General features: G+C 40.6%; 4 protein-coding genes and 1 long non-coding RNA gene across 11 annotated transcripts; 4 read left to right on the top strand and 1 right to left on the bottom strand.

Annotated features, from left to right (window-relative positions):
- Nucleotides 1-3,181: 3,181 nt before the first annotated feature.
- On the top strand, nt 3,182-71,137 carry gpat2 (glycerol-3-phosphate acyltransferase 2, mitochondrial). 6 transcript variants are annotated; one of them, XM_028997029.1, is made up of 24 exons: nt 3,182-3,226; nt 3,483-3,524; nt 15,330-15,423; nt 26,133-26,240; nt 26,560-26,633; nt 33,144-33,254; nt 35,176-35,286; nt 36,435-36,534; nt 39,540-39,673; nt 40,760-40,859; nt 41,265-41,450; nt 41,977-42,075; nt 42,295-42,374; nt 46,106-46,224; nt 48,066-48,136; nt 58,870-58,962; nt 59,056-59,134; nt 60,089-60,228; nt 64,493-64,570; nt 65,406-65,525; nt 66,428-66,548; nt 66,932-67,000; nt 70,295-70,350; nt 70,613-71,137. In XM_028997029.1, the coding sequence occupies exons 3-24, from the start codon at nt 15,346-15,348 to the stop codon at nt 70,733-70,735; spliced, it is 2,250 nt and encodes a 749-aa protein (XP_028852862.1). In that variant the 5' UTR covers nt 3,182-3,226; nt 3,483-3,524; nt 15,330-15,345; the 3' UTR covers nt 70,736-71,137. The 6 variants fall into 6 exon arrangements, with proteins under 6 accessions (XP_028852862.1, XP_028852858.1, XP_028852863.1 ...); XM_028997025.1 differs by having other exon boundaries at nt 58,870-59,134; XM_028997030.1 differs by lacking the exon at nt 70,613-71,137 and adding an exon at nt 69,032-69,079 and having other exon boundaries at nt 58,870-59,134; nt 70,295-70,305.
- Nucleotides 71,138-73,373: 2,236 nt separating this feature from the next.
- Nucleotides 73,374-81,099, bottom strand: fahd2a (fumarylacetoacetate hydrolase domain containing 2A). The gene is made up of 8 exons (XM_028996117.1): nt 81,024-81,099; nt 78,753-78,950; nt 78,344-78,560; nt 77,563-77,622; nt 77,241-77,403; nt 75,775-75,883; nt 74,506-74,593; nt 73,374-73,618 (listed from the first exon to the last, which is right to left on the bottom strand). Coding segments are annotated over exons 1-8 (900 nt in total). The 5' UTR covers nt 81,026-81,099; the 3' UTR covers nt 73,374-73,555.
- Nucleotides 81,100-81,237: 138 nt separating this feature from the next.
- LOC114799449 (putative aminopeptidase W07G4.4) lies at nt 81,238-94,642 on the top strand. 2 transcript variants are annotated; one of them, XM_028996115.1, is made up of 17 exons: nt 81,238-81,390; nt 81,590-81,745; nt 81,990-82,031; nt 82,324-82,414; nt 83,039-83,187; nt 83,278-83,386; nt 85,476-85,597; nt 85,798-85,897; nt 85,965-86,040; nt 86,207-86,292; nt 86,905-87,009; nt 87,209-87,284; nt 88,977-89,095; nt 92,835-92,918; nt 93,063-93,120; nt 93,923-94,104; nt 94,301-94,642. In XM_028996115.1, the coding sequence occupies exons 2-17, from the start codon at nt 81,735-81,737 to the stop codon at nt 94,433-94,435; spliced, it is 1,545 nt and encodes a 514-aa protein (XP_028851948.1). In that variant the 5' UTR covers nt 81,238-81,390; nt 81,590-81,734; the 3' UTR covers nt 94,436-94,642. The 2 variants fall into 2 exon arrangements, with proteins under 2 accessions (XP_028851948.1, XP_028851949.1); XM_028996116.1 differs by having other exon boundaries at nt 81,337-81,476.
- Nucleotides 94,643-96,173: 1,531 nt separating this feature from the next.
- LOC114800055 (uncharacterized) lies at nt 96,174-103,772 on the top strand. The gene is made up of 2 exons (XR_003751325.1): nt 96,174-98,038; nt 101,718-103,772. It is a non-coding gene; the product is annotated as an uncharacterized LOC114800055 (long non-coding RNA).
- Nucleotides 103,773-112,395: 8,623 nt separating this feature from the next.
- Nucleotides 112,396-115,617, top strand: myl7 (myosin, light chain 7, regulatory). The gene is made up of 6 exons (XM_028995566.1): nt 112,396-112,793; nt 113,022-113,097; nt 115,043-115,147; nt 115,229-115,307; nt 115,381-115,429; nt 115,513-115,617. Exons 1-6 carry the CDS (start codon nt 112,758-112,760, stop codon nt 115,615-115,617), a joined length of 450 nt encoding a protein of 149 aa, XP_028851399.1. The 5' UTR covers nt 112,396-112,757.
- The last annotated feature ends 3,260 nt before the right edge of the window (nt 115,618-118,877 follow it).

Here is a 118,877-nt window from a genome sequence, read left to right as displayed (position 1 = left end):
GCTATACGAGTGAGAGAGCTGTAATGATCTTGGACAAAAATTAATTGTCCAAGAGAGGGAGTGGGCATGTGATCTGCGCACAATTTTTTTGGAGAACAAAAAGACTGCAACAATAGGAATTTGTGTAGTAAGTGTACTAAGAGACAATAGATTTGTCACAACTCCAGCCTCCAACCAGCAGGGTTGAGCAGTAGAAATGCAACTAACTAACCAGCAGAAGCAAGTTCTATATAAACACGCCAGCAACACAGTCATTTTGCTTATTCATAGTTGTGTTTACACGCTGTGCTACTGGCATTTACTTTGGATGAATCACCCGTGGATGACCCCTTGTCTCCTGACTTTGATTTCCCTTGATTAGCTCTTGCTTCTGGCTCTTCTGTATTACTGCCTGGTTTCACGGTAAAGAGCCAGACTGTTGTCACTACACTCCTAATTCCCACTCTGGATTCTACTTGTGTCGCTGTTGCCAGTAAAGTACCAGTCTCCTAATTTCCTTCGTGCTTCTGCCTGCTGCCCTGATGAAAGCTCTGAACATTCTTCAGGTCCAGCATATTCCTGACAAACCCAGTCTGGTGCAGAGCACGCGCTGCTCTGATCTGCAAGAAAATTCAAAACAATCATGCCTGCTTTACACTGTTTATTCACTTGATTCTTATCACTGTACATTTCCCTGAATAAATCACAGTCAGATTCAGTGCGCTTGTCTGCACTCGCACATTTGTTAATCCTGACAGTTTCATAATTTTATCCATATAATAATAACAATTTGTGATCATTCTTAGACAAGTATGATTAAATAACAAAGTAAGACCAAGGTTGTAATTATTCCAGCCCTAAATGACATAAAATACACGAATGTAAACTATGGAAAAAAAAAGAGTAGAGCAGTTTGATGCAAAATGTGGGTTAGTGGAAAGCAAAAGCTTGAGCATAGGAAAACAGAATAATTAGGAACATAACAACAACAACAACATTTATTTCTTATATAGCCCAAAATCACATACAGTATGTCTCAATGGGCTTTGACAGGCCCTACAGTTGACACCCCCCACACTTGACATAGAAAAGTTTGGAATGGAAAATTGTAGAAAAAGACAGCATGCAAGACCCTCAAAAGTGCAGTTAAAGTATATAGATATTTTCTATAGATATTTTTCACTATATATTTATTCTTTTTAAAAAAAGGCTCCTGGGGAGCTGTGTGTGTGGATGATACTTTGCTCAGTGGCACCTCATTAAGGCAACCTTCCAATTATGGGTTAGTTTCCTTACCCGCTAGGCCATCTACTGCCCCAGGCCATCTATATGCCTACTCCATGTAAATCTTCTACATATAATATACTCAGTGTCCTATTTGCTTCTTGTTTTACTGTAACTGGAGCTTTATACTGGACTGTATATAGATAAGATGACAATAAAGTTAACTTTGTACTTTTCTTAGTCCTAGGTTGACCTTTACTTTGACTCCGCCATCCTGATGTGGCTCTGGAAGAAGCAGCTGGCTTAGACACACAAGGCAACACCATGCTGAAGGAAATCAGCAGAATCATGCTAGGGTAGAAGCAGTGCAGAGATGGTGGTGAAGTTGCCTGTGTGCTCAGTTCTGGAGGATAAGGGGATGCTTTATTTGTATCTGTTAGTAAACTATTATTTGTTGGAGTTTTAGGTCTATTAGCCACATTTTGCAAAAGACTGTTTCTTTTAGTGACTTTCTGCTTTTGCGACTGTTTGTTCATGTTGTCTTTGCATGACAGTGAAACTCTTGATAAACCTGTTAACAGTATAATTATACTGGACTGTCTTAAGTTCTTATAACGGCATTGTATAATAACAGCTTACTTAGATTTATTACATTTCACTAAAGGTCAATTACGTTCAGCTAAGTAAAACAATAGTATTGATAAGACTTAATTACGTTTTAAAAACTTAAACTTGAGGGACGGAGTTTACCTACTTTTTTTTAAAAATAAAGCCAATTTATTAGGTTTTACAGTGCAGAGGCAGGTTTCCAGGAGATTATACAAGTAAAAGTGATTGTGATACACTGCAGTATATAATATGGTGACACAACAAAATGTGTCCTCTGCTTTTAACCCATCAACCTTAGTGAGCAGTGGGCAGCCATGAAAGGTCCCCTTGAAGCTGGATGATGCCTTGCTCAAGGGGACCTCAGTAGCACCTTGTCAGTTTGGCCTCTGGACTCACTACCCTTCGATACCCTACCCGCTAGGTCCCAGCTATAGCAGCTCAGAAAGATAAAATGGGGCAAGCCATTAAGTGAATAAAATGTTTGTTTTACAAATTCTTAAATGTAGGTGTAACCAGTGGAACATGGGTAAAACAGGTGAAATATGCTCATATTTCTCAGTTAAAAGATGGGCAGCAACATTTTGAACTATTTGAACGTGAACACTTTCAGCTACATCAATGTTGTAATAAAGGCATAGATTACTGTCTCAATGTTGTTTAGAAATTTGGCCTTCGTTTAGCCAACTGCCTCAGCTTTAAGAAGTTGGACATAGTTGAGCTGAATTTTCCTTCCATGCTGGATGATAAGAGGGGGTTTCAGACACCAGAGTGATGACCATTCATCTTGTTCAACTGCAAAGCCCCAATTTAAAATGTTTATTTTAAACTGAAACTGATTTCAAAGTGTACTTGGTTAACACATGATCTCCTGGTCCAAGACTTTGGACTCAAAGTATATTTGGCAACTGAGCTTAAATGGTATGTTCACATGCAGCCATAACAAGTGAAAACACTGCACCAATGCACATTCCATGCCTAAGTGTTTTATTTTGTGGAAGATCACAAGGCCTCCGTTTGTAATGGTTTAACAAATGACCCACTTGTCTTCTCTTCAGACCTACAGAGCCATTTCCCCATAACTTCTTCATAACTTTAATTGCTTTATAACTTTGCTCTTTATTTAATTTGTCACACATTCTGTAGACATGTCCTAATTTGTCAACTTTTTACTTATTCATTATGAAATCAACCAGTCTGATCCTTTTATTTATGTGATTAAATAAAAATTTCTTTTTAAAATTTTGTCCTACAAATTTAGAAATTTTAATTTTTTGTTATAAATTACATTTTCTCATTGGCAACAGTATTAGCCCTCCCTCAGCCGAGTTTGGCGCCAGGCTCGCGCGTGCTCACAACGCCATTAAGGTATGAGAACAGGAAGAACAGGAAGACCGAGCTGATCTGACCTTCTGAGGTAAAATATTTTTATTGAGAAAGAGCAGTTTTGATAACAACAAATAGGATCAAGAATGTACTTAGGATTTAAAAAATGATATTCGCAAGCTAGTTAAATAGAATGGCTATATGTCGCCCTTCAGAAGCAGTTTTAAGATATTTCAACAGCCTATGTCGAGTGGCGTATTAGCTTTATCTGCGAAAGCATGCTGTTTGCAACGTACATTAACTCGTGTAATGTTCTTTCCCCATGAACGCTGCTCCGGCGCTTCCAGAAGCCCTTCGGGTAATTAACCGGACGCCAGCGTGTGGTGTGGGTGAGTGAAGGAGGGAAGGAGGTTGGCAGCGGCGTGGATTCGGCTCCTTTGCGGCGCTGGAACAAAGAAAAACTTGTTGTTGTGCTGGTGTTGTGCTATCATGCATCAAGTTAATGAAACAATTTATGATATTATTTAGGGCTGCACGATTTTTGAAACCCATCAAACGCGCCCATGCGCAGATTGAACCATAAAAAGTGAACCCTTCAGTTCACTGCACTGTTCTGTCATATATTTTCATTGCAAGGGATTTTTTTTATGTTGCGGAAACGTGCTAAAACCAATGCAGGTTCATTGGCAAGTGTAGCAGCAGGCCAGGCTGATTTTCATTTTGTTAAACCCCGGTATAGTGGGGGCAGCCATGACAGGTGCCCAGGGGAGCAGTGTGTGGGGCAGAACCGGCAATCTTCAGATTACTGGTCAGTTTCCTTACCTGCTAGGCCACTGCCCCGTGGAGTAGCGAGAGGCAAGATGGAGTAGAACAAGTGCATGGTTTTCCAAGTTAGTTAAAGCATGGTGTACATCTTGCCAGTGTTATTTACTGAGTTACATGCTTGTACACTTTTAAATTCAAGTGGCAGACTCTCTTATCCGGAGTAATTTACAATCAGTAGTGACAGGGACAGTCCCCCTGGAGACACTCAAGGTTAAGTGTCTTACTCGGGGACACAATGGTAATACATGGGGTTTGAACCTGGTTCTTCTGATTCATATAAAGGTGTGTAAGCACAATGTAAGCACGTGGTCAGCGATGATTAAGAAGTTGTCAGTGCCGAATCCGGACCTCTTGCCAGAACAATTCTGTGGACATGCACAACATTTAGGCTTGGCTCTTTTGTAAGAATATATGTGACGACCACTCACTTGACGACCAGTCAGTAACTCATATCATCCACACGGTGCATGGGTCTCACATGTCTACAGTTCTCAATCTGTACACAGTCTAAATAGTCCCATTAGGGTCGTGTGATTATGCAAAATCTGGAAAAGGTACAAAGGAGTGGCAGTTAGCATAGAGCTTATATATCTGTGGGCATTACTCTCTCATTCATAAATTGTTGTATTGGATTCTATACTTTAAACTTTCATATTAAACCTTTTAGTACTGCCTGACTGATCATACCTTAACCTCTCCACATGGAGAAATCCCAAGAGTTCCCACAACCAATACAGGGGGGAACAATCAGCTTTCCGCAGTTTTAAAAAACATTCCTTTGCAATCACCCTACCATATGACTGCTCTCTCTGTTGGTTGGTTGTCCATCTTGGTGTCTGGGCATATCCTGCCAATACCTTGTTCAAGGCACTGTATTACTGACAAGTTGACATTCATGTAGATAACATCTAATTGAGTAATATGCACTTTACTTTTTTTTTTCTAAATACATTTAAGTAACTTAACATACACCAGCCTTTTAATGGATGGCAACTGTTAGCTGGCTGACATCAGGAAGTCACCTCCATCAGATGTTTTTTTTTCAGTTATATTGATTATACGTGTTCATAAAGCTGTCCTAAAAAGTGCATTAATTGTAGAAATTGTGAGTGGACAGCACTTTTATTGCTGAGATGATTACTAGGGCTGCAACAATGAATCAATTAAATCGATAAAAATTGATTACTAAAAGAGTTGGCAACGAATTTCCTAATTAATTTGTTGTGTCGCGCGACGCGGAGACATTTGATTATTAAAAAAAAAACTTTACTTGAGAGCGGAGTGGAGTGAACACACTTGGTCTCTCTCATGCACAGATGCTAGCAGAGTTTGGCGCCTCATAGACAGAGCGGAGCAAAAAAAATAAAATAAAAAAAAGCGGAGGTAGAGGAAAGATACATGGCAGAGGCAGAGAAATCTGTTCGACCCAAGTCATTCAAAGTGTGTGAGCATTTCACACTAAATAAACAGAAAAAATGTGTTAACTGCAAAATATGCAAAAGCGACATGACATGGCACGGGAGCACCACGGCAATAATCCAGCACCTGAAACGCAAACATGTTGGAGTGTTTGATGAGGAGGAATGGTAGTTCAACAGCAGGGTAAGTCACTACAGAATCCTACTTTTGTTCTGTTTTGAAGTGAGGAACGTAATGTCCCTGGTGCTGGTGTTTACTTGTTATCTAGCTTGACAAGAATGACAAGTTAGCGTTAGTTCGTTAATAACAGTAGTAAACCAGGGGTGGTATAGTTACTTTGCATTAAAAAACTAAAGTCATGTTTTTATTCACTAGCCTTTTTTGGACCATTCATTTTTCCATCCTTTTTGGACCATTCATCTGTTGTCATGTATAGCTACACTGCAAAAAAAGCTTTTCTTACCTAGTAATTTTGTCTCATTTCCAGTCCAAGTATCTAAAAAATCTTAAATCAAGATTACTAGACAAGAAAAATGGCATGAGAAAATTAAGTGATGCTTAAATCTTCTGTTTGAGAATATATCTTATTAAGATTAGTTTTCTTACCCCATTGGCAGATTGCTTGTTTTAAGCAAACAATCACTTAATTTTGAGGTGTTTTTTTTCAGAAAACAAGACACAATTTCTTATGCTATTTCATGTGTCTAGTAAATGTATCTTGATTTAAGATTTTTTAGATATTTGGACTGAAAACAGGACAAAACTACTAAGTTAGAAAAGCAGTGTATATTCTGTGCTTTGTCCCAAATAGGTTATTATTGACATATATTTGTGTGTGTTGTACTTTTTAATTTAATTTTAAAGTTATTTTATAGCACTTGGTCATCTTAAGCTTTGTTTAAATGTGGTGTTTAAATTAACCTTGCACTTACTACATTGATGGTAATAATTTAATGAATAAGCTTCAAGTGAGCTTGAGAGAGAGAGTGTGTGTGTTGTCTGTCATTGCTCTTTGGGTTACTTACCTTTACACAACTAGTAACTAAAACAAGTATGTATAAGTATGTTGATGTAAAAATTGTGCTATTACACATACTTATACTATCTTTTTGATTCCAGAAAAAAACAGCAAACCATGAGAGGCTTCTTGATGGGAAATGCATCATGTACACCACAGCAAGCCGCTGTCTTGACGGATAGTATCCTCAACATGCTCGTCACTGAAATTAGGCCTCAGTCGATGGTTGAAGATTACGGCTTCACTAAAATGATCCACATCTTGAACCCTGGTTACACTCTGCCCTCCAGTACTCACTTCACAAAACTCATGGAAAGAAAATATGAAGAGACATTCAAGGAAGTTAAAACTGCAATAAACACCAACAACAGCAAACTTGCTCTCACCACTGATGTATGGACAAGTGTAGCAACTGAATCCTACCTTGGCATTACATGCCACTACATCACAGATGACTGGGACATGCAGTCATTCTGCCTCACCACCATGCCACTGCAGGCCAGACATACTGCATCTTACATTGCAGAGTGGTTGGAGCAGATAGTGGACAGATTCCTCCTAGCAAAATCATTGCCATAGTCCATGACAATGGTGCTAATATTGTGGCTGCAGCAAATATCCTACAGGAGAAGCATGGGTAGTCCTCTGTCCGTTGCACTGGCCATACTTTGCACTGGCCATACAATGCATCCAAGCATTGAAAAAGCTGTTGGGCTGCAAGATGTCTGGTAGAACATTTTAAGAAAAGCGAGCTAGCCAGCAGTAAACTCAGTGAGAAACAACAACAAATGGCCACACCAGAGCACAACCTTGTTCAAGACATAAGCACAAGGTGGAATAGCACATTCTATATGATAAGTCGACTGCTTGAGCAAAGGTCACCTGTAACAGCAACACTGTCCGACAGCTCTGTCACACAGAGAGGGAAAATGAAACCAGACCAGTGGAGCCTGCTGGAAGAGCTTTCAACAGTCCTCAAGCCTTTTGAATGTGTCATTGTGTTCATGAGTGGACAGAAATATGCAACAATATCTGCAATATCTCCACTTGTGAAGGGGCTGTTGAAGTCCACCCAGAGAGCTGTCGACGAGTCAGCCCCGCTGCAGGCTTTCCAGCTCACTGCGGTGCAGCAGTTGCAGGAGAGATGGAAAAGGGAGACTGCTTTCTCAGATGAAGCACCAAACACAGTGATTTTGGCCCTTGACCCAAGGTTTAGGAAACTGAGCAAGTTTCTTTCACCTGATGAAATCCTACCTGTTCAAACTAAACTTCAAACAATGTCACTTGAACAGAGAAGGAAGATGGATGTGCAGCAGCATGTTGCAATGTTGCAATGTTGTTACCTCCTCCAATACTACAGCTACTGAATCAACACCTCTAGTAGCCACTCTACTTGATTCACACCTTGGTTCTGATGGTGAAGAAGAGGATAGAGCAGGCAAAGCTGAAGATGTCCACAGCCAAGTGAGGAACAAAGTCCTCACATACTTTGGAGAAAAGATCCTTGCCAAGGAAGAAATCCCATTATTGTGGTGGAAGGCTAACAATGAAAGATATCCCATGTTGTCCAGGCTAGCCAAGTCTTACCTCTGCATCCCTGCCACCTCAACACTGTTTTCTGCAGCAGGCAACATAGCCTCAAAGAAAAGAGCGAGCCTGAGCCAGGAGCATGTGGACATGCTCACATTTTTGCATTGCAATGCAAAGTGTCTGAACAAAGGGAGAGAGAGAGTAAGTGTGTGTCTGAGTTTGTGAGTGTGTGCGTCTGCGAGTGTGTGCATCTGCAGTGTAGTGTATAGAACAAGTTCTGACATTCAAACAAATTCTGTTACATTTTCTGATTTGTATTGTTCTTTATTTTTTTATAAATTATTTATCGTTCTGGCAGCTCAGGTGGCACTTTATTTAAAAAAGTCTATATATTTAGCAGATGTAAAGCATACATGTGTATGTTTTTTGTGTTAGTCCATTTTGATTTGATTTTATTATTATTATAACAGCTCAAGGAGTAACATGTTTGTGTTTGTTCTGTTTTTGAATAAAGGGTTGGAAATTAATGCTTTTCTCGTTTTTTTTTTTTTTTTTATACGATTCTACGATTAATCAACAGAGTAATCAATTATTAAAATTATCGTTAGTTGCAGCCCTAATTGTTGCAATACTTTAGATTTGTATGGGCTTAACAGAGTTGACAAAATACAAGCCCTCTGCTGCAAAAAGAAAGAAAAAGATGCTATGAACAAAATACAAGGTTTTAATTGATTTAGTTATAATTCATGAGCAGTGGTGGCCTAGTGGCTAAGGAAGCGGACCCATAATTGGAAGGTTGCCGGTTTGATTCCCAAACTGCCATGGTGCCACTGAGGTGCTACTGAGAAAAGCACTACCCCAAATACACCTCCTCACACACCTTTCATGACTGCCCACTCTGCTCACCAAGGCTGATTGGTTAAATAGTAGGTTAATAGTATCATTAGTTGTCAGGAATCATAGAATGTGCAACGGCAGATGAGCGAACTGAAGTGAGGTTATATTGAGGAAAAATACAATGGGCAAGACATGGGGATATACACTCTAATCAAAAACAAGAAAAGCATTCATTTCCAACTTTTTTTCCAACCTTTATTCAAAAACAGAACTAAAATCTTTAGAAAGTGCACAAACATGTTGCTCATTGAGCTGTTATAATAATAATAAAATAAAAATGGGTTAATACAAACACACACATGTATGCTTTACATCTGCCAAATATATAGAATTTTTTTGTTCTTAAAATAAAGTGCCACCTGAGCCATCATAAACAACAATACAAATCAGAAAATTTAACAGGATTTGTTTGAATGTCAGAACTTGTTCTGTACACTACACTGCAGATGCACATACTCGCAGACGCACACTGACACCTACACAGTTTTTCTTACTCCCTTTGTTCAGACACATTGCATTGCAATGCAAAAATGTGAGCTTGTTCACATGCTCCTGGCTCAGGCTTGCTCTTTAAGGCTATGTTGCCTGCTGCAGAAAACAGTTGCTCAGATTGTGATAATGTGGCAGGGATTCAGAGCAGCACACGGTGACACAACAAAATGTTTCCTCAGCACCCTTGGTGAGCAGTGGGCAGCCATGAAAGGTGCCTCGTTTTTTTTTTTTTTTTTGCCCCACCTTTTCTATAAGCCGCCTAACTCTGCTAGCATCAGTGCGCGAGAGAGATTGAATGTGTTCACTGTGCTCAACTAAAGTTTTTTAATCAAATGTCTTTGCGTCGTGCTACACAACGAATCGATTAAGATATTCATTGCCAACTCTTTTATTAATCGTTTTTTATGGATTTTATCGATTCATTGTTGCAGCCCTAAATGAAATTTTATCTTTTTTCAATATGCATTTAAGTTAACACTGTTGTGACTACATCCTTAGGTTAATTTAGGTGTGAGGTGTCAGTGTAATCAGTGTAAAAGTTCATTGTTTTCAAACAAAGTCTGGGCTTTGACTCCTCAGAGCTGTACTGGCCATGAACAAGAAAGAAACCCTGCGGTATGTGACCCTCCATTGTAGACTGGAGTTGTAGTTTTCATGATGACCTATTACCCCAATATATTTAGTTAACAATTTAATTTTATGCTGCCCTGTTAATAACTAATTTCATGTGCAAATGTATTATATGTTTTATAATCAGTTTGGTGTGTGCAAATGTCTCTCATTCAATATTTAGCTGTGTGGTGGTAATAGATAATTAAGATCCTTTAACCCTTCCATTTGCTGAAATTACATTTCTTTTGATTTGTGGGCAAATTGGAACTGAGGGTGTTTATAGTTTCAATACTGTAATGATAAATTGATACCAAAAGACAGATTTTGGAAAAGCCAGCCAATGTCTGAACCAGTATATCCAGTAAGAGTCAGAGGGGTAATCCAGAAAGTCTGTGCTGTATATCTGTACATACACTATGCTATTTTTCAGTCTGCTCTAATTGCACAACTAAGTTACATGCAATGAAAAGACAATTTATCTCTATAAATAACGTTTCCCACATTTTCTCCCTGCTATTCCATGTGTGTGTCTGCCACAGCTCAGTCAGCCAAAATTCAATGTGCTGCATTCACAACATGATGTGCTGCCAGGCTTGTACTTTAGTTCTGTTTTCTCATGTGCACAGTGAGGACAAAACCAATCACGTTAAAGTCAGTCAACTCATGGCTTTGCTGACACATTGCAATATCCTTTACCAAAATTTTAAAGAGATTTGATTCATAGGATGGGAGAAATCGGTGTTCTTCACATCTTGTACACTATGATGCATGAACTACAATTAAGCTGAGATTCAGCTTGACTCCAGGAATTATCATATGAGTGAAAAGTCATCTATAATGGGGCCAAAAATTTCATAGTGTATGCCATCTTAATTTGCTCCAACAGAAAAGGGATAATGCAAGAGCAGTCCACACAACCAGTGTTGTGATAACACTAATAAAGCACTGATATAAAGACGTATCACTGAACAACCTGGTGATCTTGTCTAGCCTTATATTATGGGGTCTCAAACAGAAGTGACTAGGGGTGTTGGAAAATATCGATACAGCAATATATTGATATTTTATGCTGTATTTTTGTATTGATACAGGAACATCAACAACAACAACAACAACATTTATTTCTTATATAGCCCAAAATCTGTGGTTATAATGGTATATTGGTGCTACAGTGGCCCGGTACCCTAACTAGGACAGCCTAACTGGTGAATTTAACTTTGTCTGTGTCTAACAGGGGGACTCTGTGATAAACTGGACTTTATAATTGACACTGCGTCAAAATCAAGTGAAATGAGGGTCTAGGACTTTAGCAAAAAGCCAGAGAAAACAGATAGGTTTTGAGATTGGATTTAAACACTGAGACTGTGTCTGAATCCCGGACACTGACAGGCAAGCTGTTCCACAACTGCGGAGCTCTATAGGAGAAGGATCTGCTCCCAGTTGTGACCTTCTGCACCTTTGGTACCAGTAGTGACCCCACACCCATTGATCGAAGGGGGCGTGGCGGTTCATAAGGAACCAAAAGTTCACTCAGGTACTGTGGGGTGAGACCATTTAGAGCTTTATAGGTTAAAAGTAGGATTTTGTAGTCAATCCTAAATTTGATGGGTAACCAGTGCAGTGATTGTAAGACTGGGGTGATGTGGTCAAATTTCCTGGTTCTGGTTAGAACTCTGGCTGCAGCATTCTGTACTAGCTGGAGTTTACTCATGCACCTACTAGAGCATCCAGACAATAATGCATTGCAGTAATCTAACCTTGATGTAATAAATGCATGGACCAACTTTTCTGCATCATGCATTGAAATGATATTTCTTATTTTCGCAATATTTCTAAGGTGAAAGAATGCTATTCTAGTGACATTATCTACGTGCGAACTGAATGAGAGACCTGCATCAATGATGACACCTAGATCCTTCACTTCAATACTCGGTGAGATAGAAAGGCTATCCAGGGTTATTGTGTAGTCAGCCAGTTTATGCCTGGCTGCTTGAGGCCCGATTACGAGCGCTTCTGTCTTGTCAGGGTTTAGCAGGAGAAAGTTGGTGAGCATCCACTGTCTAATGTCCTTCAGACAATTCTCTATTTTGTTCAGCTGCTGCCTCTGATCTGGCATTGCTGACAGATACAGCTGTGTGTCGTCAGCGTAGCAATGAAAGCTAATACCGTGTTTGCGGATGACGTTGCCTAAAGGTAACATGTATAGAGAAAAAAGTAACGGACCTAGGACAGAACCTTGTGGAACACCAAACTCTACTTTACTATGTGAAGACGAAACACCATTGATGTCCACAAACTGATATCGGTTGGTCAAATATGATCTGAACCATTCAAGGGCTATTCCCTTAATCCCGATAACATTCTCTAACCTGGCAAGGAGAATAGCGTGATCAATAGTGTCAAACGCTGCACTCAGATCAAGCAGGACAAGCAGCGAGATGCGTCCCTGATCAGAGGCCAACAGCAGGTCATTAACCACTTTAACCAGCGCTGTCTCAGTGCTATGATGAGGTCTAAATCCTGATTGATATACTTCGTGGATATTGTTACAGTCTAGGTATGTGCTCAGCTGCTGGGCTACAACTTTTTCTAAGATTTTTGATATGAACGGAAGGTTGGATATCGGTCTATAATTTGAAAGCTGACTGCGATCAAGATCCGGCTTTTTAATCAGGGGTCTAATGACTGCTACCTTGAACGAACTTGGTACGTGGCCGGTGCTAAGCGACGAGTTAACAATTTTGAGGATAGAATTTATAACATTGGGTGCTATTTGCTTAAGGAGCCTTGTTGGAATCGGATCCAAAGCGCAAGTACATTTATTTGATGATGAGATTAATTTGATTAATTCATGCTCTTTAATAGGGTTGAATCGTTCTAATCGGTGGTCGTCTATTAGAAGATTATTTTCCATGGAAATATCGGAGGAGCTATTTGTTGTGCTTTTAATCTTCTCTCTATTTGCGACAATTTTCGTATTAAAGAAATTCTTAAAATCATCGCTACTATGATTATATTGAGTGGTCGCATCAACATCAAATAATGATATTTTTGTATACAAAAATATGGTGCTGGCTCGGTCCTCTACAAGCACCCCCCCAACCTTAGATAATGGACTGGGCACTTCAATATTTTCTTTTAAATCTATTGCATTTTTTCTTAACGTTTTGGTGTCCATTAGTTCGGTGTTGTCTCAGCTGGGTTTGGTCCGCCGAACCACCCGGGGACGAGCGCACCTCCACAACCTCGTCATCCCGGACGTAAGAAGCCGGCAATTTGACTTTCCTGACCAAGCCTCAAACTGACTACTCTTCTGTATTTGTCCTTTGGACCTTTTTTTTTTTTTTTTTTTTTTACCTCTGATGTTACCGATTCCTTATTCCGGCCCTGGCCAAAATTACTGCATGATCTCTGATGTCCTAACTGCCCCCGAGTTGAGGTTAGTTCCACACCCTCATTCCGCCGAATGAAGTCGAAGGCCCCACTGTGCTCCCGGCCGCACTCACACACTTGTGTTCAGCACTCTTGTTCAACTGCAGTGGCTAATGTGCCATCAGAAAAACATGAGAGAGTGGAAACCAAAAAATGTCTTGTGAAATGACTCTGAATCACATATTGTAAAAAGGTTTACTATAATTCTATTACATACTAGCAACAATACAACAGAACTCTACTGAACATTATTTTATGTTTTGTCACTTTTTCCCAGTTACTTTTTCGATGTGTTGGAAGGTCTGGCTTCAAGTTTACATTTAACACTTGATTTATGATCTTGTGGGCTTTTGTTGACATTTAATGAGCATATTTGGAGAGTTTGTCAATTTAATTGTTGAAGAATTGGCCATTATTAAAGGCTAAACTGCTTTTTTTCAATGGACAGGTGGCTGACTTTTGGGCATACAGTATTAGCTTTTTAGTTTTAGTGCACTGTGAGGGTTTTTAAAGTGAGTATAGCTACTTTTTTGTGGGTGATTTGACATTCTAGTCTCCAGGGACCATGTATGCATAAATATCCTGCCTGTTTTGACCTCTGCCTCTGGGTGGACGTGCAGAGCTTCTGTTTGTCCTGTTTTTTGCACACTGTTCCCAGGGTATTAATCAGAGTCTCCCCAAACACTGACCTTACACTAACTTGTATGTGGGTGTGGGCGTCTACATGATCTACAAGTATTAATTATAAGCCATTTCTGTTTAGTTTTTTCATTCGAGTGTATCTGTAACTTTGTTTTTGCTGCTCCAAAAGCAGTATTTTAGACCATGCAAGGATGCTGTAAATAGATGCTCTTGTGCCAAGATATCTAGAAGAGAGAGATCTTATCTTAAAGACACTAAAAAGACAACCAAATAACAGTCTTTCAATGCCTACTAGAACTACTAGATGTTATAAAGGCACAGTTACTCTTCTTAAGGATGTCTCTTCTTTTTTTACTGCATGAGGTTTTTTTTTTTGCTCTGAGTAAATTAAGCTGAGCAGAGAAATTTAAAGTGGTCTTTAAACTGGTTAAAACTCACAAAGCTGCTTTCTCCAATTCTGAAGATGGTATATGTTGGTACATTTAAAATATGCAGGGTACAGCTGTAAATCTTGGAATGGTCAGGTCGAGCTTGCATAGTAAAGTCAATGCAAACAAACTATAGTACCTATTCTTTCCGTTTAATTCGCTGCTTGTAAATTTGTTTCAGTGATTGGTAAAATTATTTTGCATGTTGTACATATTTGCATGAAATATTCATTTGATTTGCAATTTTCGGCCACTCGAACACCTCAGTTCTTACTCCATTTTCATTCACCATTCAAAATCACATCCACCCCATAGAATAGCTTTGCTCTCTTAAAGCATTTTACAAGTTGGATGTGTGGCGTCACAACAGCAGCCCAGGTGGGAATGGATATGGTCAGGCAATGGTCATTATTTTTATTAAGCTGCAGTATTGGGAAAATAGCAGTGATGTAAAGATTTCGTCATTAGTAATTTTATTGCTAGGTACGCAAGTGGCATTTATCATATCACAATCGCATATTGCATTATTGATCTCGGTAATCACAGTATGCACAGTATGCACAGTATGACATACTACTGGTCCGCTTCCTAACCCACTAGGCCAGCACTGTCCGTTTTCTGCTACAATGAGCAGAAAAAAAGGTCTGTGTTCAGTCAGCGCTCCTCTGAAGCCACAAACGCCAGAAAAAACATCCTGGTTCAGACGTCCATGATGTCAGGTGAGCTCGGACTGAACACAGACCGTTTTCTTCTAGGCACGGATAATATGCATGTGAATGACAATCACTTCACTTTCACTATGTTCCATGTTACAGAGAAGCATTTACAAGGCTGATCCGAGTCTAGAAAATTGGGTTTAAGCCATATGATTGAATGTACTTTTGTTTACTTCTTCCTAGGTGTAGCTCATTAGTGATGGAACTGGAGAGAAGAGGGGTTTGCATCTCTACACAGCCTGTGACCCACAGCACCTTGCAGCGACACAGGCCAATGGTATGCCCCTGATACTTGCTTGTGTTATAAAAATCTATTAAGTAATTGTATTACAGTTTTTCTAAGTTGGTTTGGCTAATTTTTTAAACAGAAATGACCTTCTTAATACTAGAAGATAATTTGTCCAAACAATCTTACAGTTCTGCGCAACATTAGAGCTCACTAGCAAAAGTCCATATCTCTCCCAAAACTGTTCACACATGCTTCAAAACTAGATTCCTTTCCCATATAAAGTGTCAGTACCATAAACATGTCAAAGATCTTTCTCAATTGCTTTGGCTCATTTGCATTCACTTAGTGCTTTTGCCAAAATAACATGGTTCAGTACAACACCATGGATCACCTGGAAAAACTCTAAACAGTTTACCCATATGTCAAAACTAAATTCCTTTCTCATGTAAATAGTCAGTGCCCCCAAAATGCATAGTCCCTTTGGCAATGTGCAAGCACTGCTAGTCAAAATGGCTAGATGTTTTGTCACTGTGGAAGAAGTCTAGCTAACAGAATACAATTGTATAAATTGTATAGAACTGAAGAAAAAGGATTCTACAGTAAGATGGGTCGTGGTGGCCAGGCAGCTAAGGAAGTGGACCCGTAATCAGAAGGTTGGCAGTTCGAATGCCAAACTGCCAAGATGCCATTGAGCGAAGTACTGTCCCAACAGACTGCTCTCTGGGCGCCTTTCATGGCTGCCCCCTGCTCCCACAGGGGATGGTTTACAGTAAATGCAGAGGACACATTTCCCTGTGTTCACTGGGTGTTGTGCTGTGGTGTGTCACATGTGACAACTAATCACTTTCAAGCAGCCTCCAAACTTTGACATCACTCACACTGCATTCATACTGCCAAGAAATCATTTTTATTCACACACATGACATCCATACATTAGATTACATAAAAAGAAAATGCATATTGTATTCTGGCCAAAATTTAAACACAAACAAAAAACAAAGTTAAATCTTGTCTACAGGGCCAGAAGGGTCAAGTGTGGGGGGTTTCAACTGTAGGGCCTGTCAAAGCCCATTGAGACGTACTGTATGTGATTTTGGAAATAAATGTTGTTGTTGTTACAGTGCTGTAACAATAGTTTCACAACTACATTCCTCACTCCTCTGCTTCTTCTTCCTCCTCCTCTTCCTCTAGCAGGAATTTGCCCTTGTTCATGTACTTGGCAAGGTACCTCCATATTCATAATGCAAATTGTACTGGTGTTTGGCATTAAGCATTCACAACCATTCACACCTTCAGGTAACGAAACAAACTTTTTGATTGGTCATCTGAGATGTGGGGGACTCCTCCTTCATTAGTAAAGTTCTAATTTCGCCACCATCTATTACTGTCATGATATTATCAAATGTTCCAAGAAATTCATATATGTGTTCATTGGATTATGTTCTTGACCAATTTAGACAATTGAACAGAGTATTCTGCGTATGATGACTTACACAATGAAATCATGCTGACATGTTTTGGAGAGAACAACAATTAGACTGAGAATTAACTAATCAGTTTAGATCAGCAAGATCTATTTATGTGCTATTTATGTGCTATTGGAAAATGTGCTAAAGGTAAGCTAATTGTGCTAACTGTAGCTGTCATGATGGGCTGGACATGGCGAGGAAGGAGGACCCATACGCACGACATCACAGGACAGGGGTTTAAACTAGAAGTCCCAGAGATTAGTCATTTGGCTTTTCTACCTATAAAACCCACAAGATAGTCAATTGACTAGAAGACTTTTAACTAATATCCTTAATCACCTGTGAACTGATGCTTTTGTCATGTAAACAAGGCGGGCCATGCTGTTTGTCTGGCAGATTGAGGAATTTCCCGGCCAATCTTGTTGACTGTGCCGTGGATGGTGGTTTTCTGGCTAAGCAGTTTTGTGCAAGTGACAGCGATGTGAAGAAATTGTCCGTGGTAACATTTCTGCCCTTGTCTAGGAATGGTTCCATCAGCCTCATCACTACATTTTCAGACAGTCTCTCCCCACTGGGACGACTGGGGTCCTTGCCAAGATATGGGAGGACATTGCAAATGTACTTGGATTTTAGGTCGCAAGCCACCCAAAACTTGATCCCAAACTTATCAGGTTTAGTTGCAATATACTGCAGGAAACAGCAGTGAGACTTTGACAGGAAGAGCTGTTCATCAATGGTGATATGTAGACCAGGGTTGTAGGATGTGATGCAAATGGTGACAAATGATCCCCACACACTGGAATAGTCCATTCTTGAATGCTACGAAGCATGTCAAGAGTGATGATACACAGGAAGCTCTGAAGGCGACTCAAGATACTTCTTCTGGCCTTAGCCGTTGGCTCTCTATCTGCGGCGTACGCTTCTATTGGGGTGAAAGGGAGCAACTTTTAGCAAGCGATTTTTGGCCCGACCTCCTGTGGAGAGGCCATCAGCTCCATTGTCCTCCTGCTTTTGTTGTGCAAAAACACTAGTTACCTGTGAACCCTGGCACACAATTCACTTTTTGTTTTAGAAATCAGTGAGGATTCTGTACATGTATGAGCATGTTTATCAACCATGGACCATGACTTCACTCAGGTTATGACTGAAAAATGTCTTGCACTTCAGATGGCAGTGAATGTCTGCTAAGGTGCACAAACAAAAAAGTGGAAAATATAAAAAAGGCAGAGTAGATATTTCCACTTACTTGTGGTATTTTCCATTTACTTGTTTGAAATGAAATAATGAAATGAAAATAATATGAAATATTAAAACTGATCAGACGGCTCTGAGTCTGAATCTGGCTGAAGTTCTATGTCTTCTCCATCCGAGTCACAAGGGTTTACTTCACTCAAGAGAATTTGCAAGGCCTGCTGAGTGGCAAGTCTTCTCTGCATGTTCTTTTTTTGGAGAGGAGGTTCGTACACCACAGAATTCTTGATGCCACTGAAGTAGTAGGCTATGTGCAGTGATATTTTATCCAGTTCAGCACAAAAGGAAGTTCTCTGCTATTAAAACCTTTTAGCAAAATTTTAGCAAGCGGTTTTTAATGGTTTTTCTGACTTCTGTTGGCTATCCATCACATGTATATGATTCTAGTTGGCCCTGAGGGAACTCTGAGTAATGGGCCATCGGCTCCATTGTCCTCCTGCTTTTGTTGTTACCTGTGAACCCTGGCAAGACAGGCCAAAGCTACAGTATGTGTGTGACATTGAAAAATTCACAAAATATAGAAACACAAGTGTGTTTTATTTATTAAAAATAGTCTGAAAATAGAATGAAAAGTTGCTAATAGAATGAAATGAATAGAATGAAAATGAAAAAATAGAACGCTCACACTTCAGTCTCCAATGAATATTGTATGATCTCTACAATGGTCACTGGGTCTGCAAACGCTGCAAACACAGATTTTGAAACAGACAGACTGCGTGGGATAGTAACCACTGATATGATGAATTGGAACTGAGGGACTGAGATTTTTTTTACTTTATTTATTTGTTTATTTATTATTATTTTTATTTGATTTATTTTTGCTATTTTATATGGACAGGCAGAGGAGAGAGCACACAAAAACAAAATTCACAAAATTCACTTTTTGTTTTATAATTCAGTGATGATTCTATACATGTTTATCAACCATGGACAATGACTTCACTCAGGTTATGACATTTGTGAACAAACATACATTGGAGTGGACTGTGTTCAAAAACACCAAACACTCCATTTTCAAACACTTCTTGGGGGGAAGGGGAGTGACACATTCCAATCGGCCACCAATTTACAAATGAATGGGAGCCATTTGTCGGTGATTGAGTTGTTAGTTCCCAACCAAGGGGCCATTTGGCCTACCTCTGCTAGAGCTGAGGGGTCAGAAAAACCTGGGACTTCTAGTGATAATACATAATGCACACGACAAGGGAACATCACCAGACAATGACCTGACGTCGAACAGACATGAACAGGATAGCTTTATTCAATTATATAATTATATAACGTTGGGGGACATCCATACAAGGAACCTTGGAACTCCACCAGACATGGAACTGTGGGACAGACGAACCACGGCTCTTTGGGTCTCAGTGGAGGGCCGTCGGCTACGTCCAAATTTGGTCAGGTCATTCTGTCACGTTGGCTGGACATGGCGAGGAAGGAGGACGCATGACGTCACAGGACGGGTTAAATACGCAATACACATGACAAGGGAACATCACCAGACAATGACCTGAAGGCGAACAGGATAGTTTTATACAATGATACACAGGTGATAACAATCAGGGAACATAACACAGGACGAATATGAAACTCCGGTCCGAACTACGGATCCGGAGTAACCCCTGCCAGACCGGATCACAACAGTAGCTTACTTGTACATAACCATTTGCAAATATGAACTGAGACACTTGAGACATGTAGTAAGACAGATGCAAATTTGATTAAATCAGTGAGAAATTCCATTCTGTTGTGAAATTGCAAGGTGGTTTGGAGATTTGTCCATGTTATTTTGAGTGTCATTTCTGTCCCTAGAAATTAGCCAAACTAATGGAGAAAAACTGTAATCAAACATTCTTAGGAGAAAAGTTTTCATCATTGCTGGGATAAAATTTTGTCTCCTTTCTTCTTTTCTTGTAAGATAAGATAAGAAAAACTTAAGTGTTAATGAAAAACCAACATTCAGTAGCATACAGGAGGGCATAATTGCACAGTCCCATGAAAAACCAGACACTGATCATGAGAAGATCACCTACAGAATGAAGAGTTCTGTAGAGTGGGGAGAGTTGTACAGTCATATTGCCACAGGTAAGAAGGACTTCGTGTGGGGCTCAGTTCCAGGCTTTCCTGTCTGAGAAAGGTCTGGCTGCAGAACCACTGTGGTGCTGGATGTTTAGTAGATTTTTTCAGTTTATTTAATATGGTGGCAATGTTCGCTACTGCGTTACATTCTTGATTAATTGAGTTTATAGATATCCTTATGTTGCAAGTGTTTGCCACCATGTAAATGTGAGTTTATTCTCTGTATCAGCAAATTCTGCATATATATATATGTTTTCACCATATGCAGTTTTAAAACTCATTATATATGAAATCTATTACTTAGGAACCTGCTTTTTTTATGTATTCATTTTAAATCAGATGGGTGGACCTTCAAAATGACATTGATTCCATCGATGGTGCAAGATGTCAGAATAAAAGTCTAGCACTTTCACAAAGGTCCTGAGTCACAGTAAACATCAGGCACCACAGTGGACTTCCGGCTCCAGACCCTATTCTCCTGTCTGACACCCAGGACGGAACCAGCCTTTTTGATCAGCTTGTTCAGACTGTTGGCATTAGCCGTCTACAGAGTGGTAGAATATGGTCAGCATTTTCCTACACACATTGAACACATTGTCAGTGCTGAACTGCTATCTGATTTGAAGTCAATGTTTAGTGAAGAGTGGTCCCTCTGTTGTCTCCTGAAGTCAACAATCATCTCTTTCGTTTAGTCCATCAGTCATTGCAGAGAGTATGCTGACTCATCGTTCTTGCTGATGAGACCCACCACGGTCATGTCGTCAGTATGGTGGTGCTGGAAATGCTGTTCCCGATCCGGACAGACTGAGGTCTCTCAGGAAGTCCAAGATCCAGTTGGAGAGGGAGGTGTTCAGGCCCAGCAGGCTCACCTTCTTGAACATGTGCTGAGCAATGATGGTGTTGAATGCTGAACTGAAGTCTATGAACAGCATTTGTGCATGTGTGTCCCTATTGTCCAGGTGGGTGAGGGTCAGATGCAGGGTGGTGCCAATGTCCGTGGAGTGGTTTGGACGATAGGTGATGTGCAGTGGGTCAAGGGTGGAGGGCAGCAGGGTCAGCCTCTCTGACCACTTCATCATGATGTGTATACGTGTAAAGGGGCGGTAGTCATTGAGACACAACACTGAAGTGGCTTTGAGACACGTTGGAACACGTTGGGTTCTTAGTGAGATGTTAAAGATGTCTGTGATAACATCTGCCAGCTGGTCTGCATGTTCTCTGAGCACTCTTCCAGGGATGTTGTCAAGTCCAGCAGCCTTTCATGAGTTAAATCTGCAAAAAGTTTTCCTCACTTCACCTGATCACTGGTAGGAGGGTTGGATTTCCTAGCAGTCACATTGTTCTGTGTGTCGAATCATGCGTATAAGTCCTTTAGCGCATCTGATAGGGAAGGGTCACTGTCACAGCCAGAGTATTTAGTCCTGTAGTTTGTGATGGCCTGGATGTCCTGCCACATGTGATGTGTGTCACCGCTGTTCTGGAAGTGGCTGTGCATTTTCTGCCTGTGTGCACGCTTTGCCTTTGCTGATCTTAGGGGCACCTTTTTTTTTATGTATTATTATTATTATTATATATATATACACACACACACACACACACAGATGTCTGTCTGTATATTTCTTAAGTTAGGCCTTAAGGGCTTAAGTTAGGGCTTTTAGTTTTGTAACTCAAAATCTGTGGAAACCGAATGAGAATTGCTGGTGTATTCCTCTTATAAGTTGCTTTGGATAAAATCATCTGCCAAGTAAAGTAAATATATGCATACGGACCCAAACCCTGCACTACCATTCTATAATAATATGATTAAACAAGAAGAAATAACATAGTTTTTTATTTTGTAAACCACATTTAGCCTTGTTCTGGGTTTGAGGATCTGCTAAAGATTCATACAGCAATGATTGATTCATAACACATTTCAAATACGAATAAGAGTGCTCAAAATACAACATGCATATACGTATAGTGCTCATTATTTGTCTCCAACTAATCATTGTGCTCCCAGTTGTGAAAGTTTGGTGGCAGTGGTGGCCTAGCGGATTAGGAAGCGGCCCGGTAATCAACAACAACAGCAACATTTATTTCTTATATAGCCCAAAATCACATACAGTATGTCTCAATGGCTTTTGACAAGCCCTACAGTTGACACCCCTCACACTTGACCCTTCTGCACACAAGGGTAAAACTCCACACAAAAAAAACTCTAGGATAGAGAAAAAAAGAAAGGAAGAAACCTTGGGAAGGAGTGATACAGAGAGGGACCCCCTTCCAGGGTAGAGTGAACCTGCAAATGGTGTCAGTGCAGGGTTTGTGATGATTAGTACAATGGGAAAGAAAGAACGAAAAAATAAGTCCTACAGTTGTAGGGTTGGTCCAGAATGTAGTCCAGTGTCATGGTCTACCATACATGTCCATTATGGTGTTACTGGTCCATTTGAAGATCTCTGAAGCTGTAGTACGGTGGTGGTGGCTGTGGTGACCCTCTGGTTCGTTTCATGCTAAGTCCTCGTTTAGCAGTTGTCAGGATCCAGGATTTATCTGCTGTCTCTTCACTGGAGTCTGCCAGTAGTCTGTGCGCTTGATTCCGTGTCTCGGAGAGAACAAACAGAAGCAGCGGCAGATGGTGTCATTGTACGACTGGTACTGAAATATGTGGTAATAGTAGTGTATTGCTGTTACAGTGGCCCGGTACCCTGAATAGAACAGCCTAACTAGGGTGAATTTAACACTGTCTGTGTCTAACAGGGGGACTGTGTCATAAACTGGACTTTATAATTGACACTGTGTCAAAGTGAAGTGTCTGGGACTTTAACAAAAAGCCAGAGAAAACAGATTGGATTTAAACACTAAGACTGTGTCTGAGTCCTGGACACTGACAGGCAAGCCGTTCCACAACTGCGGAGCTCTATATGAGAATGATCTGCTCCCAGTTGTGACCTTCTATACTTTTGGTACCAGTAGTGACCCCGCACCCATTGATCGAAGGGGGCGTGGCAGGTCGCAAAGAACTAAAAGTTCACTCAGGTATTGTGGGGGGAGACCATTTAGAGCTTTACAGGTCAAAAGTAGGATTTTGTAGTCAGTCCTAAATTTGATGGGTAACCAGTGCAGTAATTGTAAGACTGGGGTGATGTGGTCAAATTTCCTAGTTCTAGTTAGAACGCTGGCTGCAGCATTCTGTACTAGCTGGAGTTTACTAATTCACCTACATGAGCATCCAGACAGTAATGCATTGCAGTAATCTAACCTTGATATAATAAATGCATGGACCAACTTTTCTGCATCATGCATTGAAATGATAATTCTTTTTTTTGCAATATTTTTTTGCTAAGGTGAAAGAATGCTATCCTAGTGACTTTATCTACATGCGAATTGAATGAGAGACCTGCATCAATGATGACACCTAGATCCTTTACTTCAATACTTGGTGAAATAGAAAGGCTATCCAGGGTTATGATGTAGTCAGCTAGCTTATGCCTGGCTGCTTGAGACCCAAGTACGAGAGCTTCTGTCTTGTTAGGGTTTAACAGGAGAAAGTTGGTGAGCATCCACTGTCTAATGTCCTTCAGACAATTCTCTATTTTGTTTAGCTGCTGCCTCTGATCTGACATTGCTGACAGATACAGCTGTGTGTCATCAGCGTAGCAATGAAAGATAATACCGTGTTTGCATTGCAAGTACATTGATTTGACGACGAGATTAGTTTAATTAGTTCATGCTCTTTAATAAGGTTGAGGGGTTCAAATCGGTTGTCAGCTATTTGACGATTATTTTCCATAGAAATATCGGCGGAGCAATTTGTTGTGCTTTTAATCTTATCTCTATTCGTGACAATTTTAGTATTAAAGAAATTCATAAAATCGTAGCTACTATGATGATATTGAGTGGTAGTATCCGTTTCTGTCTTATTCCTGGTTAGTTTGGCTATAGTGTTAAACAGGAATCCGGGATTATTTGCAGAAGAATAACTATATCCTCTATATTTAAACCGAAGGTCAGTATGAGATCGAGCGTGTAACCACCTTCATGAGTAGGTCCTGTTAGAGACAAGTTGGAGACAAAATCTGTAAATTCACTAAGAAACTCGGAGTAAGGTCCAGGGGGTCTGTAAATGATAATTAATGTAATTAACTTATGACTTTTTATTTTGTGAGACTACATGAGTTATGTTGGTATGTAGAGTTAAATCTATGTCTGGGTTTAAGAGTAATTCCAAGGTTATTATAAATTACTGTGACGCCACCTCCTCTTCCAGTTAAGTGAGGTTTGGTGTACATAGCTAAATCCAGGAGGACTAGACTCGTTCAATGCTACAAATTTGTAGTTGTATTAACCAAGTTTCGGTCAGGCACTGTACATCAAACTCCTGATCTGTAATAATTTCATTAACAATGAGGTGTAAGAGATCTAACATTTAATAATCCTATTCTTATGTCGGAGGTGCTGGTGGTAAGTTCAGAGGGAATCATAGTAACGGGTAATAAGTTGCTGAAACAGACACAGTGTCAGCATATTTATGAGTTTTATCATTAATGTTTCCTTTAGAATCTCAGGAGGTTATCAGAAGGTTACCGGTTCGAATCCCGCTCAGCCAAGGTGCCACTGAGGTGCCATTGAGCAAAGCAGCTTCCCTGTACACTGCTCCCGGGCGCCTGTCATGGCTGCCCATTGCCACCAAGGTGATGGGTTAAAAGTAGAGGACACATTTCGTGTGCTGTGTTGCAGTGTATCACAGTGACAATCAATTCACTTTCAGTTTGGCATTCTTCTGAGGCATTCCAAAACTTCCCATAATTTGTTTGGCTTTGCTGGGCCCTGATAATCTTATATTGGTGCTTTCCATACCTCCCTCCTTGTCTTGGTTGGCCTTTGACTTCTACAGAGTTTCCTGCAGGTTTGTGTGTGAGTGTATGATCTCATTGAACGTGCCCATGATGTTCAGACTAACTGTATGAAGGGACGTATTTTGGCCCACAAACTTCATGATGTAAAATCTCACAAATATATTTTATTTTTACAACTCACATTCACTGCTTAATTTTTTCTATTCTAGGACTATTTATTATATTTATATTATACAGTCGCCATAGTGTCTGTGCTATTGTTTTTTGCTGCTCTTATTTTGTACTGTCCACTTTCTGCCATGACTGTAAAATTCCCACTTGTGGGACTAATAAAGAATCATATTAACTTATCTTTTATCAAACATACAATGTGGTTCACAAATATAACATAGTTCTTATTAGTCAACAATATTAATATTATAATATTTCTCACATGAGCAGCATTTACGCTGTGTATTTCATTTCCATCACGGTTCATTTCTATAAAGGATAGTTGACGAAGATATTAAGTAAGAAATTTTGTTGACTAAAACACTACTACTCTGGAGGGCTGGAGGATGTTCAGGGTTCTATGTATAAGTGCAACAACGAATGTGATACACACATATAATACACACACACCAGTTACAAGCTTTGTAAAACATTTAATAAGTTCCATAAATTTGGACCTTTTTTTTTAACACAAAGTACACAGCGGGGAAGGTCAATATCAAGGGAAGGTCAATATCAATCATCTAGCTTTGAAACTGCACTGCTGTCACAGAGCATAGAGTAGAACTTTCAAGCAAATTCAAGACCCCAGGATTAAAAGCATTCCAACTGGATTAAAAGCATTCAAAGTACTGGTGCCAGATTTGAACCCTTAAATTAAATTATGATTTAAATTATTTAATCAGAATTCAGCAGCTCAAAGTGGCTCACCAGAAAATGCTACTCAAAATAGGTCCAAGGCTAGTTGTAAAAATATTTTTTTAACACTAAAACTAATAGGAGTAGGGAGGTAAAATGTCTGGAATTTTTGCTATTGGTAAGTATGTGAACCTCCTTGAATTGTTTCTGCTTGTAATGATTTAAGAGAATGTGCTGCGTTATGAGATTACTGGTTGTGTTTGTGCAGTTCTGCCTTGTGAATAACCTGAAGAAACAGCAAACAGTGACACCTTTCCTGGGGAGATTCAGACCGCTGGTGGGCCAAAGCTGCCATCAGTGCAACCCCGGGAGTTTGGTGAGTAAAAAAAGCAGACATTGGGGGGAAAGTAGATTAAGTAAAGAGCAGAAATAGGCTAAGTATTTGGAATTAGTTAACTGAAATGCCTGTTTTTTGTAACTTAATCATTTTGCTGCTGTGAAAATAGTTCTTATTTAACCATGAAAAGGCAAAGCTGCTGTCCAATTGTTCATCAGATTCTTGTACTTCATGTACTTTTTTTGGAATCACATTTTGAGGGGAGTTAATTGGATGATGCAGTTTATTATAGTATCCTTTTTTCAGTCATGTTTAAGAGAATAATGGGACAAAATTGAAGAGATTTTTTTTTTCTCAGGGTCATAAATTTCTTCAAAATTCTCCTTCACTTGGCTTCAAGAATATTCTGTGCGTGAAGGAAACCCAGACTAGGTAATATCTTTTTTATATATACACTATCTAAGTCTGATTTGCAATATTAAAATATTTTTATTATTCCAAGGAAACGCTGTATGTACAGTACAGGCCAAACGTTTGCACACACCTTCTCATTCAATGTCTTTTCTTTATTTCATGACCACTTAAACTGGTAGATTCTCACTGAAGATCTATGAATGAACATGTGGAGTTATGTACTTAACAAAAAGTGGCCTCCACAGTCACTGGATCTGAACCCAATCGAAATTTTTTGGGGTGGGCTGGACCGCAGAGTGAAGGCAAAGGGGCCAACAAGTGCTAAACACCATGGGAACTCCTTCAAGACTGTTGGAAAACCATTTCAGGTGACGACTTCTTGAAGCTCTTAAAGAGTATAAAACATGTTTTCAGTTATTTTTTTTGTTAATTACATAACTCCACATGTGTTCATTCATAGTTTTGATGCCTTCAGTGACAATCTACCAATGTAAATGGTCATGAAAATAATTTAAACACATTCAATGAGAAGGTGTGTCCAAACTTTTGACTGGCAAGCCGTTCCACAACTGCTGAGCTCTAAAAGAGAAGGATCTGCTTCCAGCTTTGACCTTGAACGCAGGGGGCATGGCAGATTGTCAATAACTTAAAGTTCACTCACCTACTCCGTGACTATTAAGAGCTTTATAGGTCAAAAGTAGGATTTTGTTGTCAATCCTAAATTTGATGGGTAGCCAGTGCAGTGATTGTAGGAAAGTGGTGATGTGGTCAAATTTTCTGCTACTTGTTAGAACTCTGCAGCATTCTGAACTAGCTGGAGTTTATTCATGCACCTACTAGAACATCCAGTAATGCATTTCAGTAATCTAACATTTATGTAATAAAGGTGTGGACCAACTTTTCTGCATCATGCATTGAGAACATATTTCTTGTCTTTGCAATGTTTGTAAGGTAAAAGAATGCATGTGAATCAATTAAATGAGGACTCCTAGATCATTTACTTCTGTACTTGGTGAGATAGAAAGGTTATCTAGAGTTATGTTGTAGTCACAGAGCATACATCTGGCTGCATGAGACCCAACGACAAGTAATTCTGTCTTATCAGGGTTTAACAGAAGATGCTTATACATACAACTGTGTGTCATCAGCATAGCAGTGAAAATCAATACTGTGTTTACGAATTACGTGACCTAACTTTTATTAGGAAAATAGCAATGTACCTATGACAGACCCTGGTGGAACAGCAAACTCTGCATGAAGACGAATCACCATTAATGTCCACAAACTGATACCGATCAGTCAAATATGATCTGAATCATGAGAGGGCTATTCCCTTAATCCCAACAACCTCAATCCCATTCTCTAACCTGTCAAGGTGAATAGCGTGAGCAATGGTTTCAAACACTGCACTAAGGTCAAGCAGGACAAGCAGCTAACAGCAGGTCATTAACTACTTTAACTAACGCTGTGATGAGGTCTAAATATTGATTGATATACTTCACTGGGCTATGACCTTTTCTAAATTTTTCATTATAAATGGAAGGTTGGATATCGGTCTATAATTCGAAAGCTGACTGATTTTTTAATCAGGGGTATGACGACTGCTACCTTGAACAAACTGGTAACGTGGCCGATGCTAAGTAATGAATTAATAATTTTAAAGATAGGATTTATAACATCAGGTGCTACTTATTTAAAGAAACTTGTATGAAGCGGATCTAATATCAGAAAAAGTTGGGACAGGGTGGAAAATGTGAATAAAAAAATAAAGCAGTAATTCACAAATTTCCCTGAACTTTTATTTAATTGCAGACAGTATGAACACAAGATAATTCATGTTTTTTTGGTCAACATCATTTGGTTTGTAAATAAACATCCATTCTTGCCATTCAGGCTTGAAACACATTCCAAAAAAGTTGGGATGGGGTAATTCAGGGGTAGTAATAAGGTATAATAACTAAACTGTTGATGTTAACAGAAGAAGTGAAGTGATTGTCACATGTGATACACAGCAGCACAGCACACGATGCACACAGTGAAATTTGTCCTCTGCATTTAACCCATCACCCTGAGTGAGCAGTGGGCAGCCATGACAGGTGCCCGGGGAGCAGTGTGTGGGGATGGTGCTTTGCTCAGTGGCACCTCAGTGGCACCTTGGCGGATCGGGATTCGAACCGGCAACCTTCTGATTACAGGGCCGCTTCCTTAACCGCTAGGCCACCACTGCCCCTGTGATTGCAATCATGTGATTGCAATCATGATTCGGTACAAAAGCAGCATCGAGGAAAGGCGTACTCCTTTAGGAGCAAAGATGGGCAGAGGATCGACAGTTTGACACCAATCTTTGAAATGATGAAGAAAAATCTTTCTCAAAGAAAGATAGGAAGAGATTTGGGCATTCCGCCCTCTACAGTGAAAATAAATCTGGGAATCTGGAGAAATTACCATGCGTAAAGGCCAAGAGCGCAAGCCTAAACTGAATGGCCGTGATCTCAGAGTCATTCATCAATTTGTTTAATAACTGTGTGGTCTCAGGACTACTTCAGGAAGTCACTCTCAAGCACTACAGTACGTAGTTACATTAGGAAATGCCATCTAAAACTGTACTGTGCCAAAAGGAAGCCCTACATAAATAGTGTCCAGAAGCGCCGTCGACTTCCCTGGGCATGGAGGCATCTGGTATGGTTCATTGTGCAGTGTATACGTGTATTGTGGTCAGACAAATTGGTTTTTCACATCTTTTTTGGAAGAAGTGGATGCCGTGTGCTGCGGACCAAAGAGGAAAAGGGACACCCATGGTTATTTCAGCAAGACAATGCCAAACCACATACTGTGCACCTAAAGCGTTGTTTGCAGGAAGCATTGGGCAAACTAACACCTGCAACACTTAGTCACTTGAGTTCTTCAATGCCTAAATGTCTTTTAAGTGTAGTTAAAAGACAGGGAAACTATACAAAGTGGTATATTCTCTACTGTTGCAACTTTTTTGGAATCTGTTGCAAGCCTGAATGTCAAGAATGGATATTTACTATGTACTTGATGTAATTGTCTGGTTGTCTCTATAGCCCGGGGACTAGATTTTATTGTGTCTAAGACATATTTTAAAAGCGATAAGAAAATGATCTGAGATCATTTCAGATTGTGGAAGAGTGACTATATTTAAACCGAAGAACAGTACAAGATTGAGCATGTGACCACCTTCATGAGTAGGTCATATTATATTTGATTTATAGTATAGACAGCTAGTATAGACAGGAATGCCGTTCTCAGCGAGTTCTCAAATTTATCACAGTGGATGTAATAAATAATTAGTGGAATAAACTTATGGTTTTTAGATTGTGAAACTAAATAGGTTATGTTTCGATAGAGAATCTCAGAAGAATTAAATCTGTCTGGGTTTATGTGCGATACTGAGGTTATTATTATAAATCACTGCGACAACACCTTTTCTTCCAGTTAAGCGAGGTTCATAGCTGTACATAGCTTTATCCAGGAGGGCTAGACTCGTTTAATGCTACAAATTCATTTTGTTTTAGTCAGGCACATCACATCAAACCCCTGATCTGTAATAATTTCATTAACAATGAGCGTTTTAGGTGTGAGAGATCTAACATTTAATGGTCCTATTCTTCTACATTGGAGTACTGGTGGTATGTTCATTTGGAAGGTAACGGGTAATAAGTTGCTGAAACAGACACCCTGCCCAGAAGATCACTTCTGAAACAGTAATGGTGCCCCTCAAGTCCTGCTATTCTCCCTTTACCCCAATGACTGCACCTCTGGTTCGTTTCATGCTATGTCCTCGTTTAGCAGTTGTCAGGAACCAGAATTTATCTGCTTGTCTCACTGGAATTTGCCAGTAGTCTGGGCGCTTGATTCCGTGTCTCGGAGAGAAAACAAACAGAAGCAGCAGCAGATGGTGGCATTGTACGACCGATACTGAAATATGTGGTGATATTAGTATATTGGTGCTACAGTGGCCTGGTAATTTCTATATATTTCTAAAGTGAAAGAATGCTATCCTAGTGACATTATCTTCATGCGAATTGAATGAGAGACCTGCATCAATGATGACACCTAGATCCTTTACTTCAATACTTGGTGAAATAGAAAGGCTATCCAGGGTTATGATGTAGTCAGCCAGCTTATGTCTGCTTGAGACCCAAGTACAAGAGCTCATGTCTTGTCAGGGTTTAACAGGAGAAAGTTGGTGAGCATCCACTGTCTAATATCCTTCAGACAATTCTCTATTTTGTTCGGCTGCTGCCTCTGATCTGGCATTGCTGACAGATACAGCTGTGTGTAATACCGTGTTTGCGGATGACGTAACCTATAGGTAACATGTATAGGGAAAATAGTAACGGACTTAGGACAGAACCTTGTGGAACACCAAACTCTACTTTACTATGTGAAGACGAAACGCCATTGATATCCACAAACTGATATCGGTTGGTCAGATATGATCTGAACCATTCAAGGACTGTTCCTTTAATCCCAATAACATTCTCTAACCTGGCAAGGAAAATAGCGTTATCGATAGTGTCAAACAACAACAACATTATTATTTCTTATATGAAATCACATACAGTATGTCTCAATGGGCTTTGACAAGCCCTTCAGTTGACACCCCCCACACTTGACCCCCCACACACAAGGAAAAACTCCACAAAACTCCTGACTAATTCAGGATGGTGACGAATCTGCATGCCGTCAGGAAGTTGAGCAACTGGTACTCTGGTGCAGTCAGTACACCCTGGAGCTGTGCAAGAGTGTAGAGATAACAGTGGACTTCAGGAGACATCCCTAAACACTGCTCCCAATCACTATAGCAGACAGCCCAGTGTCTTCTGATGAGACCTTCAAGTTCCTCTTGCCAGGCTGGTAGCAAATGTACTAGGGATGATAGTGCAGTTTCAAATGTAACCATCGCAAGGACCTCTGAGGTCAGATCGATCCTGGAGAGTGAGCTGACTTCCTTTTCAAATTAGAGGTTCTGGTACTGAAATGGAAAAACTCAAAAGTGCTACGACTTCAGAACTAGCTGAGCCAGTCAAAATAATGTCAGGATTATTGGAAAACTGCAACGTTCTGGCAGTGGCTCAACATCTACTCATTACAGATCTACTTAAGGATGTGTTAAATTTGGAGAAAGTACATCTGATTGACAGATTGGACCGATCACTGCTGTTGGTTCCGAGCCAGGCAAACCACCCAGGGTCATTACAGCATGCCTTATATACTACAGAGACTACAACGGCATCCTGCATCTAGCAGGAGCTAAAGAGAGTGTCTGTCCGGACCCTTTGGCCACTGCACAGGTGGCCAAAGGGTAGGGGGACATTTAACGATGGGAGATTGCAGCTAATTGCAGTTCAGGGAGTTTTGTGTGGAAACCTGTACCAAGCCTGGCTCTGCGTAATGTTCAACAAGGATGACAGTTGTTCACTGATCCTGGAGTTGCCCAGACATATATCTTGCAACATATTGTTCGCTAAAAGGACTTATTGTAAACATAGCCATCAAGCAAGTTTAGAGGACTGCTGAGGTTTTTTCCCCTTTCCCCATTCTTTATATAAGAACAACTTTTGCAAGCGAGTTAATTTAATATTACTTCTCTTGTTATCTGCTGTGTTCTCATGCTTTTAAGTTTTAAGCCTTTCTCATGCAGACTTCAAGCTACTTCAGTAACCTGTAACACATTTTTTCTGTATTGGGGTTCTTCCATTTGGGGGGAGGTTGACATAGAGGCACATTTGATATGACTGATACATTATGTGTTTTTTTTTTTTTTTTTTTATGTTCTGGTCATAATTGGGGCTTTTTAGTTTTCAACTTCTTTACCCCAAAGAATAGTTCGGTGTCACTCATCAGCTGGAATGTAAAAGTGATTGTTTTTGTCATTGTGATACACAAGGAAATGTGTCCTCTGTATTTAACTCATCACTTTGTGAACAGTGAGCAGACATGAAAGGCACAGCTATGAAAAGGGGCTCACTAATGTTTTAGCATGTTGACTGTAATTCCTGACCATGTTTCTTCTGATCAGACAGGTTTTATTACTACTGTCATTACAACCCCAAAGCCCATTACTACCAACACAAATTCCACTGGAATGCAGCTTCACAAACATGTTTGTGCATGTGCACACCACAGGCTTTTGACCAAATAATTTTTCTGGTGCTGAGAAAATTTGGATTGGCTCAACATTTCTAACATGGACTGGTTTAGCGTGGGGTCAAGCAGGGCCGCTGTTTGTCACATTTTCTGTTTCACTTAGCAATTGAACTTCTGGCCATAACACTCACAACTGCTCTGCAATTGAACAATGGGAGAAACTTCACAAAAATGGGTTTGCCAGAGCTTGTGGCTTATGATTGTGTATGCTTATGTAAATTTTGTATTTTTTTTAATTGAGGTGGAAAAAATCATGGAGTCATAACATAACAAAATGTGGTGTCAAGCACTGTATGTTCTAGGCTGTGCAAGTTACTTTTGGGACCCCAGATGATTGGTGAACATTTGTTGTAGGTATCGTGGCTGGCTGATTAGGAGAGTGTGCTGTGTGCTGTTTGTCAGTAGCTGCAGGACGTTCTCCAGCTCTACTGTTGACCGGATGCATCGGATATGCAGCATCCCCAGGTGTTTCATCCACTCACAAATCGTACATAATCTGACAATGATTTTCCATTACACTGCTAAAAAAATAAAGGGAACACAAAAATAAGACAACCTAGATCTGAATGAATGAAACATTTTTATTAAATACTTTGTTCTTTACATAGTTGAATGTGCTGACAACAAAATCAGACAAAAATTATACATGGAAATTAAATTTATCAACACATGACAGACACAGCAAATCTTCCTGTCAAACCCGCATTTATGTGCCATCCTACATGAGCTGTACTGCCTGAGCCACTTGTGAAGGTTGTAGACTCAGTCTCATGCTACCACTAGAGTGAAAGCACCGCCAGCTTTCAAAAGTGATCAGAAAGCATAGGAACTGAGAAGTGGTCTGTGGTCACCACCTGCAGAACAATTCCTTTATTGGCAATGTCAAATTGATTGTCAGTCAGTGTGGCTTTTTAAGTGTACAGTTTGATTTCACAGAAGTTTGATTTGACTTGGAGGTGTTGTTTAAGTGTTCCCTTTAGTTTTATTTTAGCAGTATATCGTTTTAGTTTTTCTGGTCTTACTCGTGTTATCTGTCCAAGATACAGTTTAGCCGACAGATCCTCATCAGGCACAAGTAGGGTTACTTCACCTGAGATGCTCCTGAAGAACAAAACATTGGGGCCACCTTTTGGTGACAGTGGGTATTTGTGTGACATTTTGCTGTATTTCAGACCACCATTGGCAAAAAATAGTGTTTTGAATTTTAAGTATGCCTATATTGGGAAATTGTATTGGGCCTGTTATGGCGCATATCTGATCAATTTTGGCCACTATAGAACTAGGACTGAAACCCATTTGTCGATTAGTTATTAACTGCGATTATTTAAAATTTTTATGTCGACACATTGGACTTCAATAACATGTAAATGGAATTTAATCATTTTTCCGCAACGCTGCAATCCGTCACTTATGTTCATTTTTAACTGCAATACACCACAGAAAGTCCTGGGGGGGAGTAATGCTCCTACTGTCAGTAAAGAAAGTTATAAGATATTATTATAAATGCATCTACAAAGAATAAATATAAATAAAATATATAAAAGATATTTAATTGGAGTTAAGCGGTACCTTTTATTTGGTTAATTATGATACAACGCTTTCATCCTAATTAGTGATTATTAATACAACTTTCTCTTCTCAGCAGCTGGAGACAGATACTCACTCCAGAGCATTTTCATATTTTCACACACTTGCACTGAAATTTTAAATGTTTGCAGTTTATAATAGTTTTATTTTTACTCAGAGGCATTGTTTTTATTTACAACTGAAGCCTTATTTAAGCTTGAGCCTTATTTTAAGACTTCATTGAAAATAAACTTATAATTGAAGCAGGATTACAAACAAAAGTAAACCGAGTATTTTTATTTGTACTAATGAATGTTATTGCACTTTTTAGTCTTTCTTTTTTGCATTACAAGTGCTTACAAGCTGTCTAGCTTAATTTCCAAATGCAAATGTTTCATGGATCACTGTGTTTAACTTTATTATGGGAACTGTGTTTAAGCAGTGTAATATGGAAGCACAAAAATTCAAATGGCAATTCTTTTGGCAATTGGCAATGTGATATTCAATCAGAGCATGTGATTTGATATTGCCATTCGAATAAATGTGCAGAGAACCCATGGCAAAACAAAATGCAATTCAGTGAACTGTTATTCTTTTTTTTTTTTTATTCAAAATACTTTGAAATTAACCGCCACCCTTAAAGCCTATAATTGCCTATAACCTTTTTTTTAGTTCTCCAGGCATAAACAAGTATGTGTGTCAAGTCTGACTGCATGGCTCAAACGTTGTGTGTAATATGTGTGACAATCACAGTCTTTGTTCCAGTGAAGTGAGACCATGTCCTGTGACTGTGTTCTCTTGTCTAATCTTGGCTGACCAGGGTGCAGAAGCTGCTCTCCTGCACCATCAGCAGATCTGATGATAAGAGCCCGGATTCAGCAGCTTCCATCAAGAATCTGGTCAATGCCAGCTTCTCTCCTGTACTGCTCCGGTTAGAACAGTCCCTGTGCATGTTTTTCTGGCTTTACCCTGTACTCCTGAACACACTTTTATGAGAATTGTTATGAGTCTTTGGAATTTGTCATCCTCATTTAACATTGCATTTAACCCATCACCTGCATTTATCCAATGAAAGGTGCCCGGGGTGCAGTGTGTGGGGATGGTATGTTACTCAAAGGGACCTCAGTGGCTCCTTTGATTATGAGTCCAGTTTCTTTCCCTCTATTGCCACTACTGCCCCATTTGAGGGTATTTGCATCCAAATCAGTTGAATGGTGTATGAATTATAACAGTTTGCATATGTGCATCATGCTCTTTATCATACTCTTTAAGGGACTAAAAATGAAAAATTATAAATCAAACTTTTACTTTTAAATACTTGGTTGCAAGTCCTTTGCCATCAATTACAGCCTGAAGTCTGGAATGCATAGCTGTCACAAGCTACATGGGTTATATCCCTGGTGAGACATCTACTGCAACTCCTGTTCCTTATTGTTCTGTGTGCATTCTGGGGGCATAGATGATCAGTCATATTCAGGTCAGGTGAATTAGTTGGCCATTGCATAACATTCCCCTTCTTGGTTGCTTTCAGAGTATGCTTTGGGTCATTGTCCATCTACACTGTGAAGCATTGTCCATTGAATTTTGAAGCATTTGGCTGGATATGAGCAGATAACTTTAGAATTCAATCTGCTGGTCAAAGGAGCCTAGCCATGTAGCCTGCTGCTACCAAACATTTGTAAAAGAATGAGTCACCCTCATTCCAGGGTAAACTCTTCCACAAAATGGAAGCAATTGGGAACAATAGCAACTGGAAGTATGACTGAGCACAGGGCTGGCATATCCTTGTGGCATAGGCAATATAAGCAAATGCTAAGGATGGCATCCTTTCATTGGGTGCCACAAAACATTTCATAAACATCTGGCCAGATATTCTGCAGTAATATACCATTTGAAGAATTGTATCTAAATGACCGTTGATAAATGCTGTAGAGGGTGGGAAGTGGATGATCCCCTGAGCTACTGACTCTCCAAAAGCAGTTTATCTTCAGCCATGTATCCTGGCATATTCTGCCACTCTGCCTTAATGTAGCTTCCAATTTTGGCTCCATTTTACTCAATTATTTTTCCTCTTCTTAGATTGACTGGCTGGATCTTGTTAAAGTTCTTCAGTGTCCTGTTCTGCAGTGTGCAGGTTAACCTCAACCAAATGGCAGCCTTGCACAAGGCCACACAGCTGGTAACTGCTTTTTATTATTAATGGATGCTTCTCCATCATTGCACTAGCATAATGTTGTCTTCCTCCAATATAAGCAGATGCTTTTAAACACTATGTAATTAATATGATTAGTGCACACCATCCTACAACACAGGAACATGGTGTGTGTAATCTGCAACTGACGTTTTCAAATTTCATTTGTTAAGTTAATGTCCCCTCAGCCTTGTACCACTACACAGGGTTAGCTGATTTTTTATTATAATTTTATAGATTTTTAACAAAGTAAATATATACATTCTTTTAAAAGAAAGTCAGATGCCTTGTGATGAAAATAAATAACTTTCAATTAAACCTGCTTGTTTGAGCAACTCAGATTTGGCTGTCTGTTTTTGGCAGTGGAGGATGTTATCTGCCGGATGCACTGTCTGGGGTTAGTAGCACTAACCTGAGCAATTGACTCGGGTTATGAGTGCTAATCTGTCTGATTCAGATGGTGCAAAGAAACTAAATTATGCCATTTTTATGGTAGTAATTGGTGTTTTAATGATTATAAGATGTATTCATGTGACTGAGTTTACAATTTAGACATGGTGTAGTTAGGACCCAAAGAATTCAGTTCAATGAAGACCTCACATTCATGACTCATGAGTTATTTCATGGATCCGGGTGATTAACCTGGGTGAGTCATGAATCACACAACAGTACAATTTCCATTACAGAAATATATACAGGGAAAAACTAATTGGCCTGAAATATTTAATCCATTTTTCTCCAGCACTTTCGGATTAACATGTGCCGTAACCTTTTCCATTTTATATATGTACAGTACAGGCCAAAAGTTTGGACACACCTCACATCAATGTGTTTTCTTTATTTTCATGACAATTTACATAGGTAGATTCTCACTGAAGGCATCAAAACTATGAATGAACACATGTGGAGTTATGTACTTAACAAAAAGTGGCCTCCACAGTCACTGGACCTGAACCCAATCGAGATGGTTTGGGGTGAACTGGACTGCAGTTATATCACCTTTTTTTCTTAAGTACAGGGGGTTGCAAAAGTATTCGGCCCCCTTCAACTTTTCCACATTTTGTCACATTACAGCCACAAACATGAATCTATTTTATTGTAATTCCATGTGAAAGACCAATACAAAGTGGTGTACACTGGTGGAATGAAAACTCATACATTCCTCATACATACAAAACTCATACATTCCAAACATTTTTTACAAATAAATAACTTAAAAGTAGGGTGTGCGTAATTATTCAGCCCCCTTTGGTCTGAGTGCAGTCAGTTGCTGATAGACATTGCCTGATGAGTGCTAATGACTAAATAGAGTGCACCTGTGTGTTATCTAATGTCAGTACAAATACAGCTGCTCTGTGACTGCCTCAGAGGTTGTTTAAGAGAATATTGGGAGCAACAACACCATGAAGTCCAAAGAGCACACCAGATAGGTCAGGGATAAAGTTATTAAGAAATTTAAAGCAGGCTTAGGCAACAAAAAGATTTCCCAATCCTTGAACATAGCACAGATCACTGTTCAAGCGATCATTCAGAAATGGAAGGAGTATAGCACAACTGTAAACCTACCAAAGTTGTCCACCTAAACTCACAGGCCGAACAAGGACAGCGCTGATCAGAAATGCAGCCAAGAGGCCCATGGTGACTGAACAAGCTGCAGAGATCTACAGCTCAGGTGGGGGAATCTGTCCATAGGACAACTATTAGTCGTGCACTGCACAAAGTTGGCCTTTATGGAAGAGTGGCAAGAGGAAAGCCATTGTTAAAAGAAAACCATAATAAGTCCCGTTTGCAGTTTACCACAAGCCATGTGGGGGACACAGCAAACATGTGGAAGAAGGTGCTCTGGTCAGATGAGAGCAAAATGGAACTTTTTGGCCAAAATGCAAAACGCTGTGTGTTGCAGAAAACTAACACCGCACATCACTCTGAACACACTATCCCCATTGTCAAATATGGTGGTGGCAGCGTCATGCTCTGGGGGTGCTTCTCTTCAGCAGGGACAGGGAAGCTGGTCAGAGTTGATGGGAAGATGGATAGAGCCAAATACAGGGCAATCTTGGAAGAAAACCTCTTGGAGTCTGCAAAAGACTTAAGACTGGGGCAGAGGTTCACATTCCAGCAGGACAATGACCATAAACATAAAGCCAGGGCAACAATGTAATGGTTTAAAACAATCTAATCTGACAAGCTGGAGCTGTTTTGCAAAGAAGAATGGCAAGAATCTCAGTCTCTAGATGTTCATAGCTGGTAAAGACATACCCTAAAAGACTGGCAGCTGTAATTGCAGCAAAATGTGGTTCTACAAAGTATTGACTCGGGGCGGAATAAATATGCACACCCCACTTTTCAGTTATTTATTTGTAACAATTTTTTGGAATCATGTATGATTTTTGTTCACTTCTCAAATGTACACCACTTTGTATAGGTCTTTCATGTGGAATTCCAATAAAATAGATTCATGTTTGTGGCTGTAATGTGACAAAATGTGGAAAAGTTCAAGGGGGCTGAATACTTTTGCAACCCACTGTACATAACTCCACATTCATTGTTTTGATAGGGTGGTAGTAGCCTAGTGGGTCACACACTCGCCTATGAACCAGAAGACCCAGGTTCAAATCACTTACTACCATTGTGTCCCTGAGCAAGACACTTAACCCTAAGTTACTCCAGGGAGTGACTGCCCCTGTAACTGCTGATTGTAAGTCGCTCTGGATAAGGGTGTCTGGTAAATGCTGTAAATGTAATGCCTTCAGTGAGAATCTACCAATGTAAATTGTCATGAAAATAAAGAAAACACAAAAAAATGTTTGGCCCATACTGTATATGTTTGGTTAAATATGTCTGGTTTTCAGTTGTGCCTAAGTACCCATTTTTATGATATTGGTTTATTATCTTGTGTATATTTCTTACCTTTGATGTACCAATCACTAAGGCAAATTCCTTGTTTGTGACAATAAACTCAATTCTGTATGTATGTGTGTATCTGTTTGCAGAAGACCCCACTGGTGTTTGTTTCTGTTCGTCAGAGTAGTTTGGACCTCTTTCTGATTCCCCTGGTGCTGTTCTGTCACAGCATGCGTGTACCCTACTGCTTCAGCCCTGTTCAGGTCAATAACAGCTGGTTGCGGTATGTTCCTCCTGATCTAGCCATCCCTGTTATTGTGCTTTAGTTCAGTCAAATGCTGAAGTCTGTTCTGAGAGCAGGTGAAAATCATTTTATTATTTAGCTTTTATGAGTGATGAGGGCATAGTTGAACACTGTTATCACTGAAAAGCCCCAGATGCTTAGGTAATAGGATAATCTCTCTTATTTATCTAGCCATCAGGTCATTCAAACACGGGTGACATGCCATTCTTTTGTCATATTTAATTTCTATTGATCAACATGATAATTAACAACTAATACATATTTTTACAATTCAACATCAACAACAACATCATTTATTTCTTATATAACCCATAATCACATACATTGTCTCAATGGACTTACATTGGACACCCCCACTCTTGACCCTTTTGCACACAAGGAAAAACTCCACTAAAAAAAAGAAAGGTAGACACCTGGGGAAGGAGTGATACAGAGAGGGACCCACTTCCAGGGTAGAGTGAGGCTGCAATTGGTGTCAGTGCAGGGTTGGTGATGATTTAGTCCAAGAACAGGTTTAGTGGTAGAAGAGCCCAAAGTGTAGAATAGAGCAGATGCTCTATATATTGGACTTGGTCCATGTTTGGGGGTATTGGACAGTGCAGAGTAGGTTAAGTCCAGAATCATGGTGTACATTGTATGTCTATTGTAACCATTGTCCACTGGTCCATTTGAAGATCCCTGAGGCTTTAGTTGTTATGGTGGTGGGGGCTGTGGTGCCCTACATTTCATGCTAAGTATTCTCATCAGCAGTTTATTGCTAGGGACTATCCCTCTGGTGGTCTCTTTATTGGACTCTGAAGGTGGTCTGGGCGCTTGATTCAGTGCCTCGGAGAGTACAAACAGAAGCAGCGGCAGACGGTGGCATTGTACAACTGGTACAGAAATATGTGGTTATAGGTGTACATTTGTGCAACAGTGGCCCAGTACCCTAACTAGGACAGCCTAACTAAGGTGAATTGAACACTTTATTACACAATTCATGCTTCAATGTGTAATAAAGTGGACTGAATAGTTAGCTGTATGTATATAATCTTATTTAAAGCAGATTGTCACCGCCCATCATAGGTTTGTTCTTCAGAAAATGGGTGTGATCCTCTTCCCTGCTGGTGTGGCCACAGAGCAGGATGCGGAGACAGATGACCTGTATTCCACAATCATGACCTCGGTGAGTCATCTTGCTGTATTACACAGCCTCTACCAGTCAGAGAGTAGAATATGGTGATGGAACACTGCCAAAACAAACAAATGGGCAACCATATCGGAACACACTTCTCATGCTCATAGGAAATATTTCACTGCATTTCAAAAGGGTAAAATAGAAAAAGCGAATGTGGAAACAAAAAATGCATGCTGAACTTTAAGCTAAACATGGTCCAGTCCAACATTATTGTATTTTTTTTGGTATAGAATAACATAATGATCATTTGCAAAGTAATTATAATAGTTTTTTACAATAATACTGGTATTATTATAATATGGTGGTGTTTCCAAATTCTCTTCTATGACTGTGTGCCACATTCATTGTCTCTGCATTTATTTTTTTATTCTCTCTGTTTTTGTATGTGTATAGTTGGTTGGAGCTCTTCTACAGGATGGAGAAAGCATCAGCATTTGTGTGTCCCAGGATAGTGTCCATGGTAGTCAGTGGATGGCACGCATCAGGCAGGCTATGAGTGACAACCTAGTTCCTGATGCCAACCTGGTGCCTGTGGGTGTCTCTTATGACTGCCCTTTTGGCCAGTGTCTGCTGCCACGGGTATCTGTTCCCCATTCCCTTTATTCATTGATTTATGTGTTTTATGTGTGTGTACCTCTGTTGTGTACCCATTGTACAACAACAGCAGACATCACAAATGTAGTCTTGTCATCTTGCCACTACACTACCAATCTAAATATGCAGATAATCATTGCAATTCTCAGTAACAAATTAGTGAATCTGCAAACATCTTAAATAGTCTCAAAAATATCTACCTTTGTGTTTTTATATATTATTATCTTCAAAATCTGGGTGAATCAGAATCAAAGAACACCACCAGATATAGGGATGCAGAAAACTTCGCAATACAATAATGGTAATAACTGTGCAGTGATTTAAAAAGGCAAATCAACAGTTAAAAAGTAGATCATAATGACCATGTCATTCATGTCCACAATGATTGTGTCATTATGATTGTTGTAGTCATGGGTGCCGGAGCTGCAAATTCAATCACCCTTGGCAGGGGAAGTTAATAATATTGTGTGTGTGTGTGTGTGTGTGTGTGTGTGTGTGTGTGTGTTTGAAGGGGGGTGTCCTGTCTGCTCTTTGGTTTGTGCTATCCTTGTTGTGCAGGGATGACAAAGGGAGTGTGAGAATACATTTTGCACAGGCGTTCTCTCTCAAGGTATGACACACTTATGCTTAGAGATATACACAGTCTGTTTCTCTCTCACTTTTTTCCCACTGATTCCCTTCCCATGTTCCTTTTCTCATTGCCTCATCCGTCTCCTCTGATCTTTCATCTCTTTCTGGGCTCAGAAATGTATTTTTTCTCTTGCTTTGTTATGAGCATATTTAGTCATTTCCCTCCTCCATTACTTGTTTTCTTTTTCTTTCTCTTCAGGAGATGTGTGAAACAGGGCGCTGTTGTGTGGACAATTGGTGCCCCGTACAAGAGCTGCCACTGACTTCCATACTCCACAAGTAACGTTCTGGCACTTTTTTTTTCCTGGTGTCTGTCTGTCTGTCTGTTTTTCAGTCCCTTTGAGTTTCTGTATACAGTGCACACGGAAAGCATTCACAGCACATTTGTTTTGCAAATTAAAGCAAAATGCTAAAAACAATTCTGTAATATTTGCACATTTTTTGTCCTGATATGTAATATGTGTACTCACATAATATGGAACTTCGTTTTATTTCTAATGTATTTAAAAAACTGAAGGTTTTGAAGACATGTGAAACACTGTGACCTCTCCCGATTTAAGGCTAATTACTCTCATAACTCAGACATTCAAAGTTCAGATTATATGTTATATTGAATAGTGCATAATTAAAATATTCATATAATGGACCACATTTTAACTCTTAGTTCTGTATATCTTATAACATGTAGCTTTTAGACAAGTACCATTTGGGCAGTGGTAGCCTAGCGTTTAAGGAAGTGGCCAGAAGGTTGCCGGTTCGAATCCCGATCCGCTGAGGTGCCACTGAGCAAAGCACCGTCCCCACACACTGCTCCGCGGGCGCCTGTCATGGCTGCCCACTGCACACTAAGGGTGATGGGTTAAATGCAGAGGGCACATTTCACTGTGTGCACAGTGTGCTGTGCTGCTGTGTATCACAATGTCAATCACTTCACTTTCTTCTTCTTCTGTTGTCCCATACATCATGTCCTGTCCATCATACCATCTTGGTCATTCTGGTTGCATATATTGGTGTTGCATATACAAACCAGATTCCAAAAAAGTTGGGACACTATACAAATCGTGAATAAAAACTGATTGCAATGATGTGGAGGTGCCAACTTCTAATATTTTATTCAGAATAGAACATAAATCACAGAACTTTAAACTGAGAAAATCTATCATTTTAAGGGGAAAATATGTTGATTCAGAATTTCATGGTGTCAACAATTCCCCAAAAAGTTGGGACAAGGCCATTTTCACCACTGTGTGGCATCTTCCCTTCTTCTTACAACACTCAACAGACGTCTGGTTTAGAAATAGGAATGCTCTCCCATTCTTGTCTAATGCAGGCCTCTTAACTGTTCAATCGTCTTGGGCCTTCCTCTTTATGATGCGCCAAATGTTCTCTATAGGTGAAAGATCTGGCCTGCAGACTGGCCATTTCAGTACCCGGATCATTCTCCTATGCAGCCATGATGTTGTTATTGATGCAGAATGTGGTCTGGCATTATCTTGTTGAAAAATGCAGGGTCTTCCCTGAAAGAGATGACATCTTGATGGGAGCATATGTTGTTCTAGAACCTGAATATATTTTTCTGCATTGATGGTGCCTTTCCAGACCATGCCACACGCACTCATGCAACCCCATACCATCAGAGATGAAGGCTTCTGAAATGAGCGTTGATAACAACTTGGGTTGTCCTTGTCGAAGTTCTTCCAAAAAGAACTTCGAATCGTGACTCGTCTGACCACAGAACAGTCATCCATTTTGCCACACTCCATTTTAAATGATCCCTGGCCCAGTGAAAACTCTTGATCTTGCTTGTGGATCTTGCTTAGAAATGTCTTCTTCTTTGCTCTGTAGAGTTTCAGCTGGCAACGGCAGATGGCACGGTGGATTGTGTTCACTGACAATGGTTTCTGGAAATATTCCTGAGCCCATTCTGTGATTTCCTTTACAGTAGCGTTCCTGGTTGTGGTGCAGTGTTGTTTAAGGGCCCAGAGATCACGGGCATCCAGTATGGTTTTACGGCTTTGACCCTTACGCACAGAGATTGTTCCAGATTCTCTGAATCTTCGGATGATGTTATGCACAGTTGATGATGATAGATGCAAAGACTTTGCAATTTTTTGCTGGGTAACACCTTTCTGATATTGCTCCACTATCTTTTTGCGCAACATTGTGGGAATTGTTGATCCTCTACCCATCTTGGCTTCTGAGAGACACTGCCACTCTGAGAAGCTCTTTTTATACCCAATCAATTGACCTAATTAGTGTTAATTGGTCTTCCAGCTCTTCGTTATGCTCAAATTTACTTTACATTTACATTTACATTTACGGCATTTATCAGACGCTCTTATCCAGAGCGACTTACAATCAGTAGTTACAGGGACAGTCCCCCTGGAGCAACTTAGGGTTAAGTGTCTTGCTCAGGGACACAATGGTATTAAGTGGGGTTTGAACCTGTGACTCTGTAGTCTTCTGGTTCATAGGCAAGTGTGTTACCCACTAGGCTACTACCATCCAGCCTCTTATTGCTACTTGTCCCAACTTTTTTGGGATTTGTTGACATCGTGAAATTTTGATTGTATTTTTCCTTTAAAATCATACATTTACTTGGATTAAACCTTTGATCTGTCATCTACAGTCTATTACAAATAAAATATTGACATTTGCCATTTCCACATCATTGCATTCAGTTTTTATTCACAATTTGTTTAGTGTCCCAACTTTTTTGGAATCCAGTTTGTACATTATTTTATTGAAGTCTTGCACAATTTTGACACCCATTATACATTGAAATATTCGGTGAAATATTTTTGTCTGAATACTTAGAGTTGACAGAGCTTTATTGTGTACGTTTGTTTTAACAACTGAGACTAGTTTTCTGTGTCCCGTGCATCACATGGAAAGGTTTCAAACTGCCTGTATGGCTTTTGTCTTAACTTTATATTACCCAGTAGTACGGCACGACAAGTACTACATACATGTCACACTTGATCTGACCACTAATTATGGGGATAAAGTAACTTGTGTTATCAAAATGTCCCATGCATCACGTAGAGGATTGCCCTATGACCTTATTCCAAAATGAATAACAACTGCTCATGCTGTCAAGGCGACTCACCTGTCAATTACATCTTTTGATTTTTATAAATTCTTTGAATTAAGCATTTATAAAAAAAGAAACGATACAAATCAGAAAATTTAACAGGATTTGTTTGAATGTCAGAACTACATTACACTGCAGATGGACACACTCGCAGACACACACACATTTGCAGACGAACACATTCACAAACTCACTGACACACACACACTTACTCTCTCTCTCACTCCCTTTTTTCAGACACTTTTAATTGCAATTTAAAAATTTTAGTATGTTCACATGTTTCTGGCTCAGGCTCACTCTTATTTTTGAGGCTATGTTGCCTGCTACAGAAAACAGCCACTCAGATGGTATTGATGTGGCAGGGATGCAAAGGTAAGAAGTGAAGCGATTGTCGATTAATCGATGCATTGTTGCAGCCCTACATTTTATTTTGGAATAAGGAAACAAAATGTGGAACAATTTCTGCACTGTAATTAATATGAATTTAATATTACTATCAACACCTGATGTTCAACGGCTTCCCTACTACATTATGTATTTACATTAAGTATGTCTGTAAAAGACAACCGCTGTTATATGCCATTAAGATAACACGAAATTTTGACTCAATAGTAAAAGCTATCTCTGTGTACTGTTACAATTATGACATTTGTCCGATGCCCTTATCCAGACTGAATTACAATTAGTAGTTACAGGGACAGTCCCCTAGAAGACAGTCAGTATAGTAAGTGGTGTTTATAGTTCTGACCTTATGATCTTCTGGGTCATAAGCAGCTGTCTAACCCACTATGCTACTACCACCCTGTCATGAGTTTTATTTGCATGGATCTCATTAATGAGTATGGTGAGTCAGCCTCAATGCATTTGCTGATCTACTGTTTGCATGTATGATTAAAAGAAAAGTGTATTTTTCCAGGACTGACGCTGTGTTTGGGCAGAAGAGTGTTTCCTCTCTCCTGCCCTCTTCCTGGATGCCAGGACTACAACCAGAAGAGAGGAATATCTCCATTGCCCTTATGCTACACCTCCTGTATTGTGAGTCTCAGAGAACCAAATTCTTTAATACTGTGGTTAATAAGGGTCTTTACTTGGCTATAAATTTTCATCCAATGAGACATAACAGTGAATGGGAAATATGTAACTCCTTTGGTGTGATGCCTTTGAGGTCCAGTTTTAGATAAAATGCTTTCCTTCACAGGGCTATTTTTACATTTGATAGTTTATTGTTTCAGAGCTCAACCCTTTAGTTTAACTTGAGATTTTAACAGTCAGTATTTTTTCAATATGTAATAATAATAATATTTTTACACAGTAGTAGGATAAGTCAAGGCCTACAATGAAGTATGATTCATTGTTGCATCACGATGCAGACATGCACAGATGTCATTGTGATACAGAACATAAAACAGCGCATGGTTAATAGAATGGAATCTGACCTCTCCGTCACCCTCTCTGGCCCAGTTGACACAAGAACACTTTTTCTAAAATGCATTGTCGACTTCTAAAAAAAACCTGCATCCACTCAGGAGCGTTTTCTGAAATGTTGTCATCAGAGAACAGCCCAAATGTTTTTTTAATAGATACAAAGATTGAGCCATTTTGAAGAATCCAAGCATATAAAAAAACATATTTTTACCTTCTTGGCTGCTTTGTTCACTATTGTCATAATCAAAAGCTGCTTCATGAGATGCTTGTTAACATGAGTGAATTATGAGAAAGTGTTAAGCCTCCAGTACTGCTCGCCTGGTCCCTCCATCTCTGAAGGTAAAAGGAAAACACTCATCTAGACTCTTCTCCGTCTTGGCCCCTCGGTGGTGGAATGAACTTCCCCTCGAGGTCAGAACAGCTCAGTCACTGAGCACCTTCAAACGGCAGCTCAAGACCTTCCTCTTTAAAGAATATTTAGATTAAATTGTAATTTTCTTGTTGTCGAACTTTGTGTACAGAATCTACAACAGAGTGAATAAAATAGATGTATTCATAGTTGGGGTCCTAGTGAACCGGAATTGATCTCTTCATCGATGGTAACTTGAAAGCACGTTGTAAGTCGCTCTGGATAAGGGCGTCTGACAAATGCTGTAAATGTAAATGTAAATGTTAAGCATAAACCTTCAGGACTGTTGGAAATCGTTTTTGTTGTCTAAGACATGGGTGTGAAATGGATAAGAGGTTGCCTAGTGGGTGAGGAAGCAGGCCCGTAATCAGAAGGTTGTGCCACTGAGGTGTACTGTCCACACACACTGATCCTCAAGCGCCTTTCATGGCTGCCCACTGCTTACTAAGGGTGATGGGTTAAAAACGGAGGACACGTTTCACGGTGAGCTGTGCTACAGTGTTTTACAATGGCAATTTAAAAAGCTCCCTCCCACGCAAATGCCCTGTTATTTGAGTCCTTTGTTTTTATAATGTAAGAAATGCAAGACCCCAAAGTTTTGACTGGTAGTGTATGTTTTTGCCCTTAATTATAATAAAATATTAATGCATAAAATTTAAGTAAGATGCATTAATAATTGTTCAATCACATTGCATATCTCTGAACCAAGTGTCAAGAGATTCCTACTCTCAAGTTCTATTGCATATTATAGAGCAGTTTGTTCTGACACCGTATTCTGATTTTCTGGGAGTAATAGTATCTCATTAACTAGTTACATTAATATAGTATCTCTTTAGCTACCATTTTAAATAACCATACATGTCTTGTAATAAATTAAGGAAATTGTGGGATCATCACAATCATCCACTCCAGGTTCATTGATCATCAAGTATCAACACTGATGTGATATTGGATCACTGATCCCCACAGATCACCAGTGATAAGGTCAAATTGCGCAGTTGTTTTGCTTTGATTTCTCTTTTTCTCTCTCTCTTTCTTGCAGCAACAACATCATGCATGGCTGTTATGTCAACACACCTGCTTTCCAGTCTGATGCTCCACAAGCATAGAAAGGTATGAGCACATTCCAGGGCCAGAGTGGGACTAATTTTCAGGCCTGGAGGTTCATGCCTCAGACATTTACAGCATTTATCAGATGCCCCTATCCAGAGCGACTGTCAATCAGTAGTTACAGGGACAGTCCCCCTGGAGCAAATTAGGGTTAGGTGTCTTGCTCAGGGACTCAATGGTAGTAAGTGAGATTTTAACCTGGGTCTTCTGGTTTATAGGCAAGTGTGTTACCCCTAGGCTACTACCACTAAACAATGGTTTGCTGGCAAAGTTCACCATCTTGCCTTACCCGTTTCATTGCCCTCAATTGATATTACAAACTGTTAGCTTGTTTTAATGAAAATGTTGGCAATTTTTACACATTTAGCCATATCTGTTTCCAGATCTTTGCTCTTTTTTTATTCTAACCTTCCCTGTGCCACCCTAGCTTTTTCTACTTTCCATATTTCAAACACCTCTGACACCTTAGTAAAGTTAGCAGTGAGTCCTGTATTTGACAGATATTCATAAAATTTCTCTCTTACTCATTAAACAAAAACTGCTGTAGCTGATTGTGAAAATGCTGAACAGTGTTGCCAGATCCTAAATGCAAATGTATTTTGAGAAAAATTATCGCACACACCCATACACATCACCATACACATCAGGACCAGTCATGGAGCTGCTGAAGGTGATGCCTCAATGTGAGAGGAGCTGAACCATTTCTTTGCCTGCTTTGAGGAGAGGCAACCAGACGCAGCTCTTCCAAACGCAGCAGTAGCTCACATCAACTTCACCCCCACCCTTAGGGAGTAGGAAATGGAGTTGAGACACTTGCGCCAGGCAGCAGGTCCTCATGGCATTCCTGGACGTGTGTCCATGATAGCTAGAGGCTTTAACCACCCAGTACAACTGGGGTCTTTCTCCCATTCATTTCTGTAAGTCTGATGCCAATATCACTTTTTGTATATTCCGTAGCTGCAACTCCGCCAATGAAAATCCACGCTTAAATCACTATTCATTGTTTACTTTATGCGTCACCATGTGTTACATTGTGCATTGATTGGCTCTAAAGTCACAAGTTAGACAACTGCACATAAACAAACCAAGTATGTCTGCGCAGGCCGATGAAAACTGAGATCTGTACCTTGTCATGCTAATGGAATAATTGAAATGAAGATGTAAAATGATTGTACATTATGGGATTTTTGGAATTACTGATCGTACATTGTACAGAGGATAAAATTATGGTACAAATATGATAATTATCATACAGTGTCTGGCAACACTGATTCTAAACAATACAGCCACTCTTCTGCTTGCTGCGCTATGACAGTATGTGACGTAACCCTATTATGTTCAGCTTTCAAAAGTGTGAAAGTGCATGAAGTACATGGATTTGACCCCAAGCTGGTAGGCACTATATTAATGTACAGGGTGGACCATTTATATGGATACACCTTAATATAGTGGGAATGGTTGATGACATCGAACACAGTGGTTAGATGGCCGACTTCAAAATGGCCACTATGGTCACCACCCACCTTGAAAAGTTTGCCCCCTCACATATACTAATGTGCCACAAACAGGACGTTAATATCACCAATCATTCCCATTTTATTAAGGTGTATCCATATAAATGGCCCACCCTGTATATTAAATCATTCCCTGTCTTTCCATTTGAAAGTTTTATTTTGGAACGTTGGATACTGTCATAAGACACAGCGAGCGCCTTACATCGGAAGATTGGCTGTATTATTTAGCATTTTCACAATAAATTTCACAATAAATTGTGAAAATTCGGCATCAATTTAAAAACTAAAATTTGTGTGTAAATTCACAGACATACATGACTTTGTAAATGTAGTGATTTCTAGGGTTACTTTAACACTAGAAGTCCCAGAGATTAGTCATTTGGCTTTTCTACCTATAAAACCCACAGGATAGTCAATTGACTAGAAGACTTTTAACTAATATCCTTAATCACCTGTGAACAGATGCTTTTGTCATGTAAACAAGGCGAGGCCATGCTTAGCCACTTCAAGGACACTTTGTTACTTTGTTGAAGAGATTTGTTGAAAAAATAAACAACAAACCAACCATTTGTACAAATATTTACAAATAATAATAAAAAGTGAGTGAGTACATTTCAGCAATCACTCACAATCTTGGAACTGCCATGGCATCTCCCGTCTGCACTTACCACATGTGTATCTGGAGCAGTGAACACATCGCACAGTGGCATGATTGTTCTTGCACTGGTGTTTGACCTGGCACGTGGCTCTTTTTCCAGGGCTAGGTGGGAGGACATTGCAAATGTACTTGGATTTTAGGTCACAAGTCACCCAAAACTTGATCCCAAACTTATCAGGTTTAGTTGCAATATACTGCAGGAAATAGCAGCGAGTCTTTGACGGGAAGAGCTGTTCATCAATGGTGATATGTAGACCAGGGTTGTAGGACGTGATGCAGTTGGTGACAAATGATCCCCACACACTGGAAATTGCAGCAAACTTATCAGTCTTTGCTCGATCACTACGGGTGGACCTGTCATCAAAGCGTAGGTGTCACATGATGCCTTGGAAGCGATTTCGCGGCATAGTTCCAGGGCCATGAACCAATGAGCATGCTCCGTTTGCTGTGCATGTTGGATAGTCCATTCTTGAATGCTACGAAGCATGTCAAGAGTGATGAAACACAGGAAGCTCTGAAGGCGACTTGAGATACTTCTTCTGGCCTTAGCCGTTGGCTCTCTATCTGCGGTGTAAGGGAGCAACTTTTAGCAGCCGATTTTTGGCCCAGCCTCCTGTGGAGAGGCCATCAGCTCTATTGTCCTCCTGCTTTTGTTGTGCAAAAACACTAGTTACCTGTGAACCCAGGCATATTTGCATTTCTTTACCCACACCACTGCTTCAAGACAGGCCAAAGCTACAGTATGTGTGTGACATTGAAACATTCACAAAATATAGAAACACAAGTGCATTTTATTATTAAAAAATAGTCTGAAAATAGAATGAAAAGTTGCTAATAGAATGAAATGAATAGAATGAAAATGAAAAAATAAAATGCTCACACATCAGTCACCAATGAATATTGTATGATCTCTACAATGGTTACTGGGTCTGCAAACATGTCACGACTACGGACTTACGGGGGAAGGAAGCGCAGAGGTCTGACATGTTGGGAAGGGGTTTTTATTAACAAATAAACAATAAAAAAATACAAATAAACAATGGCGCGGTGGCCGAAAACAATTTAACTTAAATTACGAACATAAACTAACCCATAGGCGTGTGGCGATTGCCAGAACTCAAAACACTTGAAACTAGATCAGGTCAAGTTCGTGCAGAGAGTTCACAAAAATGCCAGAGACCCAGAAAGGGCGGAAACTTCCGGCATTTATGGGGCGTCAGGATTGGAGTCAGGTGTGGAGCACAGCTGCAGGCAATCCTGACAGAGCCCCCCCCTCCAAGGGCTACGTCCTCGGAGCCCCAACAGTACCATCAGTGGAGGCGGCGGGGCGGACGGCGGCAACCACAGGGCTCCTGCCCTGCTGTATCCTCCCTTGGAGGACCCGGTCCCCTCGGGCTGGGCTCCCCCGGCGTGGTGAGGCGTGGCGGCCCCCTGGTCCCTCGGCCTGGCTCCCCTGCGTGGTCAGGCGTGGCGCCCCGGTCCCTCGGCCTGGCTCCCGGCGTGGTCAGGCGTGGCGGCCCGGTCCATCGGCCTGTGCTCCCCGGCGTGGTCAGGCGTGGCGGCCCCGGTCCCTCGGCCTGGCTCCCCGGCGTGGTCAGGGCGTGGCGGCCCCGGTCCCTCGGCCTGGCTCCCCGGCGTGTCAGGCGTGGCGGGCCCCGGTCCCTCGGCCTGGCTCCCCGGCGTGGTCAGGCGTGGCGGCCCCGGACCCTCGGCCTGGCTCCCCGGCGTGGTCAGGCGTGGCGGCCCCGGGACCCTCGGCCTGGCTCCCCCGGCGTGGTCCCGCATGGCGGCCCCGGACCCTCGGCCCTGGCTCCCCGGCGTGGTCCCGCATGGCGGCCCCGGACTCTCGTACCTGCACACAATATCAGGGCCGATCCATCTGGGTATGTGTGGGCCCTGTCTCCACACGTCCCCTCTGACCACGTCTTGTGTCACCCCCTGCACCGCGCAGGGAGATTGTCCCAGAGCCTCCGGCGACTGTTCCAGGCACCCCAGGCTGGTGCCTTCTGGGACTATGCAGCCCCTCTCGCTGCACGGCCCTGGTGCCAAGGGGGGGGCATTGCCAGACCATCCGGCTAGCCCCTTCTGCGTCCGTTGGGACAAGCAGGCCCTCTTCCTGTCTGTCCCAGCTGGGTCCTCATGCCTACCCGGGGGCTCTATGGCGCTCCACCCCTCTGGAGGCGGACACAGGCCCATGCTTGGCCAGTCCTCCTTACCGGCTACCGGAGGACCCAGCTCCATCGCTTCCCCACCTCCCCTCCCCTCAGGAGGAATCCCCAACCCGAACTGCACCCCCCCAAAAAATTCTTTGGGGGAGCACCCCCCCCGGCTGGACTTAGGGGTACCTTGGGTCTTGTCCACCTCGCCTTGGACCAGCACATTCGGGTCAGGAACCTCCTCCCTGGGGTTCGGCTCCGCGGCTGGGTCGCCATCTGGTGGACACAAAGAGGGGAAGTGGGGGCGACATACGGACACTAATGCCACGCACACACACACAGACAGAGACAGACAGAAGAGAGGGTCGTCTAGTTCCCTCTCTGAGCACTCCGGGACCTCCTCAGGGGGCACAGCCAGGATCTCGGGAGGCGCGACCTTCTCGTCGCCCGCCAGTGCTTGGTCTTCTTGCCCCGGATCCTGACTGGTACTGGATGTGGTGGAGGGGCAGAGTTCGATCCCTGGCTCAGGCCGATCAAACTCCGCCCTCAGTCTCTGCTGGAAGTCCCGAAAACTGCTGTCTGTCTCTCCCTGCTGCCAGAGGGCTGCACTCCAGCCCCATGCTGACCCAAGCAGACACGAGAGGATGGTGGTGGTCTTATCAGTGTCTGCTGCCCCACTGAAGGGTCCCGGGACAATTGGGCTGTCCCACACGGGGCTGGGCTCATGGGTGGAGATGGTGGTAGGTGTGTGGTGTGGAGGGGGGTGGACGTCTTCTCCAGCAGGTGTGGGCGCTGGTGCTGCGCTGCCATTTCGCTGGGGAACATCCGGGCAGAGGGAAGGCGGGTCGGCGACTGGAGCAGGAATGGAGGATTCCCTGCGAGGCAGTCCCGGCAGCGCAGTTGCTGGCTGGCGACCTCCCGTCGCCCTCTTCCACCAGCTTTCCTCACACTGCTGGGAGGGACGTGGGTCTCCACGGACCTCGTGACGATCCAGGATGGGCGCGATGGGCGGAGCCATCCTGGCACCGACTGCCCTAACGGCGTCATCCTGGTCGTCGTCCGTGTCAACCTCGCACCCCCGGAAGTCACATGGGTCATCACGGACGCCGCGATGATCTCGGACGCGCACGCTGGGCGGAGCCATCCCGGCAACGACCGCCCACCGAAAATCCACGTCATCATCGCTTTCGTCATCTGTGTCCTCCCACCGGTGACTCCGAGGGTCGTCCACCCTGCGGACATCCTGGACCCATGGCGCGATCAGCTCCCATGGGCAGTACTCTGGCCATTCGGGCTGGAGGCTGCCCACCTCCTCGCTGGAGGAACGCCGCCTTTGTCGCTTCTCACCCCCCTGGAAGTGACGTGGGTCCCCACGGACTTTGCGACGATCGCAGACTGGCGCGATGGGCGGAGCCCAACTCTCGTCTCCCGTGCTCTTGTCGTCGTCCGTGTCGTCCCAGTCCACGGGGAGCCTTGCCAGCAGAGCGCAGAGTTCTTGGCTCGACATGCCGAAGATCGTGGGGGTCGCATCTTCTGCGCTCGTTGCCCACGTCACTTCCTCGCTGCTGCCGACGCCAACGTCCTCGCTCCGCCCACTCACACGCCGACGTTGTCGCTTCCGGGTTTCGCGGAGTTTCCCGGGGGTGACGTCATCACGCGGCGCCGCGTACCATGGCTTCTCGGGGAGAAAACGCGCCACCAGAACGGGTGTCGCGTCTCTCCCCTGGCGTCCGCGTTCGCCGCGCCGGGCTGCGTCCTTCGCGGCGTTTCTTCTCCTCTGCTTTCCACCTCTGCGCTTTTGGGGGGGTCTCTGGCATTCTGTCACGACTACGGACTTACGGGGGAAGGAAGCGCAGAGGTCTGACATGTTGGGAAGGGTTTTTTATTAACAAATAAACAATAAAGAAATACAAATAAACAATAAAGAAATACAAATAAACAATGGCGCGGTGGCCGAAAACAATTTAACTTAAATTACGAACATAAACTAACCCGTAGGCGTGTGGCGATTGCCAGAACTCAAAACACTTGAAACTAGATCAGGTCAAGTTCGTGCAGAGAGTTCACAAAAATGCCAGAGACCCAGAAAGGGCGGAAACTTCCGGCATTTATGGGGCGTCAGGATTGGAGTCAGGTGTGGAGCACAGCTGCAGGCAATCCTGACAAAACACTGCAAACACAGACTTTGAAACAGACAGACAGACTGCGTGGGATAGTAACCACTGATATCATGAATTGGAACTGAGGGACTGAGATATTTTTTTTCAACTTTATTTATTTATTTGTTTATTATTATTTTTTATTTTATATTTTGCTATTTTATATGAGCAGGCAGAGGAGAGAGCAAACAAAAACAAAATTCACTTTTTGTTTTATAATTCAGTGATGATTCTGTACATGTTTATCAACCATGGACATTTGTGAACAAACATACATTTGAGTGGACAGTGTTCAAAAACACCAAACACTCCAATTTCAAACACTTCTTGGGGGGAAGGGGAGTGACACATTCCAATCGGTCAGCCATTTACAAATGAATGGGAGCCATTTGTCGGTGATTGAGTTGTTAGTTCCCAACCAAGGGGCCATTTGGCCTACCTCTGCTAGAGCTGGGGGGTCAGAAAAACCTGGGACTTCTAGTGTTAATGAGTAAGAGAAAATCCAGCAAAGATCTGTGAATGTCTGTCGAATACAGGACCCACTGCAAACTTGTACTCCTGTTGCACTGACGTGTTACGCAGAGGTTGAAAGAGGTCATTTTTACTTTTACTCAAGTATTGTACTTTGCTAAATTGGAAAACCTCCCGTTAATGAGTAAAACTAACGAAAAGCACAGTTTAAGGAATTGTGGATACTTTGCTTGATTTTGGCTTTATTTTTTGTTTTTTATTGTAATATTTGAGTTGGACCATACAACTCAGAATTTGGCAGTTTTGTGGCCAACTGTGCTTTTGGCAGTTTTATGGCCAATGTTTTATGGGGTGGTCTGAAAATAGTTTGAAAGTTGAATAAAAATAACTAGTGCTGGATTGGACTTATGACTAGTCCTTTTTCCATCAAGTTTTAATTTTAAATTTTAAATTAAGTACGTTTTTAAGTAGATTTTTAGATGAGTAGAATTTTTACTCGAGTACAATTTTTACTTGAGTAGAATTTAATCTAAATGTTTTATTAATATCTTTGTAATATCTACTTTTTTTTTTTTTTACATTTTTCCAGTACTTTTTCCATCTCTGTTGTTTTTTGGAAATTTTGGAAACAAATAACATGGTCCACTAAGTTTAATTAGGATATTTTGTTGATAAACAGAGACAAACAAAAAATAAGACATCCAAAATTGTATGCCCCCTGGCAATCTATAGTCAGTACCATACCCTTTCTGAGGCACAACTGACACCAATCTCTTAGTATAGTATTTTATTAAATTTACTAGATTGGCCCAGGTCTCCTGAGGGATTGGACATACACTTTGAACACTCACTACAGAGGTCTGGGCTCTGTGGGGTGACTCCAGGCACTTTGTTTTGGTCTTAAGGAACTATTGGACAATTTTTGATGAATGCTTTTGGTCATTGTTTTGTTTACAGACCCAGCAATGACCTAAGCCTAGACTAAGAGCAGATTTTTGCATATGTTGAAATGTGGGAACTGTGCTCTTAGCGTTGAAGGACTCTCCCTTTCTTCGCCAAACATAAGCAGCATCCATGTGTCAAAACAGTTTCAGTTTAGTCTCATCAGACAAAAGTACAGACCTATATCTACCTTAAAAATAGGTAGGCATAGTGGTTAAGGAAGTGGCCTGTAATCAGAAGGTTGCCAAAATAGGGCAGTGGTAGCCTAGCAGAAAAGGAAGCAGATTCGGTTACCGGTTCAAATCCTGAACTGCCAAGGTGCCAGTGAGCAAGGTACTGTCCCCACACACTGATCACTAAGGGTGATTGGTTAAATGGGTCAAGTTGGTTTGACATGGCGAGGAAGGAGATATGGAACAATGGTTGGACATTGGGAGGAAGAAGGACGCATACACACTGTTACGAGACAGTCTAGTCTAACAAGAGACTCCAGACACCAGTTGGCCATTTTAATTAACGAATATTACGTGACACATCAAACCCATGATCCCCTGGATCAGAAGAAGGTGGGTCAACAGGAGGGATGTGAGGAGGAGACACAGAGCCAGGAGGTAACAGCGACACAGGTGGAACTGAGACAGGGGAAACACCTACAATCACCAAAACCACGTCTTTTCTAGCTGACAATTCTAATTCTAACTTCTTTAAAAGTCTCGCTCTTCCATTTCCATCTCCAACTTATGAATTTGCAGCAACTTTTTGATTTCCTTCTCCCACAGAGCATGGCTGTCACGTTCAGATCTCCACTTGGCAGCTTCATATTGCATCTGATGTTCCCAAAAAGGATACTTGCGCATCTTTAATTCAATTTCATAGACTCTATCGGCTGCAGGCTCTGAAGACGCCTGACCCTTGGTCCATGCCACAATGACATTATACTGCTTTAAACAGAGATTCCCTGAACTTTTTATCCTTGCTCGTTAAGTCAATTGCGTAATTATCTGGAATTTACAACAAGTTCTCTTTTTTGCAATGCAACAGAAGTTTGTACGAGGGGCTCTGAATGAACTCGTCTGCCAACAACGTTACTAACCGTGTGTTTCAGACCAAGTGACACGAGCGAAATAATATGCAACACAAAAAAATTGTGCTGTGAACGGAGCCTTCTAAACCTTTCCTTCTTCACAGAGCATTACCAATTGAAGGTTCATGCCCCACCCAAATAAAATCCCCAAACACAAACCAACAAAACAACAAATGCGCTATAATGGAGGGATTACGAAAATACCTCTGGAGACACCTATATTCCCAGAGTTTCCAACAAACACCGAATGTGCGTCTTCCCAAGAAAATAAAGATGTCCCGGAGAGAAACAAAATGTCCCGGAGAGAGAATGAATCCTGGACAATTTTGTTACGAGCCAGTCTAGGGGTACGGCCCATAACAAAAGAAAAGACAAAAACATACTAAGACAAATTGAGAAATTTAACAAGTATTTTATTAACAAAAAAATAAATAAAGGAGCGGTTCTGCAGGTGGTGACCACAGACCACATTTCAGTGCCTATGCTTTCTGGCTGATGTTTTGGTAACTTTTGAATGCTTTCACTCTAGTAGTAGCAGTAAACTCCAAAACATGGAGTCTACAACCCACACAAGTGGCTCAGGTAGTGCAGCTCATCCAGGATGGCACATCAATGCGAGCTGCGGCAAGAAGGTTTACTGTGTCTGTCAGCGTAATGTTCAGAGCATGGAGGTGCTACCCGGAGACAGGCTAGTACATCAGGAGCTGTGGAGTAGGAGAGCAACAATACAGCAGCAATAGTCCCAGTCTGTCCGCCCACGGCTCTGCCCATTCAATCAATCAATTCCGGCAGGACACTCAGGATCTCCTGGATTACATCTCGAGATTATTGTGTCAATAGCATTGAGAGACCATCTGATCAAATCCATGATTTTCATTGTTTGCAGAGCAGGGCTGTGAGAGTCTCTCAAAGACAGTAGACAGGACAAGAGAAGCGAGCAGGGAAAATAAGGGAGGGAGAGCACATTCGCCTACATGGACATTAAGACCGAAGTCCTGCTAGTCAGAAACAGACTCCATGAGGGTGGTATGAGGGCCCAACGTCCATAGGTGGCAGTTGTGCTTACAGCCCAACACCATGCAGCATGTTTGGCATTTACCAGAGAACACCAAGATTTGCAAATTTGCCTTGTGCTCTTCACTAATGAAAGCAGGTTCACACTAAGCACATGACAGACGTGTATAGAGACACCGTGAACGTTCTGCTGCCTGCAACATCATCCAGCATGACAGGTTTGGCAGTGGGTCAGTAATGGTGAGGGGGGCCGCACAGCCCTCCATATGCTTGCTAGAGGTAGTCTGACTGCCATTAGGTACTGAGATGAGATCCTCAGACCCCTTGTGAGACAATATGCTGGAGCGGTTAGTTAATGCAAGACAATGCTAGACCTCATGTGGCTGGAGGGTGTCAGCAGTTCCTGCAAGATGAAGGCATAGATGATATGGACTGGTCAGTTCCCCAGACCTTAATCTAATTGAGCCCATTTGGTACATCATGTCTCACACCATCCACCAACGCCATGTTGCACCACAGACTGTCTAGGAGTTTTGTACAGTTGTGGTAGGAGATACTGATCCTCATTTTTTTTTTTTTTTTTAATGGAGATTACAAGTTGGATCAGCCTGTAGTGTGTTTTTCCACAATTTTGAGTGTCATTCCAAATCCTCACCAAAAAACTTGGTATATATGTGTGTGAGAAGGTGTTTGGGAGTGCCCTTGCAGTCTTTCACTCTTTCTTTCTTCTCTTTTCAGGGGGTGCGTTTGTCAGTCCTTTGTCGTGATATGGTCTGGCTGCTTGAAGAGGTTCTGTTCAGAGGCAGGGATGTGGGCTTTGCCGGCTCTCTGGTAGAAGTGATCTACCAGGCACTCCGCCTGCTATCCCCTTACTTGCTTCAGGCTTCATTGCCACCCAGAAATGACCCTTTAATGGTTCCACAGTCAAACCCCACTGCCCTTCTCACTTTGGCCCACCATTCATACATCATCACACATGCCTTCATACTTGAGGCTGTTGGAGGTAAGCTGTTTTAGACCCAACATGTCTGCATGATTTCTACCTGTAATGACATCACAATTTGTCATATTTATTTATAATCCCCAGAGATATACTGCTTTGGGGTTAAAGGTATAGTTTGTCTAGGTATATCATATGCACCAAAGTATTACGACATCCCTTAATTATTGAATTTAGTTGTTTCAATCAGACCCATTGTACAGGCGTATAAAATCTGGATATTCCATGGTCGAAAGTAAGTGTTATAATTGGCAAGTGGAAGCATTCGGGAAGAACTGCAAAATGTTGAAGACTAAAATTCAGAGTGTGGTCAGCAACTGCTAAGGTCAAAAGTTGCTAATGTTCTGTTGTTTCATAGCTGAAGTGTTTCAAACCTCCACTAGCATTAATGTAAACTCAAATCACGCTAGGTGGTATGTGTCAAAGTAACAGCCGTGTGAATGTAGGAACAATTCCTTGGACCACTTGAGGTAGGCCCTGAGCTTCTGAGATTCTTTGTGTCGAACAAACTCATGCATTTGCAAATTGGTTCTGATTCCAACACATAATTTGGCTGATTGAGTATAGTCACTGTTAGGCTGAAACCTTGTATCTCCAAATGCTCCAAAAATGTAGATTAACATTATTGGCAACGTATTTTTAATGCTATATTCAAATTATATTTTGAATTTTGTCTCTTCTGGTTTCATTTTGTGCCCCAAGCAGCCCATATCAAAATCCTGTCTGCCAACGGAATGATGGGTTTACAATAATAACTAAATATATACTAAATATAGTACAAATAACTAAAACATATTTAATTAGGCACTTTTTTAGTTTGATAGAATACATGGTCAGTGCCATTATTCAGACAGTTTGAAGATTCCGTTTTGAGCTTTATTCAAGCTTTATTTTCAACTGGTTTCAGTGATTAAACTCAGACAAGTGGGTGTTATTAGCTTGTGCATGATTTTACAGCTTCTGCTGTGTCTGCCATGCTGAGTGAGGTGGCCAGACGTGGAGGTACAGGAGAGATTGATGACCTGGTGCTCTGTCAAAAGGAGCTGACTGACAAAGCTACACAGCTGATATACCTGCTGCCTGCTGGCTATGTCCCGGTAAAAACCTATTCAGCACATTATGTTTTCATAAGATACTATTTACAAAATTTAGTTACACAATATAAATATATAAACAATATTCTGAGTCGTTTCTTAGTGGAGTGGAATACTTTACAAATTAAAGGTGCAAATAAAGCTTTCTTGAACCTTTGTGGACTTGCTAACAAATCTTGTTGTCAAGGCAACTGTACAATGACAATAAAAGGTCTTGAGCAATGGGTGTGATTTTGGGGCAAATATACAGTATCAAGAAAAAGTTAAATCATATTTGTCAGGTGGCTAGCCTGACGTCACTGTCAGTCTTTACATAAATGCAAAAAAAGGCCAAAGTTTCCCCACACTAATAAACACAAATCCAAATAATGAATAATTTGTTACATTTGTTAAATGTCTTGAAATAGATGGGCAAAATATGGGGGGGGAATAAGATTTGATATATTTCTAAATATATCTGAAAGTGAAAGTGAAGTGATTGTCACACGTGATACACAGCAGCACAGCACACAGTGAAATTTGTCCTCTGCATTTAACCCATCACCCTGAGTGAGCAGTGGGCAGCCATGACAGGCGCCCGGGGAGCAGTGTCTGGTGGTGCCTTGGCAGTGGTACCTTGGCAGATCGGGATTCGAACCAGCAACCTTCTGATTACAGGGCCGCTTCCTTAACCACTAGGCCACCACTGCACCACGATTGCAATCACAAATAAAAATCTATAAAAATACTATAATATTTTTTCTCTTCTGATACTGCATTGCTTTTTTTCTTTGTCATGAATGTCACAGATGTATCCATTCTCCAACTCTATACACACTAGGGGTAGTGGAAGTCTAGTGGGTGAGGAACCACACCTGTAAAAGGTTGCCGGTTCGAATCCCAAACTGCTGAGGTGCCACTGAGCAAAGCACCATCCCCCCACATTGATCCCCGGGTGCCTTTCATGGCTGCCCACTGCTCACCAAGGGCGATGGGTTAAAAGCAGAGGACAACAACAACAACATTTATTTCTTACTGTATGTAATAAATGAGACATACTGTATGTCTCAATGGGCTTTGACAAGTTGACACCCCCCACACTTGACCCTTCTGCACATAAGGAAAAACTGCACACAAAAAAAAAATAATAGAGAGAGAGATAAAAAAGAAAGGAAGAAACCTTGGGAAGGAGTGATACAGAGAGGGGCCCCCTTCCAGGGTAGAGTGGGTGTGGCGGGTTGTAAATAACTAAAAGTTTACTTAGGTACTGCGGTGCGAGACCATTTAGGGCTTTATCGATCAAAAGTAGGATTTTGTAGTCAATCCTAAATTTGATGGGTTACCATTGCAGTGATTGTAAGACTGGGGTGATGTGGTCAAATTTCCTAGTTTTAGTTGGAACTCTGGCTGCAGCATTCTGTACTAGCTGGAGTTTACTCATGCACCTACATGAACATCCAGACAGTAATGCATTGCAGTAATCTAACTTTGATTAAATAAATGCATGGACCAACTTTTCTGCATCGTGCATTGAAATTATATTTCTTATTTTTGCAATATCTCTAAGGTAAAATAATGCTATCCTTGTGACATTATTTACATCAATGATAACACCTAGATACTTTACTTCAGTACTTGGTGAGATAGAAAGGCTATCCAGAGTTATGTAGTCAGCCAGCTCATGTCTGGCTGCTTGAGACCCAATTTCGAGAGCTTTCGTCTTATCGGGGTTTAATAGAAGAAAGTTGGTGAGCATCCACTGTCTAATGTCCTTCAGACAATTCTCTATTCTGTTCAGCTGCTGCCTCTCATCTGGCATTGCTGATAGATACAACTGTGTGTCGTCAGCGTAGCAATTAAAGCTAATACTGTGTTTGCGGATGATGTCACCTAAAGGTAACATGTATAGTGAAAACAGAACCAGACCTAGGACAGAACCTTGTGGAACATCAAACTCTACTTTACTATGTGAAGACGAATCACCATTGGTGTCCACAAACTGATACCGATCGGCCAGATATGATCTGAACCATACAAGGGCTGTTAACCCCAACAACATTCTCTAACCTGGCAAGGAGAATAGCGTGATCAATAGTGTCAAACTCTGCACTCAGGTCAAGCAGGACAAGCAGCGAGATGCGTCCCTGATCAGAGGCCAACAGCAGGTCATTAGCCACTTTAACCTGTGCTGTCTCAGTGCTATGATGAGGTCTAAATCCCGATTCATATATTTCATGGACATTGTTAATGTCTAGGTATGCGCTCAGCTGCTGGGCTACGACTTTTTCTACAATTTTTGATATAAACGGAAGGTTGGAAATCGACTGTGATCAAGATCAGGCTTTTTAATCAGGGGCCTGATGACTGCTACCTTGAACGAAGTGACCGGTGCTAAGCGACGAGTTAATAATTTTGAGGATAGGATTTATAATATCGGGTGCTACTTGTTTAAGGAACCTTGTAGGAAGAGGATCCAAAGCGCAAGTACATTGATTTCATTAGTTTAATTAGTTCATGCTCTTTAATAAGGTTGAACCATTGTAATCAGTTGTCAGCTATTTGAATATTATTTTCCATAGAAATATCGACAGAGGATTGTGCTTCTAATCTTGTCTCTATTCGTAACTATTTTAGTATTAAAGAAATTCATAAAATCGTCGCTACTATGATGATATTGAATGGTAGTATCCGTTTTTGTCTTATTCCTGGTTATCTGGGATTATTTTTGTTTTTGTCTATTAACGAGGAGAGCTACGTCGATCGAGCCACATTAAGAGCCTTCTTATAGTTAAGGAGACTCTCCTTCCATGCTATTCGGAATACGTTCAATTTACTTCAATGCCATTTATGTTCTAATTTCCTCCTTCCTAATTTAACTCCACTGAGTCTAGTATAGATAGGAATGCTGTTCTTAGCGAGTCTTTTAGTTTATCACAGTGGATGTTAAAGTCACCGACAATTAGGACTTTATCCACAGATATAGCCAGGTTAGAAACAAAGTCTGCAAATTCACTAAGAAACTCAGGAGTAAGGTCCAGGGGGGTCTATAAATTATAATCAATGGAATGAACGTTCAGAGGGAATGATAGTAACGTTCAGAGGGAATGGTTAATAAGTTGCTGAAACAGACACCCCGCCCAGCCTGGGGAACAGACACAGTGTCAGCATATTTATGAGTTGTATTAATAATGTTTTTTTTTAATAGAGCGAGGTAAAGACACAGTGTCAATAGTGTACACGCTGGATGGCGGCTCTATGCAAATGGAAGATGCCAGTCTGTCTGCTGCCTGGTCTCGGCTCTGGCGAGTCAGATTCGTTGTTTGGTTCTAAGACTATGAGCCAGATTGAGTGGCGCCCACCCAGTTGGGGTGGATGCCATCTTGCCCAAAAGACCAGGCTTCCCCCAAAATGTTGTCCAGTTATTAATAAAGCCCACTTAATTTTTTGGACACCACTCCGACGACCAGCGATTTATGTCAATGAGCCTGCTACAGGCGTCGTTGCTACACCGAAACTACAGTAATGGGCCAGAGCATATTATTTTATCTGACATTGTTTTAGCCAGTTGGTTTTTATCCAACAAGCATCTCTATAAAATTATCTTTAGTTATTGTTAGTGCCAAATGAATCGCTATACTAGAATATCTACGGTTATTTTTGCCAGCATTTTTAAATTTGCGCGGATGTCGGGCAAGAAAACACAAGATTTTATTGGCTGGTGCCGCTATCCTCACGTTTCTAACTGTGGAGTCGCCAATGACTAGAGCCGGTGGTTTGTATTTCATTGGGTGCACCATGTGCTTTACTTGCTGAAAATCACAATGACAATCACTTCACTAAAGACTACTACTAAGACTACTATACATATAAAGTCTTCAGTCTTAAAGTCATAATTATGTTTAATTATGGTTAAGTAACTTTATTTCACTAACTATTTCTTAAACCTGGGTTTACGATCAGGGTTTTGAATACTTATGCAAACACAGTTTATTATTCTTCAGATAAATATATTCAAAAAATGTAGTTGATTTGAATTAATCCATTATCTGTTGTTAAAATACGGAAAATATGTGTTTAAGTATTTTGTCCTGCTGAAGGACTAATCCCAGACATGGAGAACTTCATTGAAGTTAATGCATGAACAGGAAACGGACCATAAATCATCACCAAACTAACATTCTTCTTACACACAGCTTTGACATGGGAGTTGTGTGTTTGTGCAGTAAATGAAAGCTATTGTTGTTTGCGAACAATTAATACAATTAATGTCCCTCTGTTTTTTCATGAGCCTTGTCAGTCCACTGAGGGTTTTGCACTGGATGCTGTAGAAAGCCTGGTTCGATGTGGCATTCTCATGACTGAAGAGGTATACCATTTACCTCACACAAACACCCTTAGACAGACAGTGGCTTAGTAGCCAAGGGAGGTAACATCCCCACACTCTGCTCCTCAGGCATGGTCATGGCTGCCCACTGCTCACGATGAGCGAAAGGTTAAATGAGTGCTACACTGCATGTGTGACAATGATCACTTTCCCCTGGAGCCTACCATGTGACACCACATGCGTTTACATATCAGAACAAGGGAAAATCGAATTCACTGTATTGATGTATTTAAATTAATACAAGTAACTTTATCTTAGTCAGTTTACATAATTTGTCTTTAAAGTGCAAGACAGTTCAAGAAAAAATTTGAACTATGTGGCTTGTTTGTAAGAGAAGGAGAGCCTCTTTTTTCTAAAAAGAATATAGCAGCATGTTTAAAGTTTGCCAAGTAGAGCCATGTTTGTCACACCAGTTGTCAAGCACGGTGGTGGAGGAACGATGATTTGGGCTTTTTCTGCTGCCACAAGACCTGGGTTGCAGTTATTGAGTGTGCCATGAACTCTTGTATATACTAAAATATACTATTCAAATATGAGGTCTGACAGCTACAGTGTGGATGAAATTGGGTCATGCAAAATGACAAGGAGCCCCTGCATACCAGCAATTCTACTACACAATTACTGAAAAGTCTAGTCCAAAGGCCAGACCTTCAACTAAAACCCTAGAGGTGAAACAGGGTGCATTCTTTTTCCAATGACTGGCAAATTGGCATACAGCACTATCCTAGTACATACTTCCTTTCCTAGAAAAAGACAAAAATTCAAGTTACAATAAAGGTTCATTCATTGGTGGCCGTGTGTGTGGTGTTTTTTGTAGGTGCCTTGCCATACACCGGTGTGTGACTTCATGAAGAAACAGTGTACTACATGGTATACTACAGATGACCCCGATCACAGTGACTCAGACTGTGAAGAACAGGACACTTGTACCTACAAGGTACCAATTCACACACAACTGACTACAACCCTAATTCTAAAAACGTTGGACAATGTTTAAGACACAATAAGACATAGAAAACATTTTTAAAAAGTCACAAAAAAGTATTTCAACTGATTTTGGCATGCTTTCAATGTGCCATTGTTTCATTGAGCTTCTGCAATGTCAACATTTATTTCCATTAAGAGGTGCATGCATTTTGGCAAGATATTATAGAGATGATGGGACAGTTGGACTACTTGTGTTTCATGATATGTAAATTGGTTTCAACTGGTGAGGGTTCAGAACTCTTTTACTGTTTCTCTTTTAAATTGTGGTTTAGCATTGTTTTGCCAAAACATGCAAGTGCATTCCTGAAAAAGACATCAGTAGACATTATATCCTGCACCAAGCTTGGGAGGCAGGCTCTTTGAATGAAACTGGGTTTATATGGTTACTCAGAATCCTATTCATTTACAGCATCTGACAAAAGTGGGTACACCAGAGAGTCTGCCTTTTAAAGGCCATGGTCTTCAACGTTTGATCATCCTATTTGAGTTGCCTTACAACCTGGTTTTGATCCACCTGCCTGAAATGTTTAATCTTCCCCCCGTCCTTTAGATTTTTTTCAGGAATGTATGTGAATACAGTTCAGGGACAAAGATAATGTATTTTATGAACTGGAGCAAGTTGTTAGAAATCTCTAATAAACCATAGAACCTTAGAAACCTTAGTCTTTAATATAGTATAGTGAAATACTTTTGCTTAAGTGAAAAAAGATTGTTGATTGTAGATTAGTGAACTGTGATTAGTGAAAGAAATATAACTTTTGACTATGCATTTCACTGCTTTTCTCATGGCAGAGAATGGATTTTGTTCATTTAAATCATATGTGTTATGTGTGTGTCTTGTCCACTATCCAGCTGAGTCATCCTGTGCAGTGTCCTGAGATGTTGTTCTTCCTGTGCAGTTTGTTGAATACCCAGCTGAGGGCACTCTGCTGGGCTATAGAATGCCTACACCTCCTGCCCACCCCTCTGCTAGGTACTGGCACACACACAAATAATCCTTTGTAGTGAATAGGTTTTACAGGAGAATAAATAAGAATGCAATTTAATGCCATTCAAGAAGTGAATTGGAGGTACACGGGATTTTGTGGTATAAATGTTGTTGCAACGCCTTTTGCATAGTCAGTTTAATTGTACAATATTTCTGCTATTTCTGCTATTATACCTGTTGAACACTTTATGTTGCTGTTTCGTTATGCTTTATTTCATGTCATATTTTATACACTATTGCCTTATTGTGATGTATTTAATGTTAAATGTTAATTTGTTAAATGTTTAGTCATTGTACCTTGTACACTATATTCTATGTAAATGAACTTTAAATGGTTAACGCTACATGAAAAGGCTTTTTTCCTACAGAGTCTGAATGTCTGCTGCGACTTCACGCTTATCTGAAGAGCAGATCAAACCTGGACAAAATACACTATGGTAAGTGAGAGAATTCTTTTACAGCCTGTAACAATTAGTATTCACACTTCAAATCAAAATGTTGAAAATGATCTCTCATTGTCCCTAAACCTCTCTTTCACAACTAGAGCCTGATAAATCATTACATTGTCACCTTAAAATATCGATGGACTAAATAGAATGGTAATTCAGTGTGTTCAGGTGACTTTGTTTTATTACCACACAATGTTGCTGAACCTTGACCTGACCAACTAAAGCATATCATAACACTGCTGACACAGTCTTGTGTACAGTAGGAACTCTGTATGATAGATGCATTCTGTTATGTGCTTCCAATGCAAATTGAAGCCTTGTAGCCACCAACAAACTATTGTACCCAAGGTAAAATTTTACTCCAGTAAAAATTCTACCTTTATAATTAAAGTATGATTTGTTTTGGTGTTAATGTTTTGTAACAGAAGTCTTGCTTAATACACTCATGTCAGTTCTTGCCACAATAATCTTTGTGGCAAAACAGAATGTCAAGGAGATATCAAGAAGGAGATTAGACTCCGACTGTGGTGACCCCTGCAAATTCCTCAACATTGTGTCATGGCTGCCCACGGATCACAATGTGATGGGTTAAATGCAGAAGACACATTTTGTTGTGTGCACAGTGTGCAGTGCTGCTGTCACAATGACTTTCAATAATTTCTCAGTTGTGCATTAAAATGATAATAGCATAAAATATTAAAGGCAAACAGTTTCCATTGGGTGACACTTTACAATTAAAACAGTCTTGTAATGAATATATGTAGCATGTTCAAATAAATTGTCTTGTTTTATTGATTTAGTTATATTATATATTATTTTATATTCATAAATTATTTCCTCAGATGCAGTTACTACTGCAATAAATTATTTGACTCCTTAAAAGGAATGACAGATTTGGCATAATGTAAGTCAAAAGTAAGTTATTTGTACAAATAAAACATTCTCCATTAACATTTATGTCATTTATCAGACAGCCATAATCCAGAGTGATTTACAATCAGTAGGTAAAGGGACAGCCCCCTGGAGACACTCAGGGACACAATGGTAGTAACTGACCCTTTGACTGTGTTCTTCTGGTTTATACGCAAGTGTTATACCCATCAAGCTACTACCTACATTTCAAAGAGGGCACCTATTTACATGGGATCCAAGGCATACTGAGGGTTTTAGGCCAAAGCAGCTGTTTGCCATTATTTGCTTTATTCATAATTTTTTTATTTGACATCTAAAGGGGAAACTCTATGACAACACAGCCAAATAAACAATTATGACTGTGTTTTGACACCTTACTGTTGGAAACCGTGAAAGTGAAGTGATTGTCATTGTGATACACTGCAGCACAGCATACAGTGCGCACAACAAAATGTGTCCTCTGCTTTTAACCATCACCCTTAGTAAGCAGCCATGACAGGCACCCGAGGAGCAGTGTGTGGGGATGGTACTTTGCTCAGTGGCACCTCAGTGGATTGACCCAGCAACCTTGTGATTATGGGGCCGCTTCGTTAACCAGTAGGCCACCACTGCCCCAGCATGAGCTCTTCTGTTTGATTGAACCTCAATGAACCTTGGCCACCTATGATCCTGTAGCCAGTTTTTCTTTACTGATCAAGAGCTGTCTTTCTGGAGATGAAATGACCAGCCATCTAGTCAGCACAGTAGTTTTATTCAAATATTAATGCCTATCCACTTCCAACACATAATCTTAATGACAAAATGGTGGAAAGAAGCCAAGAGTATGAAATGATGCCATTACAGCAAAAGCTCCCTGCTTTGTAGAGACTCAAATGTTTTGACTGTTGCAAATAATTTTTCACGGGTGTGTACATTGTAATATATCACATCCACTGCCAGTTGCCATAGTAACAAGATAAGCATTCAAAATAAATGGTCAAAATATGGTCAATAAATTCAATGATCGAACATGTGACAGTGGACCAATTAAACTTTTTCGGCAAACTCACTGTAATGGTCGTGAATGTGATTTTAAGGCACTCCCCTTTTAACTCAAATACTTTATAGGCACTCTCACAAGAGCAGGGGAACGAGAGAGTTCCAAGTCAGAATGCTGTAAGTGTATGTCTTGTAATCATGTGTATGCATGTTTGGTTTGTGTGCTAAATAAATGTGACAGCCTAAGAAATGTGACCAGCCCCATGTGCGTTAGACATATTTAGCGTCCAATTGCTACCCAGTCCCGGCTTGGAAAATGCACTGCTCCGGGCAGGACAGAGCGTTACATACTGTTAAAAGCACTGTTCTAAAAAAGCATTTCAAAGTGAAGTGCCACCACTGCGGTTTGAATGTAGTTGTGGATATTACAGCATTAATTTAATTAAAATATTTCCTGTTACATCTTGCTCCGTTAATTCTATAGTCTGGAATTTACAGTAATGGCCTGTCAGTGTACAGTCGTGGCCAAAAGTTTTGAGAATGACACACATACTGGTTTTCACAAAGTGAAAGTGAAAAGTGAAGTGATTGTCATTGTGAAACACAGCACATGGTGCACACAATGAAATGTGTCCTCTGAATTTAACCCATCACCCTTGGTGAGCAGTGGGCAGCCATAAAAGGTGATTACGGGTCTGATTTCTAATTACAGGTTTGCTTCTTTACTCGCTAGACCACCACTGCCCCCTGGAAAGTTTTTTGCTTCAGTGTTTTTAGATCTTTTTGTCAGTTGTTTCTGTGGTGTATTTAAGTATATTTACAAGCTTCAAGTTGAAGTTACAAGTTTCAAGGGCTTTTATTGACAATTACATCAAGTTTATGCAAAGAGTCAATATTTGCAGTGTTGACAGTTTTTTTTCCAAGACCTCTGCAATTCGCCTGTGCGTACAGATGCACTCACACCTCCCTGCTGCCATTCCTGAGCAAGCTCTGCACTGGTGGCACCCCGATCCCACATCTGAATCTTTAGGAGACGGTCCTGGCACTTGAGGGACTTTCTTGGGCACCCTGAAGCCTTCACAACAGTCGAACCTCTCTTGATGTTTCTTTTTGATCATTCAATAAATGGTTGCTTTAGGTGTAATCTTAGTAGCAGCAATATCCTTGCCTGTAAATCCCTTTTTATACAACACAATGATTACTGAACATGTTTCCTTGCAGGTAACCATCGTTAACAGAGGAAGAACAATGATATGCAAATTGACATAATAAAATGGAAGCAAACTTTGTGAAAATCAGTATTTGTGCCACTCCAAACTTTTGGCCATGACTGATTAATGATTTTAGATTTAAAAGATTTTCATTACATTGTGTATATATTTGTGTTAACAGAGAGTGCTTCCATCGACTTGGCAAAAATGTCAATTCGTACCTTCTCCAATCTTGGGGTAAGTGATGAATTGAACTTTGGTGGAATTTAAGCTTTCGGAGTTATTGGTTGTGGCTTCCCATTTCGAATGCATGACCAGCTGGGTTTAGAAGAGGGAGGGTAGTACAGTCATGCTCATTAGTTTGTTTTCTGTTGTATGACACACAGGCTCCACTCTCTAATGTGGTTTTAAGCTCTGTTGAAACAGAACAGTAACACAATACACACCCACTAAGACATTGTAAATCAGGTGGGGTTATTGTGTGTCTTCTATAATGCAGGTTGTAACTGAGGAGAACGATGGAGATGATGTTTATCTGGACCTGAATCCTGCCTTCCTTGAAGCAGGGAACAGACACAGACTCCATCAGTTTGTCTCGCAGTACCTCTGTACCTCCTTCTGAATGATAAACTTGCATCTATCCCTCTATGTCTTATGGTTTAGGGTGAGCCCTGTAGACCATTTTTTGTTAGTTAGAGTGAAATGGATATGAGCAGTTGATGTAGTTGTTTAAGTTGTAATTGAATTTCAGTGTTATTAATTCAGTTTGCATTTAAATTAATTCAGTTTGCATTTAAAAACATCCAGGTTATGTCTTAAAATATTTTACTGATTACTGACTTTATTTTTGGTGTGAATCATTTTCATTTTTACTGATATCTCCGACACGCAAGCATTTAACTGCATGTGCTATCAATGGGGGTGTCATAAAAAATGTATATTGATATACTGAATACTGATTGTTGATCAGATTTTCTGTTTTTGATCCAGTGCTTTATTAAAATTTTATATTGGTGTTGCATTATATTGTAAACCATAATTTCATGTCAGTTGTATGATGGTTTTGGAAAAAAAATATTATAATGGACAGAGAATTATAAGAGAGCTGGATAAGCCAGATGTGCACAGAAAAAAAAAGTTAGACCAAGGAAGTGCAGACTGATATGATATGAAGGCATAATTAGACATACTGCACAGAACTGAACATATGCCCACTGCTTTCTTTAATGACTGTTTGAACATATTATTTATTTTATATGGACAGTATACCCTTTGTAATGTCCATAGTAGAGGTGTTTATTATCCTCCGCAGGCCTGTAAAGTCTTCCCAGACAAAGATTTCAAAGCAGACTGGGTTTTTAGGTTGTGCTGTTCATGCACAAAGAAATTGACAATTTTCAGGATCATTGACGTGACTGACCAAGTGGTTGACCAAGAAAATTTAGTGCTGTAAAATCTGAAATATTTGAATGTAGCAGAAGGCAGTTTGTTCACTTCTTGTCTGCCTGCAGAGTGGTACAGTAATCAGTGGTAGAGCACATGCTTTGCATGTATGAGGTCCCACACTCCCCGGCATCTCCAAGATGCGCTTTTTTGGGTGCTCACCAAGTGGCCTTCTCTCCAAGTTGCCTGCAGACACTCATTGGTATGGCAACTTGGTGAGCAGGCCACTTGGTGAGCACCCAAAAAAGCGCATCTTGGAGAAGGGGGTTCAGTCCCAGCATTGAACCTGGGACCTTATACATGCAAAGCATGCACTCTACAACTGAGCTACATACCCCACAGCAAAATACTCCAGCTAAACCCTGCATAAACTGGCAGATTACCTTCTCCTCTTCAAGTCTTAATTCTAACCTTAGAATTGTACTGTAGAACACTGAGTTTTACATTTATTTAGTGTGGTTTTAATTTAACTTAGAACAATGGATTATGTATTAAGATCAACAACGTACATTATGAGTTAGCATATGATAGGCTAAAGCATGACCTCAGATTATTAAAGAATGATTCTTAAAATAAACATACTGACAGTGCATCAATGGATTTGAAAATCGAAATTACCAGGTTCTCAGAACTCAGGGAAACTTATTGATGTAAATGATTGCTGACAAAATCATAAAACGTGAGAAAGTACAGTATCACAGTTTCTCAAATTAACTAGATTTTGTGTGGTCACCATTTTTCATCTGCCCACAAATGCTCAGTAGGGTTCGTGTCTGGAGACCCTTGGTTCCTTTAGCAAGGCAGTGGTCATCTTGGCGGCATGTTTGGGGTTGGGAAAGGGAAAATTGCTAATTGGGCACAATTTGGACACTTTCACTTCGGTGTATACTCACTTTTTGTTGCCAGCAATTTAGACATTAATGTCTATGTGTTTAGCTAGTTTGAGGGGCCAGCCAATTTACATAAGCATTTATGGCATTAATCAGAACAGTCAACCTGGATACACTCAGGAACACAAGTAAATGGGTCTTCTGGTTCATGGGTGAGTGTTAGCTCACCACTATACTTACATTGTATTAAAGTGTCTTATGGAAGCTTATGGAAGATTTTAAGGAAACATTCAATTGGCAATGCAATATTGAGTCTGAGCATGTAATTTAATATTACATTTTGCAATTGGCAATTCAATGTGCAAAGTGCTGATGTAATCCTTAGTTCAAGGTATTTTGAATAAAAAATAGAATAACAAAAAAGTATTTTGCCATGGGTTTTCTGCAGGGGAGTCCTGGAAGTGATCATATAGGCCCCCAGAGCCCTGATCTCAGTATAATCCAGTCTGTGTGGGATTGTAAGAAAGATTTGAGGAAGCCTGCAGACACAGAAGCTCTGTGGTCAGTTCTATCAAAAACTGGGTGCAAGTTTACCTAGAAGAAATTATGCTATTATTTAATTCTGTTAATTCATGGCATTTTTCATACCAGCCTATAACATTTGCACAATACTTTATATTGTAATCTAAATATCTTTTGAATAACAATAATATTCGTGTGCCTTTTTTTCAGCATATTAAACAGTGAACTTCTCTTAATGTTTCAAAATAAGCAAAATATTTAAGGCATAGTTTTTCCACATGCACATGTCCCTTGCCCTTTTAATTAAGGCTCATAAAGCTGACAGTTCTGATAATGATGCAGTGAGGGAGAAGCGGAAGCAGCAGTCAAAGTGGACATTGACATATCTCAGGGTTGGTTTGTATCTTTTTTTATAGCAGCAAGTATAATTATAAAACAACAAGAATGTGCAAATTACAAATCAAATTGCTCAAAATGTGTTTATTAATAGTGTGAGGGACAAATGCAATACATACAACTGCATGTGTAATTACATATTCATATAAATGAAAACTTAAACACAAGTTCTACTGTAAGCAGTTCTACTGTTTGATCAAATGAAATTTAAGAAAAATTAAGTTCTTAATTAAAGTGTAGTGTTGTTCATTTCAGACCACAGTGTTACGAATAGAGCCAATCTCATCTATTTGGCACTCCACAATATCCCCTCTCTGCAAGAAAGAAATGTCAGAATTTTAGGTAGAATTACATAAAATAATTGATACCTGCCGCCTGAGAGAGTTTAATTGTTAGATTATCTATATAATTGTTATTTGACAGAAGCTTTGGTTATTTAAATTGAAAAAGTTTATTGTCAAATTTAAATTCATAAACTTTAACTATGTAGCGTTTTAAGGTTTATATGAGCTTAGGATTGATGAGGGAAAACTCACAGGGCTCTGTTTTGGTGCAAACATGTTCTTGTTGCATGAAAAAGCAAATGAATGAACTTTTGTTTTTATTATCAAATAATTATTTCCCCTACTGTAGTGGCAGTCCCAGAAATCTTACTGTTGCTAAAATTGCTATGGTGATTCATAACCTTCACAGTGGCAAGGCTGTAAGGGCAGATGAGATTCATCCAGAGTTGTTGAAGGCACTATATAATAGGAGTTAACATGACTCTTCAGTGTTCAGTGGAAGGTGAGTTAACTTGCCTGGATTGCCAAACTGAGATGGTGGTCCCCACATTTATAAAAGGGGACCAAAGAGTATGCTTTAACTATACCCCTCAGCTTCCCTGTTAAGGCCTTCACAAAAGTGTATTCTCACTTGTGTGAGGGTGCATGGGAGTATCATAAACTTGGAGGAGGCATTTGACTGAGGTGCTAAGTACATGCAAGAGAAGCATAACTGCCTACTGTCCTCACAGCCATAAAATATTTTTAGAACATATTTTAATATAGAATTCTAAACATATTCATAAAAAAAACTACTAAAATGTACTAAACATACTACTACCACCTAAGTATGAATGGGCATTAGATGTGTCAAGTCAGTATTTCACTACAATAATTTCGATTAATTTGTATCATCCACTACAAATATCAGATCTCACCTGGAGGAACACAGGGGGCTTCCGAAACACACCCACACCTGGAGGTGTTCCAGTGAGAAACACATCCCCTGGGTTCAAAGTGACAAACCTAGAAGCCAGCAGAAAAAGAAAAACGATTAAACGTAAATTGAAATAACTGGTTTCATATGATTTTGTTACAGAATTATTTCACGTCTGTAGGTTCATGCTTCATTATGTTGCTAAAAAAATTGTGCCCATCTTAACAAAATAGTTTTTTTTTTTTAATAAGCAATTAATATTTAATTTATAGAAGATTAAGCACAAATGTTCAAATGGCAATTCATGTGGCAATTGGCAATGCAATATTCAATCAGAGCATGCAGTTTTCGATTCAACATTCAATCTGAGCATGTAATTTGATATTCAATGTGCAAAGTGCTGATGAAATTGTTAGTTCATTTGAAAGTATTTTGAAAAAAGGAAAAAAAAAGGATAACATTTCACCGAATTGCATTGCGTTTTGCCATGGGTTTTCTGCACATGTATTCAAAAGGCAGTGCATTTTGCAAACGGCAATTCAATGTCCAAAGTGCTGATGGAATACTTAATTAATTAAATTCCAATGAACCAGCAGTAGCTCCTGGGATGGCCAACATTTTTATGCTGCTCCTCTTCAGTGTTTGTGCGTCCACCCCCACGATACTGCCTATTTCCTTTATCCAATACCAAGTAAAATTCAGGTTTGTATTGGTGATACTGATCCTATACTGATACTTTTTACAAAAAAAAACAAAATGTGTTTGGAAATTCTAAATAAAAAGGGGGGCTTCAGGCTCTGGCAACAGTAAATGAACAGGTTGTCCAATCTTTGTTCCACTGTGAAAATAACTGATGGACATGCAATGTGCAAAAATGAATTGCCATTTGAATAAATGTGCAGAAAACCTATGGCAAAACGCAATGCAATTCAGTGAAATGTTATTCTGTTTTTTTATTCAAACTACTGTACTTTGAAATGACTTGTACTTACTCATACTAAGGATTACATCAGCATTTTGCACATTGAATTTCCAATTGCAAAATGTATTATCAAATTACATGCTCAGATTGAATTTCTATTTGAATATTTGTGCTAAAACCTTCCATATTAATTAAAATGATGAATGTGTTCTGTAATATTCAAATTTGTGGAAAATTAATATAAAGTTTCTGTTAACATGATATCAGAAACAAAAACAATCTCAAAAGAAACCATGACCCCTGAATTTACATGAAGGCCTGATGATAGAGTGCCAGTAATGCACTCACTGAGACACCCAGGCCACCACTTTCTCGGTCTTGAAGATCATTTGGTCAGTGTTGCTTTCCTGGACCACTGCTCCATTCACTAAACAGCGAATGCCCAGCTTATGCACGTCTGCAGAGAAATTTCCGAAACATCAAAACAAATGCAGATATGTATCTTAAATAATACTTTTTAACGTGTAATGCCTTTCCATTTCATGTAATTTTTAAGCATTTTATGAACATTACCATACACACTGATCAAACATATCACATAATACAAGCATCTATTCACTTGTTATTGTTGAAAGGACATTTCACAGCATTTCACAATAAATGTATATCACAAAGGATGTAATTACAATATTTCAACTCCTACTAAGCTTTTCAATTTAGAATAAAACTGGTTGTATGTGTTTAATACAATGTACCTAAAGCAATGCAAGTGACTTGTTATATACTTGTTCTATACAGTAAAGGAGCTACTGTAGCTCAAATAGTGGAAATGCTGGTTCCGATACAAAGAACACACAATGCTAAACAAGTTGTTGAGAATGCAGAACAGTGTACCCATGCTGACCTGTGACTATGGTAATTGAAGAAGGTGGTCTGGTGTAATCGGTCATTTAATGCAACAGGGATAACACCATAGTCAGCTTTGGGCAGTGTTCTGCTGGGACAGCTTGGGTCTTGCCATTCATGTGGATATTGTTTTGATATGTACAAACCTAGCTGATCAAGTTCACCCCCTTATGGGAAGAGTATTTTCTAATGGTAGTGCCTGCTTTCAGTGTGATAAAATGATTCAAGAATGGTTTTAAAAACATAGGTAGGGCATGCAGGTTTGATACACATGACAGTCACCACCTCGCAAATGACATGACATGACATGACATAGCATGCCTTAAAAAAAAGGGGGTCTCAAAATGAGGCGGTTCTATATTTCACAATGTTGTTTTGTCCCAGTTCTGTAGTTGGAACTAGAGTTTAAGAACATGATTTAGTCTGGATAAAAACTTAATTGTTTGCCAAACTAAGGATAGGGGGTGTGGTGGCCTAGCGGGTAATTTGGTGCCTTCCCCTCATCATTTTGACACACAAGCAGCTGAACAAATGAATGAAAATTGAAGGTAGTCTAACAATGCAGCTGCTGCTGCTGAAGGGCCTTTTCATGCAAAACAAAAAAGTGAAGAGGTTTAGACTCTAAACATAGCTTAGTCCTGAACCTGCGGCCATAGAATTATAGTATGGTGCTATGGGATCTTGCAGAGTCCGAGTGAAGCTCAGAAAAGCTGGCCATTAACTAGACAAAAAAAATCCCTAACACTTCTAAATAGTGGTCACACAATAATATTGTTATTTTTGCTATTCTTATTTTAAAAGGCTATTAATTATGGAGTATTCTGTATTTTCAAGATACTTGATACTGGTATGCTTCCTTTAACAGTGTCAAGTATTGTACAATGACAATGTTATCTCTCATTTCAAACCTTTCAGCATCCCAGGTGATACAAGAGCAGGTCCTAATGGGCAGAATGTGTCAAATGTTTTTCCCAGGAGCCACTGCTTCCCATTCCGTTGCATCTGCCAGTCCCGTGCACTGACATCATTGGCTACAGTGAAGCCTACTATATGAGAGAGTGCATCTTCTTCCTGAACAGAGAACACGGATCTTGTTGCACAGCAATATAGTCTACTATATATAGTATAGTATATAGTCTATCACCAAACAGGATGTAAGCTTTGGGAATATAATCAATGTAAAAGTTGTTACATGTGAACACAGGCCAAAGTGTGGGTACAGGGTTTTACTTTTATGTGCTTCCCTCTGCGACCAATCACAAATGCCATCTCCACCTCCCAGTCCACTTCCTGAAAGCATATAGAAAGCAATTTCTAAGAACAAAGACCTAAATAGAGCTGTCTTTTTCTTTCAGAACTTGCTAGTGCTGGACAGTAACAATTTTTTCATTTAACTCAACTACAAGTTTTACTGAACTACATAATGTCTAGATTTTACCTTACATTCGGTATAATTCCAATAGACATCAGAATCAAAATACACTACCAGTCAAAATTTTGGACAAACTTAATGGTATGCATTTATGGGTCTTGGATTTTTAACATATATAGAACTAAGAGACAGCACTATGAAATAACAAGCATGAGGTTATGTAAAAAAGAAAATGAAGATTTGTGTTTTTTAGAGCTTTTACTGTGATTGCACATTTTACATTTTTTTTTGTGTTTTCTCTCCAAATACTTGAGTGGAAGTTTTAATGGGGTGACTTCTAGATTCGTGTTTTACTTTGGGTATGTCTACTTGAAGTACATGGTCTGTGGTCCAACTTTGTATAACCTGCTTGAAAATGCAATAAAATATCCTTGGTTTAAGGATTCACAGAAATGGTCTGTTTCACTATACTCTATCCCCCTTGTGTTTACTGCATTCCCATTGCATAATCCTTTCAGATACATTTAAGACAAGATATTAGCTACTGTTTGTATATGTATACTTGAATAAGATCAACAGATACACTGGTAGTGTATTTTGATAAGTTCAAGTTAAACCCTAAGCTGAAAGTGAACTCACATTACTATTTACAGGTAAAGTGATCTCATCATAAGGGCCAGTGATAGAGCTGGGGAACTTGCTGAAGATGACTGGCTCTTCAGGGATTGGGGCATTCTGTTCCAAGCAGTGGTCTCTGTAGTTCATGCCGACACAAACCACCTTCTCAGGGCTGGTTACTGGAGCCAACAACTTCAAATCTGACCAAGCCACCATGCAACGACCACTGGAAAGAGCCCTGGCAGAAGCCAGAGAATTGTACAACACTGAGATGTGTGCTGTTGATTACCTCTATTTATTACTTACTTTTTAATCTTATCTCTCTGTAATCACAGTATAAGAAAAGCCTAGCACCTTGTAATAGCTTTTTGCATTATTATTTAACGGATAATACAAGTGTGTGTGTGTGTGTGTGTATGTATGTGTATACCTCTGTGCACACTCAATGCCTCTTTCTCCCATCTCAAGAAACTCTTTCATAGTGGAAGGCATTGATATATCAAATGCTTTCAGGTCAATTACCCCCTGACCTTCTGCATGCTCCACTCCAATCCGCACCCCAGAGGCATCACCATGGCGACAGAACTGCACCAGTCTCATAGTGACACTACAGATTTGTTTCCTGTTCCTGCCAAACACAAAGAGGCTTTTCAGACACTGATCTCATAAATAGCCACAAAGTACAGATCAGCCATAATACAGGGAGTGCAGAATTATTAGGCAAATGAGTATTTTGTCCACATCATCCTCTTCATGCATGTTGTCTTACTCCAAGCTGTATAGGCTCGAAAGCCTACTACCAATTAAGCATATTAGGTGATGTGCATCTCTGTAATGAGAAGGGGTGTGGTCTAATGACATCAACACTCTATATCAGGTGTGCATAATTATTAGGCAACTTCCTTTCCTTTGGCAAGATGGGTCAAAAGAAGGACTTGACAGGCTCAGAAAAGTAAAAAATAGTGAGATATCTTGCAGAGGGATGCAGCACTCTTAAAATTGCAAAGCTTCTAAAGCGTGATCATCGAACAATCAAGCGTTTCATTCAAAATAGTCAACAGGGTCGCAAGAAGCGTGTGGAAAAACCAAGGCGCAAAATAGCTGCCCATGAACTGAGAAAAGTCAAGCGTGCAGCTGCCAAGATGCCACTTGGCACCAGTTTGGCCATATTTCAGAGCTGCAACAACACCGGAGTGCCCAAAAGCACAAGGTGTGCAATACTCAGAGACATGGCCATGGTAAGAAAGGCTGAAAGACGACCACCACTGAACAAGACACACAAGCTGAAAAGTCAAGACTGGGCCAAGAAATATCTCAAGACTGATTTTTCTAAGGTTTTATGGACTGATTAAATGAGTGAGTCTTGATGGGCCAGATGGATGGGCCCGTGGCTGGATTGGTAAAGGGCAGAGAGCTCCAGTCCGACTCAGACGCCAGCAAGGTGGAGGTGGAGTACTGGTTTGGGCTGGTATCATCAAAGATGAGCTTGTGGGGCTTTTTTGGGTTGAGGATTGAGTCAAGCTCAACTCTCAGTCCTACTGCCAGTTTCTGGAAGACACCTTCAAGCAGTGGTACAGGAAGAAGTCTGCATCCTTCAAGAAAAACATGATTTTCACGCAGGACAATGCTCCATCACACACATCCAAGAACTCCACAGCGTGGCTGGCAAGAAAGGGTATAAAAGAAGGAAAAACTAATGACATGGCCTCCTTGTTCACCTGATCTGAACCCCATTGAGAACCTGTGGTCCATCAAATGTGAGATTTACAAGGAGGGAAAACAGTACACCTCTCTGAACAGTGTCTGGGAGGCTGTGGTTGCTGCTGCACGCAATGTTGATGGTGAACAGATCAAAACACTGACAGTATCCATGGATGGCAGGCTTTTGAGTGTCCTTGCAAAGAAAGGTAGCTATATTGGTCGCTGATGTTTTGTTTTTGAATGTCAGAAATGTATATTTGTGAATGTGGAGATGTTATATTGGTTTCACTGGTAAAAATAAATAATTGAAATGGGTATATATTTGTTTTTTGTTAAGTTGCCTAATAATTATGCACAGTAATAGTCACCTTCACACACAGATATCCCCCTAACATAGCTCAAAATAAAAACAAACTAAAAACTACTTCCAAAAACATTCAGCTTTGATATTAAGGAGTTTTTTTGGGGTTCATTGAGAACATTGTTCAATAATAAAATTATTCCTCAAAAATACAACTTGCCTAATAATTCTGCACTCCCTGTATAAAGATTATAGTCTATTGTTTTAGACTGCACCTTATACTGCATTAACTTGATGCTCATTTCAGCAACATGGTGAGCATGGTAAATTGTTCACTTCCTGCTTAATACATCCCACTCACTGCCAGCTGCCATGGTCAACATGTTCTGGCTGATCGACAGACTTATCTTTTTAATGCGAATCGGTTATAAATTGACATATATCGACCAGTTAAAATCCTCAGAAATAATGTAACATTTATGTATTCAGTTTATAAAACCTTTCTGTACGAATAACTGTGTTGCGTGTCACATTCGGAAAAATTAAATGCTCTTTCTGATTTTATATTTTGAAGAATAAAGGCAATGTGTTCAAGGCAAAATCATACATAAGTGACATTTATTAATCTACAACGTTAATAGCAATTGTCCAAAAAACAATGAACTATACTTGAAAACTTGTAAAAATAAGTAAACTTACATTCACCAGGAAGACGACAGGACTCCTGATATTTCCGGCCACGTGGTTTGTACTTAACGCACACAATACGTGTGTGGTCATTTATAAATGGTCATTTATATATTTGTAATTTCTTTTACATCTACAGTTTGCCTTAGCAACACCTTGAAGTGGCATAGTTCATGAGAGAATCGTTTTATTATAAAAATAAGAAAAACTACAATACGGCGATTTTAAGTGACGTCACGTCAATGCGCGAAATTGAGGCGGAGGGCAGGAAGTAAAGTAGTGAGGTTGTGTCGCCTCAAAAGATGCGCATGTTTTGTGTAGTTTACGGCTATTCTATTCGTTCTAACCGAGATAAGGAGAAGCGGTTACACCTCGCAATGTAAGCGTCAAACATAACTGTCGTGGCAAGAAATCAGTACAAAATTGCATTTCTGACTAGGTTGATTTCTTTTCCCCAAATAGCAGGTCGGTATGCAGTGTGACGAGGTTATTGCCCGTGTTGCTGTCTAGAGACTGGGTCTAAATCCGCACAACACGGACTCAATGAAACGACGTTTTTACTTATTGCCCTCCATTAGAAATCGCGCGTCATCGTAACCACGTGACTGGAGCCCGGCTATTACCAGAAAGAACTGCGCTCAGTTGATCACATGAGTTTGTTGGAGGGAAAGCTGTGACTGTTCCTCGTCTCTGTCTCCGTGCTGTCGTCCAAGATTAGAAGAAATGTCTACCTGGTATGCTGCCTGTTTATTTATTTGCTGTTTCAAATTAAAAAAAAATTATAATTGGCAAATTCTATACATTTTTATATTCCCCATTAAAGTAGTGAAATGGGAAGATTTTGAATATTGTTGTCAGTCTAGATTTCAGCTGCACTCAATAAAATTGCTGTCGGATTAGCCATAAGTGTCTTTTGGTTTAATCAATTTGATTGGTGGAAGAAATTATTCACTGCATTTTTCTGTTTCTCATTTACAGTGTGCAGCCCATTGACTTCACTACTAACTGTAAGGATAAAAAGTAAGACCCACATGACATCATATGGTTCTCAGGGTGGGATTTCTTTATGAGACAATTTTAAATTAGATCGAATTTGAATTTACCATCCAATTTAAGTCATCGGTTTGTAGTTGAGGCCTGCCTTAAAATAATTGTTCCTCCTGGGTAGATTCTGCTATATGTTTGAAGAAGCATAACTAGGATTCAAACCTGTTATCTCAGTATTTTAATGCAGAGCTTTCAGTGACCTTCAAATGATAAGATGTAATCAGAGGTAGGATGTCTCTGACTGGGGTTTCTTTATGCTTATTAGTTATGATGGCATAATTGTCATCACCGATACCTGTGACAGCCTGCCATCTGAGCTGGGATGCATTAAGGAACCATTGGGGGACTACAGCACTGTGAGTTATTACACCATCCTTCCTCAGAACATTTGTTTATTTATGTTGAGAATGTATGTTCTGCTTTGCAGACCATTCATGCTTAAAACAATCACATTAGATAGAACCCAAAAGCCACTGGTTTATATTAACATATGTGTAATCCTTTTCCTACTCTTTAGCTACCCTTCACACATATGTTCATAGTGTGTTTTGGGGGTTTGAGGTTAGCTTAGGAATTTTGAATGTTAGTAAGTTTTTAGTATGTTTTGGCTCATTCTAAATACTAATTGCTGTAAACCAGATGCTATTACTGGTTTAGTAGCCTAGTGGGTAACACACTCGCCTATGAACCAGAAGACCCGGGTTCGAATCCCACTTACTATCATTGTGTCCCTGAGCAAGACACTTAACCCTAAGTTGCTCCAGGGAGACTGTCCCTGTAACTACTGATTGTAAGTCGCTCTGGATAAGGGCGTCTGATAAATGCTGTAAATGTAAATGTAAATGTTTAACTAGTGTTGTGTTTTTGTGAGACCCACCAATGAATGCGCCTGTGCAGCCACTCTGAAATAGATACTGCATTTGCTTAACCCACAACCACTACCTATCTCTCTCTCTCTCCATCCCTCTCCCCTTTCTCAGGTGGATGCTGGGCTAGAAGACGAAACTGTGGTGTTGAAGGTACCTGATCTCCCTGGCAACCGTCTAGTGTTTGCATCCACTGGGCCAGTGAATCGTGACTATGATGATGTTCGAAGGTTTGCTGATGCTGCTGAGAAAGGGATCAAGAGGTTTGTTGCACGTGCAAAGATTAAGTAGTGTCAAGAAGTAAATATTACTCATTGCCTCTCATTTTTTATTTTCTTTTCCTTTTTTGTGAGGGCTTTGAGGGCAGGCTTGCAGCGTCCCCTGCTGGTTTGTCCCCCGCACAGCAGCTATGAGAGGAGCACCCTGGCAGCAGTGCTAGGAGCCCTACAAGTACTTTACCTGGTAAGGATGATTTATTTTTGAAGATTTAAAGAGGTATATAAAAAAAAAAAAAGGAAACTTAATGAGACATTTGTACTTTGTTACATTACATGACTACTTTTGTTACTTTACATGACTACTTTAATGGGGAATATGTTTGAGGTTTGAGTCTTTCAACTAGGGTTGTACAGCTCTGTATCTGTATCTTGCAGTTTAAAAGATTAAAATTATCACATAACATACATACAAGGGTGATTATGTGCACCATAATCTGAAACCTTGTGACAAGATTCCTGTAAAATTCATGTTATTTTATTTTTTTTCTTTCTCCTTTTATTCATGTATTCAAATTAATCATAGTGTGCAAAAAAAGTTAATATATTGTTACCCCCCCCCGGCCACGAAGCCCCAGGACACGTGTGCGTCTGCTGCCACCTGCCCATTCCAGAGCAAGCACAAGTGTGCTTAATAGTGCGTGTAATACTGCACGTAAAATTGGCAAATATTTCCGCAAAATGTTCCATTTTCTCCAAGTACGTTTATGGCAATTGTTAGCCAATTATTGGATTTTTGGGTTTTCAACCAAAAGGTTCAGCACTGACACCTTAGATGGTTCTTGTTGCATGCCTTTGTTAAATGGCCATGTAGTCTTGTGTTAAAAATTATATCTGGTGGCAAGGTTTAAAGTGCATTTTGTCATAGTCACATTAAGTTTTAAGTATCTGATTTGTATTGAAGGATCTTTAGAAGAATAATATTGACAGTAAATGCCAAAAAAGTATATTTTTAATTTTTGAGAATTGTTTTATATATTACCTTTTTTGTCCTAATCAGGAAGACAGTCATTGAAAATGCTGATTTTCCTTGTGCAAGGCTACTTTTTATTTTAACTAAGTGATGAAATATGTTGGTGACCATAACAGTAAATACTGTTCTATGCCATATTTTATGTTTGTCTAATACTCTTTCCTCTTTTCAGCTTCATAAGTAAAGAAATGTTTGAGGAAAAACAGGGTTTTTTATTATCTGTGATGTAGTTGTTCAAAGCATGTGTTAAAAATTATATCTGGTTGTACATGTAGTTGTTCAAAGCATGACAATATATTAAGTAATCCAAAGTATTCAGAATATGCTACAAACTACATTTTGGGGCATATATTCTGTAATCTTTAGTAGAATATCTTTTAAAAGTAACCTTCCCAACACTGTCAATGCATGTCGACAAAGTCCATCGAATCAAACAAAAGCACACATCGGCCCGAACAGAGTGAACAAGTATCCATTGTTCATGCATGTGCAAGTGCAAGTGCTGTGCCTTATGAGAACGGATCAAAAAGGCACAAAGAAATTACCGACGCAATCACCTATCATATATGCAAAGATATGATGCCTGCGCATATAGTCAGTAAAGACTGCTTCCAAAGACTAATTCAAACACTTGACAAAAGATACCAGCTGCCATCTCACACTCATTTCTTGCAAAAAAAAAATTTTAAGAGAGCAATGTGTTTTTGTGGTTTTGATTTATGTTTTTATTTATTGTTATGACTGGAATAGTGGGGCAGTGGTGGCCTAGCGTTTAAGGAAGCGGCCCCGTAATCAGAAGGTTGCTGGTTCGAATCCCGATCTGCCAAGGTACCATTGAGGTGCCACTGAGCAAAGCCGTCCCCACACACTGCTCCCCGGGCGCCTGTCATGGCTGCCCACTGCTCACTCAGGGTGATGGGTTAAATGCAGAGGACAAATTTCACTGTGTGCACTGTGCTGCTGTGTATCACATGTGACAATCACTTCACATTCAATAGAGATTAACTAATCTTTTTTTTTTTTTTTCATGTCTGTTTTTAAAGACAATTTTTTTTCTACAGGTTTGTTTATTAAACACTTATGTTATTTCATTGTGAACTGTTTTGTTATGCACTTCTTGTGCACTGAATACATTTACTAATTTACTAAAACAGTTGCCAAAATCGCAATCGCAATATGATTATTTTGTCCATATTGCACAGCCCTATTCTGCTTACTGTTGTGGTAAATACACAAGTAAATATGCAAAATGTGTTTGAATACAAATGAAAAATATGTATCATTCCTCCTATCTGTTTCTTAGCCCCTTGAACTGCGTGAGGTGGCCTCCTCACCTCATAAAGTGGCATTGTTGGGCGTTTGGGTAAAGGATCATGCTGAAGGAAAAATTATAATTGACCTGGCAACTGCTCTGGAGAGTGGACGGTGAGAGAGGCTTGTGGGTAGAAAAGTTGTTTACATCAGTTTGTTATTAGATTATAGTGTATTTAGAAAATGGATGTGAAACTGTTTCACCAGATTGTTCTAATAATTTATATTCGTACACAGTTATTTGATCTTGCATTCTGCTTAATTTTTGACCCTCAAGTTACATTACAGTGGTTTTGCCTTTTGACATTCTGTAGGCTGGTATGCCGGGACATTGGTGGGTCGGATCCTGAGCGCATGGCTGCTCCCCGTGTTGCTGAATATGTTCAGGAGCTGTTCAAAAACACCCCGGTGGAGGTGAGCCATGGTTTAGGGAGTAATCGCATAATGGCACAAATAAGAATTCTCTCTCATTATGTCTCAGGTTTCTGTGGTTAGTAACTTGAAAGCCCTGGAGAAGGAATACCCCTGTTTGGCTGCAGTCAACCGCTGTGCTAGTGGTGAGTTGCTGTTTAATCCTTGTTTTTAAAACTGTTCTTTGTCTTGGAGTATTTACCTTGTGTATCGCAGCAAGATTCAAGGTTGGTTGTTGCCTCATAAGATAAGCGAGACAGAAGATTTGTACTGAGGGTGAACTGGTGATTAATCCGAATTTGTGTCTTCTAGGTGTTCCACGTCACCAGGCAAGAGTCATTAAATTGCAATACTGTGGAGAGGGTGCCATAAAGAATACACTTATGCTAGTTGGCAAGGTGAGAACACTTTTAGCAATTTATTATTACTTCTATAGGGTGGTAGCAGCCTAGTGAATAACACACTCATCTAACCAGAAGACCCAGGTTCAAATCCCATTGTGTCCCTGAGCAATACACTTAACCCTAAGTTGCTCCAGGGGGGGACTGTCCCTGTAACTACTGATTGTAATTTGCTTTGGATAAGGGCGTCTGCTAAATGCTGTAAATGTAAATGTATTATGGTCCTAATGTTATGATCGCTAAAGTAAATAACATGGGCGGTCAAGGCTTGATGCATGTGGGAAATTGCAACATGTTAATGATCCAGAATTGAAAGCTTCTGCTACTAACAAGAACATTACAGGCATTGCACATGTCCTGTCTGTATGTGAAATGATTGTCATTGTGAACAACTATCTGACAACTGCTCAGATATTTAATTTTTGCATTGCCGCTTTCTCATTCTGCTTCTGAGAATGGATGTGTAAAAAAGGCAATCGTTTTTCTTTTTGCATACCACATAATCTTTAACAGCGTCAGCCATATGAGCGCTGCTTATGTGCTGAGAGGGCAGCTAAATATTATGCATGTTATGGCTGATCAGAGTATTTAACATGTCTTCTTTGTTAGGGGATCACTTATGACACTGGTGGAGCAGACATTAAGGCTGGTGGCATCATGGCTGGGATGCACAGAGACAAATGTGGAGCTGCTGCTGTGGCTGGGTTTTTTCAGGTATTCTTTTTTTTTTTTTTTTTTTTTAACTAATTTTGTGTTTTTTGTGAAATCTGCATATGATGGATGTTAGCCATCTTGGTAATTTCTCCATATGTTCAAAAGAAATGTTAATGCTCAAAAAATGAATCTGTAGACCTTGATCTGTTAGAACTAGTCACAATTTTTCGAAGCATTAATTTTTATTCCTCCTTTTCAGGTCTTGGTCACACTAAAACCCAAGCATTTGAAAGTGTTTGGTGCCATGGCAATGGTGCGTAATAGTGTGGGTTCAGGTAAGATCTGGAGACATTTGAAATAGGGCTGCAACTAACGATTATTTTAATATTCGATTAATCGGTTGATTATTTTATTATTATTATTATTAATCGTAGAATCGGATAATAAAAAAAACAACAAGAAAAGCATTCATTTCCAACCCATTCAAAAACAGAACCAAAATCTTTAGAAAGTGCACAAACATGTTGCTCCTTGAGCTGTTATAATAATAATAAAATAAAAATGGACTAACACATGTATGCTTTACATCTGCCAAATATACTTTTTTTTTTAAATAAAGTGCCATCTGAGCTGCCAGAACGATAAATAATTTATAAAAAAATAAAGAACAATACAAATCAGAAAATTTAACAGGATTTGTTTGAATGTCAGAACTTGTTCTCTACACTACACTGCAGATGCACACACTCACAAACTCTCACACTGACACATACACACACTGCTTTTCTAACTTAGTAGTTTTGTCCTGATTTCAGTCCAAATCTCTAAAAAATCTTAAATCAAGATACATTTACTAGACACATGAAATAGCATAAGAAATGATGTCTTGTTTTCTGATAAAACATCTCAGAATTAAGTGATTGTTTAAAACAAGGGACTGTCCCCCTGGAGAAACTTAGGGTTATCTGCAAATGGGGTAAGAAAACTAATTTTAATGAGATATAATCTCAAACAGAAGTTTTAAGCATCACTTAATTTTCTCATGCCATTTTTCTTGTCTAGTAATCTTGATTTAAGATTTTTTAGATATTTGGACTGGAAACGAGACAAAATTACTAGGTAAGAAAAGCTTTTTTGCAGTGTAGCTATACATGACAACAGATTGAAAAATGTAACTATAGCACCCCTGCTTTACTACTGTTATTAACGAGCTAACGCTAACTTGTCATGCCTGTCAAGCTGGATGACAGGTAAACATTTACATTTACAGCATTTATCCAGACGGCCTTATACAGAGCGACTTACAATCAGTAGTTACATGGACAGTCCCCCTGGAGAAACTTACGGTTAAGTGTCTTGCTCAGGGAAACAATAGGCGAGTCGTCCACGCGGAGATGCAGAGAACAGTCCGAACACTGTTTCATCCCCCCTCCACACCTGTAGGTGGCGCTGTAAATCCCGTCTAGTTCTCCTCCGCGGCGAGTGAAACACCAGCACCAGGGACCTGGTTCCTCACTTCAAAACAGAACAAAAGTAGGATTCTGTAGCGACTTACCCTGCTGCTGAACTCCCTTCTTCCTCCTCAAACACTCCAACATGTTTGCGTTTCAGGTGCTGGATCATTGCCATGGTGCCATGTCTCTTTTGCATATTTTCGCGCAGATTTCTCTGCCTCCACCATGTACCTCTACCTCCGCTTGTTTTTTTTGTTTGTTTTTTTTTGCTCCGCGCTGTCTATGAGGTGCTAGCATCTGTGCGCGAGAGACCGAGTGTGTTCACTCCGCGCTCAAATAAAGTTTTTTTTTTTTTAATAATCAAACGTCTCCGCGTCGCGCCACATAACGAATCGATTAGGAAATTCGTTGCCGACTCTTTTAGTAATCGATTTTTATCGATTTGTTGTTGCAGCCCTAATTTGAAACAATATATATTAACTTTGTTTATATATATAAAATTGTTCAAAATTTAATAATTAGAGGGGATTAGTGGAATTATTTTCAGTGTGTGTGTGTGTGTGTGTGTGTCAGACTGCTATGTTGCAGATGAGCTGGTTGTCTCCCGTGCTGGTCGCAGGGTGCGGGTGGGCAATACTGATGCAGAGGGACGCATGGTGATGGTTGACCTACTCTGTGAAATGAAAGAGAAGGTCAGTACTATTACCTGAAACTGTATGACAAACACAAGACACTGAATGACCAGAATATTCCATCAGTGAATTTCTTCTTCTGTTTCTTTCTTCTATTACAAGTAGGGATGCTCATATTGACCATTTAACCGTTACCGAAAGAAGGAATTTTGACCGATTATTACTATCAGTTAAATGGTATAAAATGTTAATTTTTATTTGTTTTATTATTATTAATATTATTATTAATTACTGTGTGGGACCATTTCGACAGAAAGGCCGACGAAGTGACTTGCAAAATATGCTATGCGGTATTAAAAAGAGTATGATAAGCAGACACACAGCTGGGAACTTTTTCATTTTGTAATCTTAATTTGTTATTTAAGTAAAAAAAATTAGAAATGCTGCAGGTGCATGAAAATTTGTGTGAATCCAGATTCTGTTCTTGATATGTTGATATGTGTGCTGTTGTTCGCACATGTTAAAACAACAGAAAAAGAAATCAGACACTCCTCAGTTCTATTTTAATTCAATTCGAATTTAATATTTATCAACATGCGAGTTTGGGGACTCACTTACAGACAATACAGGCCACTTCCGCATCTGGGTCACTGTTTCCCCGGCTGGTCTTGTTCCCTCTGGTAGGCTGGAGGCAGTATGTTGGCTGTGTCAATATTCTAATCTGATCAGTTATTGGTTAATGTTCGGTTAACGAACAGCGGTTGTTGGTTGGGAAAATTAATCAAAATGAGTATCCCTAATTACAAGATAACAAGGTCAGGATTCATCAGGCTCAAATTAGGAAAGAGATGATCAGGGAGCAAGAGACATTTTCACAGACCAAGGTCCAGATCTTACCACTGAGAATCATTGGGATGTGCTGGAGAAGAATTTGTTCAACACTATGCCACATTGAATGCCTTAATCAAGTATAAAGGCAGTTCAACCAAATTTCTCAACCAGATTTTCTATTTGATTTTGGTCTGGGCTCTGGCTGGGGCATTCCAGAAAATTCTTTTGTTGATTTGGATGTATACTTGGAATCATTGCCATGTTGGACAAGTGGAAATTCCTCTTCATCGTCAGATTTTTTGGGACAAATGTCTCCAATCTTGCCTTCTTCCCCTTCTCCCCTCCCCCTTTTCCTTGACCAACAGCAACATCTCTCCCACACACAAAGGAGGGAATGTCCCTGGACATGGTCTTCAGTCGCCCTTCTCCAACTTCCAATCTTTTTTCCATGCCACTTCACATATCTGACCACCACTTCCTGACCTGCACACTCACTCTACCTACAAGATTCACAACTATCCTCCATCTATCCTTCATTCAACACAACCTTCAAATGTCTCACCTTCATCTGTATCTTCCTACATCCTTTCACAGATCCCTACCTCTGACTCATTCTTCTCCTTACCACTAGAAACAGCCACTAATTCTTTCCTCAACTTTCTATGGATCACCTATGTCCTCTATCTTCTAAACCCAAAAGGACTTCTCCCCCTGCGCCCTGGCTCTCTGATATATGCGCAACAATCGAAGAGTACTTCGAGCAGCGGAGAGAAAATACAAGAAATCACAACATGACTCAGACTTACTGTATTACCAGAATCTTCTGCACAAATTGTCCACTAACCTTACTACTGCTAAAACTGCTTTTTACAAGGCAACAACCCTCTGCCCACAACCCTCAAAACTCCACAACATATTCCTATCTATACTCAACCCTCCCGACTCCCCCTACCCCATCTTCCCTAACTGCTTATGGTTTTGAAAACTTATTCACAGGGAGAATTGAGCAAATACTACATTCTCCACCACAAATCCTACTCTACCCTCCAGGGTAGATTCTGCAACTGCGCTAAATCAGTTTTCTAAACTCACATCAGATGAAATCATTCAAATTATATCTAGAGGCAATCTAACCACCTGTCCACTAGATCCAATCCCTAATGCAATGCTCCAAACCATCTCTCCTGACCTAATCCTTTTCATTTCTTATATCATAAACAGCTCAATCACATCCGGCCATGTACCATCTGCCTTTAAAACAGCCAGGGTTCTTCCAATCCTAAAGAAACCCACTGCTGATCCTACAGACAACAATTTCCAACCAGTTTCTCTCTTTTTTTTTCTTTCTAAAATCATTGAGCGCTGTGTCTACAATCAGCTATCACTTCATCTGTCACAGAACAACCTCCTGGATCCTAACCAGTCTGGCTTCAGAACAGCTCATTCTATTGAGACTATTGTTTCTGAGAAGCTACATGCGGCCAGATTGGCTAAACTGTCATCTGTACTCATTCTCCTTGACCTCTCTGCAGCATTTGACACCGTTAACCACAAGACTCTCTTGTCTATCCTGAAGAGGCTTGGAATTCTGGGCTCAGCATGGTAGTGGTTTGCTTCCTACCTTGATGAGCGATCTTACCAAGTGATCCACCTCTGCCTCACGTAGACTCTACACTGGTGTCCCTCAAGGCTCAGTACTAGGTCCTCTCCTTTTCTCCCTCTACACAAGATCACTTGGTGAGGTAATTTCCTCATATATATTATCCTACCACTGATATGCCGACAACACACCTCATCTTCTCCCTCAGATCTACATTACTGTTTCCAAATTCTCTACATGACTAACTGAAATCTCATCTTGGATGGCAGCCCATCACCTCAAACTCAATCCCACCAAAATTTAACTAATATTTATTCTCGCAGATTCTTCACCACACCAGGATTTTGCTATTTACCTAGACAACTCACAGCTCTCACCTTCTACAACAGCCCGCAACCTTAGAGCAACAATAGACAACCAACTCTCCTTCTCGACTCACATCAGCAATCTTTCCCGCTCCTGTAGATTCCTTCTCTTCAATATCAGATAAATCAGTCCTTATCTGTCAACACAGGCCACCCAGATACTGGTTCAGTCCTTAGTATTCTCACGACTGGACTACTGTAACTCCCTTCTAGCTGGTACCATCCAACCTCTACAACTAATACAAAATGCAGCAGCACAACTGATCTTCAACCTTACCAAATTCTCCCACACCACCCCTCTGCTACGTTGCCTCCACTGGCTCCCAGTAGCTACATATACCTCGTATACTCCGAGCCTCCAGTACTGCTCGACTGGTCCCTCCATCTCTGAAGGTAAAAGGAAGACAGTCATCTAGACTCTTCTTTGTCTTGACCCCTCGGCGGTGGAATGAACTTACCCTTGAGGTCAGAACAGCTCAATCACTGAGCACTTTCGAACGGTAGCTAAAGACCCTCCTCTTTAGAGAATATTTAGATTAACTTGTAACCTTCTTATTGTCTTACTTATGTATAGAAACTACAACAGAGCAAATACAAATATTGTATTCATAGTTGGGAGTCTTAGTGAACCAGAATTGATCACTTCATTGATTGTAAAATGGAAGCACGTTGTAAGTCGCTCTGGATAATGGCGTCTGCCAAATGAATTAAATGTAAATGCAATGTATTTCAGTAACTTTTCACACATTTTTCATTTATTTAAGAGAAATTAAGGTTGTCCATCAGCAAAGACATCATCTTCATCAGATGGCATCCTAATGTGTCTGGCCCATCACCTGGTGGCACATAGAGTGTAGAGATTATTACCTACATGTGTATGCATAATGAGCAATGTTCTGAGCAATGTTGCTTGACTGTACTGTGTTGTATAGTGCTGTGTTGTGCCTACCCCCCAATTAGCAGCTATTTATACTGTAATTGTATATTTGAATGTGTTTCTCAGGCAATAAATGAGAAATGTCCACACCTCTTCACTATCGCCACTTTGACTGGACATGCAATCCGTGCAGTGGGAACCAACTACTCTGTATGTATGCAGACCAGCAGCACAAAACCCATCCACTTCTTATTAAAGAGGCTAATGAATTACATGGCTCACAAAATAGGACTTAACCTCCTATGTTAGTGTTTGCAGTATGTAGTGTAAATGAGCGCTTATATCCACCCTCAGATTATCATGGACAATGGACCAGCACACCATTTGGGAAATGCTCATCAGTGGCAGAAAGGTAGGTATCGTCCATGGCGGAAAGGTAGTCCAGATTATCTGTTTACTGTTTGTAGACCATTTCTATTTTCTATTTTTATCAATCGTTTAAAAAATTTATTTATTGTAAAATGAAAGTGAAGTAATTCCACTAAGGGTGGTAGTAGCCTAGCGGGTAACACACTCGCCTATGAAACAGAAGACTCAGGTTCAAATCCCACCTACTACCATTGTGTCCCTGAGCAAGACACTTAACCCTAAATTGCTCCAGGGGGACTGTCCCTGTAACTACGGATTGTAAGTCGCTCTGCATAGGGGCGTCTGATAAATGCTGTAAATGTAAAAGTCATTGTGATAAACTGCAGCACAGCACACGGTGCTCACAACGAAATGTGTCCTCTGCTTTAAACCCATCACCCTTAGTAAGCAGTGGGCAGCCATGACAGGTGACCATTGACCAATACAATATCAACCAATACAATATGTGTTCAAAACATTTCATAATTACATAAGTTAATTTACCTTGTAATTTACCACTACCTTGGGGGCAGTGGTGGCCTAGAGGTTAAGGAAGCGGCCCTGTAATCAGAAGGTTGCCGGTTCGAATCCCGATCCGCCAAGGTGCCACTGAGGTGCCACTGAGCAAAGCACCGTCCCCACACACTGCTCCCCGGGTGCCTGTCATGGCTGCCCACTGCTCACTCAGGGTGATGGGTTAAATGCAGAGGGAAAATTTCACTGTGTGCATCGTGTGCTGTGCTGCTGTGTATCACATGTGACAATCACTCCACTTTGTTGTTGTTAATTACCTTTGCACATGGCAGCAAGTGAGGGTCTAGGTGACATGTTTGAGGTTTCCACCATCCGACGAGAGGACTATGAGTTCCACCATGGCAAATCTGAGTACGAGGAGATCCTGCAGTCAAATAACTTGCCATCCAGTGGCACTCCCAGGGGTCACCAGACTCCTGCAGCATTCCTCATCATGGCTTCAGGGCTGGATAAGGTACTCCACTCTCGATCATTGGTCTTTTTTTTTTTTGTTGTTGTTGTTGTTGTTTTTTTTTTCCTACTTTTTCCTCCTAGATAACTGGGCCGGATAAGTTGCAGGAAAAAGGAAAGCTGCATTTTAATCTGAGGGCCACATGCAAGATTTGCAGGGTTTCTGTGGATCCTTAAAAAGCCTTAATTTTTTTTTCCAGCATGGTGTGGACTCAGACAAACCACTGCCTTACTCCCACATCGATATTGCTGGATCATCAGGACCCTTTCCTGGTGTTCCTACCGGTGCACCAATCCTTGCCATGGCAAGCCTCTACATCCTGCGTCCCCAGTGAACAGGGAAAAACTTAGAAATCTGGGCAGTTTCCTTGAGTTGTTTATCTCCATGGATGTCCCAATGTATGACTGATATGGGTTTGAATTGATTAAATGATGATGTTTAAATCAGATAAGATTTTAATCTTAAATGTTTTTTTTTGTTTGTTTGTTTTGGTAAATTAATGTTTTAAAAAATAAACAGTAAAAGCCCTGTATTTTACTGAGCAAATTTCGAGAGAAAAACTTTTTTTTTAACTGTCACTGCAGGTGGATAGATGGACACAACGCATGATTATAACAACATATATTTCTTATATAGCCCAAAATCACATACAGTATGTCTCAATGGGCTTTGACAGGCCCTACAGTTGACACCCCACACCTTCTGAACAAAAGAAAAAAACTCCACAAAAAAAAAAGAAAGGAAGAAACCTTGGGAAGGAGTGATACAGAGAGGGACCCCTTCCAGGGTAGAGCGAGTCTGCAAATGGTGTCTAATAAGAAAAAAAGTCCTACAGTTGTCCAAAGTGTAGTCCAGTGTCATGGTGTACATAACATCTATTATGATGCTACTGGTCCATTTGAAAATCCATGAAGCTTTAGTTGGTGGTGGCTGTGGTGATCCTCTGGTCCGTTTGTTAGAGTTATCCGTCTTATCCAACACTTTTTTGAGAGATATGACACGAAGCAGTTGCAAGGAGAGCGAACAGAGACGACCATGCCTCCAAAAGCTCTGCCGTCTCTTCCGCTTCCTTTCTTTTTATATAATAAAGGGCGGTACATTCATCACAGGATCACACCATATAAGCTTATAATTTGCATGTAGGGTTGTCTCTTGGTAGACGCTCCATCGCAACGTCTTCTTGTTATCTTGATTTGCTGCGACTGTAGGCCTCCTCTTATCAAGTTGCGGTCATTCTGTTCTGCAAACAACCTTTAGCCCACCAGTTTCTCATCCAAGAGACTAATGATTAAATATAGTGTGCATTTTAAAAAGAATAATACAGTTTAATACATGTGAGATATAAATGTCAAAAAGGAAATAAAAGGTAATTGCATGATAACTTATATATTTTTTCCAACATCCGTTTCATGCTAAGTCGTCTTTTAGCAGTTGTCAGGAACCAGAATTTATCTGCTGGTCTCTTCACTGGAGTCTTCCGATAGTCTGTGCTCTTGATTCCATGTCTCGGAGAGAACTAACAAGCAGCGGCAGACAGTGGCATTGTATGACTTAAATATGTGGTTATAGTGGTATATTTGTGCTACAGTGTCCCGGTACCCTAACTAGGACAGCCTAACTAAGATGAATTTAACACTGTCTGTGCTTAACAGGGTGACTGTAATTAAGTGGACTTAATAATTGACACTGTGTCTGGGACATAAGGCCAGAGAAAACAGATGTGTTTTCAGTTTAGATTTAAACAACTTATATGAGAAGGATCTGCTCCCAGCTGTGACCTTCTGACCTACTTTAGGTACCAGTACACATATTTTATGTTAAAGACATAAAAGTGTAATATTTGGTTATGTTTGCAATATTTGGATATTGGTAAACATTGTATACTTGGAATATTTGCATTACTGTGGTCTGTAGCAGTCACCAAAGCATTTCACTGCATGTCATACTGTGACAAATAAAATTTTAATTTGAGTAGTGACCCCACACCCGTTGATCACAGGGGACGTGGCGGTTTTAAATAACCTAAGTTCACTCAGGTAAGGTGGAGCGAGATCTTTTAGAGCTTTATAGGTCAAAAGTAGTATATTGTAGTCAATCCTATATTTGATGGGTAGCCAGTGCAGTGATTGTAAGACTGGGGTGATGTGGTCAAATTTCCTAGTTCTAGTTAGAACTCTGGCTGCAGCATTCCGAACTAGCTAGAATTTACTCATGCCTCTACTAGAGCATCCAGAAAGTAATGGTTTGCAGTAATATAACCTTGATGTGATGTTGGTATGGACCAACATTTTTGCATCGTGCATTGAGATGACGTTTCTTATCTTTGCAGTATTTCTAAGGTGAGAGAATGCTATCCTAGTGATGTTATCTACATACGAATCGAAGGAGAGACCTGCATCAATGAGGACACCTAGATCCTTTACTTCTGTACTTGGTGAGATAGTTATGATGTAGTCAGACAGCTTATGTCTGGCTGCTTGTGACCCAAGTACAACAGCTTCTGTCTTATTTAGGGTTTAACAGAAGAATGTTGGTGAGCATCCACTGTCTAATGTCCTTCAGACAATTCTCTATTCTGTTCAGCTGCTGCCTCTTGTCTGGCAATGCTGATAAATACAACTGTGTGTCATAAGCATAGCAATGAAAGCTAATACTGTGTTTGGGAATGACGTGACCTAAAGGTAACATGTATGAGGAATAAAGCAACGGACCTAGGACAAAACCCTTACTCTACTTTATTATGTGAACTGATACAGATCAGTCAGATATGATCTGAACCATACAAGGGCTATTCCCTTAATCCCAACAACATTCTCTAACCTGCCAAGGAGAATAGCATGATCGATAGTTTCAAACGCTGCATTCAGGTCAAGCAAGACAAGCATCGAGATGCGTCCCTGATCAGAGGCCAACAGCAGGTTTACCACTTTAACCAGCTTTGTCTCAGTGCTACGATTGATATACTTAATGAATGTTGTTGTCGCTACAACAAAAGAAAATTGATATAAATGGAAGGTTGGATATTTAAAATTCGACAGCTGACTGCGATCAAGATCGGATTACCACAAAGGGGATTTTATACAAAATGCAACATGACTTAAGGACAGGTAGACAATCAGCGACCCAACAAGGAATTAGAAACAGGCAAACAGGCTTTATTGTCAATTCTGCCACATGTACAGGACATACAGAGAATTGAAATTGTGTTACAGACCCATGGTTGTTGGAAAAAGTATATAAATTATCATGCAATCATCTTTTTCTATTACTTCTGTATTTGGAATGTTAACCTCTGGCAAACACCAGCTATATTAAACATTAGCCAACATCTGTATTTGTAATGATAACATCATAACATCATTAGCTGCTTGGAAGAGAAACCGTGGAACAAGAGAAGGGTTGCAAAATAAGTTCGCCGGGGCGAGGTGACCGAGACCTGGCGGGACCTGGGAAAACAGCGAATGGAGAACTTGCAGATGGAGAAAGGAGGAGACCATCGATCATGAGATAAACAACAGTGAAGTTCTACGAATTTCTATGTTCGGAACAAACCCAGCTGACGTCTGAATGTACCACCCAGTATTGAATAAAAGGAGGAGGCACGTCAGAAACCACAGAGCTGTTGGAGGCATGCTGTAATGTGCGTCTCTGATTGCTCTCCTTGCAAGTAAAACGGACTCAATTGCTTCGTGTCTTTCTTCTCCAGTTATTTAATAAGTGTTAGAACGAGGTATAACTCTGACATTTAATTGGTCCTTCGAGCCGGATTCCAAGACACCAAAGGATTTCCAGTGGACGGGGCGGACATCAGGAAAACCTTGGCCAAGGCTGGCTCCTTAAGAGGGGTCAGGAACAGACCCCTTTGGGGACTGGTAGGCCAACCGTCGACTGGAAGTCTGGAGGTTGAAGGAATTCTATGATTGAGAGAAGGCACGGGGTAAGTTGACTTCTATTTAAATGGTATGAATGGAATGGTAACAAGAGGTTACATAAAAAGAAGTTACAAGAGGTAACTGAAGTAACAAGAGGTTACTTAAACAAACCCTGGGTATTCTAGACTCTGGCAGGTGACAGGCGGCAGTTAAGTTCCGTGGGGAGGTGCAGACTCCTCTGCCAGGTGGCAGTTAAATTCTGTGGGGAGGGCGGACTCCTCCCATAAAGGGTTAAAATCCGCGGGGAAACGGACCCCTCTGCCCGGGTAAAAGGAACGCCGGCAGCTCCTCCCCTGTAAGACAGTCTTATCACTTAAATGGCAGGGAAGTGCGGCAGGTAAAAATATGCAGGAAATGGGTATAATGGGAGACTGTTTAAAATATGGGAAGCAGAGGGTGATCGGAGGGATAGACATAACAGCCAACAAGGCTCTGTGTGTGAGATAGAGAATATCAGACTGTGTAAATTGTGAGTAAGATGTGTTTTCGTGGAGGACCGGAGTTCTGAAGAGACACTCCAGCTTCTGTGTGTGTGTGTGTGTGTGTGTGTGTGTGTGAGTGTGTGAGAGTCTGCATGTATTGGCAGACCTAATCTTTCTCTCTCTCTCTCGGGTATGTGAGTGTATGTGTGGGGCCCCTCCTTCTCTCCCTCCCCCTCCTTCTCGGTCTCTCTCTCTCTCCTCCCCTCTCTCTCTTGTTTGGTTTGGGACTGAACTTTTAGCAATAGAATTTGCCGTCTGGGCATCAGCCCAGCGATTTCCAGTGGGTTTCCACTTTATTCAGCCTCAAAGGAAATATGGGAATATGGGATTTTTACATTTTGAAAAAGCATGAAATAGACACCAGCATTTTGATGCATGAATTAAAAGGTAGCATTGAGATTACTACAATGTTATGGTCATAACTTGCACGGTGCCCTTTTTGTTTACTTGAACAGAGACCAAGAGCATTTAAAGAATAATGATAACAATCATTATTTTACCTGACTAAGTTTAACTGGAAAAAAACATGTTGTGACACTACTGACTGGACTTTGACTAACTGAACAGATTTTTCTGTTTTATGCCTAAGTTTTGTTTATCTACAGAAATACACCTATATTCCCGGTAAAAAGGCAAGCTCCCTCAATAGGATGGAGAACGGTGCAGGAGCTGCAGGCAGTAAAGGCCGCAGTAGCACCACGAGCTCCGTGGGTACCTGACTCACACACGTTGTTGAAAATACTTACTCTGGTCGACATTAGTAATACATTTTCCTCCATTCCCAGTGACACAGACAGTCAATTTTGGTTCGCTTTCACGATATGCCTATACTAGACTTCCTCAGGGCTATTGTGAAAGCCCTACTATATATTCACAAACCATGCATGCCAGCATGTCAAAATTTCAACCACCTGAGGGAGTGGGGGGACTTTACGTTGACGATATATTGGTGGCTTCTCCAAGACTGTAAAGAAGGCACTGTGGCCCTCTTAAATTACCTAGCTAAGATGGGGCACAAAGTTAGTAAAAACAAATTGTAATTATGGAAACCACAAGTCAAATACCTAGGTCACCTCCTTAGTGCAGGTGGCAGAACTATTCTGGAAGAACGAAAGACAACAGTCCTACAGGCGCCTAAACCAATCACTAAAAAACAAATGATGTCATTCTTGGGCTTGACCAATTACTGTAGAAGTTGGGTGCCAAATTATGCCGAAATTACTTCCCAACTCACAGCCTTAATTTACTCCAAAAACCTAAAAATGACATCATCGCTGAACTGGACATCAGAAGCAGAAAAAGCTTTTTGTGATATCAAACAGGCGCTGACCTCCAGTTTAACACTAGCCTTGCCAAACTATAGCAAGCCGTTTATACAAATGGTGGACTGTAAAGACAAGTACGTGACATCTGTTTTAAGCCAGCAACATGGAGATAAATTGAGACCAATTGCTTACTTCTCGTCTAAATTGGATAATGTTGCTTGCACATTACCACATTGTGTGAGGGCGGTCATAGCAGCGTCAATGACAGTAGAGGTAAGTGCTGGAATAGTTTTATTCCATCCATTGACCCTTAAGGTCCCACATGCAGTGGCGGCTTTGCTACTGCAAACCAACATGATCTTTTTATCCCCTGCAAGGCACCTCTCCTGCATGGCGACGTTGCTGTCACAGCCCCATCTCACCACCGAATGCTGCACCACACTGAACCCAGCCACATCGGTACCTTTGCCGGGTGACGGAGAACAACACGACTTCCAAGCACTCGCAGAACATACAGCCAAATCTAGATTAGATTTAAGTGACCAACCATTGCCTCAGGGTGAGATAGTGTTCGTTGATGGCTCTTCTAAGAAAAATGACCTGGGCAAAACACTGACGGGTTATGCTGTTGAGTACGGTATGACACCGTACTCAAAGCAGAACACTTGCCATCCTCATTTTCAGCGCAGGCCGCCGAGATTGTCGCTCTAACAGAGGCCTGTAAACTAATGAAAGGGAAAGACGTCACCATTTATACTGACAGTCAATATGCATTTGCAACATTACACACATTTGCTCAGTATTGGCATAACCGGGGAATGGTTACTTCAACTGGCAAGCCAGTGACTCATGCTAAATTACTACGAGAATTGCTAAAAGCTGTGCACCTACCCGCTAAATTAGCTATATGTAAGTGTGCAGCTCACACTACTTCCAAAGACACAATTTCACTCGGTAATGCCTTTGCTGACCGCACTGCAAAGCAAGCTGCTGAAAAAAACCATACATGTTTTTGTTATTGACCAAGTCCAAATCAGTTCTCCTGACATTCTCATTGACATGCAACAACAAAGCACCCCACATGAGGTAGATACGTGGGCGAAACATGGGGCTTCAATCCACGACAAGATGTACATTTGACCCCTGGGGAAACCTATCCTACCAAAGAATATGTTTAAATGGGCTGCTATATTGAGCCATGGGAAATCTCATGTCTCAACAGGAGGGATGGTAGGACTAATACAACAATATTTCACGGCATATGGGTTTAGCTCATTTTCAAAAAACTTCTGTAGAACATGTTTGATATGTGCTAAACATAATGCTCAAGGAAACTTAAGACCAAAGCGTGGCCAGTTCCCCAAGCCACAATATCCATTTCAGGTCATACACATGGATTTTATTCAACTGAACAAAAGTGAGGGGAAAGAGTACTGTTTAGTCATTATTGACGCATTCTCTAAATGGGTAGAATTATTTCCAACCAAACATCCAGACACGCTAACGGTAGCAAAAGCCTTGTGTAAAGACATTATCCCACGCTACGGAATACCAGAGAAAATATATAGCGACAACGGGACACATTTTGTGAATCAGATGGTAACCAATATTGGGAAAATGTTTCACATTAATCTAAAAACCATCCACAAAGCGCGGGGCTGGTGGAGCGAATGAATGGCACAATTAAAAACAGGTTGAAAAAATGCATGGAAAAAACGCGTCGACCATGGACTCAATGTTTAGAGCTGGTGAAACTATACATCAATATTACTAGCATGTCCAGCTTAACTCCCTATGAGACTTTGTTTGGAAGACCATATAGATTACCTTACTTAAAAAACCAATGGGAAACAGAGGAAGACGTGTCACTGGCAGACTACATGCTAGAAACGAAAAAACAGAGTAATCCTGATGATGAATTCCCTATTTCTCAGCAGGATCTTCCACTGGTGGAGCCTGGAGACTGGGTGCTCGTAAAAAGCATAAAGCGGAAGCATTGGCACTCACCGAAGTGGGAAGGGCCATACCAAATGATCCTGACGACACCAACGGCTGTTAAAATAACGGAAAGAGGAACTTGGATACATCAGTCACATTGTAAACAAGTCATTTCTGCTAACCCTGCCGACGGGAAAGGTGAGCAAAAGTCTGATAATAGGGTGGACTCAGACGTGTAGAATCTGGGTAGACCCGAAAGTCAGTGAAGAACACTTTACAGCCACCAATCCTAGAAGAGGCAGAAGGGGAAAAAAAGGTTGGCAGAAATGAAGGATTATAGACGGTATCAAAAAGCGTGCGTGGTAGTGATTTGTGTAATGATAACAATAGCAGTATAGTGGCAAGAAGATAAAGAAAGGGGTAGAGAAAAGCAGAATGGGACCAGGCCTACAACCGTGAGAGCCACATTAAAAAGAACAAGTCAAACCTATCTTCTCCAGTAAAATAACACAAGGAAATTTCACATGTATCTATATAATGGGAAGACAGAACCTACTAGGAGAAGGGACACCGAGAGATTGGTGTTATACGGTACAAAATGTGGGGACTTATTTTAACCCGCTGTCTCAAAGGGACTTATGGTGGTGGTGTGGAGGAAAAATGTTGTTCGATCAATTACCCTCAGATACTACCGGACTGTGAGCCTTAGTAACACTTTTATTACCAGTATCCATTTATCCAACAAATGTAACTAATCTGTTGTTCAAATTAAACAGCCTGGCACCTGCAGACTGGCACAGGATGAAGCGGTCAACCCTGCCCTGGGAGAAGCTAACTGATCCAACATACATAGATGCAATTGGAGTTCCCAGGGGGTGCCTGACGAATATAAAATAGCAAATCAAATAGCTGCGGGTTTGGAATCAGTCTTATGCAGGTGGTGTATGATTAACAAGAACGTAGACAGAATCAACTACATCCACTACAATGTTTAAAAATTAGGTAATTGGACACAAGACGGTTTTGAGGCCGTGCATGGGCAATTGTCAGCCACTTCCCTCATGGCATTTCAGAACAGGATCGCCTGACAATGTTTCTTGTTAAAAAGGGAGGAGTTTGCGATGCTGCTCATTCATCCTAAACAACACAGCTGCAGGAGGCAGTCTGACGTTGGCCATTGACGGGCTGCGCAACCTCAACCGGAATATGAAAGAGCATTTGGGAGTGGAATCTTCCATGTGGGATTCCTGGATGAGTGTCTTCGGGAAATACAAAGCCCTAATCCAATCTGTTTTAGTATCTGTTTTTGTTGCAATCCTGACCTTGTGTGGATGTTGTTGTGTTCCTTGTCTACGCAGTCTTGTGAACCGCCTCATTACCGCGGCCTTATCAACTAAGGAAACTGATGAAGCACAGGAATACCCGCTTTTGGAAGATTCAATAGACCTCAGCGATTTGCAGCTGTTCCAAGAATCTCTCCATGAGAATGAGAGCAACTAACCCTTTGTGTGTAAAATGTATTGCTTTGTTTATGAACTAATAGTTGAAAATCCTACAGGATTGGGGAAAGTAACATTACATGATAAACAGGAGGGAAATGTTGGAAAAAGTATATAAATTATCATGCAATCATCTTTTTCTATTACTTCTGTATTTGGAATGTTAACCTCTGGCAAACACCAGCTATATTAAATATTAGCCAACATCTGTATTTGTAATGATAACATCATAACATCATTAGCTGCTTGGAAGAGAAACCGTGGAACAAGAGAAGGGTTGCAAAATAAGTTCGCAGGGGCGAGGTGACCGAGACCTGGCGGGACCTGGGAAAACAGCAAATGGAGAACTTGCAGATGGAGAAAGGAGGAGACCATCGATCATGAGATAAACAACAGTGAAGTTCTACGAATTTCTATGTTCGGAACAAACCCAGCTGACGTCTGAATGTACCACCCAGTATTGAATAAAAGGAGGAGGCACGTCAGAAACCACAGAGCTGTTGGAGGCATGCTGTAATGTGTGTCTCTGATTGCTCTCCTTGCAAGTAAAACGGACTCAATTGCTTCGTGTCTTTCTTCTCCAGTCATTTAATAAGTGTTAGAACTCTGACAATGGTGCTTACAAGTAACATTAAATACAAACAGTAACATTAAATACAAAGGTATAAATACAATTTTAAAAACACAATATACAAAAAAGGGCACATGGTGGAGAGTGCAAACCATGTAAGCAATGTAGTAAAACAGAGCTTGTAAGTGTTAAAGTGTCAAAGTGAGGTAGTTGGGGGCTTGTGCTCTTGCTCTTCTTAGTTTGCGGAGGAAGTAGAGACGCTGCTGTGCTTTCTTGGCCAGTGCAGTGGTGTTTTCTGTGCAGGAGAGATCCTCAGTGATGTGCACACCCAGGAACTTGGTGCTGCTCACTCTCTCCACAGATGCACCGTTGATGGTCAGAGGAGCATGCTGAGTATTTCCTCTCCTGAAGTCAACAACAATCTCTTTCATCTTCTCCACATTCAGAGAGAGATTGTTGTCTCCGCACCACGTGGCCAGGCGGCTCACCTCGCTTCTGTAGTTAGACTCATTCCTGTTAGTGTCATCCGCAAACTTGATGAAGACGTTGGAGCAGTGTAACAGAGTGCAGTCATGGGTCAGCAGAGTGAAGAGAAGGTGCAAACAATTGGGTGCAATTGGGTGCCAACACAGGTGCAAACAATTGGGAATCTTGGGATGATGACACACACGAAATTCTGGCCCGGATCGCGGAACTGGGTCACCCCTCTGAAATCCATCTTCCTCTAGTCAGCAATGGATTGATTTCTCTGGGATGCTCAACGTATATTCAGGAAATATGGCATATAGAACTTATTGGAGTCCAGTTGTGTATTATAATGTAACATTGGGCCAGTGTGGCCAAGCAACCCGAACCGCCAAGGTGCCGTCCCCACACAATCACTTTCACACACTGTTGTGTTAAGGTGGTGTATTGGACTAAGTCAAATACTATCAGGTGGAATCAGCAGATGGCTTGTAGGGGGCAGGCAGTACAGGCAAAGTAGGGAAATCCAGTGATGCCATACGATCACTCTGCACCAGGATGCTCTCTGGAAAAGATTTACCATCCACATTGGAGCCTGACTGTAATTCGTTTTTTTAACCAGGCTGAATATTGAAACTGTTTAATTTCCAGCAGTGTCTGCGTACAAGGTGGACAGCAAGTACCGCTTCTCCCTTAGAATGAAGGGATTATGGGGGATCAGTAGGTTACTAAAATATACTGGAGCATGACTAGTGTTGTCAACAGACCAGGTACTTCGGAACCAAGTTGGTACTACAAAATTTTAATGTTAGGGTACAAGGTTTTCTGAAGTATCAGTAAACCGGTAGCTTCTTCTTTGTAAAAGCACAGAGACATGGCAGTGCTGCTGATAAGGCCACTTGTTTTTATGTTATATACTCTATATTAATTTGAATGGTGGATTGAAATAAACATTGGCATTTACTTAGTTAATTGTTAGCATAAGTGTGGCTAATGCTAATGTGAGTATCAGAATAACGTTTCATGGTTAACTATTTAATGCTCTTATAGCGTTTAAAAAAGGACATAATAGCGGACTATTTTTACACACCAGAACACACCACTTGTTTTGGACACAATCTCCAGCTTGCTGTAGAGATAAACTTTCACAATAGCTTGCCAGAAAACAGACAGATCTGTACTCTCCAGACCACAAACTCATTTATGATGAACCCACTCAATGGAATTCTTCATAAGATATGGTGGAACGTTTCCTAGAGCAGCAGCAGGTGCTGGCTGAAGACAGGAAAAAATCGTATCTGATTCCAAAAGACTCTCTAACCTGCCATTACAGTTTTAGAAACTGTTAAAGCAATCCTGGACCCACTCAGTCCTTTTACAGATGCACTTATATATGATATATGAATGTCTAAGTCATGAACAAAGTGACTTTGATTAGCTCAGGAGATAAAGGAAAAGATAACAGAGTAGCTTTAGCATAGCTAAGGTGACCTACAGCTGCGGCTTCTTTTGAACACTGCAACTTTCCTTCATCCAAGATTTAGGGAAAGGTTTGTTTCTTGTGATGATGTGAAGCAAAGTCCCGTGGATGAGGTGAGGAAAATGGGCAATGAAGGAAGTGCATGTCAGGTCTCTGGAGAGTCGAGTAAAGTCAGGCCATTTCTCTGGCTTTTTGTTAAAATCCTAGACCCTCATTTCACTTCACTTATAAAGTCCAGTTTATCAAAGAGTCCCCCTGTTAGACACAGACAAAGTTAAATTCACCCTAGTTAGGCTGACCTAGTTAGGGTACCGGGCCACTGTAGCACCAATATACCACATATTTAAGTATCGGTCGTACAGTGCAACCGTCTGCCGCTGCTTCTGTTTGTTTTTCTCCGAGACACGGAATCAAACACACAGACAACTGGCAGACCCCAGTGAAGAGACCAGCAAATAAATCCTGGTTCCTGCCAACTGCTAAACAAGGACATACCATGAAACAAACCAGAGGGTCACCACAGCCACCACTACAGCTTCAGGGATCTTCAAGTGGACCAGTAACATCATTATGTACACGTAATCTAGACCATGACACTGGACTACATTCTGGACTTCTCCAACCCTACAACTGTAGGACCTATTATTATATCATCCCCAACCCTGCACTGACACCATTTGCAGGTTCACTCTACCCTGGAAGGGGGTCCCTCTTTACTTTACTTTACTTTATTTAGCAGACGCTTTTATCCAAAGCGACTTACAAGAGGAAGACACCAGCAATTCTCGTTCGATTTCTATAGAATATTTACATTTACAGCATTTATCAGACGCCCTTATCCAGAGCGACTTACAATCAGTAGTTACAGGGACAGTCTCCCTGGAGCAACTTAGGGTTAAGTGTCTTGCTCAGGGACACAATGGTAGTAAGTGGGATTCGAACCTGGGTCTTCTGGTTCATAGGCGAGTGTGTTACCCACTAGGCTACTACCACCCGCTCAGATTGTTAGGTGCTAGACGAAGAAAAATTATAATGTATTTATACATTTTCTGTATAATCACTCTCTGTATCACTCCTTCCCAAGGTTTCTTCCTTTCTTTTTTTTCTCTCTCCTAGAGTTTTTTTTTTTGTGTGGAGTTTTTCCTTGTGTGCAGAAGGGTCAAGTGTGGGGGGTGTCAACTGTAGGGCCTGTCAAAGCCCATTGAGACATACTGTATGTGATTTTGGGCTATATAAGAAATAAATGTTGTTGTTGTTGTTGTTCTTGCTTTCAGTACTGCAGGGTATATTTTATGCCTGAAATGCTCAAGACCGATGTTAGTGTTTCTTTCTGAACATCTGGAAAAGAATGGCAAAAAACTAATGTTTAAGAACAGTGTGTTATTCAGTCATGTTTATTAAATTATTGTATGTTATTAATAAAAATAGCTTGTTGTTTAATTCACATTTTGTGTTTTGCTTTGGTACCGAAATTGAGAGAACCGTGGATTATCACTGGTATTGTTACGGAATACTGAAATTTTGCTACCGTGACAAGCATGACCATGCAAAGCTTTAAAGGTGAGAAGTAGAAAAAGTTAATATGGTATTTGTATGGTATACAAAACGATACAGTAGTTCATACCATCTTGTGCATGTGAGAACCCTGGCTGCAGAGTTTTGAACAAATTGGAGTTTATTCAGGGAAACAGCAGGGCAGCCATAAAACAGAGAGTTACAGTAGACCAGTCTAGATGCATGTACTAATTTCTCTGCATCAGAGTTGGAGAGAGACTCCAACTCCAACTGATAGAAGAAAACAAGAACAATCCTCGAATCCTATTTGACAACATTGCTAAATTAAGCAGACCTAATGATAGTTGCATAGGGTTAGGGTAGTAAGGAGCAGCACTTTGAATCACATTTGGTCTTAATTAACTCATTCATAGCTATGTTCCTTAAAATAGACATTATAAAACTAAATAAAGTACCTTGAAAGAAAAAACCTTGATCCTGAGGTTTTAGCAAATTACAAACTGTCCAAAATCCTTTTTAGCTACGCCATTTTTGTTCCAATCTGTGTGTCCTGCTTCAGTTAAGTTTATTATACCATAGAGCCTTCTTTTTTGGCCCGATTCAAGAAAGGCATAAATGAGGGGTCAGATAGAAATGTGATATGTCATATGGGTGAGGTGAGGTGTTCTGGATAACTGTTTTTGTCATATAACTGGATTGCATTTTGTCAGACCTCTACCCTAAGACCTATTGGGACAACTTGATTGTCCCACCTGAAGGCTGATCTTAAGGTCACTGAGGCACACAAACCCCCTGACCATTGCCAGGGGGGGCTATGAAATAAAAGAATCTGCATTGGATTATAACTAAAAACATTCCTTTAATTAGATGGCCTATTTCAAATTATTGCCAATATTCAAAGTCAGCTTTATTGTCAAAGTCAAAGTCAGCTTTATTGTCAATTCTGCCACATGTACAGGACATGCAGCGAATTGAAATTACGTTACTCTCAGACCCATACAAGTAACATTAAATACAAAACAGTAACATTGAATACAAAGGTATAAATACAATTTTAAAAAACACAATATACAATTTTAAAAACACCATATACAAATAAGGGCACATGGTGGAGAGTGCAAACCCATGTAGTGCAACAGAGGTAAGTTTAAAGTGACAAAGTGACAAGTGAGGTAGTTGGCAGACCAAAGCTGCACAGAGGGGAGCTGCTGACATCGACTGGAGCTATAGTTGGCGGTGGAAGGAATACTTTGAGGAGCTGGGATACCTGGGTATGGACTGGCCAATCTCAGGGGAAAAAGTTGCTGAGGTAGTCAAATAGCCACACAGCGTGCATGGTCAGTTTGTGTGTGTTAGGGTTCAGAAAGTTTGTGGAGCAGAAGAGGGGAGTGAGGGGAGTGGGGGCAGAGCCGGGAGGGAGTTGAGTTTCCTGACAGCCTGATGGGTGAAGCTGTCCTTCAGTCTGCTGGTCCTGGCCTGGAGACTCCGCAGTCTCCTCCCTGATGGCAGCAGGCTGAAGAAGGTTTGCATTGGGTTGGGATCAGCTGCTATGCCGAGGGCTTTCTTGGTGAGCGAAAAATATGACTCATATGACTCAAGAAAAGCTTGCACATACACTATCTTTCCTCACGTATCTGAAAGTGAAGTAATTGTCATTTTAATACACTGTAACACAGCACACAGTGCACAGAACCTCTGCATTTAACCCATCACCCTTAGTGAGCAGTGGGCAGCCATGATAGGTGCTCAGGGAGCAGTGTGTGGGGACGGTGCTTTGCTAAGTGGCACCTCAGTGATTCGGGGGTCTGATTACGGGGTTCGCTTCCTTAACCACTAGGCCACCACTGCCCCATAATACACAGGATCAGATGGCTATATGATTATTTAGTGCAACTTCAAAAAACAGTAATTCCAATAAATCCTTGAACCGTCACCTTATCGTGGTGGAGGAGTTTGAGAGCCCTAATGATCCTAGGAGCTATGTTGTCTGGGGCACTTGGTGCCCCTGGTAGGGTCTCCCATGACAAATTGGTCTTAGGTAAAGCGTGAGACAAAGAATGGTTCAGAAGACCCACAGGAGGACCCACCACAGGAGGAACATGAAGGGTCCAGTGCAATGTGGATTAGGTGGCAGACTGAGGCAGGAGCTTTGGTGGTCCGATCCCTGGACAAGGACAAGGCTTGTGGAAGAGGTTGAGCGGTACCGGCTAGATATAGTCTGATGGGGAGCTGCTGACATCGACTGGAGCTATAGTTGGGCGGTGGAAGGAATACTTTGAGGAGCTGGGATACCTGGGTATGGACTGTCCAATCTCAGGGGAAAAAGTTGCTGAGGTAGTCAAATAGCCACACAGCGGCAGTTGACACCCGGGGTTCATGAGATCTGTCCTGGGTATCTCATGGCTATGTATGTTGAAGAGCTATGTGGTTGACACGTCTCTGCAACATTGTGTGGACATTGGGGGCAGTTCAGGTAGAGTGGCAGGCTGGGGTGGTGGTCCCTGTTTTTAAAAAGTACCGTGTTCCAACTATAGAGGGATCACACTCCTCAGCCTCCCTGGACAGGTCTACTGGAGAGGAGGGTCCGGTCGATAGTTGAATCTCAGATTGAGGAGGAGCAATGTGGTTTTCGTCCTGGCTGTGGAAATGTGGACCAGCTCAGATTGAGGAGGAGCAATGTGGTTTTCATCCTGGCCATGGAACTGTGGACCAGCTCCCTTGCTGGGGTGATGGAGGGGGCATGGGAGTTTGCCCAACCAATGTGTCCCCAGGGGCACCCTATGGAGGGCGCTCCAGGAGTATGGGGTGTATGACCTTTTGTTAAGGGCAATTCAGTCCCTGTACCAGAGGAGCATAAGTTTGGTCCGCATAGCCGGCAGTAAGTCGGACCTGTTCCCGGTGAGGGTTGGACTCCGCCAGGGCTGTTACTGGTTCTGTTCATAACCTATATGGACAGAATTTCTAGGGTGTCGAGTTTGGTGGCAGGAGAATCTTGTCTCTGCTTTTTGCGCTTGATGTTGTCCTCCTATCTTCATCAGGCTCTGACCTTCAGCTCTTGCTGGGAAGGTTCGCAGCTGAGTGTGAAGCAGCTGGGATGAGGATCAGCACCTCCAAATCTGAGACCATGGTTCTCGACCAGAAAAGGGTGGCTTTCAAACTCCGGGTCGGGACAGTGGTCCTGCCCCAAGTAGAGGTGTTTAAGTATCTCGGGGTCTTGTTCACGACTGAGGGAAGAAGGGACCAGGAGATTGACAGGTGGATTGGGGCAGCGTCTGCAGTGATGCGGACACTAATCCAATCTGTCGTGATGAAGGGGGAGCTGACCCAGAAAGCAAGGCCCTCAATTTACATGACGATCTACGTCCCATTCCTCACCAATGGTCATGAGCATGAGCTTTCCAAAAGAAGGAGATCGCACATACAAGCAGCCGAAATGAGTTTCCTCCATAGGGTGGCTGGCACAGCCTTAGAGATAGGGTGAGGAACTTGGACATTCGGGAGGGACTCAGAGTAGAACTGCTGCTTTGAAAGGAGCCAGTTGAGGAGGTTTGGGCATCTGGTCAGGATGCCTCCTGGACGCCTCCATGGGAAGGTGTTTCGGGCATGTCCTGCCGGCAGGAGGCCTCCGGGTCGACCCAGGACATGCTGGACAAATTATATCTCCAATCTGGTCTGGGAACATCATGGGGTCTTGCCGGAGGATCTGGTGGAGGTGGCTAAGGAGAGGGCTGTCTGGGATTCCTTACTTGGAATGCTGGCCCCGCGACCCGGACGCGGATAATCGGAGGAAAACGAAGACAAATACAAAGTCCACCAAGACATTATGGACTGTAATGACCTCATTAAAAGTCCAAATTTCACAAAGCCACTGCTCTTCAGATTAACTTTAATCATGTTACCCTGGATTTTATAAATTTTCCTTGCACAGATACAGTCTATGATGAAAGTAACTACCAGGGTTTTTGGGTGGGCTTACCAGCAGGCAGTTGGATAGACCACTCTGCCTGCTGCCTGAACTGTCATCTTGGAGTAATGGTTCATCAAGGAGGCTTAAAATTCTGACCTTAACTGTATGTTAATCACTCATGATAAGAGCTTCTAGAGTCCTTGGGCATATAGCCATTATTTTGTTTACATTATTATTCTGGCACAGAGTGACACCAGTTCCTTTGTGTGTGCTTGATCCTGAGTGGAGAGAATAGAGAGCTGTTGTTTCTTTTCATTGAGAGAGCAGTAAAGCAATATTGGTGGATCTGTGTGTAACAAGCTGGTTAAAGATTTAAAAGAAATAAATGAATAGAATAAAATGCTCAGCTTCCTGTGTCTGCTGACTTTCTGTTCACTACAGCATCCTGATTTCAGCTTTGTGCTGACCATCTGCAATCAGCAGAGGCCCCCAAGAAGGTCTTCACACATCTTTTCTTTATCTTATCTTGGTGTTTTGCACCAAGAATAAACATGCTTCTGAAATGTTTTAACCTTTATAACCCCACACTGACTCGCTTTGTTTTCGTTGTGCATGTATTGAGATGTATTGACAAAGTTCTGTAGATGCAGAACGAAATGTCTCTACCATAAAAAAAAGGGGTCCAGTTGCCATGACTCAACTTTCTGACAAATTCACCTGGATAACTGAGAACGGACTGCCTTACGTTCCTGTGGTTTGCAAAGAATTCTTTCAGTTTTGTGATAGACTCAAAAATGCTTAAAACTACTCAGAGCATATCAGTGCAAATATATGTATGTGTGTGTGTGTGTATATAAAATTTCATCAGCGAGAGCAAACCAGGCCACTTTCATCTGAGCCAGCTCATCTTCATAAATAATCCATTCCTCCTTTTACTTTCTCCCTCCTCTGCTAGATTATGGTAGTCAATAATGCATATGCTAACTTGCAATTTTCATTCTGTTGCAGACTGAGAAAATGGTTGTCAAGTAGGTTGTGACAAGCAATATTAACAATATTTTGTTTTAGTATGCTAACTACTTTCTGTAGTGCCTGTCTCTAAGACAATTATTTTGATGTCCTTGTCCTATGTTTAGTGCCAGCCAAGTCTTCATTCCATTCCATTGTTGCACCAGACTGGAATCCAAACCCTTAGGGCACTTATTACAGACCTTAGAGCAGCAACTTTTTGGATAGCCATGTAAGGGCCTGTAGAAGCCAATGCTTTCTTTTTATAGGAGTGTATGAGATAAGATGTGTCATACATAAGTGTGTAATGAGATGAACTGCTGTCCAGGGTTCTGTTAATCCAGAACCTCACAGTGAAGTCCAAGAACAATGGTGAGTAAAGGAAAGCTTTCTTTTAAAGCATTACCATTACTTTTTAAAGCTTAATATCAAAATATTTTTTCATCTATTTAGACATTGAAAAATTTTTGTTATACTTATCATAGCCTGTAATCAAACATTTTGGTAAAATAATTTGACTTTCTCCAGGCCAGCAAGAAAGCAGCTGCCAAGAGAGGAAAGAATGCCCAGAGAGGCTCATCAAATGTGTTCTCCATGTTTGAGCAGTCACAGATCCAAGAGTTTAAAGAGGTACTGCATATTGCAATGCTATTACATTATTTCATACCAGTAGTATGTAAGTACGTATATAATTTATATCAGTAGTATTGGCAGTTTCTAAGATTTATTGTCATATGTACAGAGTACAGTGTACAAGGTACAATGAAATTATTAGTAGAATACTGCTTCACAGCCTAGAACATTAACAGTGCAATAGACAGTAATGGGTGTTTACTGTGATTTACTCAATTCTGTCAGGCTTTTGGATGCATTGACCAAGACCGAGATGGTGTCATTAAAAAACAGGACCTGAAGGAAACCTATGCACAACTTGGTAATTTTTCTTTTGTTTATTAATTAGCATTTGCTCATTAACTCTAATATCATTACCAAAGCAGTCATATTAATAAAAAACTTATGTAATTAAAATTAACTTATTGCCAAGTAATTCTTTCAACAGCTTCATAAAATGTATATTTTAATATCAATATTTAAAAACTATATTATACATTCATCATGTCTTCTTTACTGTATTTGGCTTTTTGATAGCATTTTTAAAATCATGAGTAGTGGTGTCTGTTTTAATGGAATTGTTACATGTTTAGGCTAAAACATAATTCCTATTATAGGCAATGCTAATATCTTTTTTTTATGCATTGAAAATTTTACTCACCTTCTTGGTTCATTGGACCAGAGGTCTTATGTTGGCTGGTACATGTGTCAAAATGGCTTTAATGCAAACACAGCCAGTCAGTCACAGTTGGTCACTTTTGTCCATTTAAAAAATTTATGTACTATGAGAGCTGGATCATTGGTTGTCAGACATTTTCTTAATGAGATATAGACTATTGGTCTGAAGTTTTGTAACAATTATATATTTCATGAAGTTCAATACGCAGAAATTAAGGCATAGAACAAATAAACAATGTTACAACTAAAAGAAACCAATGGTATTCATTTATAAACCAAAATGTAATCTAAACTGTTCTTCCCACTTGCAGAAGTTTGTTTTGCTATTCCAGTTCATCTCAAACCAGCTCAGGTCTGGAGACTGTGCTTGCCACTCCATGTTTTCAAGCTTGCCAACTTGTCCTTTTTCCATAAATTAGTCTTGGCATAGTTTGGACTTATGCTTTGGGTCATTATCCTGCTGTAGGAGGAACTAGTTATACCAGCACTTTGCTACATAAGTATTGTTATGTATTGTTATGTATTGTGCTGTAGTATTGTTTTGAATCATGTGTCAGTGTCAGTCAGCAACACTGGATCCACTAAAAAGAAGCCCTAGATCATCAGACGTCCTCCTCCATGTTTGACAGTTGATGTCACACACTGAGGAACCATTCTTTTGCTTACTCAAAGTAGGGCTGCACAATTAATCTAATTTTAATCACGATTTTGGCTGCCACGATTAAATTAAGATTGTCGGCAATATTTACATTTAAATAGCTAATCACCAGGGGGCAAACGAAAGCATAGGCTGAGCAGCAATCTCAAATTGTAACACATTGAGACATGTGTGGCTCCGCGGGCACCAGCAAGAAATACGCAGAATTTACGCAGAAATCCCTCATTTGGGGTTGGAAAATGTTGGCAACACTAAAAGATATATACACTATAGGTAAATAAACTAAATGTTGCATTCAGCCTCTCAGCATGCGCCAGTATTTGTATGAGAAGCATGATTGAATGAGCTTGGAACCCCATGAGCGAAAATGTTGGACTTTTTTTTATGCAACGAGCAAACAAAGAATCAATGTATAACATTTTATGAGTAAGATTTTTTTGATCATCATGTTAAAAAAGTTTGTGTTCACCAAATAATGTTATTGATGTTACAGACCATCTGTCTTCCCACCCCCACCCTATAGATAAGGCACCTCTATATATTGAATCATTTACATGAGTGTTGTGTGATATGATTACCACACACAAAGTTGTAAATTAATTTTAAGTTTGTACTTGACTGCTTGTACTTACCATTTACGCACTTACAGCTGAATGCCATAAGAAAAGAACACTTATGTACATAATACGCTCATGTATTAATTAATTATTAGTATTTTAGTTGTTCTTTAGACACCAATGTGTCAATTACCTTAAACTTATGTATTTTTCTAAAATAAAAACTATTCACAAGATGTTCTTGTGAACGTGTGTCTATATTTCACCATGTGGCACAATAGAATTCTCTAATCTATGCCTGTAAAAATCTCTGTCTTTCATATATTTTGTGTGTGTGTGTGTGTGTGTGTGTTTGGGGGGTTGGGCAATTTCAGGGAAGTTAAATGTGAGTGATGAAGAGCTGGAGGCCATGCTGGCAGAGGGGAAGGGCCCAATAAATTTTACAGTGTTCCTAACTTTGTTTGGAGAGAAGCTCAATGGTAAGGATAATAATAGATCTAAATGCAGGTAATGCATGAATTATTTGGTCTGTATTACAATGTGTTTGCTTGTGTTATTAGGAACTGACCCAGAGGAAAATATCTTGGCTGCTTTCAAACTATTCGATCCAAGTGGCACAGGATTTGTCAATAAGGATGAGTGAGTTACCAGCACAAATATTGTGAGGATTCTAGTGCCCATTTATTATATGTGTGTGCTCCTCTCTAAATAGGTTCAAAAGGCTTTTAATGAACCAAGCTGACAAATTCTCAGCAGATGAGGTTGGTACGTTTATATTATATGGGCAGTCACATTTTACATTTTGTATTTAAAGAAATCTAATTACTCTGTTTTAACTGTTCAGGTGGACCAAGCTTTTGCTGTGGCACCTATTGACGTGAGCGGCAATATTGATTATAAATCCCTGTGCTACATAATCACCCATGGAGATGAGAAGGAAGAATCATGAAATACTTTAATAAAGCTTATATATAGCAAATAAATGCTTTAGAATTCTATATGCATTTTGTGACATAAGCATTTTGTTCATGTGACATTAAAATATTAAAAGTGAAAGTGAAGTGATTGTAATTTGGAAACACAGCACAGCACACGGTGCATACAACAAAATGTGTCCTCTGCATTTAACCCATCATCTCTTGTGAGCAGTGGGCAGCCATAATATGCACCCGGAGAGCACTGTATAAGGACGGTGCTTTGCTCAGTGGCACCTCAGGGGCACCTTGGCGGTTCGGGATTCGGTGGTTTGGCAATCTTATTATAACTAGTGCATTTCCTTACCTGCTAGGCCAACCACTGCCCCCCATGACCACTGCCAAACAACAGCACCCCAGTATAATATAAAAGATTGTAGCTCAGTGCACTCAAAAATGATTTGTTGTGTTAACTTAATTCAATAATGACACCTATTTCCACATATTTGAATTATACTATTTGAAACTAAGGCAGGCGAATAGAAGGGTCATCACCAAGGCCAACACTGCAAATTGTTCTTTGCTCACCAAGATTTAAAATCTTAGATCTAGAAATATGAGATTAATTATCTTATTTTTAGTGTTATCTTCTAGTTTAGTATCTTGGAATTCATTGCATATTCTTAAATTAAGAATGAACATGTCTCTATTGCCTTAGTTAGTCAGAAAATCTTAAAACTGAATAATTTACTGGTAAAACAAGCTAAATTAGACACAATTATCTTTCACACAAGTTAAAAACTTGTTTTAAGATTCTGTGACACAAACTCAAGTTTAATTGCTTGGATTAAGAATCACACAAATGGCACATATTTTTAAAAAAAATCAGTTTTTCACATATAGGACTCTAGCTTCTTAAAAATTTAGTTACACATTCTTTAAGTACATCATAAAAAAAGGGACATTTAATTAACTGTAAAGGGCGCATGCCAGTGGCTCATCAGCCCCGCTCCTGCATCTAAGTACTTTGGGGCATGACCATTTGTAGAAAGTCACGCCCCAGGAGGAGGAGGTGAGTGCAGTGACCCTTGTGTGCTGACATCACTGCACTCACCTCCTCCTCCTGGGGCGTGACTTTCCACAAATGGTCACGCCCCCATGTCTATGTGCAAAAATATCATTAACATTATATTTCATTGGCACAAAAAACCTTTCTTTAAAACTAACAGGAAAGTAAGATGTGTAATCAATAAGCTCATGCAGTAACTCGGTTGCCTGGGCAAGAATGGGCACTGTCACTTCATAAGCCAACTATTTTTTATCAAAATTGAAAGTTTCATAACGCTGATATTCAAAAGCCACTAAAGAGGAATCATTTACAAAGATATCCTTTATCAGTCCAAACACAGGTAATGTACCACTCACATCTGAGATAATCATAGACTTCCCACTAAAGTATCCCGCCTGATTCTATGCCTCTGATTGGTTAAATGTAAGTGTTGAAAAAACTGATAACACCATTCTGTTTCATCGTACGGAGGACGATGAGTCAGTAATCAGAGGGAGCCGTAGGGGAGGGGTGAGCGAAGCTTATAAAGAAGGAGCAGAAGCAGAAGGGGCGATGAATTTGCCTCACACATATATCCACATTTAGACAAATTGGAAAATCCCCCTGCTTATGACCCTAACGGTAGCACTCCCACACCAAATACTATATCTCGGGGGAGAGTACAAAATTGGTCTAAAAAATGGGGTGAAGTGTTTGACAATTCCTCCGAACCGCAAAAATTGGCAGTAACTGAAGCTAATCAATATCCCCTTATAGAGGTGGCCAACCCTAATGTGGACTCAGGTGAACAATCTACAACCCTCTTGGTATATCGGACCTGGACGCAGGACGATATAAAAAGAGTGGTGGAGGGCGTCACTTCCTATAAGGAGGATATGCAAAAATTCGAAGAAGATATGGAAGGAATAAGACATTCTTATCACTTAAATGGGAGAGAGGTACAGCAGATATATATGCAAGCAATGGGACACGATTGGCACCATGTAAAAGGTAACTGGTCTCCTTTAAGGGTTACAGGAGACCTTCTAAAACACGTTGACACAGAATTGAGAAATAAAACAAATGAGTTATTGGGAAGAATACGGGAAAGGTACAGAAAGAGAGCAAATTACACTGAAATTGGGAGAGTTAAACAAGAGGAGAATGAGAAGTTTGAGGATTATAAACTAAGAATGGAAGCTGTTTTTAAACTGCATAGCGGTCTTAGAGATGACGGGGCTGATGGGGGTGTGTACCATCAGCAATTAAAAAATGCTTTGCATAATGGATCAAAAGACTGTGTGCGCAGTTGGGTAGAAAAACATATGATAGGAATGCCCACTAGGAGCTTGGATGAGTACATTGATCACGCCGTTCACATCGACAAATTAATAAGAACTAAAAAAGTAAAAGATAAACTTACAAAGAAACCGGACACCTTTTGGGGAAGTATCGGGACTGACGCGGAAACATTTTACTAGGACAGCCGAGGCAGAGGGAGACAGAGAGGACACTTCCAAAAGGGCAGAGTAGGAAGGAGAGGAGGTATCCAGGGACGAGGGTGGACACTACGTGGCCAATGGGGAGCAGGCTGCTGGTCTTGCGGGAAGCCTGGGCATATGCAGGGAGCCTGTCGTTCAGGGCCAAAAGATAACACAGCATGACTGGAGCAGAAACTGCATGGGCCAAAGTACACAGAGGATGAAACTCATGTGAAACTCATTTAAATCAAGAAAGACTAGAAATAGTCTTAATGGTAAATGGGAAAGAAATCACATTCCTCTGTGACTCTGGAGCATGCAGAACTACATGTAAGGAACACATACCCTATAGTGAACTAAGTGATGAGGTAGTAATTGTACGATCAGCTAATGGGGGTAAAACTGTAGTCACTGTTTCTAAACCAGTTTGGGTAAGAGATCCTAAAGGTATATCATGCAAAATGTCCATCCTTTTTATGCCAGAATGTCCTGTTAATTTGTTGGGAAGAGATGGCTTACTCAATCTAGGTTTGGCGCTCGTCTCCACTCCTGAGGGGAGACTGGTCATCAAACGCAGAGCCGAGCTACAACGAGGTGACCTTTTCCCCCTAGAAGGAAGAAGCGTTCCAAATTTTTACTACACACTCGACAAGAACCTCATAAGGTGGGAACTGAATTGCTAAAGGTAGTGGGACACTGTCAACCAATCATGACAGGTGTGGAACCCATGCCCTCTGATGAACTACACATCACCATGTGGTACAAA

This window comes from Denticeps clupeoides, chromosome 11 (genome assembly GCF_900700375.1).
Source record: "Denticeps clupeoides chromosome 11, fDenClu1.1, whole genome shotgun sequence".
Classification (NCBI taxonomy): domain Eukaryota; kingdom Metazoa; phylum Chordata; class Actinopteri; order Clupeiformes; family Denticipitidae; genus Denticeps; species Denticeps clupeoides.
This window is presented reverse-complemented; position numbering and strand designations above follow the sequence as displayed.

What these genes read in the sequence shown, in the direction of transcription:
- fahd2a (XM_028996117.1), bottom strand. An exon ending in GCAGAGGGAAGCACATAAAA is followed by an intron (nt 77,404 to 77,562) that starts GTAAAACCCTGT and finishes TTCTCTGTTCAG; the next exon opens with GAAGAAGATGCACTCTCTCA. An exon ending in GTGGTGGCCTGGGTGTCTCA is followed by an intron (nt 74,594 to 75,774) that starts GTGAGTGCATTA and finishes GCTGGCTTCTAG; the next exon opens with GTTTGTCACTTTGAACCCAG.
- gpat2 (XM_028997025.1), top strand. Translation starts at nt 15,346, where the DNA reads ATGGAACTGGAGAGAAGAGGGGTTTGCATCTCTACACAGCCTGTGACC. An exon ending in CTGACTTCCATACTCCACAA is followed by an intron (nt 42,375 to 46,105) that starts GTAACGTTCTGG and finishes GTATTTTTCCAG; the next exon opens with GACTGACGCTGTGTTTGGGC. An exon ending in CCTGGACAAAATACACTATG is followed by an intron (nt 67,001 to 70,294) that starts GTAAGTGAGAGA and finishes TTGTGTTAACAG; the next exon opens with AGAGTGCTTCCATCGACTTG.
- myl7 (XM_028995566.1), top strand. Translation starts at nt 112,758, where the DNA reads ATGTTTGAGCAGTCACAGATCCAAGAGTTTAAAGAG. An exon ending in AGATCCAAGAGTTTAAAGAG is followed by an intron (nt 112,794 to 113,021) that starts GTACTGCATATT and finishes CAATTCTGTCAG; the next exon opens with GCTTTTGGATGCATTGACCA. An exon ending in GGATTTGTCAATAAGGATGA is followed by an intron (nt 115,308 to 115,380) that starts GTGAGTTACCAG and finishes CTCTCTAAATAG; the next exon opens with GTTCAAAAGGCTTTTAATGA.
- LOC114799449 (XM_028996115.1), top strand. An exon ending in CACTTATGCTAGTTGGCAAG is followed by an intron (nt 86,293 to 86,904) that starts GTGAGAACACTT and finishes CTTCTTTGTTAG; the next exon opens with GGGATCACTTATGACACTGG. An exon ending in CTGTGGCTGGGTTTTTTCAG is followed by an intron (nt 87,010 to 87,208) that starts GTATTCTTTTTT and finishes CCTCCTTTTCAG; the next exon opens with GTCTTGGTCACACTAAAACC.